Here is a 144,179-nt window from a genome sequence, read left to right on the forward strand (position 1 = left end):
AAGATAATTAACCCCTGTATTTAGTAAGTACATTGTCTGTAGACAAGAAGGCACTACCTGCCTAAGAGACAAAATACTAGCCCATTGTCTTTGTAATGCTAATTAAGAACATACCAATAAGAAATCTGTATTTAAGGGCTGAAGTTGGAGAGGAAAGGCAGAGTTTCATTTTTTATCTCTATAGTATGTTTTCCAGTAATGCTATTCTTCTCTTCCCTTTCTGTTTCCTACTGATTTTGTAATATGGATTTGCTTAAGCTGCAATTGAGCTATTAGATTTCATTTTCTAATTCAACATATCTATTTGAATCGAGAAATAGAGCCCACGGCATCATTACAGCTGTATCATGGTAGTCATTAATTTCTTTCATTTCTGCTTATCTTGGAATGTTTTTATTTCTCCATCAGTTTTGAATGATATATTTGCTGGATATAGCAGTCTTGGTTGAAAGTTGTTTTCTTCCAGGTCTGGAGTACATTATTCCAGGCCCTCCTGTCATTCATGACTTGGGTTGAGAAGTCTAGAGTGATTTTTATTGTTTTGCTCCTGATGTCAGCCATTTTTTCCCCTTGTTGTTTTTAAGATTTTTTTCCTTGGCCTCTCTGTTAGTCATTTTGATTAATATGTATCTTGGGGAAGTCCTTTTTTGATGTGTCTTGATGGCATTCTGAATGTCTCTTCTATACGGATGTCCAAGTCTTTTTTTATGCTTTTGAAATTTCTATGAAATTATTTTTCTAAAGAGCTTTATAATACCTCTTTGTTATTATAATAATACCTGTTTGGTTTGTGCTTCTAGACCTTCTTCAATGCCTATTACTCATAAGTTAGAATATTTCATATTGTCCCATATTTTTGAATGTTCAGGTTGTGTTATTGTATTTACTTTTCTCCACTGTTGACTGTGTTTTTAATTTTGAATGAACTATATTCCAAGAGTGATCCTCTACTTTCAATGTGGTCTAGCCTGCCAGAGGTAGTTTCTATTGCAGTCTTTAATTTTAATTTATTGAATTCTTCATTTTACTCAAAGCCTCTTTTTGTTTCCTTTTTAGGGACTCAATTTATCTACTGATATGCTCTTTAATTTCCTGTACACTTTCTTTGAGAACTTTCATCATATTGAAGAATAAAATTCAGAATTCTCCTTGCATCATTTTCTGAAGATCAGTATTGGTGATCTCTCTTTTTGTTGAATTGTGGGAGTTTATTGTTTTCTCACTGTTCTTCATTCCCATTATTTTCAAAGTTCTCAAGTTTGTGTTTCTATTGTCTTGGTATCTTCCTCTTTGTATGTCAGTCTAGTGTTTGTCATTTCTTTGTAAAAAGGTCTATGCTAGTGGTATATATTTTCCTTTACCAATCTGTGTCATATAATAAGTTTTTTGGGTTTGTCCCCCAAAGCCCCCTTAACTAAATACAGTTATTCACACATGCAAACAGGGGTCTCTGATTGTCCGAAGGTCATGGTTCTCCTGGTGCAAACGCCCATAGCCTGCTGGTTGGGACTTAATGCCCCACAGATACCACTGCTGCTTTGATGATTGTGAGCTCATCAAACTGCAAAAGGCTGACTTCTGGCCTCTGTGACCAATGGGCTTAAGCTCAAAAGGTCTAGCAATTGCTATGTTCCTGGCTTGTAGTCTGGCTCGTTGAGCTTTGATGGCCCCTGGAAAATACCTCCTCATCTGCTGGTTGTGATCACATGAAGCACTGTAATTCACTGGTATGCATGCATGCCAGGCACAAACTCTGCTGGGGAGAGAGTGTTGAGTTCTCAGCCTATGGCTGTAATCACTTGAACTGTGCTGGCCCCTGAACTCCCTGCTTTTAGGACCCTGCTCTGGCAGGGAGTGATTGTACAGTTCTAAGCCCAAGATGTGGGTGGCTCACTTATTTAGCCCCAGGAATACCACTACTGCTCTGGGTGGCTGCAATCACATGATATCTTGTTGGCATTTGGTGTTGGTATTTGTAGCACCCAAAGATGGCTAGGTATGAGTTTCTAAGCCTAAAACTCGTTATGCCAAGTTATTTCATTCTGCAGACACCACAGCTTGCTGTCCTGTGGTGATTGCTAGAGATGCTGCAAAGGCCTGGAAAACTGTGACTCTCTTCCTTTTTCCTATATGTCTCTAGGGGCTGTCTGCTAATTCATATTCTGCTGTGTTCAACTGTAGCCCCCTCTCCCACCTCTGCAGGGGTTATTTGCAAGCATACAGACACAGTGAGTCTGTTCGTTGCCACACAAGTCCTTGTCACCACAGAGGGTGATTTCCTGCTTAGAAACCTGTTAGCTCGAGGTCTTGATGAATGCTGTGTGAGTCCCTTCAGCTGCAGCTCCAGGATCTAGCTGAGCCAGCTGGGTAGTTGTACAGAGGAAAAGGTATGTACATTCACACAACTCTTGACATGTTTCACTCCAGATCCTACTCTACTGTATTCTGTTCCCTATATATCTCATTAGAACTGATATTGATAGTTTCATACACATGCATAGCATTGTTTAAACTACTGCCTTTATTACATCTCCTATTATTTTATATTTTTTCTTTCAAATTTAGTGATTAGTCTCTTAAAAAGAAAGTATGGCAATAAGTAAGCGCCAGCAGTTCTGAAGTTTTTTCACTTTCCATAAAATTGTCCTCTGTCCCAAGATGTAACTCAGTGTAATTATAATCTTTGCTTTTGCTTCTAAGTAAGAGGCAGCAGAAGAAATTACAGAAAGAGGCACACATATTTGTATCTCTCCACAGAATTTTTGTCATATCATCTCATTTTTGTCAATCCTGTAGATTTATCCTTGGTATTTTCATGTTTTGTGCATTTTGCGTTCAAATTTTTATTTGTTGAAGAATTACATTATTCTTATATTTCTTACATAGATCTAATGGGATTAGAGCCTAGAATTTCATTTTTTGAGTTTCTCATTATCTTTATATTTCCATTTAGGGAAGTAATTATGAGCAGGATATTTTTAAATTTATGTTGTTCATTCTTCAGAAAACTGTGCTTTTGTCAACATTGTGACTTATTTTATCATTCCGCTTGTGTTAATATCACACTAGAGAAGCAGCTGCCCACTATTTTGTATTTCAGTGTTTAGGTATTACTGTGATCATTGTTTTATATTAATTCTCTTTTATTTTAAAAATTTTTTGAGGGGTGGGATGGAACCTAGGGGCATTCGACCTCCAAGCTACACCCTCTGCCCTATTTTTTATTTTTTATTTTAAAACAGGGTCTCACTAAGTTATGGAGGGCCTCACTAAGTAGCTGAGGCTGTCCAGGAAACATGATCCTCTGGTCTCAGCCTCCTGAATGCTAGGATTACAAGTGTGCGCCACCATGCCCGGATATAATACATCTTTTTTACTTAAACAACTTCATCATTTTCACCAAGTTTATACATTTTATGACAGGTGCAATTCTTCAAATACTTTCTATTTTTAACTATTTGTGTTATTAGTATTGTAGAGAAAGACTATTCTGATAAAAATACATACTTGTCTCTAATATAAGAGCCTCTTTATGTAAACACTTGTAAGCATTTATTTTATACAAGTACTAAAATAGCAAAATTACTTACCCAGGTCCATAGTTACATATAAATAACGTAGTTGATTGTATCCCAAGATTAGGGCAAAGGTTGGCACTGCAACCCACTTTATCTGAATTGGCCCAAACCACCTATAAAAAATTATTAAATAACATTTAAAATAACTTTATGCAAGCAATGCATTATGCAAACAGGTATAATTCTTGTCCTACTATAAAAATACACATAAATATTTGTTGACTATATTTTTCTACCATTTAATATTTTAAGTGGCTACTTCATTATGACTGCTCTCATAAGGGCTACCTAACTAGTTTTTTTTTCCTCACAGATAATTTGCATAAGTCAAAAAGAGATAACTATCCCAAATTGTAATATAATATATAGCTAAAATCATAATTTTTTATAGATGATTTAGGAAATATACTCTGTCTTCATGGTAATATCCTACTAAGAGTATTAAAGTAAGACTATAAATGAAAATGATTATTTACATTTTTTTTATCAGAAAATCTACTTAAATTTCTCATTACATTTATAATTTTGTAATATATTGTTACTTTTTTCAAGTTACACCAAAGAGATATGTAGTAGTAAGAACATACTGTTTATTAAAAAAAGTTAATCATTAAGAATGGTGAATCTTTATTTTTATTTAATTGCAAGGAATAGCAGACTTATTAAAAAGAAACTCTGTGAGGACTTCCGGGAAGATGGCAACTGAGAAAAGCAGTGTTTATGAGTCTTGCTAACACTCGATCTCTATTGTCACAAAATCAGCATTTTTCATAGCCAGAAAACACTATAAGCAGAGATGTAAACACAAGGGACAGAGAAAAAAGAGACTAGAAGAACAACCAGAGACCAGAAAAGAAACCAGCCCGCATTGCAGTGGCAGAAGCCATGCTGGCGCCATCTTGCCTCACAGCACCAGGCTCCACAGAGGAAAGGTAAAAAAGGAGCTGAAGTGAGCAGCTGTGGATCATTCGGTGTAATTCAGCAGTTCTTTCAATGCAAAGAATGTTTAAAACTCCCAGTGGCCAAGATTATCACGCCCTCCAGGGACTCAGAACAGAGCTCAAAACCAGAAAAGAAATATGCCAGCCTCATGGCTGAAGCTGCGGCAGCAGCACCATATTGCCAGCAGCAGTGGTGAGTTCACCATGCCTGCAACAGCTCCAGATCAGTGCGCACAATAACCGTAAGTGAAATCATGGCCCCTGAAGAGAAATCTCAGCAATGCACCCCCAGGAACTTGCACAACTTTGATAATCTCCCTGGTTCTGAGATTTTGCAGTCCAACCCAGTGAAGGAGTAATGGTCGCAAAGATACCACACCCTAGTTGTAGCTTCCCATGGGAAAACGCCCAGCTCGGCACCTCCATGGTCTTACGCAGACTTGATTAACTCCCTGGGTCTGAGACTTTGTGATACAACCCAGTAAAGGAGTAGTGGCAGCTGAGATTACCACAAACTTAAGATCCAGAGCATCCCAAGTGAAGTCGTGGTGACCTGGGGAAGAACCCAGAGAAGGCACAAACTTCTGAAATCATGGGAAAGAGGAACAACAATAGAGCAATGAATGCTCACAACCCCACAATATCAGAACCTGATAACACAGAAATTCAGAGATCTCCAGAAGAGCAAATATGGAATATAACTGTAGAAATAATACAGGACTTTCTTTTTTTTTTTTTTTTGGTGGTACCGGGGTTCCTGGAAGCCCTTCTTCCTCTGGGCTACACTCCCAGACCTATTTTATATTTTTGAAACAGGGTCTCTTACGCCAGCACGGCTGGCTTCGAACCTGCGCGATCCTCCTGTCTCTGCCTCCCAAGCGCGGGGATTACAAGCATGCGCCACCACGCCCGGCTAGGACTTTCAAAAATAATTTAGAGAAAGTCTAAAAGAAATAAAGGATGCAATCATTGAAGTAAAGGCATCCACGTTGCAAAGGAGACCACTGAAAGGTGAACTGTCCCAAGGGACGAAGGCCCTGAGAGAAACACCCTGCTGATTGGTCCAGCAAAGAGACTGATGGGTCCTGGGGCATCCTTCTCAGGCTCCCACTGCAACAATCATCTCCGAACAGGAGCCCCATGTGACCCTGATCATTGAAGGGAGAGTTATTAATCTCCTACTAGACACGGGAGCCACCTTCTCTGTCCTCCTCTCTAATCCAGGCCTCTCCTCATCTCATAGTGTGACTGTTGAAGGTGTCTCAGGAAAATCTGTCACCAGGCATTTTTCCCAGCCTCTGAGCTGCAATTGGGACCATATTGTATTTTCTCATGCCTTTTTAATCGTGCTGGAGAATCCCACTTCATTACTGGGCAGAGACATCCTAGCCAGGATGGGTACCACCATTAACATGGTGCCAAAACAGGTACTTTGCCTTCCCTTAGTGGAAACTGAAATTAACCCTAAAGTTTGGGCATCACAGGGAAAAGTAGGTAGAGCTACCAGCACCTCTCCTATTCAGATATGCCTTAAAGACACTGCCTCCTTTCCCCACCAGAGAATATCCTCTAAAACCAGAGGCAAGGAAAGGATTGCAGAAAATAATACAAAATTGAAAGGCTCAAGGCCTCTTAAAGCCCTGTAATAGCCCATGCAATTCCCCAATCTTGGGGCTACAAAAGCCCAGTGGAGAATGGAGACTAGTTCAAGACCTACGTCTAATAAAAGAGGCAAATATTACTATTCCTCCAGTGGTTGCTAATCCTTATACTTTATTATCTCAAATTCCTGAGGATGCTAAATGATTTAGTGTGATAGATCTCAAAGATGTATTTTATTCTATTTCCTTACATGAAAACTCACAATTTTTATTTGCATTTGAAGACCCCTCTGATCAGTCCACCCAATTAACTTGGATTGTTTTGCCTCAAGGTTTCAGAGATAGTCCTCACCTATTTGGACAGGCATTGGCCAAAGACCTAGGCCAATTTGAATATCCACAATCCAAGGTTATACAATGTGTGGGTGATATCCTTCTCTGTGCCCCTACAGAGGATACTTCCCAAAAGGCAACCCAAGCTCTTCTTAATTTTCTAACAGAAAAAGGATATAAAGTTTCAAGAGCCAAGGCCCAACTTTGTCAAACCTTTGTGAAGTATCTTGGTTTAATATTATCAAAAGGGACTAAGGCATTGGGAGAGGAAAGAATAGGGCCTATCTCTTCCTTCCCTTTACATTGGACCCTTCGACAGCTGACAGGTTTCCCGGGTATAACAGGATTTTGCATACTTTGGATATCAGCATATGGGGGAATAGCTTGTTCCTTATATCAGCTAATAAAAACAGCTCTAATTGCTGCTGTTTTAGGAGTAGGAATCACCCTAAATGCAGCCTCAGTGGTTAATTTAACAACTTCAGTGACTCGAGTGGCCAATGACACTGGACTAATTTTAGGGAGATGCAAAGATCCTTAGACTCATTGGCACACATGGTTTTAGATCACAAACTAGCCCTCGATTATTTGCTAGCTGACCAAGGAGGAGTTTGTGGCATTGCAAATACTTCCTGTTGCATATATGTAAACTCCTCAGGAACAGTAGAAACTAGACCTGAGGACATTCTAAGGCAAGTTAAGTGACTAAAAGAACGAGCTGCGAAATCTCTGTCCCCACAAACATTGGAACAGATCCAAAATATGTTTCCATCTATTACCTCATGGCTGCTGCCCTTTTTGGGCCCTTCAATCATGTTGTCATTCTCATCTTTGGTCCATGTCTTCTTAATATGCTAACCAAGTTCATCTCTTCTCGTTTAGAAAAATTCAAGCTACAAATGGTCCTTCAAATGGAGCCTCACATGAATTTCCAGGCCCCAGTCTACTGTGGCCATCCAGATTGCCCACCTCCAATGGGGTCCCAACTGCCGCTGTCCCACAACACCCCCTTACAGTAGGAAGTAGCAAAGAACGGTCCTCGCCCTATTTCCCTAACGGCAGTTAGGGTTCCCTATTCGGAGGGGGGGATTGAGGAAGTAGAAAAGAAGTAGGCAGGTAGGGAAGAGGCCTCGATAGAAAAACTTAATGTCCTGAGGGGCAACTAATACTAATTAACTTCTAAGGCTGCTAAAAAGAGACCAGCCCTTGCTATGTTCAGAGATAAGAATGACCAAAGCTTCACAAAACCATCTGTTTACTAATCAACAAACCCAGGAGACATCCCTGGAGCAAGTCTGACACCTCTACTGAAAGGAGACCCTTTAAGGACATGCAAATACCCTATGCAAATTTTAAGAACTGTCTCCCAGACTCCAAGTAACAGAGGACTTACAGAGATATATAAACCCCTAGACCAGGTACCAGGACAGTTACCCACTCTGGGAACCCCTCCCCTCTGGGGAGCTTTTCTCTCTCACAGGTTGCATTGGCTTTGAGAGAAGGTGGGATGCAATTGAAGGTAGTACTTGGCCCGGGCTACACTCGGGTAGTGACCTGAAGGCCTCCATTGGACATCAAAGCCGACCAGGGCCCTTAGGGGTGACCTGCACTTCTTTTCTGGCAGATCGTGTGGATTTTGGGAGAAAGCAACTTGCAACTGAAGGCATTTGGCTTAGGATACCCTCAAGTATTGTCCTGAAGGCAGCTGCTGGACATCAGAGTCCTGACAACCCTTAGGAGTGTTCTGCCACTTTCCCTATTCTTTTCTGGCAGATCGCATGGACTTTGGGAGAAAGCAGCTTGTAACAGAAGGCATTTGGCTTGGACAACCCTCAAGTATTGTCCTGAAGGCAGCTGCTGGGCACCAGAGTTCCAACAGCCCTTAGGGGTGTTCTGCCACTTTTCCCTATTCCCTGCTGTTTCCAATAAACTTCTTGCTCCCCTTCAAAAAAAAAAAAGTTATCTCTCAATAATCACACAGAATGTAAATGGCCTAATGGCCTCAATTCCCTGGTAAAAGGATATAAAGTGGCAAAATGGATTTAAAACCAGAATCCATCCATCTGCTGCTTATATGAAACCCACTTTCCAAGTAAAGAGAGTAACAAACTCAAGGTAAAGGGCTGGAGCAAGGTAATTCATGTTAAGTAGCCATCCTAACAAATGTGAAGTAGTATTTCACTATAGTTTTTATTTGTATTTCCTTAATGATTCGTTATATTATGATAATGATGAGTGATATTCATGTGTTTATTGGTTATGTAAAAATCTTTGAAGATTCATTATCTATTTTAGTCTTTTACCTATTTCTAAATTGTTTTGTTTGTTTTTATTATTGCTAATTTTTAAGACTTCTATTTGGAATATTAATATACCTTCAGATATAGCATTTGGAAATATTTTATCCCATTTTATCAGTAACTTTTAATTCTGTTTCATTGTCTTTGGATGTACAATTTTTTTTATTTTTTATGAAGTTTGTTTATTCTTTTGTTGCCTGTGCCTTTGGAATCATATCCAAGAAATCACTGCCAATTTCAATATTGTGAAGTTTTATGACTCAGGTTTTCTTCTAAAAGTTTATAGTCTTAAGATTTACATTTAGGTCTTTTATCTATTTTGAGTTAATATTTGTATATGGTGTTATGAAAGGGTTTAGTTTTACTCTTTTTCATGTCATTATTATTTTTTAATGATATTTAATGAGAAGATTATTATTTCCTTCACCCAGTGTTCTTGGAAACCTTGTAAAAAATAACTTGACTATATATGAAAGAATTTATTTCTAGGCATTTTATTTTACCCTACTGGTTTATATATCTGCCTTTATACCAGTACTACACTGTTTCAATTATTGTAGTTTTATAAGGTTTGAAATCAGAAAAAAAAAGAAGAAAAAAAGAAATCGAACAGTTCAAATAATGATACATTTATATTCTAAGGTATCACTACCAATCTCACTGATGTGTATGGGGAGGAACATGGAGGGACATACACCAAGATCTGTGTGCATGCATATTTATACTATTTGAATATCACTATGAGCTATAATTATAATTAACCAATAAAATATTTTAAAAAAATATATAAATAAATAGAAAAAGAAACTTTGTATGGAAAAATAGCCATGGGAGGGAGAAAAAAGGTGAAGAATATTACTAACCTTATGAAACATGATAGAAAGGAATTTTTTTTCATTTTTCAAATAAAAAAGGAGATATTTGACTTGCTGCACATTTAAAAACATAATTCAAGGAAAAATTTTTGACAATCCAAATGAATTTTCTAACTTTAATTATTTGATAATGCCATTAACAAAATATATTAAGCAGTTTCACAAAAATGTATTATTCACTATTTTCATGGCTGTATAGACATAATTTATAGTTTTTTGAAATAAAGTTTAATATATTTTGGCCCTTTAGCTCATTGAGACATAGCATGTTGTAATAAAAAGCATAGTGAACTAAGAATTAAGAGAAGCATTTCGCTTCTCACCATATGTGCAGGCTCGGCATTACAAATTAGTTCAGGGCTAGTTTCTTATTTAATAAGATTAAATTATTAAAGACATTTTTTTTCTCTGAAATGTTATGAAAAGTTGATAAACCCAACAACTGCAAGTAGATATATTTTTAAGGAATCATGTATAAACTTTTACCTCATGATTATACTACAAAATTCTATTTTTTTAATACTTTAAAATTTTGATTTTTAATTTTTAAAGTTTTAGAATGGTAAAAATGAATTTTGACTATGTATAGATTTAAAATGTAATGCTTTTGTAAAAAGGAGTAGATGAACATTAACATGAACGTTGGATTTAATTTTAGTATGAATATCAGTAAATGATAAATGCAAAAAATAAACACTGAGCAAGATATAGTTGTTGAATAAGTAATAATAAAACTATTTCTGATTATTTAAGGTTACATGAAAATTAGCTGCTAAAGAGTAATCTCCTACTTCCGAAGTAATAATGCTAAGGGAGAAGGGGTATTTGGAACTGGTTTATTTATTTTTTAACACAAAAGAAGACAGAAATAAAGGCTGTGACTCCACCTTGATGCAATATTATAGAGGGCTTACAGCAATTTTCTTGGTATCAGGACACCTGATATTTGTTTCCATGTTGTTAATTTTCACAGCAGTAGTCAAATAATAGCCAAATCATATTTTTTCTTATTTTGTACTGGGGATTGAACTCAGAAGTACTCAACCATTGAACTACAACTTCAGCAATTTTACTTTTTATTTTTGAAATAGAGTCTTGCTCAGTTGCCATGTTTTGGCCTAAAAACTGTGATCTTCCTGCTTCAGCCTTCCAAGTGCCAAGGCTCCAGGCTACAAACCATCTTTACTGACAACCTTTGTTCTCATATGCTGGCAGATTTTCAGATAGATGGACATTCTTTTGTTGAACACAGAGTAAATAGAAGAGGAACATGGAAACTGCTAATTTCCTTGTTCACTGACCCCTGATGAGAATGATTTGCATTAAGATATTAAATGTTATTTCAACTTAGATGGCTCAGTTTAGATAAGAAAGTTTTTTCTCTTGCTTAAACAGGACTTTCTGCAGGCTAAATACCATATCTAGGATTACATCTTGGTTCAAAAGTGATTTCATCTTCTCATCAAAAATGAGTTCCAGGGATAGAAATGTACTCCTATCTAAAACCACCAAAATAATTGAAAAATTATAAATAATGGTTTTAAAGATATTAGAGATTAGGCAACAAAACTTCATGTCCTGAGAGTTTTGTGGAAAAGATGAAAGCTATACAACTGTTCCACCTTATTGCTTTATGCGAGTTTTCAGAACATCATCCAGGGAGAGGAAAACCAGAAAAAACTTAATGGACTCACATATTTGAGAGGATCTGAACTGAGAGTCTGGGGAGACCAAGGAAGCAGAATAGAGGGAATGGTATCAGAGAGGTGAGAAATATATAGTGTCACACTGGGTGATCTGGAGAGCCACCTTATCATATACTCAGCAAAGTAATAAAAAGGACATACATGCATGTATCTTAACTGTATCTGAGGAATTACCAGCAGAATATGTATAGGTATAAAAAAATCCAGTTCCCAGTACAATAGAGTTTACTATGTTGGGAATATAATGACATCTACCCACAGGATAAGCACCAGGTAAATTTGATTCATAATGAAAATGAAATAAAAAATTAATCCATAAAAACAAACACATATCTAACATATATGCTAGAAGCACCAAGGAATACAACAAAATAATTATAACTGTATCCCTCATTCTTAAAAAGCTAAATGAAAGATTGAACATGCTAGATATATTTTATTGATGATATAAAAAGACACAGCTGAGTGTGGTGGCGCACGCTTGTAATGCCCGCGCTTGGGAGGCAGAGACAGGAGGATCGCACAGGTTTGAAGCCAGCTTCACTGGCTTAAGAGACCCTGTTTCCAAATCAAAAAAAATTATAAAAGAGAGGTCTGGTAGTGTATCCCAGAAGTAGAAGGGTTTCCAGGAACCCCAGTACCACCAAAAAAAAGAAAAAAAAAAAAAGACACAAGGATCTTAGCTATATTGATTGATGATATAAAATAGTGCTTAAATATCTAGAGTTGCAAATGTTAATGTATAAGATTAAAAAATAAGCTAAATGAGCATAAAAAATAAGCTAAATGAGCATGGTGGTACATACCTGGAATCCCAGTACTTGGAAGGCTGAGACAGGAGGATTGCAGGTATAAGGCTAGCCTCAGCAACTTAATGTGACTGTTTCAAAATAAAAATAAAAAGGGCTGAGAGTATAGCTTGGCAGTAGAGCATTTTTGTGTTTAATAACCAGGAACAAAAAGAAAAAAAAAGGCCAAATGGATTTACCAGGATATTAAACATAACAGAAAAAAGTATTAGCAAATTTAAAAACACAGCAACAAAACTGTCTGAACTAATCATAAAGAAACAGGATATGAAATCAATATAAAGAAGTTGCTTTTTTATAAGCCAACATTGAATCCATAATGAAGGAAATAAAACAATTCCATTCACTATAACCTCAAAACCAATAAAATACCTAGGAATAAATCTAACCAAAGACATAAAAGACCTCTAAAATGAAAACTATAAAACATTAAAGAAGGAAATTGAAGAAGACTTTGGAGGATGGAAAGATCTCCTTTGCTCATGGATAGGCAGAATAAATATCAACAAATGGCCATTCTGCCAAAAGTGATCTATAGATTCAATGCAATTCCTATCAAAATACCAACAACATTCTTCACAGACCTAGAAAAATTAGTCATGAATTTTATATGGAGAAAGAAAAGACCCAGAATAGTCAAAGCAATCCTCAGCAATAAGAACCAGGTGGAGGCATCGCAATCCCTGACTTCAAGTTATACTATAGAGCAGTAGTAGTAAAAACAGCATGGTATTGGCACAACAACAGGCAGACTGACCAGTGGAACAGAATAGAAGATACAAAAACAAACCCACACACCTATAGTCAATTGATCTTGGACAAAGGGGCCAAACACATACGCTGGAGAAGACAACCTTTTCAACAAATGGTGCTGGGAAAACTAGCTATCCATTTGTAGAAAGATGAAACTAAATCCTTACCTCTCACCTAGCACAGGAATCAACCTGAGATGGATCAAAGACTTAGACATTAGACCAGATACGCTGGGCGTGGTGGCGCACGCTTGTAATCCCCGTGCTTGGGAGGCAGAGACAGGAGGATCGCGCAGGTTCAAAGCCAGCCGCGCGCGCAGGCTTAGGAGACCCTGTTTCCAAATAAAAATGTAAAAATAGGTCTGGGAGTGTAGCCCGGAGGTAGAAGGGCTACCAAAAAAAAAAAAAAAAAAAAATTAGACCAGAGACTGTGAAGTTATTAGAGGAGGGTATAGGCTCTACACTTCAATATATAGGCACAGGCAGTAATTTTCATGCAAGAATTCTAAAGCGCAGGGAATGAAAGCAAGAATTAACAAGTGGGATGTTATCAAACTAAAATGTTTCTGTTCATCAAAGGAAACCATCAAGAACCTAAAGAGAAAGCCTACAGAATGGGAGATCTTTACCAGCCACCACTCTGATAGAGGGCTAATATCCAGAATATACAAAGAGAGGCTAGGCATGGTGACACATACTTGTAATCCCAGCATTCGGGAAGCGGAGACCAGAGGATCAAGATTTGCAGACAGCCTCAGCTACTTAGGCCCTTTGTAACTCAGTGAGACCCTGTTTCAAAAAAATAAAGAATAAAAAATAGGGCTGGGGGTGTAGCTCGGAGGTAGAATGCCCCTGGGCTCTATCCCCCATACTGAAAACAAACAAACAAACAAAAAACAAACAAACAAAACCCCAGAATATATAGAGTTCAAAAGATTCTATACTAGCAAAACAAATAACCCAATCAAGAAATGGGCAACTAAATTGAATAGACACTTCACAAAAGAAGAGATACAAATGGCCAGTAGATAGATGAAAAGTTGTTCAGTATCATTACCCATTAGGGAGATGCAAATCAAAACTAAGCTGAGATTCCATCTAATCCCAATCAGAGTGGCAAGCATAAAGAAAGTAACAACAAATGCTGGCAAGGATGTGGGGAAAGAGGAACTCTTTTACACTGTTGGTGGGAGTGCAAACTAGTTCAGTTCCTATGGAGATCAGTGTGGAGATTCCTTAGAAAACTGGGAATGGATCCACCATATGATCTCGCTATACCACTCTTGGGTATCTTTCCAAAGGGGTTGAAATCAGAGAACTACAGTAACATATGCATACCCATGTTCATAACAGCACAATTTGTAATAGCCAAAATATGGAACCAACCTAGGTCTCCATCAACAGATGAATGGATTTCAAAATTATGGAAAATACAATGGAATGGTTCTCAGTTATAAAGAACAAAATCATGTCATTCACCAAAAGATGGAAAGACCTGGAGAACATTATATTAAGTGAGAACAACCAAACACAGAAAGAGAAGGGACATAGGTTTTCTTTAATATGCCCAAACTAGGGACTATTAGGAATACCAGAGGTATTCCAGATAATGGAAGGGAAACTTCAGCAAAGCTGAAATGGAAGAGTAGGAGAGGAAATAGGCTGAGGTTGATTAATGGAGGAGCTATATCCGAATATGTATAAAAGTATGAATGCAGCATGGTTAACTCGGACATTCATTGTTGTGAGGGGGGAAAGGTGGAGTGGGGGGAGAAGAGGGCACCAAGCACAGTCTGAACATATGCCATTTTCAATATAATCCACATAAAAAGAAAAAAAGAAAAAAGTGACAATAGAATCAAATGACTGTGGAACAACTTCAAGTGCTCATCTATATGGGTAACTGGACACTGAGAAGAAAGAAAGTGAGAGAAATATTTTACAAAATAGTAGCCAATATTTTCCAAATTTGGTTTCAACGATAGTTTTAAAACTCCAAGTTTAATGAACTACAACTCAAGAAACATTAAACATATCTATCATATATTATTGTTAAATTTCTCAAGACTTAAAAAAGGAAAAAGTCTAAGAGCAGTCAGAAAAAAACAGCATTATTATAAAAAAATACATTGCAGAAGAATAAATTAGAGGATTACATTAGAACTCTTGTCAGAAAAATCAATTCACTGTCTAGAAATATATACCAAGTAAGAATATCTCTCAAATGAAGGTGAGATTTCCAGAGTCTGATAATAGACTCAAAAGAAAATACTGAAAGTCATGTTTTACAGTAGAAATGTACACAATTAAGAAATAATCAACAAGCTAATAAACATTTACCTGTGTATAATGGCCACAAGTTTGGGAACATTCCATACTTTCAAAATTATAATATTCATGTTCATTATACCAAGAAGTAACTGCATTGTTTGGGGTAAATTTGTTTAGATCACCTAACCAGATATTTTCTCCAATATATTCAAACTTATTATTGCATCCATAGGGCTGTCCTAAACAGTCTCTATGTTCAAATTTGCAGTTCTTTGCTCCTTCTTTGGCCAGCTTTGCTAAATTCTTATCCCATTTCTGAAAGATAAAAATAATTTAAATTAAATTGTGCATGTTTATTCACATTAAATTATTCTAATAACCATAATCTAATAAATTAGTTTAAATGCATGACTTTGATAAATATATAGTTTTTCTTTGGTGTTTACCATGTTCACAGTTCATTATTTTAAATTCTACTTCAGAAACACTCATTTAATGCTCCGTTTATGTCAGTTCTTCTTTGTGTGTCCAGTACCTAGCCATTTGCCTGGTGCATTTGAGCCATTCAGCAAATATTCTGAATGTGACTCAAATAAGACACAATGAAAAGTCCAGTAATTCAGAAGATCATGCAATTTTATTATAAGCAAAAGATAACTCTCTCTCTCTTTTTTTTTTTTTTTTTTGGTGGTGCTGGGATTCCTGGAAACCCTTCTACCTGCAGGTTACATTCCCAGAACTATTTTTATGTTTTTATTTGGAAACAGGGTCTCTTAAGCCAGGAAGGCTGGCTTTGAATCTGCGTGATCCTCCTGTCTCCACCTCCCAAGCGCGGGGTGCGCCACCATGCTCGGCTCAAAGGATAACTCTTAATTACCTACTACTTTTTTTTATTAACACTAGTTGTGCATATTAATGGAGTCCTTCCATCAGTATCTTAAAGTCTTCCATCTCTACTAGTTCTTTTTATTCAGTGTATAAACCCTTTTCTGTCTACCATCTTTTCTTCTCTACAGTCCTGTGTTTCAGGTTTTCAGGGAAGGTGGAAGGGAAGGCCAAATGAGGGATAGGGAGTGATGGTCATGGTGAAATTACAGGGGAAAAGCTGGACCATGTCATCTACTTTAAGAGGGGAAGACAGAGAGACCAGAGAAAAATAGGTGTGGGAGAGTGTAGTGAGCTGGTTACTAAACTATGCACCCATAGCACCTGGCATACTTCTCATGGTCCTTTCCCATAGTTAGTAAATTGCTTGTCTTTTATTTCTACCCTCTCAAACTTGTTCTGTTTTTATTTTAAATTTTATTTTATTAACACATATGAATTATACATGATCTGAAGTTCAGTGTGATATTTCCATCCATCCATCCATCCATCCATCCATCCATCCATCCATCCATCCATATATACATACGTTGTGCATAGATAAAATTCACTTCTCATTTTTTATGTTCATCTGCAACTTCCCAGTCTCTACTAATCACTAGTGTGTGTGTGTGTGTGTGTGTGTGTGTGTGTGTTTGTGTGTGTGGTATTGGGGTTGGAACCCAGGGGCATTCTACCTCTAAGCTGTACCCACTGCCTTATTTTATTCTTTTATTTTGAAAAGGTCTCACTAAGTTGTGGAGGGCCTCATTAAGTTGCCGAGGCTGACCCTGAACCTGTGATCCTCCTGTCTAGCCTCCCAAGTATTGGGACTACAAGTGTGTGCCACCATGCCTGTATTACTAATCACTATTTGACCATCAGGTCAACTCTTTTTTGTTATCTGCATATGACAGAATATAGTGATGCTTGTTTCTCCATTTCTGAATGTGTCACTTAACATGGTATCATCCAGTACCATCATTTTCTCTTTAGAAAATGACAGGATGTCAATTTTTTGTGTGTATGGTACTGGGGTTCCTGGAAACCCTTCTACCTCTGGGCTACACTCCCAGACCTATTTTGTATTTTTATTTGGAAACAGGGTCTCTGAAGTCAGTGAGGCTGGCTCCAAACCTGCGCGATCCGCCTTTCTCTGCCTCCCAGGCGTGGGGATTACAAGTGTGCACCACCACACCTGGCACATGGATGTCAATCTTTAGGGCTGAATAATACTCCATTATAAACATACCATATTTTATTCATTTTCTGTATTCATTAATCTTCAGATTGGCACTTAGGCTGATTCTATATCTTAGTTATTGTGCACAGTACCACAATAAACATGGTTATGCAGGTATCTTTCTCATATTCTGATTTGACTTTCTTTAGACCTATGCACAGAGGTAGGATAGCAATTTATATGATAGATTTTTTAGGCTTTTGAGGAATATCCATGCTGTTGTTCTCTATAACAACTGTAATGATTTATATACCCAACAGGTTATAAGAGTTTTGTTTTCTCAACATCCTTTCCATAATTTGTTTCTGTCATTGATGTTAACAGTCATTCTAACTGGGATGAAATGGTATATCATTGTAGGTTTTTTTTTTTTTTTTTTTTTTTTAGGTCTGGGGATGGAACCCAGGGGCATTCTACCTCCAAGCTACACCCCCTGCCCTATTTTTTATTCTTTATTTTGAAACCGGGTCTCACTGAGTTGGCAGAGGGCCTCACTAAGTAGCTGAGGCTGTCTGCGAACCGTGATCCTCAGGTCTCAGCCTCCCGAATGCTGGGATTACAAGCGTGCGCCACCATGCCCGGCTATCATTGTAGTTTTTGATTCACATTTCCCAAATGGGTAATAATAATGAGCATTTTCACATTTAACCATTTTAAAACCCAATTGCTTGTTTGTTGTTGTTTTAAGTATTTTGAGTTTTTTAATATTGTGGGTATTAACTCTGCCATATGAGGAGTTTGGCAAATAGTTTCATCATTGTTTTGATTGTTGACTCCGTTGATAGTACCTTTTGCTGTACAGAATCTTTTTCGCTTGATATAATTCCACTTGTCCAGTTTTGCATTTGTTTCCTGTGTTTGGGGGGTTTTATCCAGAAAGATGCCTATAGCAATGCATTTATGTGTTCCTTTTATGTTTTCTTCAAGTAATGTCAGAAATAAATGTCTTATATTTTAGGTGTTTGAAAAATTTTTATTTGATTTTGCACATGGTAATGATAGGGGTCCAGTTTCAGTCATGTGAATATTCTCTTTATTAGCACCATTAATTGGAGAGGCTGTCCTTTCTCCACCGTATGATTTTCATTTCTTTTCTGAGAAACAGTTGACTGTAGATGTGTGGTTTTGTTTTGGAGTCAATCTATTCCATTGGTCTATGTGTCTATTTTTATGCTAATACCATTCCAAATTGGTTAGTATGGCTCTTTTATGTCTTGAAATCAGACATTGTAATGGCTTCAGCTTTGCTTTTTTTGCCTAAGATGAATTTATTTGAGGCTTTTTATTCTTCTATATACATTTTAGGATTTTTTTCTAGTTCTTTGAAGAATGTCATTAGTATTTTGTTGGTGATTGCATTGAATCTGTAGATCTCTTTGGGTCTTTGGGTTAATATGGACATTTTAACAATATTAATTTTTCCAATCCTTGAACATGAAAGATCTGTGTGTGTGTGTGTGTGTGTGTGTGTGTGTGTGTTCTTCAGTTTCTTTCATCAGCATTTCATAATTTTATTATAGGAGTATTTCACTCCCTGGGTTAAATTTCTTACTAGAAATTTTATTAATTTTTATGGCTATTGTGAATAGGATTGGTTTTATGGTTTCTAACTCATCAAATATGTTGTTGATGCATAGAAAAGCTACTAAGTTTTATATGCTCATTTTTGTAACCTGGTATTTCACTGAATGTCTAGTAATCTTTTGATGGAGTACTTATGTTTTTCTATGCACATAATCTCATCATTTGCAAGCAGGGATAATTTGTCTTCCTCCTTTACTTACTGCATGCCTTGTATTTCTTTCTCTTGCCTAATGCCTAATTGCTCTGGCTAACACTTCTAATACAAATACAGTATTGAATAAGAGTGGTGATAGTAGATACCTTTCTCTTATAATTTGTCCCAGAATAAATGCTTTCGTTTATCCCCAATTTGGCATGATGTTGGCTGTGGTTTTGTCAGCTTTTAATCTGTGGAAGTATGATACTTTTATACCTTTTTGTTTAGGATTATTTGTCATAAAGAAAGGTTGAATTTTACAAAATGCTTTTTCTCCATTATGATGGTTATGATTTTATTATTCATTCTGTTGAGGTTATTAACATTTATGGATTTGTGTGTATTGAACTATCCTAGCATCTCTGGAATAAAGTCATGGTATATAATCTTTTTATGTACCTTTGAACTCAATTTACTGCTATTTTGTTGAGGATGTTTTTGTGTCTGTTCATCAGAGATATTGATCTTTTCCCTCCTCCTTCTCCTTCTTCATTTGTTGGGTCTTTTTCAGGTTTTAGTAACAGAATAATGCTGGCCTCATCGAATGAGTTAGAAAGGTTCCTTTTTCAATTCTAGAGAATAATTTTAGCAGAATTACTATTACTATTCAAAAGTTTGGTAAAATTCAGCAATGAAGCTGGCTTTTATTTGTTGGAAGACTTTTTTTTATCACCAATTCAATTTCATCAATTTTATAGTTATGTGTTAAGAAAATTATAAATTCCTTCTAGTTTTTACAATTACTTTTTAGCATATAGTTTTTTTATAGTAATACCAACCAATTCTTCATAGCTCTGTGGTATCAGTTTTAATGTTTCATTTTTCTTCTTTAATCTTATTACTTGGGCCTCTTTTTTCCTTGTTTAGTCTAACTAAATTTTATCAATTTTGTTCAAAGAAGTAACGCTTTCATTTCTTATTTCTAATTTACTTCTGCTTTGATTTTTATGATTTATTCTACTAATTTTGGGTTGGTTGGCTTATGCATATCTAAATCCTAGAAATGCTTAATTAGGTATTTTATTTGAAATCATTTTCATTCTCTTTTTTAAGTTTAGGTACTTACTACTGTGAATTTCTCTATTAGTACTGCTTTTGTCACATCTCACAGGTTTTAACAGATTGTTTTTCAATTTTTATTTGTTTCACAACATGTTATTTTTCCTTCTTACTATTTTAATGACCCAGTATTTACTGAAAGTGTGTTTTTCAGTCTCCATATATTTGTATAAAATCTGAATTTTCCTATGTTGACTTCTGGTTTCATTCCATGGATGAAGCTAGGATATAACAAGGAAATCATGAATTCATGCTGATATTTCAGTTCTAATTTAAAGATTACAGTGTTTTAACTTTTTCAACTATAATGTTATATCTTCTTTCTCTTATGCTTAAATTCTTGATTCCTGAAACTCAACATAATGCTTTTTCCTCCAAGGTACAATAGAATTATTTTAAAAGACATCATGACAATCACTACAACTGATATTTATATTTTTGAAGTTTAAGATTTATCTCTAGTTAATTTTTTTCTTGGAGCACATTGTGATAAACATGTACAGCTTGTCCTCATCTGTACACTGATTGTACTGGAGAGTGGCTTATGTAATTCTTAAAGTGTACAGATGAAGCCATTTTATTATCCTCCTTTTATTTTTAAAAGTTTGCTTTTAATGAATATTTTTTCCTTTGGTTAAAAGTTGAAATTATAAGTAATTTTGCATGCTGGCCATGTCAAATTATTAAAAGAGATAAATTTAAAAAAGATATTTTCATTTGTGTTTCTTTCATCTTCTTACTTTCTTTTTACTTCTTTTTGCATGCTCACATGCACAGACAACACAGTTTTATAGTTATTTTAGTGCTTGAGTTGTAATTTTATAATTACTTTAATTTTTTTTCCCCTCATGGATGGAAAGTAAGAAAATTACAACAGATACAAGATTTAAAGTGTATTACATCTGCCTAGCACCTAAAACAGAATAATACTTTCTTCAGTTATGTCTTTGGTGATTTGTAAGTAAAAAGAAGTTATAATCCAAGATAAATGACAATCCATAGACAAGAATTTGTTTAACTGTGTAAAATGTTTGAGTTATTTTAATAATTCGATGGTCTCTTTGCTTATTGTTCCATACAGTACTCTCTTTTGCTTTATTATATGATTATATGATGGAGATCGAAGACAGAGGCAACTAGTCCAATGATGTTGGAAATAAATTTCTGAAATTTATTATTTTTCACAAAATGACTGTATGCTATTGTCTAAAGTCTGATTTCATTTTTGCCATCCTTGTAGAGCATATTATTTTTCAAATGAATCACACAGTGTTGTTTTTATCTTGGATTTGTTTGTTTTGTGGCACTAGGATTTGAACTCAAGAACATCCTATCTCTAAGCTACATCCCCAGCCCTATTTTATTTTTTTTTTCAAATTTTGAAACAGGGTCTCATTAAGTGTGAGGCTGGCTTCAAACTTGTGATCCTCCCATCTCAGCCTCCTATTACAAATATGCTCCACAATGCCCTCTTTTGACTTTGGGTTTGTAAGATAAAGAGAATCTCCATTCCTGGTGGTAATATCTTTTTATTTTTTATTTTTTTAAATCCAGGAACATTCTATCTCTGAGCTACACCTCCATCTCTATTTTTTATTCTTTATTTTGAAACAGGGTCTCACTAAGTTGCAAATGGCCTCACTAAGTAGCTGAGGCTGACTTGAGATCCTCCAGTCTCAGTCTCCCAAATACTGGGATTATAAAATTGCACCACCACGCCTGCCGTGTGTGTGTGTGTGTGTGTGTGTGTGTGTGTGTGTGTGTGTGGTCTTGAGGATGAAACCCAGAGGCATTCTACTTCCGAGCTACACTCCTAGCCCTATTTTTTATCCTTTATTTTGAAACAGGGTCTCACTGAGTTGCAAAGGGTCACACTAAGTAGCAGAGGCTGTCTGCGAACCCTGATACTCTTAGCCTCCCAAATGCTGAGATTACAAGCATCACCACCACTTCCAGGTCCCTGTGGTATATCTTTTAAAGAGAAACAAAAACAAACAGGCCAATGCAAAATTCCCGCAAACCTTAGTTATGACGGCCAAGCACCTTCCAGACTTCCCCCGGTGCCTGCGGAGACCCTTAGCCTAGGCAAAGCTCAGCTGCGGGGGTTTGCCTTTCTTCATCCAATTCCTCATTACCCTGGAGCAGATAGCCCAGCCAAGGTGTGATTTTTCTTTAAACTACCCACAGAATCCAGACTGTATTAAGACAAGAAAGGCCATAGAACCTCTCACCCAGACTCTTTCGGAGAACCCAGAGAATACCTGCAGGCGCCCAGCGCTCGGCTTACCATGTATTTCATGTTGGCCGCAAAGGGACTGACTTGCCCTCGCCAATTGTTGTGGGAGTCGACGCACTGGTCTATGAAGTGTTTGTCTTTGATAGACGGGATCTTGAGAGTTCCACTGGTTACCAGACATAGCCAGAAGCTACATAAGTAACTAAATGTCTTCAGAGCCATGAGAGGATGCGGGAATGCCTGAAAGCTCCAGCCGGTAACGGTTGCTGCAATGGATTCCTGCGGCCCAGGGACCGCGCTCAGCTCTCCTGAGCTCCAGCCCGCTCCAAGGCTCGAGCCCGCGGGATGGCGCTGGGATACTGACTGGGCTTCCTATGGGCTCACCACACAGCCTTCAGGTGTCCCCTGCTGGAGAGGTTTTTTTCTTTATTTGCTTTGTTCTTGCGGTATTGGGGATGGAACTCAGGAGCATTCTTCTACCTCTGAGCTACACCCCCGGTCCTATTTTTAATTCTTTTTATTATTTATTTATTTATTTTGTGGTACTGGGGGTGGAACCCAGGGGCTTTGCTACCTCCGGGCTATACTCCCAGACTTATTTTGCATACTTTATTTGGAAACGGGCTCACTAAATTGCTGAGAGCCTCACTAAGTAGCTGAGGCTGGTTTCAAACCTGTGCGATCCTCCAGTCTCAGCCTCCGGATTGCTGGGATTACAAGTGTGCACCACCACGCCTGGCCCCTGCTTGAGAGTTTTGATGATTCAAAGTGCTTCCTGCAGATCTAATCTGGAATCCTTTAGGATTTGTAATACAGTGGCTGAACAACGAAGTGTACTGGCTGCTGACAATGGCCCAGACCTGTGCAAAAGGCTTTGTTGGTTTCATAGACTCAGCTGCTGCGCATGGCATTTTTATTGCTTTAAATAAACAGCCGCATAATTTTCCCTCTTTCCTCAAAGATTAGGAGTGGAGTAAGAAAAGGCATTTGTAAACTCAGCGAAATACTGTGATCCTCAATTATTACCTTGTCAAACGTTTAATAATTTTTTTGCTTCTATGTTTTCTTTGAAAACATTGTCTAGACAGATGAAAATACTGTCTGGGTGGGGAAGAGTAGCCACGTAGTTTCTCCTGATAAAACTTTTCCTTTTGATAATGAAACTGACCTACCATTTGGTGACTAGTAGATCTCAGATAAAGGGCTCATTTTATTGCTATTTTAAAATCTATGAATAGAGTATATTCCCTTGCCTATTTTACCTAAAACATAAATGAAAGCAACTCCATCTGAAACCCAGAATATATTTGCTTGCCTATTTTACCTAGTAACATAAAACAATTTCACTTGGTTTACAGTTTTATATCCATTATATTTGTTAGAATATAGTAATAAAGCTAAGTTTTTATGACATTTTTAGTATTTCTGGGTTTCAAATGAATGCCTTTATTTAATAATTAAGATTGTTATAATGCCATTATTCAAGTGGACACATTTTTCCATTGAATATTCTGCAATACTCAATCTTTATATTAAAGCAATTAAAAACTCCCTTAAAAACTTCTTGAGATGGTTTTCATTTTCCCTTGAACGTGTATACCCCACTTTTCTAAATAAACTTACTCTGTCTTTGCCTCTGAAAAAAAAACACACTGATGAAATTAGTTATTTTTAATATAAAGTAAATATTAAGTTATAAAATAAAAAATTCAATGATCTCTGGCCTGGATCTGAAAATTCTACTGAGTAATAAATATTATGGGTCTACTATCAGCTTATGGAGAATTGCAAGAAATGCTACTTTAATATTACACATATAGTCCAACTAAGCTTCTGATATCCCATATCCTAACATGGATTCATATGAATACAGATATGTGTGGGGGGTGGATGTAGATATAGAAATAGATATATACATAAATGCATATAAATGTACATTTATACCTATATATGTATATATAGTACAAATACAGCGTCTCTCTGTACATGTACATATGTGTGCATGTGTGTTTGAAACTGGAAATTCGGGGTGAGAGTTATTATTACGGTCTTGAATCCAAAGGCTAGAAACTCTGGTAGAATTTCTGTGTGGCACTGTAGAAGCAAAATTCTTTTTAATTTGGAAAACGTTGGCCTTTGCCTTTTGAACTGTGGCCTATCCACAGTGAGGAAGGTCATGGCGATCTACTACAGTCAAAGTCTAATGAGTATTTAAATGTTAATCACTTCTAGAATTTATCTTACCTCACCATCTACACTGTTGTTTGATGAAACAATGGGGTGACACATAAAATTAAACATCATATCCTCTTATTTCCAAAACCTTTACTGAGTATATCTTACTATTTTATTCTTCATTTATTCTCACACACTGCATTCAATCCATTCAATACATCATATTAGTTCTACTTTTATCCTGAATCCAAACATTTATTTCCATTCTGTGGATAGTCACACTCTGGTTATGCAAATGTAATTTCTCCTCTGCACTAGGGCAGTAGTATCTACTTTGTTTCGCTGTATCCAGTCGTATTTCATTATGAGTTATTTTCTATCAAATAGCTAGATTATTCATTTTAAAACACAAGCTACCCCTCTCCTTAAACTCTGTAACAAATACTTGCACACTTAACATAAAATTTGAAGTGTTGGGTATGGCCCAAAAAGTACTGTTCAATTTGGTCTTAGCTAAAGCCCAGGTCCCCTTCCTGTGTTCTCTTCTAGGATGGCCACATCTCTCCTTCTTCAACCACATCCATGTCTTTGTTTTCTTCATTGCTAATCTTAGCACCTGGAACAGGTACTGAACCCTTAGGCTTTCAATAAAAATGGATTGAATGAACAAAAACATGAGCACTCTAATCTTCTAATAGTATTTTATGTAATCCAAGCTTCTTGAGAGCAGAAAGTGTATCTTATTGTACACACCAGTGAGACGCTCAATGAATATTTTTTATTTTATTGCTAATTTAAAAGGAAATATTAGGTAGGCTTATATACCTTATTTTTTCTATCCATGGATATCTTAGCAAGTAGTGTGTGTTTAATGAATATTTGTTGAATACATGAATGACTGAATGAATAAGTAAATAAAAATTTAAGGTAAAAATTCAGCTTCAAGCTGGGCGTGGTGGCGCACGCTTATAATCCCTGAACCTGAGAAGCTGAGACAGGAGGATTGCACAGGTTCGAAGCCAGCCTCAGCTACTAAGTGAGCCTCTCAGCAACTTAGTGAGACCGTTTCCAAATAAAATATAAAAAATAGGTCTGGGAGTATAGCCTGCAGGTAGAAAGCCTCTGGGTTCCACCCCCAGTACCACCACCAAAAAAAAAAAAAAAAAAAAAAAAAAAAAAAAAATTAAAAAAAATATATAAATTCAGCTTCAAATAAAATTATTAATTTATTTTATTATTACTTTTGCATACTAGGGATTAAACTCAGGGCCTCCTGCTTACTATGCAGATTATTTTCTACGTGTGAATAATAAGGATTAACATATGCTAATTTTGTTTTGTTTTGTGTATAGTTAACTGGCTCTAACAACAGGACTTGTTTTGAAAACTGGGAAAAATGTGCAGTTTATATAGTCAATATATAATACAAAATTATAGCTCATATAAAAGATGTTTTATGGGAAGGAAAGATTGTTAATGTATATAAAGTTATAGTTAGGTAGGGAAAATGGATTCTGGTGTTGTATTGTGCAATAGGGTAACATTAGACAGTGATAAAGTTCTGTGTATTTCAGAGGAACTGGAGGAGGTTACTGTGAACTTTTTTTTAACCATAGGAAATGATAAATGTTTGAAGAGTAGGTATATTTATCCTGATTTGAATATTACACAATGTATTCATGTATCAAAACATCACATGGTACCCTACAGATATGTACAGTTTTTATGGGTCAATAAAAAAAAAAAAAAAACAGTATTTGAAGAAAATTGTGAGAATTGTATTGATGTTGTTTTTATACCATATTTGTACTTTGGGGAACTATATTGAAAAATACTTAAACAAATTAGGTGTTGTAAGCCTAAGTGCCAAGACTAGACAGATATGTTTTAATGTTGTTATGTTGAATATTTGTGGAATGGTTCAGATTAGTGGGTCACCAAAATTTTTCAAGGTTAGTTTTTTTTTAAAGTAGTAGTTTAGTTTTTTATTTTATTTTTATTCCTTTTTATAAAGTTTATTTTTTGCTTTTCTTTACATGTAGTGTAATGGGTGGATGAATGTTATGGAGTGGTTGTGTTATACCATGGAGTTCACTACTTCAGCGCTTTCAAAATACATTGGTATTTTTACTCCAAAGATACCTTTAGTTTGAAAATTTAGGCATATATATTTTGAGGGAAGCTAATTTTGAAAAAAATACAGATTTGAAAAAAACCCCATGATTCTGTGGGAAGAGAGTTGGATTAGGCTTCCCAACATCTTAGTTCTGATTTGAGCATCTGACACTTGGCTGTACAATTTCAGAAAGTTACCACATATTAATAGTATTGGAGTGGAACTTTGGAACTATCTCAAATGAGCCTTTACCTTTATAAATGAAGAGTTGATGAAAGACAGAGTGTACAGAGTGAAGATAAAAGTTTTGGCAGGTCAAAGAATAAAATGGATGCTTCCTGATTTCTAAGCCTGTGTTCTTTCCACTATACCAGAATTTTAAATTGTACACATATGTTTTAAGATATATGCAATATGTATTTACTAACCTAAATGTATGCATATGCACGCATGTTTAAAGTAATATCTACTTGTATGCTTAAATATCTATGTATCTCTATAATGCTGTATTGCAAATTTTCATTTTAAGTAATTTCAAGCTCTTTATAGTGGATAATATATACTGTATTATATATTTTTAATCTCAAACAAATGCGAATGTTAGTCGTATGGCCATTGCTCAATGAAATATGTTAAGTAAAATTTAATTAAATGAAGAATCACACAACGGCCATGATCCATGCCAGGCCTTGGCGCCGTCCCCGCGCATGAGCAGCATGGTGAGGGAGTCCACTCCGACTCCGCACCACAGTTTAGGTGGTGCGCCGCAGGTGCCTTCAGCTGCCGCTGAGAGTTTTCATTCTTTGGGTGAGTTTGTCCCAGTTTGCCTGAGCCCAGGGGGGGTTTCGGGAACGCAGGTGGGGCGGGCAGAGGAAGGCAGCCACAGCCTAGGGGGCTCGGGCGGGACCGGAGCTCCGGCTGAGGAATGATTCTTCCCCTGAAAGTGAAAGAGAGTAATAAGTGACCAGAGTGGAGGTGCCTGTTGCCAGGCAACCTACAGACGCTGGTCTGGACTGCCTAGCCGGGCTTCCCAAACGGAATTGGCCTCCCTAATTAGGCAGAAGGGAAGAAATCACTGAACCTCCCAGAAGAAGACTTTACTTACGCAAGTAAACAGACACATTTGTGATGGCAAATTTCCGTTCTTTTACATATTTACGTTTCTTTTCCAGCACACTCTGCCCACTTTGGAACCTACCTAGAGCAGTCTTCCTGGGGACTGTCTCTTCCAGATTGCCCTGCCCGGCTCAGTCTGAAGAAGGTTCTGGGGAGAATGGCCCTAGTTCATGTCTTTTCCAGTCCTCCTACCCTGGATCTGGGGCTTCACTGAGCTTGTTAGGTCAACTCAGGTTGGCGGTTGCCAGTGTTCCTGTGGGGAATTTCTTATGGTAGCTGCAGGTGCTCTGAGGTATAATTTAAGGGGTGAGGGGTGGTGATGTGGGAGCAAGAAGGATTTCTATGCTGTCTTTGAAATTAGGAATGCCCTTAGATTCAATTTCAGATACTGGGTCTGCCATTACCTGGAATCCATCAGATACTGGGTCTGTCATTACCTGGAATCCAAGGTGGGCATGGTTCCTGCCCTCATGAAGCTTAAATACTAAATTGTATTGACAGATCACTTAATTTCTCCTGGAGTAGGTTAATTTATCATTGGCATTTCCTTGTGTTCATATTTTATATAAGCAATTTAATAGTCACTAATATTACTAGTAACCAAGAGAGAAATGATGATAATTGGAATTGCAAATAATCATTGCTAGAAATGAGAACAGTGGGTGATGAGTTCAAGTCTTTTTGGTTGCACCAAGTGTATTAGTAAAAAATATAATTACATGGCAGCACAACATATAATTAATTTGTAGTAGTTTGAGTGGAGACACAGCCTTTCAGAAGTGTTCTTTATTCTTTCTGCCAATCTTTACCCAATACATATTCACCACTAGACAAAAAGTGCTTTAGGACAGGAACAACCTTTAGTATACATTCTAAAGATTGATTCACAGCTATTTTGTTTTTAAATGCTGATTTTTCTTTGCCATCAAGTTTAGGTTTCTGGTGTTGCTTAGTCCTGGAAGCTAATTTCTTTCTGAAGTTCCTAGTATGTTATGGATCAGCAGGAGTATAGTACAGGAAAGAGTTGTGATTGCTATGCATGTACTCAGGCTCTGCAATAGCTGGCAAACAGCTAGGCCAAGTAAGAGTAACTTTTCTAGGTTTCTTCTTGCTCAGTTTGAAAAGCAGAAGGTTGGGCAAACCTCAGGCTTCTCTAAATAGTGTGTTGATGGGCGTGATCACTCTATCTTTGTGGGTCCCAGATATGATGTCATTGCCTTTTGAACAATCTTATTATAATAAATCATTTTTATGCTCTGTAATTCTGGATCAACTCATATCTGAACTGACTGAATTCACTTATTTGACATCTCATAATTCTTACTATTTTTCCTAGGCTTTCTGCTAAGTCCTATGTTGTGAAGCTCAACAGGCAAAGACAATAATAGGTATCATTCAGTGATATAAACACTGTGTCTTTTTTTGCAGATAGGATTTACATGTTAGCATTGTGATTGTCATAACTGGATGCAGAGAACTGTAACTAACCTAAGCATATGTTTAAAGTATGTATAGGTATTTAGTAATACACTAATTTTTTGTGGGCTAAGTAAATATTATTTGTACTACATTAAGGCTAAGAAATACCAGCCTCTATGGTCTTGACAGTTTATTAGGGAAATGAAAAAGGCTAATTTCAGTGCTTTTCTTTGCCCTGTGCTTCTATCCTTATATATTTTCTATTTTACTCTGATCTTCCTGCCTCCCTCCTATAAGGACATTAAGGTGGTTACTTTGAGCTCACCGGATAGTCAGAGATAATCTTTTCATCTCAAACTTAATTAATCATATCTGAAAAGTCTTTTTGGCCATATAATGTGTATATTTACAGAGTTCAGGGATTAAGATGTGGACCTCTTTGGGAGCCCTTTATTTGGACTATCACAAGATATAAGTGCCTTACAAAACATTGATTTTGGTGAAAAGAAACAGAAGTGATTTACTATATCATTTCTTTCCATGAAAGACTATTATATAGCATATATGACTTATTTAAAATTAGAGTAAGAATTATAATTTTACATTTATTTTGTCTTTTTTTTTTAAAGTACAGTACACTCCAGGTATATACATGAACTTGAATGGATTTAATGGTTAAAGGAGTGGCTACTTCTTCTGGGAGCCAAACTCAGCTACCTTCTGGAAGAAAGAAGCCACTACAAGTATGTAAGCTATATAATTTTCTTCTTGCAAGATGACTCATTAAATAATTTTCTGACCCTTTTATGTGTTTATAACTATTTATAATCACAAATACTTGGGATTAATATATCCTATATTTGAAGAATAGAACCACCAAAAGTGAAGATAACCATTACTGGAAAAATTGTCACTGCTTGAGTTAGTTTTATTTTTTAAAACCAAGCGTGTAGGAAAATGGATAGACCTGTAGAACATTATGTTAAGTGAGATTAGCCAGTCACAAGAAGTGATGGGTCATATGTTTTCTCTCGTATGCCAAAGCTAAGGAGTAATTGGGAATCTAAGAGAGACTTCAGATAATGGAGGAGAAACTCCTGTGGAGACAGGGAGGTGGTCTAGCGAAGGGGTGGAGAGAAGGAGGGTAAATGAAGGAATCATTTCTGTTGACATTATATGTGAGAATACAAATGTCAGTCTCAATACCCTATTTAGGGAGGAGGCTGAGTGGGGAGGGAGCCTAGGGAGAGCCCACCAAGTGCCGAGTGCATGTATATCACTAGCTCTGTGAAAGCATTATGATGTGAGACTATAATGCACCAATAAAAGAATAACATAAAAATAAATAAAACTTACTGTGTTGTTACTATCATTTAAAATGATCTCTATATCTATATAAATTATAAAAGCAAAAACAATAAAAAGAAGAAACTGTCTTCACTAGTATGTGCATATTACATTTTGATAGACTTATACATAGTTGGTACACCACTGCAAACTACACATATACTTTTGTACTCTTAATTTTTAATGTAACATAAGCCATAAGGATTTTCAGTATTACTAAAACCTCCAAAATAATGGCTATATTATAGAACATATATAGCTTATATTCAGAGAAGGCTTAATCATAACCCACACTTACTTTAAAATGTATATTATGTTTATATAATGTGGAATCTTAGTGACCAGATTCTTGTAGATTTGTTTATATTGTACTTATAATATGTTTAGTGAAATGATACATTCTAAAGACCCAACAATAAATGAGAACTAGTAAATGAGTTTCTACCCTAGTAGATAAGATTTATAATTCCAAAAGTATTAAATTCAACTAAAAAGTAGCTACAAAAAAAGAGGTTCAAAGAAGAGGGATTGGGTACGTGTGAGGTTTAGAGAAGGTTTCACTGTGGTATGCTATTCTGTTCATTCGAATTTTGATAGAAGTAAAGGTGGAGAAGGTAACCAGGGTAGTGATGATTGTATCTCTGAAATACAGAAGTATGAAATAAATATCACCTAACTTGCTATTTTTATAGTAAAATTAAAATTAAAATATTTGGAAAAGTAGTATTGTATTTGTGTTAGCTATATATGAAGATAATTTGGGCTTTTATTATTAGAATCTTTATTTTTCTCAGCCTTCACAATATCACTCTTCTGTATTTTGTTGACTATTTAGTGTAATCTTAAAGCTAACTTTGTCCCTGGATCTACCGCACAATTGTGTAACTATTAAATTTAATTTTGCAATATATAAAAATGTCACATATTTTATTACTATACTTACTATTAAAAAAATACTGAGCCAGGTGCATTGACATATGTCTGTAATACCAATACTTGGAAGGCTGAGATAGGAGTATCGAAAGTTCAAGGCAGAAAATGACAGGTTTGCTGAGCTGAGCTACTTTATGTACAGTGATAGCAATTCAGAGCCTAGAAGCTCAGTGCCAAGTGGAAATATGGAAAGGGCAGAGTCATAGAATGGAAAAGGGGGTTCTGATGGCAGTAATAGTTCTGGTACCAGTTCTAGTTCCAGTCCTAGTTCTTGTTCCAGTGGTGAAAGTTCAGAAACTAACCCCAAGGTGTGTGAAGGTAGTAATGAAGGAAGCTCATCATTAGACTCTTCAGGTGCCAGGTGAGAGGGTCGACATAGGGCCCCCTGGTCACATTTGATGAAAATGACTCTTTTCCTTAGTCGTGTTCAGTTTTTCCTCTTAAATGAGGATGATGATGACCAACCTAGAGGACTCACCAAAGAACAGATCGACAACTTGACAATGAGAAGTTTTGGTGAAACGATGCATTAAAGACCTGTAGTGTTTGCATTACAGAATACACAGAAGGCAACAAACTCCATAAACTACCTTGTTCCCATGAGTACCATGTCTACTGCATTGATCGCGGGCAATCTGAGAATTCTACCTATCCTATTTGTCACAGAGCAGTCTTAGCTTCTGGTAAAAGGGAATGTGTTGTGTAGTTAAGATCTGAACTCTCAGCTATGTAGCCGGTATAGTGATAGGCAAATACGAATCACTTGATTTATGCCCCCCCTTTTTTTGATTGGTGCTTAAAATAAAGGAACAACCTGAGTTGAGTCATTACTTTCTGAAGAAAATATGTCCTTTATCACAGTGTCTGTTCCAGAGTAAAAGGAAGCATGTAAAAAGCAACATTTTAAAACCTAAAAAATTTTACTTCAGTACCGGTTGACTTGATAGCATTTCCATTACTGATAATTTATCCTGTGTTTTCCTCAGTTTCTCTTCTGTTATTTTATTTTATTTTATTTTTTATTTATTTATTTTTTTTGGTGGTACTGGGGTTCCTGGAAGCCCTTCTACCTCCGGGCTACACTCCCAGACCTATTTTTGCATTTTTATTTGGAAACAGGGTCTCCTAAGCCAGCGCGCGGGGCTAGCTTCGAACCTGCGCGATCCTCCTGTCTCTGCCTCCCAAGCGCGGGAATTACAAGCGTGCGCCACCACGCCCGGCTCTTTTCTGTTATTTTAAAAGATCTGCCTTAGCACTGGTTCCTTTCTGTTTCATGTTGATCTTTAAAGTTTCCCATGCCATAGAAGAGAGGGGCAAAGGAAATTTCCAATTATAGTTATAGTGTTTCATAAGTGATTACTTAAAAGGCATACCATTTCCAGTTTAGTTGACACAAATTCAGCCACATTCTGAATATTTTTTGTTCACCTTTAAGACTAGGTGATACTGGACATGTCACTGTAAAAAGCACTTAGGCTAAGTATATAACGGTCTCCTAAGCCCATCACTGTGGCATACTGTAGAGTGAGCTTATAGCTTAATTCAGATATTTATCTTGTGAAAATATTAAAAAAACTATGTTTCCCGTGGTCCAGGTGCCTGGCCCTGACCCTGGGAGGATGGGCAGGCGCTGGCGGGGCGCCCCTAGGCGACACCCCTCTCCACCGGAAGGACCCTGTGGTTTGGGCCCCTGCCTCCGACCCTGGGCGGGTGGGCAGGTGCTGGCAGGATGCCCCTAGGCAAACCCCCTCTCCACCTGGAAGGACCCTGTAAAAAAAGGAAAAGAAAAGGAAAAAAGGAAAATATCGGAGAGGGGTCAAGGAGGTGGCGGATGCCAGGATACTGGAGATGCAGACAAAACTTATCCAAATGAACTGGAATTATTGGAAAAATTCCCCACTAAGGAGGACTGCTTCTTCTCTACATTGTTAAGAATCTTGGACATCACCTGTAAGGAGAGAGACTTTAGCGGAGACCAAGGAGAAAGGCGGTGCTGAAAGCGGTCTCCGCGTTAGCGGTGGAGACCTGTATTCAGGAGAAGCAGAAATTGGAGCCTACCAACCTTATTTATTTATTTATTTATTTATTTATTTATTTATTTTTGGAGAAATTACACCAGAGGTTGAATGAAAGGTCGTTCATGCTTAGGAAGACTGGACAACATTCAGAGTGGAAAAAGAGCTTGGGAAAGATTTGAAATGGTGGAAGCAGTGGCAATGGCAGTGGCCAGTACTCAGGGGAGGCAGAGATCTGATGCATTACACCTGGAACCTTTGAAGTAATGACCCCAGAGGCAGAATGCTACCACTACCACGTACCCTCGAGAACGTGGGACAAATAGTTGGGCGAAGAGGGTGCTCGGATTAGAGCCTGCCGAGGGGTGAGGCCGGCGACAGACACAGCAAAGCTGGGATTGGAGCCTGCCGTGAGGCAAGGCCGGTGCTGGGGCCTCCAAGGCCGGGATCGGAGCCTGCTGAGGGGTTAGGCCGGTGCCAGGGCCAACGGCTGGCATCGGAGCCTTCCGTGAGGCAAGGCCGTTATTGAGGCCTCCGAGGCCGGGATCAGAGCCTACTGAGGTGTTCGGCCAGTGCCGGGGCCACTAGCTGGCATCGGAGCCTTCCGTGAGGCAAGGCCACTATTGAGGCCTTCGAGGCCGGGATCGGAGCCTGCCGAGGGGTTAGGCCAATGCCAGGGCCATCGGCTTACATCGGAGCCTGCCGTGAGGAAGGCTGGTGCTGGGGCCTCTGAGGCCGGGATTGGAGCCTGCTGTGAGGCAAGGCCGGTACTGGGGCCTCCGAGGCCGGGATCGGAGCCTGCCGAGGGGTTAGGCCGGTGCTGGGGCCAGCGAGGCCGGCATCGGAGCCTTCTGTGAGGCAGGGCCGGTGCCGGGGTCTTGGAGGCCATGATCGGAGCCTGCCAAGGGGTTAGGCCAGTGCCGGAGCCAGCGGCCGGCATTGGAGCCTTCCATGAAGCAAGGCCGCTACTGAGGCCTCCGAGGCCTGGATCGGAGCCTGCCAAGGGGTTAGGCCATTGCCGGGGCCATCGGCTTACATCGGAGCCTGCCGTGAGGAAGGCTGGTGCTGGGGCCTCAGAGGCCGGGATTAGAGCCCACTGAGGGGTTAGGCCAGTGTCAGGGCCAGCGAGGCCAGAATCGGGGCCTCCCATGAGGCAAGGCTGCTGCTTGAGCCAGCGAGGTCTGGATCAGTCCACCAAGTAGCCAGGCCACAACCTGGGCCGTCAAGAGTGGGATCGGTATTTGCAACACAGCATGCACAGAGAAATATCACAGAAAATTAAAACCAGATACTTCCCCTAATCAGCAATAACTACGAGGAAAGGGGCAACAGGAAGTGGTCGAACTATAGAAAGGGCCCTATAGTGAAGCAATTAAGTTGACCAATCAGAGGGTATGGAATAGGGGAGGATGGAGCCTCTTTAAAAAGCAGGAGGTACATAAACATGTATCAAAGTTAATCACCAAACAAGCATGGGATCGAGGGAGGGGGAGGGAATGGAATGAGGACTGGATGAGGGCTAACTGGATGATGTGTGCTTGTATATCCTCTCAAGTCTTATATTCCAATATGATGTATGATTACAATGCACCAATAAAAATAAATTAAAAAAATAAAAAGCCTATGTTTGTGTAAGTGAAAAAATCATTCATTTGTTTAAAAATATAAAGCTATTTTGTAGAGACTCAGTACTTTTCCAGTGTTATATTAATGCATTAAAATTTGTAAAGTACCATGCTTAGAAATGAGAAAACTGCTTTTTGTGAGCCAACATAGTTAAAAATACACACCAGCCGGGTGTGGTGGCGCATGCTTGTAATCCCCGCGCTTGGGAGGCAGAGACAGGAGGATCGCGGAGGTTAGAAGCCAGCCGCGCGCCCTGGCTTAAGAGACCCTGTTTCCAAATAAAAAATGTAAAAATAGGTCTGGGAGTGTAGCCCAGATGGTAGAAGGGTTTCCAGGAACGCCAGTACCATCAAAAAAAAAAAAAAAAAAACAATAACAACAAAAAAATACACACCAAACAAAGAAGCTGCTTTGCTAAGTGTAGATGTCAAGAGAAGAACATATCTATAATATTTAATGTATGGGAACAGCTAACGTGACATGAAAAGGAAAGAACTGTGCAGAATCCAAATACATTATAGAGCGATGGAAATTGTGTATTTTAACTTGGATTTAGGAGGAAGTGAAAGACAGGAGTAAAGAATTTAAAGCTTTCACAAAGACTTTAATAATGCAGACGAAAACTTGTACGTGGTGAGAGAAGTAGCAGCTTGAGCCAGTGTCTTTAATAGATGAAGCAGAAGATCAGCAAATTTGGCAGAGCTTTTCTTTAAGAAAAACAAACCACTACCACCTAACACAACTGATGTTTTTACAAGTCTACTCAAAAAAAAAAAAAAAGTTGAGGAAAAAGACTATAAACTACTTTTAGCATAAGCATTGCAGTTGGTACTGATGTGTGTGCTGCTAGTAAAGTCTTGAATTTGCAAATTGTTTCTGAGATATTTTCCTGTAAGACACCAGTGCACTTTGTTAATGTTTGGTAACGGTCTCTATAGCACAGATCTAATATTTTACATTTAGAGACTTGTTGAATTAAGGGCTTATATCCTTTTGTAAAACTGAGTCATGTTCAGTTATTTGAAACTCAAATTTTTAATTGTTCTGCCCATATTTGAAGACGAGATTGCTGACTCACTATCTATGGACATGCATTTTATGTTTTCTTAGTAGTAAGAATAGTCATGATAACCCCAGTACGTTTGCCTAATTTCTCCCTTAAGGTTGATTGGAGTTAGGATTAGTCTAGTTGTGGAGCAGGTATTTGTTTTTTTGGAAAAAGCTAATAGGCCAGAAAAGAGATTGAACATGGCCTTGGCCTTTAAACAAAATGAACTAACTACCCAGAAATAGACGCTCTACAAAATCAGCAAGTCCATTTTCATAATTACCTGGCTACCCTCACTGTTACAACCTTAGCTGTAAGGATTATTCCAAAACTCGTTATTTCATATTTTCTTCTGCCTTTCAATCCTACCTAAGTGTGAAAGAAGTTAACTTGTAAATATGGTAGTTGTTTACTAAGGATATGTACTGCTCTTGCAAGGAAATAATATCCAAACAAAGCTTCACTTTTTTAAAATATGAGCAGATGTCATTGTTTATGGCACTTATGTAATGCATCTTATCTTAAAAAATTTCCATGTAAAAGTCAGGATTCCTTTATATTTGTGAGCCTCCTTATCTCTTTTCCTTAAGGTTATGAACCATGGCTTTCAATCTTCAGGGTAGTCCTGATTGACTAAAAACAAATCAGTTTTCCTCTGTTATAAAATGTTCCATTATCATAGGGGTGATCATTTAAAATTGTTTTACAACTGCAGCATGTTTTAAGGATAAAATAAAGTTATTGACAATAAGTACCTCCCTAACCTCCCAATATGTATTACTCATTTGTGAAGTAGTAAAAGGAAGAGGTAACTCAAGCAGAATGCTGGTTATGAATGTAGATATTGAAGCTATTCAGAAACACTGGAAATAGAACTTTAAGTTTCTAGCTTCAGTAGAATGCACATATTGAATACGTACACGAGGACAACTTTTCAATAGCACGCATATCCACTGGATTGTGTAGAATGAATACAAGTATTTTTAGTGGAATGTGATACTTAATTTTTTATTTTGCAAAGTCCATGACTAATGTATACTAACTGATTTGTGGACACTTGAGACAAGGTTGTTTGTAGATGTCAGATGTACAATGGAGAACAAAAATCATTATTTTCCCCACTAGCATCCAAACACCTATACTCACAAGAGCATTTTTTTTTTTGCAAAAGACTTTACATTTCATTTTGTATCTTTGTACTTTTTCTTTATTTCAGAAAGGTTCTATTTTGAAGACTCACTTTGAACTTCATGCAGTAATAGGAACAAAAAAACCACACAATGTTGGGAGATTACAATGTTCAAAGCACAGGGAAAAGTACTAAAACCTGTACTTCCTTGAATATTTCAGATTTCACTTACTAGTATGAAACATTTGCAGTGTTTTGTTATTTAGCTCCAAGCAACTGACAAGGTTGAGATTTTTTACTACTAGAAAACAAAATTGGACAAGTTAGATTAAAAAGTTCTACACTGGAGTTGTAGCAACACTAGAAGAGGGCACTGCTAATTTGGACTATTTGCTGTAAAGAAAACCATAGTTATACCTCATTGGTGTTAATGGAGGTGGGAGCTGAAAACTTTAGCACCAGGAGGTACACACACAGTCTTTAAGAATATGATCTTGGGCGGGCGTGGTGGCGCAGGCTTTAATCCCCACGCTTGGGAGGCAGAGACAGGAGGATCGCGCAGGTTCGAAGCCAGCCTGGCTGGCTTAAGAGACCCTGTTTCCAAATAAAAAGTATGAAATAGGTCTGGGAGTGTAACCCGGGAACCCCAGTCAGTACCACCAAAAAAAAAAAAAAAAAAAAAAAAAGAACACGATCGTTGGAATTCATCTGAATTAAGATTAGGAAACTGTTTAGTTAGAAACGTTACCTCAAGTAATGTCACCCATCCCCCCAATATCATTTCTCTGTCAAGTATCTTATCCTAGTGTTAGTGTCTCAGATTTATGAAGGGTTATCACTTAATAGGCTTTGCATTTAACTATCTGCTTACAGAGTTCAACCTGAAATGGGTCAAGCATCAGTCATGAATTTGGTCAGTTCCAAAAATACCTATGTGATTGGAGGTAAATGTTGCAAAATGCCTCTGAAAAGGCCAATTTTTACAGTTTGCTTAGAATACAGTGGCACCTTGTGGTTGTTGACATTTTTACAGATGGATATTTTTATTCCCCCTTTATTTTCCTTTGTTCTTTTGTGAATGCAAATAATTTGCAGTCTGCCTTATTTCATGTTTTGAATAATTTATTGACTTTCCTGTCAAATGTTTTAACAATACTAGGTACATAGAAGCCATGATTGCAAGGCACTTTTATTCTTTTTTTTTTTTTTTTTTTTTTTAGTGGTACTGGGGTTCCTGGAAGCCCTTCTACCTCCGGGCTACACTCCCAGACCTATTTTTACAGTTTTATTTGGAAACAGGGTCTCCTAAGCCAGCACACGCGGCTGGCTTTGAACCTGCGCTATCCTCCTGTCTCTGCCTCCCAAGCGCAGGGATTATAAGCATGCGCCACCACGCCCGGCCACTTTTATTCTTTACCAGTCTTAAAAGACTGCTGATTGCTACTTTTTAAAGTATTCTGTACCTTGGTAATACAAGATGTTGATAAGGCACATCTTAAAATGTGCTGTTTTCTTTTAGTACAGTTCTTCAATATGTCTAATATTCAATAACTGTAATTAATTTGAATTAAGTTGTAAATTTCCATTCTTTTGAAAAATTTGGAATGTAAATTGATGTAATATACTTCATTTGGAAAGCTAAAGTACAAAGTCTGAGGAACTCGTATTTCACTTTTTAAGTCAAGTTTTAATAAGAAACTAAAAAACACCTGTGAATTCAGTACCTGCCCTTTAAAATTTTTAGCAGTCTAAAATTAAGAATTCTTAACTGGAACATTTCTAAAATATTATCTAATGTTTCAAAAGAATGCTCTCATCTAAAGGACTCCACGGTGCATCTCAAAGTCAATAGCACAGAATAGGCCTGTTATCAAGGTGTTAAAACTCTCAAGGGATAGAAGAACAGTTTGTTTGTATTAGTTTTATGATCCTTTTAATATCTAGAGAGGTGATTGGATCCAAATGTAAGAGAAATAGGCATGCCATTCAGCGCTCAAAATTACAGCAAGATCGGGATCTGTTTCCTAAAATTCCCCAGGCTGCTTATTAGTCACTTGGGTCAAGTGGTAGTTATCTTAAAGACTTGAAGTGAAAGCGAACCCCATCATACCACTGTGCCTTGTTACATCAAGGTTCCTCTATCAGTTCCTTATCTTGCAGATTTATTCCATTACCTAGGTATGGTTGAACCAGCTGCCCAGTCTTAACTCTATATTTAGTGCCCTGTTACTAACATTCTTTTAGCTGATTGATTTGCATGTGTTTTAACTTTCCAGTGTTTGGAATTTACCTCCTAATAGCTCCATTTTATCTCTGGTGCTGCTTTGAAAGATGTAGGGCCATGTGGTCAGGCATCAAATTGAGTAGGTACGCAGTGGGCCTGATGATGTATCTATGCCTATTTTGTCTTATCACAGGAATAGCTGCTTTGGTACAGATTCATTAAAAGAACAAGGCAGCAATTTTGGAAAGCCTTCTGAAGCCTCTAAGAACCTGAAGGGATGTGGAGGGGGAACAGTAACAAAGGCTGCCTCCATGTCTTTGAACATGAAGCACATAAATGTTTGTTCTATAATGACTAAAGTGATTGTTATACCAGGGCTTCCTGACCTCTGGGAGAGAAAATTTAAAAAAAGAAGAGAGCAGCACAAAATAAATTTGGTTGGCTTATTTTAAAAAAATAATTTTTTTTGATTGGGATAAAGCCTTTGATGTTAATTAAAATTAATAGAAAATTAGTACAAACTTTTCCATTCATTATCTGATTATCATATTATGGAAGCTTCAGGGCTTTTTTTCTGGTTAATTGTTAGGAAAATTTCAGTTTATATTCTTAAAAATAGTTTCTTTAATGACCATTTTCTAATGAAATAATTCCTTAAGTCTTAATGCTTTTATCTTTTTTATTATTATTTTTTCTGTCCTGGGGATGAAACAGAAGCTTTCTACCTCCTAACTACATCCCCAGCCTCTATGTTTTTTATTCTTTATTTTGAAACAGGGTCTCACTTGAGCTGCAAAGGGCCTCACTAAATAGTAGCTGAGGCTGAACCACCATCCTCCTGTGTTAGCCTCCCAATTGCTGGGATTACAAGTGTGTGCCACCATGCCCAGCTGCTTTTATCTTTTTATTAGGTAAATTCAGTCAGTGGTGGAGTTAGGGGTAAAATCAGTGTTTATTTTAGAACAGTTGTTTGTTAAAGAAAAAATAATCCCAGATGTTTTGTTTATTGCCTCTTATAGTTTACCAGCAACGTGTCAATACAGTTGATGCCCAAATTAGTAGGTGCTATTTCTGGATTCTTCTAAGAAGAGTTAGAATTAAAAATGAGAATAAATACCTATACTCATTTTTTAAAATATGGTACTTAATGCTACAAATATAGCATCATTACAAATACCAACAGTGGATAAATAGGTAGAGATAAAAGTGCACAAAATTGTTCAGAACCCATGTTAATCTAGGGGAGTCAGTTAACACAGTGATAAATTTATGCCTCTACTAAATTAGAGAAAAAAGGTAATGTTAAGAATGCTCAAAACTAAGCCAGGCATGGTGGCACATGCTTGTAATCAGAGCATTTGGAAGGCTGAGACCAGAGGATTGCTATTCGCTGACAGCCTCAGCTACTTAGTGAGGCTTTTTGCAACTCAGTGAGACCCTGTTTCAAAAATAAATAATAAAAAATAGGGCACAGGTAGGGCTGGGGGTGCAGCTTGGAGTTAGAATGCCCCTGCGTTATATTCCCAATACTGCAAAAAAAAAAAAAAAGTTATGCTCAAAACTGACGATTGTTCCTTGTAAATCAGTATAACACATTTGGAAACATAACTGGTGGTATAATTGTTTGATCCAAGTAGTACCATCCTTGATACTCTGTTCTAAGAAAATAATCTAAATATGTAGAGAAATCCAGATGTAAAACAATATTTTTGAAGTGCTTTTTTAAAAAAATGGAAAAATTAAAAACAATTTAGACATGTTAGATAAGTTATAGCACAGGTTCTAGTTAAAGTATTAGACACATAAATGATTATGAAAAAAGTAATATAGAAATAGCTTATAATAAAATAAGAGAGGATAAAAAATGTACTACTTTTTCTATAAAGGTCCAGGTGGTAAATCTTTTTGGCTTCATGGGTTATATAGTCTCTATTACAGCTTCTCAATTTTGCTGTTACAGTGTGAACATAGACATACACAAATTTTTAATAAATGACTATGGCTGGGTCAATAAATGTCATTTATTAACTTTTTAATAAATAAAAAGCAGGGTCATGGGCTATAGTTTGCTGACTCCTGGCCTAAAGATTTATAACCTCTAAATTATCTTCATTCTGAATTGTCTAGCATAATTCTGTGGGAACCAGATTAGAAAAGTAACTAAAATAATTATGTTCTGACTTCAAAAGACTATGTGTATGAAAACACTCTGGGGAATAATAATGATGATGAATAGGATATTCTATTAGCTTCCTAAAGTTTCTTTTATTTTTACTTCTAAAGTTAGGTATGATGATATTTCACAATACCATAAAAATCTTTGATGTGTGATACACGTTTTCTGCTATTCTAGGTTATATGAATATATTTTTGTTTAAATTATCTCTGCAGTTTTACTATTTCTACATGTTAACTATTTTTAGAATTGTATTTAAACCAGTGTCATATTAAAGATAAAGCTAATTCTTAAGTGTAATTTTCATAGTTGATATCAATATCATAAAAATCTTGGCTAGCTAACATTCCAGCAGTAAGATTGTTTTTCATGGAAGTAATTTTTTCCCGATTTTGTTTTCATGTGACTGATCCTCATTCTTCAGAACTCCCTTTAAAGATTGCTTCTTGTTGTGGAAAAGCTTTCTGAATTCCCTAGAGTAGGATGGGCACACATGCTACCTAGTAGCTCTACCTTAAACTTGTTTTTTCTATTACTGTTGAAGTGAATGCCTTCCCCAGCACTCAGAGAATGCTACACAGGTATTGATTATTGTTCTTCCTTATCATTTTATCTGTGTCTCATGCACAAGGGCTTGGTAAGTATTTTTAATGCGGAGTTCACTGAGAAACATCATAATTAGTTTTATTGCATCGATTCATTACTCATCTTTCAAAGCACAAAGGATATATGCATACTGATTCTAATTTTTTATTTTTCAAATTAAAGCAAAGATGGAATTCCAGATCATGCACAATCCAGGATCCTTGCCCACCTGTGTAAGTCATATTTTTCATATTTACACTGTTTAATGGGCGAATATTTATGACACGATGACAAGTTAACAAAACAAAATTATATACTGTAGCTATATACATTTGTGGACCACACAAGAATCTATTTGTACATAGAAGTTTTGAAAACTACTGTGCCAAAATTAAAACGGCTCTTGTGATTAGGTGGTGGGATTATAAATAAAAATTATTTTGTTTTGTTGCATTTAATATTATTCTCACATTTTCCTGAAAAACCTAAAATATATCTTTATTTAGAAAATTTATTTCTATTACTATATTCGTTTATATCTTTTTAAAAATCGAAATTTATTTAAACTAGTGCATTAAAAACATATTCTACATATTTATGGAGTACTATGTAATATGTGATTTTTGATACATGTCTACATTGTGTAATGTGTAAACCAGGGTTCACATCTATCTCCTTACTAAATGAATTTATTAAAGAAATATGTAACAGTTTTCTTTTTATAATTAGCATGGTCAAATATAATTTAATGGTGTATATATACCTGTGTTTTAGTCTACAATCTTGAGGAATACGACAATTTACTCAATAATATTAACATTTTACTTTTGGCTGAAACATATTATTTTGTGTTTTATATTTTACACTCGCAAGAATTTGAAAAGTTTTTAATAACTGAAAGTGTGTTTTTCATATATTTTAGATTACATGGTTTTTTTGAAAATAGAAATTAAAAACCCAGTAATTTATTAGGTTAAGCCACATGGCATTGACTTTTTGTAGATTAAAAAAGAGCAAATATAAATAATTTTATGTTTTTCTACCTAATCAATATCTATATGTTTATCTAGACATAAAAAAGAGTTATGCATGAGCACTAGATACAAGATATTGAATATCTAAGAAGTGTGCCAGATGTGTGCTGGAAATTATTTAGCAACTGGTGTTCTGAAAGTGTGTTTTAAGTTTACTGTAATTTTCTATTTTATTTTTCATCATAAATAAAATTAAGTGTATTTTAATCTGATTATAATTTATATAAAGTGTGCATAGCATGAAATTTATGAATGCTAATAAATATATAAACTCTTTATTGTAGAGTCAAGTTAGTTAACTGTTGTTCGTAGGTTGTATTCTTTGCTTTTTCTAATCTATAGCTATAGCCTTTGGTTATAGTGATGAACCAGTGCAGTTTCAATGTGAACTACAGTGATTTTTCAAGCTGATATTTCTGTTTACTGTAAAATGATGAGTTATTTCTTTGTGAAATCATTAATGTTCATCTTTTTTGTTATTAACTGTTTGAAACTATAGATATGATGCACTTTTAAGTTTAATCTGCATTATTAACATTTTTTCAACCAATTTTTTTAAGTCTCAGAAAGTCAGCAAAATAATAATTCTGATTCAGAGCATTTGCTAATTTCAGTGTAAATAATCCCACCATAGATGATTTCAGGCTGTCCATATGAAGTCAATGAACACAAAATTAGAAGGAAACATGCACAGTTATATTATGGTATGGATACTACAGATACAGACAACCTCTAGAACATATATAATAGTGAAGTCCAGTGAAATCATTAGAGTGATGGATTTTGAATATTTATTATCTTAGTTCTTAATATAACTTATTTAGCTATAATTTTATATAATTTTAATTTTAATAATGACTGTGTTTAATGACCAGCTTGAAAAATCAGTGTACATTTAACAACTTCTATATCTCAAGCCAGTGGGAGCCAGTATACCAATGGCTTCAGTGTGACTTTTTATATGTGATATAATATATATGATTTGCAGCTCTCAAGATCTCATTTAAAAAAGTTATGAGATACATAGGTTATTTCTTTCAGGGTCCCACGACTTGATTTGGGAAGTCTTCTTGGCTCTGATGATGAGGTAATTTTTACTCAATATTTAGCATAATAAACATTTGATCTCAATATTATATATAACATATTAAGTATGATTACATTTTATTTTTAGGATGATGTTTCATATGTTCCACTTAATACAGTGCATATTGATTTTAGCCCACCTAATTCATCTTCTGCTCTTGGTTGGGTTGCATCACGTCAAATACCATATTCTAAGCATCATCTAAATGAACTGGTTAGTATATACTTGTTTATTACTAACCTTAAGATTTATAATATGCATTACTAGCACTGTATTTAACTCAGAAATTTCACTATATTTAGTCCTTGCTTTTTTCAGTTTAAATATCTTGGTAAAATATATTTACTTTGCCTCCTATTTTTTTCACTCATAGGAATGGTATTTTAAAGATTTCTTTCTGGGGATGTGGCTCAGTGGTAAACCACTTGCCTAGCATGTGTGAAGCCCTGTATTTGACCCCCAGTACTACATACCTTCGCCAAAAATATTTAAAAAGATAAAAATTTCCTAGAGAATTGGTAAAATACATGGTATGTTCTAATTTAGAATCCAGAAATTTAAAAAAATATGGCAAATATTAGATCAGATCTTAAGTTTAATAATATGGAGTTGATCTCTTAGAAGTTAATTCATACTTTAGGCTATTAGAATACTATGATGTAGGTAAATTACTTAATCCAAGGTGTCTCTGTGGGACATGTTTATATTCAAATAACACCTAGTGAATTTTTCTTTTAATTTCAGAAAAAGTTTTTGAAATGGTTTTATTTGTGATATCAATGTTTAAAAGTTTACTAAATTCTACAGCAAAGTAGGCAGAATTTGCTTTACATAAAGAGGGAAAACCCAAAATTGTCACTTTCTACAGAAAACCCACAGTTCAGTTTTATTCAGAGTATAGAAGAAGAAAACGTTTGCTTATACTAGAAGAAATTCAGTCATAGGTTTGGACTCTTCTCAAACTACACATGTTATGAGGACAATATTATATAAATACAGGTTTTAACTAGTATTATTCCATCAGAAGGGCATACTATTCTGTCTTCGTAAGTCTTTCTAAAGGTTTTAAATATCACCTCTGTTCAGAACATAGATTATAATGGCCTCTTTTTTAGGCATAAATGTTAAAGTAAGGAAAATGGTTAAACTATTAATGTCAATAAAAATGCAATAATTATTTTGATTTTCTTCTGGTGTGTAACAAGCACTTTTTAATTCTTACCTCTAGGAACAGGACACAATACCTGAAAATTTGCCAGCACCAACAAGCAAATACAAGCTGAAATACCAGCAATATGAAACTGAAATGAAAGAGGGCTATAAACTGTATAGTCAGAAAAATGCAGAAATGGCAAAGTCAAATTTCCCACATCAACAACCTCCAACAAACAAGATAGTTGAAAAGGTAATACATGATGATGCTTTGTGGAATTTTAGTGTGTGTTATAGAAATATCTTTTTGTCTGACATGTTTTCTTGTTGGTCATAATAAGTCTAATAGCCAACATTTATTTCAGCAGACCATGACAATTAAAGGTGAGAGCCTGTTTCAAAATAAAGAATAAAAAATAGGGCTGGGGGTGTAGATCAGAGGTAGAATGCTCTTGGCCTCCATCCCCAGTACCCCCCCCACACACACATACCAAAAGAAAAAAAAATTTTGTGCAATTATTATGCTTTCATTTATTGTAAATCTACCAACTATAGATAGGAACAAACTAAACAATACATTTTAATGGCATTTTGTAATAGGAAAAGTCAAATTTGACTTTTGTAAACACAGTTTATAGTATTATTGGTCATAAAGAATAAAATATTTGTATGTAATTCACTTAACTTTCTATAAGAATAGTGTATTTTGGGGGATGTCTTATGGATGTATTCACTTATTTTCGTGTAGGTAAAAACGTGATAGATTTATAAGTAACTATGGCATGCATAGCAATTTAAAAATCCATGCAGAAATTATCTAGGAATAAATAAAGCACAATGCTTAGGTGAAAGAATAAAAAAGTTCATAATATCATTTGGTTCTTTTCATCTTAAAGTAAACTTATCATACCCAAACAGACACCCAAAAATAAAATCTGGTGTCTGTAATATTATACAGGATAATTCCACAAGCTTTGGTATCCAGACATGTGTTATTTGTAGTATTTATCATTTGCTATTTAGATCACCATTAATATGTTGGGAAAATGGAATACAGATTTCTGTAGGCACGTGCTTTATTGAGTGACAGAAAAATGGCTCAAAATATTTTAAAAGTAAAACTTTAATTTATTTGAACACAAGTTAAATGAGGACATTTGTTTACTTTTGGTTTAAGAGAAACAAACACACTTGCAAATCTCTCCATATGATTGATATTTTTTCATGTATGAATATTTTATAGAAACAAATATGTACATACTTTCTGTCCCGAAAAGACATTGTTTTTTTATTTTTTACATACAATTTAAAGTTTGAAATGAATAAATTTAATATGTTTCAGTAATTTTGCAAAAAAGCTTGAGTTTTTAAAAGGAAAGGTCTTTGGAGATTCTGTATATTACAATCATGTACTTAAGAGGTTCAAGCAAATTATTCGCTATTTTTTAAAAAATGTAGCGTTGTGAGAATCAAAACTTCTCTATAAGTGGGCTATTGATAAATTCTATTATAATTATATGAGGTAACACAAGCTAAGGCTGTAATTATAATCTCTGCTGGAAATAAAGGTCCTTGATATCAGGACTGTGAGCCTTTTTTATTTTTTCTTGTGGTACTGGGGATTGAACTGGAGATTGAACCCAAGGCCAGTTTACCTTTGAGCTGTACTTTCTGCCCTTTGTATTTTTATTTTGAAGGAGGGTCTCACTAAGCTATTATGCACTGGCTTTGAGCCTGTGATCCTCCAGTCTCACCCTCTAAGTACTATGTACCACTGTTGTGTTCCTTTAAAACAGGAAGCAACATGTAAATTGATCCTCTTTTCTGAAGGAGAAAAGCTAAGGTAAGTTATATTTACTATTGAAGACAGTAATAAAAGGCCATAGCTGCTGATTTATCAGGCTGAGACATGAGTTGATACTTAATAAGTTGAAACAGTAAAATAAGTGACTGGCTCTAATATCAAATTTCCTTTGTTGAGTTTTCTTTCTACTTAGCATAAAATGGCAGTGAATCTCTTGTTGTTCAATTGTTTTGCTATCTCAAAATAGTTATGTGTGTGTATATACTTAAACAATAAAACCTCTTTATTTTTTATTTTATGTTTTTAAATTTTTGTGGTATTGGGGATGGATCCCAGGGTCCTTCTACTTCTGGGCTACACCCTCGACCTATATTTTATATTTTTATTTGGAAATAGGGTCTCACTAAGTAGCTGAGGCTGGCTTCAAACGTGCACTATCCCTATCTCAGCCTCCCAAGTACTGGGATTACAAGCATGTGTCACCACACCTGGTTCTATTAAACCTCTTTAAGTAAACATCAGCATCATTAAACTTCAATTTTACAATAATAATATTAACTCCCTAATAATACTTGTTACTAATCATTTTAGAGGTATCATTTTTCACCAATGCTATAAGAAAGACAGCATTGATTTATTGTTTGTTATTTCAATAAATGGTTACTGAATACTTAAGTGTTTAAGGAGGACAGTGTGGTTAGAGGAGGAGGGAAATCTGGAATATTGGGAGGAGACTGACTAGAGTTAAGGGGAGGCATCTCAGAGAAGCCCCATATGCCACGTGAGGACTTTGACCTTTTACTCTTAGGCAGAAAGCTGCTTTATTCTGGTGAGATGTGGGTAAAATTGAGAATGGGGTGAAGCTAGAAACTGGAGGTCTTGAGGAGGCCATCACAGTAACTCAGGCAAGGTAGGCCGATGGTGTCTTAGGCCCAGGTAGACTTGACCCCCAAGACTTTGATCCCAAGACTTGGATCAGAAGTGGTCTTGTGATGTCACATTCTGACTAGACTCTGAAGGTTGGGATAAGAAGATTTGCTAGTAGATGGATTGTTTTTAATTGTAATTAATTTTAATAATAAAATTAATAAAATCATAAATAAATACATAATAATTAATAAACACATAAACAAATAAATAATAAAAACATAAACAAATATGTAATAAAATTTCTTGTAGCAAGCAACCAAACATCAAGAAGACAGGACAGAGTACAAAGATTCAGTGTTTGTCCCTTTCTTTCTTCCTTCCTTCCTTCCTTCCTTCCTTCCTTCCTTCCTTCCTTCCTTCTATTTATTTATTTATTTATTGTTTATTTATTTATTATTTATTTACTTATTTATTTATTTATTTATTTACGGTACCAGGGATGAAACCTAGAGGCATTCTACTTCCGCGCAACACCCCCAGCCCTATTTTTTTATTCTTTATTTTGAAACAGGGTCTCACTGATTTGCAAAGGGACTCACTAAGTAGGTGAGGCTGTTTGCTCACTGAGATTCCCCTGTCTCAGCATCCCAAATGCTGGGATTTCAAGCATTCATCACCACGCCCGGTCTACTTTTTTTATTTGTTAAAAATGTTGTAAATATGCATACGATAATTTCTTTACCACTTTACCATTTAGTGTGTACAGGATGAAGAAGCCAGCACTGATGACCTGACAACTTTGGATAGGAAAGCCCTCTTGCAGCAAGGTTATATAGACAATCCTTTCCATGCACAACAGAATACAAGGAAATCAGATGCAGTTAAGTCATCAGCATTTTTATTTATTTGATAAGCCATTAAGATAACTTGTCTTCCAAGATTTTACAGACTTACACTTGAATAGTCACAAAATTGATTTTGGATTATATATGTATCCAGTTATGTGCCAATTGAATATTCTTATTAATAATGACATGTTTCATATATTTTCTGTTTAAAAATTGTCTCAACTCTTTGAATGTTTCTATTGTCTATAAATTTAGTTTACACTGTTTAAAATGTTAGTTGGTTAATATTTATGTTAAGGTGCTTATTTGGCTTTCCTTCTTTTGCTCAGAAATAAACCTAATTTTTTTTAATGTTCATAAGCTGCTAATACTACAAAAATTCAGACCAGGAAAAGGATACGAATTAAGTGAGGTTTTTCTTTAGGAAACATGAAGTAAAACCATAGACTTTCAAAATAAATTTAATTATGTATTTTAAAGAAGAAATTAGATGAATAAATATGGCTTAGACTCATTGTGGTATAAGTAGATCATTATATCTCTAGTGTACTAGGATAGGGGACCAAGCTACTTGAAGGTGGAATTCATGCCCCATCTCCCAGGACCTCAGATGATTAATATCTTTGACATCTAGTAAAGGTTGATGAAACACCAATATGGTGTTTTACAAGTTGGGAAAACTGTGGCTTAGATAGCCTAAGTAATAATAAAACAATGTGGATTTAACTAGTTATATTATCGTTATTGATGAAGGCTAAATCAGTACATATTTTATTTCAATCATCCAGAATCAATATGTTCTACATTGACAACAGTGGGGAATTAATCTCTGGGACTTTCTGTGGATGTCCCAAGTTGCAAATTTGTTGTAGTTCTTTTACTAAAACCATATACATGCAGTTTTCTCTGCCTATTATTACTAATATATTTATGATTAATAGGTAGAGTATTACCAGAGTTGTATGAGACTAATAAAGCTACTTTATAGGGAAAATAAAGTTTATTTTTGTTATTTTCTGAAGTTATATTTGAAATGAATGTCACCAATACTTAAGTCTCATTGAGTATTTTTCTTGGTATAACCCAAACCATCTAGGTGTTAATGGATTTCTTTTCCTTGTAATTACATTGTTAGTGACAATATGTGTAAATTCATTATCAAGTAAGTTTTAGTTATTGCTGTTTCATCTGTTTTGTTACCCCCATGGACATGTTTCTATAAGTAAACTTTCAAGGCATTCAAAATTAGTGCCAATTTATTTTAAAAATATTGATAGAACCTTTCTATTTTAATTTTTGGCTTCTTAAATGAACAACAGAAACAGTGGAACTATGGTTTTGATGCCCTTCTCCTAGTTATTTTGTAATTTTCCAGTGTTGTCAGATCTTTGGCAGTGAGACTTCTGCTTCCAATCTGCCTTATGCTTAATAGACTTCTAAATCAGTGTGCCTGAGGGTGGTTCCAATCTTTCCCACAAAATGTAAGCTACCGTGAACTTCAACACTCAAGGTGGACTTTCTGCAGAGGCTCTATGATGCTTATCAGTCTTCCATCTTTTGCTTGCTTTTTAAAAATCCACTTTGGACCTTTCCTGTACATGATTTCAATATGTTTTAGTTACTGTTTATATTTTGAATCACTCTTACATATTATAAATATGCTTCTGTTTGCCTGCAGGTTACATATTTAGTTATTTTTAATTGCTATCTTGAATTTACTACTAAATAAAAATTACAGTGTGTCACTGTTATTAGCAGACAAGCCAAGGAACCTGCCTGAATTATCACTGCCTCGATTTGGCTGTCCGCATAAAAGATAAACTATGCAAAAATGTTTTTTTTTTCCTGCCAAAGCTACCCTATATTCAATTACACACTAACTTTCAAATAACTGTGCTTAACTTTTCCAGGTTTCTCAGAAATTTTTACTTTTTGTTTCTATGATATCTCTTTAGACATTCTTATTTGATATTTTATGTCAGTTTTAAATAAAGCATTCTCCCTAAGGTTGCAAAGCCTCTACCTTAAACAATATTATCTTACTTAATTTTGTTTATTGAAGAGAGCAATAGAGATATGGCAATTTTTAGTCTAAGAATAGAACATACTTTGTTTTGATTTCTTAATTTTTAACCTATTTGATCCTTGAAAGAAATATTTTAGTGTTTATAGTTGCATGGTAATCTAATTGGAATTGAATGATTGCAAATATTTCAAGATAATATGAACTAAAATGTAATAAAATAATTTCAGATGAGTTAGAAAAGGGAAATAATATGAAGAGAGTTTAATCAAAACAGTAATTGATAAAAATTGATCTGGTGGTATTATTATTATTATTATTATTATTATTATTATTATTATCATTGGTGGTGGTACTGGGGTTCCTGGATGCCCTTCTACCTCCGGGCTATACTCCCAGACCTCTTTTATGCTTTTTTTATTTTTGGAAACAGGGTCTCTTAAGACAGGTGTCTGGCTTAGAACCTGTGCAATCCTCCTGTCTCTGCCTCCCAAGCGCGGGGATTACAAGCGTGCGCCACCACGCACGGCTTGATCTGGTATTATTAATATATATTTACATAGGAAAATTATTGTCCTGTTAATGCTGGGAGCTTTCTTTTGTTGTGCTTTATAGATTTTTGATGCAAAGTTGAATGGTTGTAGTTCATATTCGGCCTTTTCTATTGTGAATAGTTTTAGACTATACTCTTTTTCTATCAGGTTTGGTATTTTTCTTGCAGCAGGTTAAGATGCATTTTGTAGGGAATGTCTTGAAGGGACCAATGGAGGAGAGGGATGCAGCATTCTCTTCCTCTTTTGTTCTGACTCCAAAAAATACAAGTCAGTTGATTGGAAATGTCTGATGATTTCTACTAAAATTTAAGTGCATTTTTTTTTAGGAAATGGTAAGTTAATATTAAATAATTGCAATTTAAATTTATTAATAATGAATAGCAATCTGTACTCAAGAAGAAATTAGAAGTGTTTATATTTTAGGACTTTAATATTAACTATTTTATTGTTCTGCTTTATGGACAGTAAAATTGTTTTCAATTTTATTTTCAAGGAAATCGTGGCTGCAGAGAAGAAGAAACAGACTGTTGTAGAGCAAATGATGATAGACCACTTATCGAGGTAATAGAATTCCATTCTTAAAGTTTTATTATGATCAATAATTATTATATCACAATATAAGATAGTATATAAATATAAGGATTCCAAAAGGGTTTGGAATAATCTAAGAAGTCTTCAAGAAAAATTAAGACTTATTTGTATCTTGGGAAAATTATTTAGTTAGGGAGCAAAGAGGAAGAATAATACTCCACATGCATCTTTGTCAGTAAACTCTTTGAAGTAGGGTTTTGTTTTTTTTTTTTTTTTTTTTTTTTTGTGTGTGTGTGTGTGTGTGTGTGTGGTACTGGGGTTCCTGGAAGCCCTTCTACCTCCGGGCTACACTCCCAGACCTATTTTATTTTTGGAAACAGGGTCTCTTAAGCCAGCGCGGCTGGCTTCGAACCTGAGTGATCCTCCTGTCTCCGCCTCCCAAGTGCAGGGATTACAAGTGTGCACCACCACGCCCTGCTGAAGTAGTTATTTTAATCGTCCCCCATGCATCTCCTTCTGCTACCTCATGAGCTTTACTTACGTTTTCACTTCCACCATGCCCCCACAACATCTCTTAGTAAGTAGTGACATCCATGTCGCTAGAAAAATGGTGATTGCTCAGGTCTCATTTATTAACCTGTCAGCAACATCTGTCTCAGTAGATAACCTTCTTTTTGAAATATTTTCCTTTTTCTATTTGTCTTCCTGTTTAACATACTTCGTCAGTTTCTTCCTACCTTCTCTTTCTCCTCATTGGCTTCTGGTTCTTTTCCATCTTCCTTGTCTTTAAATGTGGTAGTGGCCAAGAGCTCACTTCTAGAACCTCTTCGATATTTGCTTCCAAATATATATAACCTTTAAAAACTATCTATATTCTGACACATCTCTAAGATTTCAATTTAAGATTTTTCAATCTGGGTTTTTCCACATGACCAAATCCTCTTTGATTTTTCTCCGTGGCAATTCCATTCTTGAAATTTTTAGCCTCAAATCCTGGTGATGCCCTTGGTCCCTCCTTTTATTTCAAATCCTAAATCTCGAGCCAGGTGTGATGACAAATCCTAGTCTTTGAAGGAGGAGTCAGGAGGATTGAGGTTCAAGGTGAGCTTCAGCAACTTAGTGAGGCCCTCAATAACTTAGTGAAAACCTGTTTCAAAATAAAAATGAGAGGTCCGGGCCTCTAGCCCCGACCCTGGGCGGGCGGGCAGGCACTGGCAGGGCACCCTTCAGTGACCCCCTTTCCACCGGGAAGGACCCTGTGGTCCGGGCCTCTGGCCCTGACCCTGGGCGGGTGGGCAGGCGCTGGTGGGGCACCCTTTGGCGACCCCCTCGCCACCTGGAAGGACCCTGTGGTCCAGGCCACTGGCCCCGACCCTGGGCGGGTGGGCAGGTGCTGGTGGGGCACCCCTAGGTGACTCCCTTTCCACCCGGAAGGACCCTGTAAAAAAGGAAAAGAAAAAGGAAAATATCAGAGAGGGGTCAAGGAGGCCATGGTGGATGCCAGGATACTGGAGATGCAGAAAAAACTTATCCAAATGAACTGGAATTATTGGAAAAATTTCCCGCTAAGGAGGACTGCTTGTTCTCTACATTATTAAGAATCTTGGACATCACCTGTAAGGAGAGAGACTTTAGCGGAGATCAAGGAGAAAGGCGGTGCTGAAAGCGGTCTCCGCGTTGGCAGTGGAGACTCGTATCCAAGAGAAGCAGAAATTGGAGCCTACCAACCTTATTTATTTATTTTTGAGAAATTACACCAAAGGTCGAATGCTACCATCGCGCATGCTTCGGAAGACTGGACAAGATTCAGAGTGGAAAAAGACCTTGGGAAAGATTTGAAATGGTGGAGACAGTGGCAATGGCAGTGGCCAGTACTCAGGGGAGGCAGAGATCTGATGCATTAAAACTGGAACCTTTGAAGTAATGACACCAGAGGCAGAGTGCTACCACCACGCACCCTCGAGAATGTGGGACAAATGCTTGGGTGAAGAGGATGATCGGATTAGAGCCTGCCGAGGGGTGAGGCCGGCGACGGGCAGAGCAAAGCTGGGATTGGAGCCTGTCGTGAGGCAAGGCTGGTGCTGGAGCCTCCGAGGCCAGGATCAGAGCCTGCTGAGGGGTTAGGCTGGTGCCAGGGCCAACAAGGCCAATATTGGAGCCTGCCGTGAGGCAAGGCCGGTACTGGGGCCTCCGAGGCTGGGATCGGAGCCTGCCGAGGGGTTAGACTGGTGCTGGGGCCAGTGAGGCCGGAATCGAAGCCTCCTGTGAGGCAAGGCCAGTGTTGGGGTCTTAGAGGCTGGGATCGGAGCCTGCTGAGGGGTTAGGCCGGTGCTGGGGCCAGCGAGGCTGGGATTGGAGCCTGTCGTGAGGCAAGGCTGGTGCTGGAGCCTCCGAGGCCAGGATCAGAGCCTGCTGAGGGGTTAGGCTGGTGCCAGGGCCAACAAGGCCAATATTGGAGCCTGCCGTGAGGCAAGGCCGGTACTGGGGCCTCCGAGGCTGGGATCGGAGCCTGCCGAGGGGTTAGACTGGTGCTGGGGCCAGTGAGGCCGGAATCGAAGCCTCCTGTGAGGCAAGGCCAGTGTTGGGGTCTTAGAGGCTGGGATCGGAGCCTGCTGAGGGGTTAGGCCGGTGCTGGGGCCAGCGAGGCCGGGATCAGAGCCTGCCATGAGGCAAGGCCGGTGCTAGGGCCTCTGAGGCTGGGATCGGAGCCTGCCGAGGGGTTAGACTGGTGCTGGGGCCAGTGAGGCCGGAATCGGAGCCTCCTGTGAGGCAAGGCCAGTGCTGGGGTCTTAGAGGCTGGGATCAGAGTCTGCTGAGGGGTTAGGCCGGTGCTGGGGCCAGCGAGGCCGGGATCAGAGCCTGCCATGAGGCAAGGTCGGTGCTAGGGCCTCCGAGGCTGGGATCGGAGCCTGCCGAGGGGTTAGACTGGTGCTGGGGCCAGTGAGGCCGGAATCGGAGCCTCCTGTGAGGCAAGGCCAGTGCTGGGGTCTTAGAGGCTGGGATCGGAGCCTGCTGAGGGGTTAGGCCGGTGCTGGGGCCAGCGAGGCCGGATCGGAGCCTGCCATGAGGCAAGGCCGGTGCTAGGGCCTCTGAGGCTGGGATCGGAGCCTGCCGAGGGGTTAGGCTGGTGCTGGGGTAGTGAGGCCGGAATTGGAGCCTCCCATGAGGCAAGGCCAGTGCTGGGGCCTTAGAGACTGGGATCGGAGCCTGCCGAGTGGTTAGGCTGGTGCCGGGGCCAGCAAGGCCGGGATCGGAGCTTACTGTGAGGCAAGGCTGGTGCCGGGGCCTCTGAGGCTGGGATCGGAGTCTACCGAGGGGTTAGGCCGGAACTGGGGCCTCCGAGGCCAGGATCGGAGCCTGACAAGGGGTTAGGTCAGTGCTGGGGCTAGCGAGGCTGGGATCAGAGCCTGCCGTGAGGCAAGGCCGGTGCTGGGGCCTCCGAGGCTGGGATCGGAGCCTGCCAAGGGGTCAGGCCGGTGCTTGGGCCTCCAAGGCCAGGATTGGAGCCTGCCGTGAGGCAAGGCCGGTGCTGGGCCCTCCGAGGTCGGGATCAGAGCCTGCTGAGGTGTTAGGTCGGTGCAGGGGCCAGTGGCCAGCATCGGAGCCTTCCGTGAGGCAAAGCCACTATTGAGGCCTCTGAGGCCGGGATTGGAGCCTGCCGAGGGGTTAGGCCGGTGCTGGGGCCAGCGAAGCCTGGATCGGAGCCTGCCATGAGGCAAGGCTGGTGCTGGGGCCTCTGAGGCTGGGTTTGGAGCCTGCCGAGGGGTTAGGCCGGTGCTGGGGCCAGCGGCCTGCATTGGAGCCTGCCGCAAGGCAAGGCCAGTGCCGGGGTCTCCGAGGCCGGGATTGGAGTCTGCCGAGTGGTTAGTCCTGTGTTGGGACCAGCGGCCGGCATCGGAGCCTTCTGTGAGGCAAGGCCATTATTGAGGCCTCCGAGGCCAGGATTGGAGTCTGCCGAGGGGTTAGGACAGTGCCGGGGCCCGCCGCCAGCATCGGAGTCTTCCGAGAGGCAAGGCCACTATTGAGGCCTCCGAGGCCTGGATCGGAGCTTGCTGAGTGGTTAGGCTGATGCCAGGGCCATCGGCTAGCATCGGAGCCTGCCATGAGGAAGGCCGGTGCTGGGGCCTCCGAGGTCAGGATCGGAGCCCGCTGAGGGGTTAGGCCAGTGTCGGGGCCAGCAAGACCAGAATCGGGGCCTCCCATGAGGCAAGGCCGCTGCTTGAGCTAGCAAGGTCTGGATCAGTCCACCGGGTAGCCAGGCTACAACTGGGGCCTTCAAGAGTGGGATCAGTATTTTCAACGTGGCATGCACAGAGAAATATCGCAGAAAATTAAAACCAGATGCTTCCCCTAATCAGCAATAAGTAGGAGGAAAGGGGCAACAGGAAGTAGTCAAGCTATAGAAAGGGCCCTATAGTGAATCAATTAAGTTGACCAATCAGAGGGTATGGAATAGGGGAGGATGGAGCCTCTTTAAAAAGCAGGAGGTACATAAACATATGTATCAAAGTTAATCACCAAACAAGCATGGGATCGAGGGAGGGGGAGGGAATGGGATGGGGACTGGATAAGGGCTAATTGGATGATGTATGCTTGTATATCCTCTCAAGTCTTGTATTCCAATGTGATGTATGATTACAATGCACCAATAAAAATAAATTAAAAAATAAAAAATAAAAATAAAAAAATAAAATGAATTGCCTATTCAAAAAATAAAAATAAAAAAATAAAAATGAGAAAAAAGGAAAAAAAAATAGGGCTGGAGGTAGAATATGTTTGGATTTAGTCCCCAGTTCTAAACCATACCAAACCAAACCAAACGAACCAAAAAACAAAAATAATACAAATCCTATATCCAATGTGTCAGCAGAAACTCTCATTTCTACCATCAAAAGTTATTTCTTCTGCTGCTACTGTTCTTGTTTGAACCATCACCTTCTATCTCCTGGATTATTTCATTTAATTCTTAGCTAGTCTTATTGTGCCTTCATTTACCTCTTGATGATTTATTTTCAACCAAGCAGCTAGAGCGAATTTATTTAAAAATAAGTCAGATAAAACCACTCAGAAATTTCTCAATAACAGTGAAATCTATATAATAATTACATATCAGTTATATGTGAGCACAGAATTTAATAGCCCCCCCAAAACCCCATTATGTTTAGTTATGTCTTTAGATGAGCTGTCCAGGCTAGGTTTGGCTGCATAGCTCATCTTTCTTAATTTGGCCAGTTATATATGAACAAAATCAATAACCTTAGGTCATAAAAGAACTCATGTGTTTTCTATTTGCTCTTTTGCATATCTTCCATCTCGGAAAGCAGAAAAATGCTTAGCTTATCAACTAGTCTCAAGGAAAAAAAAAAACAATGGCTGTACAATTTCAGCTGTGCTACTTAGTTGAGGCCACCTTAAATAACCAGATTTCTAACCAGCCCACACTGTGTTAGATCAATTAAGATCAGCAGAGTCATTCAACTTTATATAATTGACCAAAGAAAGTCAAATGGCTGAGCTCAAAGTCAAGGGGAGAGAAAGTACTTTCCATCTATCATGAGTCCATGGTAAGACTGTGGATCAGGAGCGCTGCTTACTGTTAGACCTCGGACCTTGCCTCCTACTTCTCTCCTTGACTACTCTGCTCCAGCTCTTCAGCTTGCTGCTTGTTCTGGAACGCAGTAGGTTCCACTCCTGTCTTAGATGCTTTGTTTCCCCCCCCAGAAATCCATAGTGTTGTTTACTTTATCATACATATTTTTCCTTAGAAGTTACCTTGATGAGGTTGATCCTAGCTACCAAATAACATTTGTAACGCTTTCCTCAAAACTTCATATCCTTTTGCTACTTCAGTTTTTCTTCTGTATGAATTATCAGTAGATAATTTAACCTTATCTTTTCCCTATTTATCAATATTAAATATCCTTTTTTCACTTCAGAATGTGTATTCCATGAGGGCAGGTCTCTGGAAGTTATGTTCAGTATTGCAGTCCTATAGCTCCCATGTAGTGAGTGGCTGGATAGTAAATATGTTTTGAATGAGCAAATGAATGAATGAACTGAAAAATAGACTTAATTAGAGCCAGCAGAAATAAGCTTTATGTTTAGGTTTGTGGCCAAATTACCTTTCGAGTGTTCACGTTTGCCTTCTCTGTGTCTTGATTTCTGCCTCTTTCAAAAGAATACTGAGATTTCTTACTTTTTATTCCCCCTGGGGCTTGAACCCATGGCAATTCTACATCCACTCTATAACCCCAGACCTTTTAATTTTGAAACAAAGTCTCACTAGGTATCTGATGCTGTCCTCAAACCTCAGATCCTTCTCTTCACTCCAGAAACTTATAAATTATCTTAATACTTGGTTTAACGATGTTTGGTTTATAACTTGCACATGAATAAGTAGGATCCACCATACAGAGTAGAGATACCTAAAGCTCTTCCTAAATGTTCCAACAATTGAAGAAATAAATTCATAACTCCTCTACCTCTGAATTGCTGTTCTATCTTCATACTTTTGAAAACTCATGATACCTTTTTAAAAGATAGTGAGTCAGGCTTGGTGGCACAAACCTGTAATCCTAGTACTTGTGAAACTGACACAGAAGGATAGAAAGTTTGAGGCCATCCTCAGCAACTTAGTGAAAAATCTCAGCAATCTAGTAAGATTCTGTTTCAAAACAAAGGAATAGCTCAGAGGTAGAAAGCTCCTGGGGTTCAAGGCTTAGATACACACACACACACACACACACACACACACACACACACACACACACACAGACTTGCCCATGCTTACTCATTTATTCTTTTAAAGTCAATCACCAAATGTATTTAGAGTTGTTAGAGAAATGGAAAAAATAATCAGAGAAATTAAATTGTTACTGTTTTTTAGAAGTTTATTTTGACAAATCATGCTATCCAACCTGGGTAAGAAGAGAAATAAGACTATAAGGATAGAATACCTTTCTTACCATTATAATTCTACTACCAATAATGACAAACTAATACTAATATGACACCCATGTTTCTTACTTTATTAATTTCCTTTTATATTGTAGGTTTACTGTAGATTATTCTACTTAAGGACCTTAAACTCAATTAGATTCCTAGTTCTGTCAGTATTTCTCACATTTATTCTCTGTACTACAATTGTTTCTCTTGCCACCATAGTATATATAGCCCTGTCTCTTTTCTTTTTTTGGGCCTTATCATAGTGTCTTGTGAAAGGCTGTCATGCTTTTATATTATTTGTATTTGGTAGAATATGTAGTAACAGGAGAACTGCGAGGATTAGACTCTACTATTGAACCCTTCCATAAAATTTATTAGGTGACAGATACTCTCCTAAACAATATGTATATAGATTAATTTATTTAATCTTCACAACAATCACTTGAGAACAGAACCATTATCATCTCTTTTATAAATGAGGAAGCAAAGCCTAGAGCTGAATGAGTAGATTAGGCCCCCTAGCTAATTGCTGGTAGAGGCAAGGACTAAACCTAGGCAGCCTAACTCCAGAATGTGCACTCTGACCCACCTCTCTACCTGCAGTTCCTCAAGTGTGTCATGCTGCCTGCTTCTGTGGCCCTGTGTGTTTTGTTCCTGTGCTTATGATACCTGTACTCCCTTCCCTTTGAGAGCTAGCTTCTCCTAACCTTTTAATAACCAATGCAAACATCTCCTCTTCTTAGATGCCTGTGATGAATTATTCCTGTTTTTCTTTTCTAGGACTTACCATATCCTCTTCTGTATTTCCCATTGAATTTCTACTATAGAATTTATCACTTTATATTCTTATTTTTCTTTAACCTGTGTTTCTCTTTATATTATAAGAAAACATCACAGTGTGTATTTGTTTAAAGCGTAAGATAAAGACATGAATTTCTTGGCTTCTCCAAAAATTTTAACTTACTTTTAGTAAATTAGTACTTACAGAGATAGGAATGTTCATTTTTTATGGTTTAGACTTTTATAATTAAATTTATTCACATCTGGCAAACATGTTATTCTGATATCAGTGTAAATTTTTATTTGGTTTGTGAACTTTTCCAACTTCTTAAAAAATATGTGAATTCTAGAGCAATTATGGATCACATCAATGATCTGGCCTTGTATTTTCCTGATAGGGCTGTAATCAGCGATCCAGAACAGAATCTAAACACTGATAAACAAGAAAGTGTTCGTATCCTTCCAGATACCAAGGGAACACCTCTTCGATTTAGGAAAAGAACACTACATGAAACAAAGTAAGATTTTAAAAAATGAGGCTACTTATGTTATCAATGTATTTTTAATATGTTCCTCTGAAGTCAACTGAAATGTTTTGTGTTTGCTTTTTCACTATTAAAAGGTCAGCAGTAGCCAGGCATGGTGGTGCATGCTTGTAATCCCTGCACTTGGGAGGCAGAGACAGGAGGATCACGCAGGTTCAAAGCCAGTCTCACTGGCTTAAGAGACCCTGTTTCCAAACTAAAACAAAACAAAAACAAAAAAGGTCTGGGAGTGTAGCCCGAAGGTAGAAGGGTTTCCAGGAACCCCAGTACCACTAAAAAAAAAAAAAAAAAAAAAAAAAAAAGTAAGCGGGATTTTTGGAGTCTAGATCTCACTTCTTTTATCTTATAGTATTGGAAGCAATGACACATTTTACGCTCTTTGCCCTCCAGATTTTTATTTATAATTCAGGAAGGAAAACATACAATATTAAAAAATAATAAATGTGAAAATGAAAAATGGCAATATAGTAACTTAGACATTAGTATTTATGCAGTGTTTTATTATTAGATCTTATTGACATATTAAAATTAGTACTGCTTCTTAATTTTTTTGTATTTTACTTTGTAGTTTATAAAGCCTTTGGGTGTTAGCTTTCTGTTACTGTGACAAAATACCAAAGATAATTAAGATAATTAACTTAAGGAACAAAGGTTTATTTTGGCTCATGGTTTTAGTTCATGGTTGCTTGGTCCTATTTCTTTGGGCCTGTTAGCACATTTCACTAGGGTGGGAGCACATGGCAAAGAAGGCTTGCTTACTCATAATAGCTGGAAAACAGGAAAAGAAGGGGCAAGATTTCCAATTTAAATGTTCATTTAAATGACCCTATTGGACTCAACTTTCTCCAACTAAGGCCCCTTCCTAAATATTTTACTACTTCCTAATAGTGCCCTGGACAACTACTAATTCTTTAACATATAGGCCTTTTGAATCCAATCTCTAGCAGTTAGAATGGATGTTTACAGTCTTCTGGTACAACCTGCTATCCAATTGAGAAAAATGACTCTATTGATAGTTGACATCTAGATTCAGCTTTAGACATGGAAAACCTACTAGTACATGAAGAAGCTCTTTTTTTATTTTCAGACAACTATAATTTTTTTGTAGTTTCCCATCACTTTTATCTTTTAGTCTCATTTTATTTTATGAAAGCCTTTATTTTCATGCATTTAAATAGTTGAGATATTATATATTAATTTATTACTGAAGTAACAAACTGCCCCAAATTAATTTAGTAAAAGAACAAAAATTTGTTCTCTTACAGTTCTGGAGGTGAGTGGTCTAAAACCAAAGTGTTGACATGGCTGCATTCCAAGTAGAAGTTTCTTGCTTTTGCAGCTTTTAGAGGTTGCCTACATTACTTGACTCATGGCCCCACCCTTCAGCTTCAAAGCTAAAGATGATTAATCAAAATATCTCATGCTAGGTAGTTTTGACACTTCTTTTATAGAGACATCTCTCTGCTTTCCTCTTATAAAGGCAGGTAGGGTTGCATTGAACTTGCTTTGATAATCCTGGAAATCTCCTTATCATTAGCTCCTCAAATGAATTACATATGCCATGTGTCTTTTATTATGTAAGGTTAACATATTCAAATGTGCCAAAAATTAAGATGTCAATATCTTTGGAGATCATTGTTTATCTACTACACATAAAATTCTCCTTTTAAAATAAATTTCAAGAGACTTGAAATTTAGCACTATGATAGAGTGTTTGATTATTATGCACAAGGCACTTGGTTCAATTATCAGTACTGAAAAAACAACAAAAATAAAAACAAAAAAAGAAAATAAACTTTTCCTGAAATAAAACATACATTTACAAAGTGTGCAGATTTTAAGAATACTGCAGAGAAACTATGACAAGCTAAACTATACTCATGTGTCAGACTCCCACCTTAAGGCACAGGACTCCAGAATCTCCTTTGTACTGCCTCCTGGATATAGTTAACTTCTTTGGTCATACCAGGTTAGCTTCCCTGTCCAAACATCATAAATTACAACCATTGGTGGTAAACTGTTTGAAGTCACAAAACTTGACCTCCGAGTCTGGCTTTTTTTGTTTCCTTTACTGTAATTTAATTATATTTTGGTGCACAACATGATGTTTTGATATATGTATGCTGCCTTTGTTCCACATTATGTTTGTTTAATTCATGTGGCTTTTTTTCTCATTGCTATATGGTATTTCATTATATAAATATACCAAAGCTTGCTTATGGACAGATTATGATTCACTTTTGGCTGTTTGTGAGCAGCGCTACCTTGAACTTGCTTGTGTATGCCTTCTGGTGAACATATGTACTCATTCAAGCTGATTAAATATGTAAAAGTAGAATCACTGGGTACAGCTTTAGAAGATACTAGCAATAGTTTTCCAAATTGGAATTGGCTGGTGAGACTTACATCAGGATCAGGGAGAGGGTTCTTGTTGTAGCACATTTTTATATCGTTTATCTTTTGCATTTTAGTTTATTTGGATGTACATTGGGATATTAATTTGCATTTCACTAGTGACCAATGGAGATGAGCACTTTCCCACACACATACTGGCCATCCATATGTCTTCATGTGAGGTTTGACCAACTCATCTATTTTTCCTATTTTGTAAATGAGCTGTGTTTTCTTTAGGAAATTTGAGCTGACCACAAAGTCACATGCACATTGACTTTACTGCCACTGTGTTACATGTTGAGTTGTCATAATGTATAGTTGGCTTCTAGGCTTTTTCTTCAGTTTTATTTGTTTCCCCAAGCCTATCTTAGTTGATATTCCTTGTACCAAAGCAAATGACGACAATGGTTTAAAGCTAATCCAGTTCCATGAAAAATCCTACAGGGGTTTTGATTAGAAGTATTGTATATATAGATTTTTGCCCTCTCTTTCATTTTCCCAAGAAGAGATGGAATGAACTCTGCTTCCTACATTTGGAGTCAGGGATTGGCACATGATTTGCTTCTCCCTTTTTATTGGAGCAGCTACCTGCAGAAGAGCACATTTTACACTATGTGTTAAATTTTTACAGGGTCCCTCATCAATAAAAACAAGAGGTTAATCTTTTTAATTATACTATTAAAGATTTATACTATTGTTGCTGTGCAAATTAAACACGGTTTTCAGCAGCTTTATTGATAACAAGATTTATCTTTGGTCTTCAGTACATTTGATTCTTCTTTCCATATTGATTTGGAACATGGATGGAGAGAATTGTTTGAGTTGCTTATTGGGAATTTAATACTCAGTATGGCCCTTTGCATTTCATATTATCAATGTACATTCACTTCTTTTATCTTTCCATGAAGACTCCTGGCTCTTTGATCCTATTACTTCAACCTATCACCATTAGAGAGAGTTCTGTTCACTACTGAGAAGCAATATAATGTAATGGTTAAGAACATGGGATTTTCTTTATAGCTCTGCCATTCCCTAATTATATGACCTGGGGCAATTTAGTTAACCTATCTCCAACTCTGCAAAATTTATTTGTAAAATGAGGATAATAGTACTTACCACATAGAGTTATTGCAAGTATTAAATAAACCAATGTTCATTAGAGTCACTTAACAATGACTAGTGTCTAGGAATTCCTCAATAAATGGTAGTGGTTATTGTTGCTATTATTTTCTCAGCATCACAATTACTCTAGGCACATAGTGTGCATTCAATAAATACATTAATACCAATGGAGTAAATTGAATTGAGCTGGCTACACTTTTTGTGCATGAGCTGCATGAGTGCCTTCACTAAATGTTCACAAATCCTCATTTGATTTGCAGGACCTTGTTTTCTATTTCCTGCTTTGTTTCCTAGAGATTTAGATTTTACAGAGGGATAGCTTTTCAAGATTCCAATGACCCATACACACTTACTTACTATTTACATTATTGCTATTTCATTATACCTGCAGTTTTATTGGAGGAATGTCATAAAATTATTTAGGAAGAAAAATAATGATACATAATTGAACCTTCAAATCTCCTGACAAATCATATTATTAGTTGTTATGTACCAAAGTGAGTACATTTGAATTTTGCTTTACCTTTTTAAACAATTTTAGGGCTGGCCAACTTTTGAGATCATTTGGTGCCATCTAAAGACTACAGAGATTAAATAATTGATAGACCTATTCCAAGGTGTGAACTTCAGCGTTCTTTCCCCCTTCTCTGTTATTTTGTAAGGAATACTTTCAGCTACCAAAACTGAAAACCTTACTGGTAATGGATAAATGAGTCAGAATTTTTTTTTTTTATAAGTCTAGCTGTTGGAAGGTAGACACTTGTTTTGATTAGTGACTCATTGATACTGCTGCTTTGGGCCAGCTTCCCTAGATAACACTGACCTTTTTTTCCCTGCGCCCTCCCTCATCCCTCCCTCCTTCCCTCTCTCCTTCCCTCCACACCTCTCTCCAGTCTTCTCTCCCTTTCTTTTGTCTTTCTTTTCTTTTTTGTGGTATTTAGGATAGAAGCCAGTATCATTCTATCACTCAGCTACACCCTCAGCCCTATTTTATTTTTTTAAAGTTTGAAACAGGGTCTCATTAAATTGCTGAGGATCTTACTAAGTTGTAGAGGCTAGCCTCAAACCTGTCTGATCCTTCTGTTTCATCCTCCTAAGTACTGAATTACAGGTGTGCACCATCAAGCCCAACCATGTTGACCTTTCTAATATTGTTTCTTGACTTCTCTGCTGGCTTCTGGCATCATATCCCTCTCATGGACACAGGAAGAAGTTCTTCCATGTCTCTGTCTCATCAGGTCAGAGAAAGAAGATAATCTTTCCCGGAAGCTTATTGGCAGAACTGGGTTCATTAGTCACCCCTAAATTTCAGAGCCAAAGAAATGAATTTCTGATCTTTATTTACATCTCAGGGTGGTTTCTGTTATGTCTGCTTTATTAACAATCTCAAAGAGTTTTGTATTTTTGTGTTTAAAATGCACTGTTACACAATATTAACATAATATCTTTTTGTACATTTATCATTTATATCAAATGAAATGCCTTAAAAATGTATCTTTAACAGGATAAGAACCCAGTCTACACTAACTGAAAATGTGCTTTCTCATAAAGTACAATTTGATGGTAGGATCATATCAAGGTAATTGTTATTTCATTATATTTTAATTGTGTGATTTTAAAGATATATTCTCTTTGCACATAGAAAAATGAGATTTTCTTTATGGCTGAGTAAAATTCCATTGTGTACATATCCCATGATCTATTCATCTCTTTTTTTTTACTTGGCTTACTTCTGTTTATTAGATACTTTGTACATTGGTTACTGTGCTAATTGCTTGAAATGTGGTTTTTTAATTAGTGTATTGTATTTATACATCATAATGAGGTAAAAAACTTGTGTAGACATAAATGCACACATCACCCAGCCAGCCCCCACCCAGTTCCCACCTCACTCCCTCCCCATCCCTCCGTCCCATGCTTGGTTTAGTGATTGACTTCGATATGAATAGTACATCATGAGCTTTAAAGCATTTTCCTCTCCCCACCTGCCATCCCCACAGTTAGGTTGTCTTATTTGCTCCTCTGTAGGATCTCTTTTTTCACCTGGAGTTCCTCCTATGACCCCCATTCACCCTAGCTTTCACATATTAGGGAAAGCATTCGATTCCTTACTTTTTGCGACTGACTAATCTCCTTTAGCATAATGTCCTCAAGATCCATCCATTTCCCTGAAAATACTGCAATTGTATCTTTTTATGGCTGAGTAAAATTCCATTGTGTACATATCCTACAGTTTTGTAATCCATTCATCTCTTGATGGACATCTTGGCTGGTTCTATAGTTTGGCAATTGTGAACTGTGCAGCTATGAACATAGATACATATGCATTAGTTTGGTAGTTTGACTTCCACTCTTTTGGATAGATACCCAGAAGTGGTATTGCTGGATCATATGATAAGTTCATTCCCATTCTTCTGAGGATCCTCCATACTGCTTTCCAAATTAGATGCACCAATTTGCAATCCCACCAACAATGTATTAGAGTTCCCATTTCTCCACATCTGTGCCAGCATTTGTTTCTGTTTGTGCTGTGAATGATTAGTATTCTAGTTGGAGTTAGGTGAAATCTCAGAGTATTTGTATCTCTCTGATTTCTAATGATATTGAGCATTTTTTCATGCATTTATTGGCCATTTGAATTTCTTCTTTTGTGAAGTGTCTAGTTCCTTGGCTTTTTTTTTTTTTTTTTTTGGTGGTACTGGGGTTCCTGGAAACCCTTCTACCTTCAGGCTACACTCCCAGACCTATTTTTATACTTTTTACACTTATTAAACATCTTTGTCCAATTAGTAATCTGCATTGTGGCATGTCCATGTTTATATCAGTATAAGAGAAAGCTTCTCTCTTCATCCAAATTTAACTTGGCACTTGAATAAGCTCTGGTGTGTTTTCCTCCAAATTCCAAATCCCTTCCTCATTGAAAGATACTCAAAATAGTTTTATTATCTCTCTTTGATGAGTTTCCGAGTGTTTAGGGTTGTATGGCAATAGACTATATTATCCCTCTTTCTTAAACACAACTTTAGTTTATTATTCAATTGAAATTACTCAATTTGAAAATCTTTGTTATGATTCTATTTTTCTAGAAATGGTCGTGATGCCTGCAGAGAGCTGATTGGCTTTTTTTTTACTCATGACCAGTCTCTTACAATGTATGAGTATCGACAATTTGGGAAAAACAGGTGTGTCATAAAATATTGTTAGAGCTCTTGAAACAGTTACTTCTAAGAGATTCTGAATAATTTCTTTTTTAAATTTAACTTCTAGAACAAATGTGCTTCCTTTTATTCAAAAAAACATCTATAGTCATCAGTGTGGACGAAGAAAAGGAAAACAATATCGACTTGGTGATTTTTACATTGTAAGTTAAGAGTATATGTGTGCAAAGATTTAATACCAGATATCAGATTATGTGGAGTCCCTGGGGGTGGAGAAGGAGGCTCTGGTCTTCAGTTTCTCTGTTTTCCTGATTTGTGTGAATGGGCTAATGACTCATATTTCCTCAGGAGATTCTGCTTCCTAGGGAGGAACACAGGAGTCTTAACTCTAGCATAGCATTTATTTCCCTTAAACCCAGCCCATGCCCCATTCCACAATGTAGTTTGTAACTAAAGAACTTGTCTCTTGGTACTTTAAAGGCACTACAAGGTAGTATCATTGGGTAAGTAACTACGTCAGTAACTTTAGGAGTAATGCCCTACCTGTAGCTCTACCTCTAGCTATTAGGAGTCATGCTCTACCTCGAGCTAACTTATTTTCCAAGGATGCATGGTTTCATCCAGGGAGGGGCATTGGCCTCTGGAGCTGTCACATATCTGAAAGCCTGTCCATCTTGTGATTTTCACACCTTGGAAAACTTCTGAAATGTGGAATATGGAGTAACAAGAGTTCCCAGTATGGGTAGATTATAGAAGTTATCATCTATATAGCGCTTTGAAATTTTATTTTTAATTTTTGAGGTGCTGGGATTGAACCCAGAACCTTGCTCATGCTAAGCAAGTGCTTTACACTTTACCTCCAGCCTTTTTGTTCTGAAATGTAAAGTCATTAAATTGACATATTAATATCATGACTAAAATGAAGCACTATAATAAATGTATTTATATGCCAAATGCTGGAACTAGAACAATGAATCAGTTAGACTTAGCCCCTATTCTTGTGGCACTTATATTCTAATGGGGAACAAAGAAGAAAGGGAAGTATGGGGCCAGGTAGGAGGAATTACAATCCAGTTTAATGGAACAAAGCATATGACCTGGAGAAAGTGCCTTCTAACCTTGAGTAGGAGTTAACTAGGCTGGGTTAGGGATGTAAATAAGGGAAGGGAAAAGCTCCTAGTGGAGGAGATAGCTTCTGCAAAGAACAATGACAAGAAAACATATGGATTATTTTGAGAACTAAAAACAATTCAGTCAGGTTGAATTTACAGAGTATAAGTTGGAAAAGTTGGAAGTTTATTAAAAGTAGCCTTATGTTAAAGAGTTGTATGAAATATATTAGCAAGTCACTTTAAGAGAAGATATTGATGAATAGAACGGTCATGATAAGGTTAATTTTTTTTTAACTTAGAAATATCTCCATGATTACAACATATGGACTAGGTACCCAAGGACTGGACTGGATTGAATTATTTTAATCAAGGAGAGAGGTTATGACAACCTGAATTTAAAAAGTGATTGTAAAGCCAGGCGTGGTGGCTCACGCTTGTAATCCCTGCACTTTGGAGGCTGAGACAGGAGGATTGCACAGGTTCGAAGCCAGCCTCAGCTACTTAGTGAGGCTTTCAGCAACTTAGTGAGACCCTGTTTCCAAATAAAATATTAAAAAGGTCTGGGAGTATAGCCCAGAGGTAGAAAGCTTCTGGGTTCCACCCCTAGTACCACCAAAAAAAAAAAAGGAAAAAAAAATTTGCGGGCGTGGTGGCGCACGCTTGTAATCCACGCGCTTGGGAGGCAGAGACAGGAGGATCGCGCAGGTTCGAAGCCAGCCGTGGGCGCTGGCTTAGGAGACCCTGTTCCCAAATAAAAAAATGTAAAAAATAGGCCTGGGATTGTAGCCCGGAGGTTGAAGGGCTTCCAGGAACCCCAGTACCACACATACACACAAAAAAGTGATTGTAGCTACAAAGCTAATTGTAAACATAAAATATTTAGGAGGTAAAATGAATAAGATATAATGACAAAGTAGAAAAGAATGAGAAGTAAGGGAAATCTTGACATCTTAGTCTTGGATTAAGTATACTATAAATTTTCCACTCAACCTTGCCTCTTGTGAACTATAGACAATCAGTTCTGACTTTTATAACTTAGGGAGAACATGTTTAACATCTATCACGGGATTAAAGGTACTCCTAGCCGTTGCTGTCTCCAGCAATTTTGTGTAGTTGATGATTTATTCTCACCATTTCCATTTCATATTACTTTGAGCCAAATGTAGAAATTTGCTTCTTTTTATGATTTGCATAAAAGAAGTAAGAAAAGGGAAGGAATGAAGGAAGAAAAGGAAGGAGAGGGAAAGGAAGGAAGACACAGACTACACATATGATGGTTTTTATATGTGGTAGACATTTTGAAGGAGGTATCTAGGGAGGTTTATAGTGTGGCAATGTAAACAGTCTGCAATATATTTTGGATATTCCTATTCTTAAAAATATGTCTTTGAATGCGCCCATTAGTAAAGGACCTCTCCATTTTCTGACTTTTCTACCTGTTGCCTTTTCCCCAATATCCTATTTCTTCATGCAGAAACATTCATCCCTGCCAGTCATGGTGGTATGTGCCTGTAATCCCAGTACTTGGGGGGCTGAGACAAGAGGATTGTAGGTTTGAGACTGGCCTCAGCAACTAGTGAGAGTATCAGCACCTAGCTAGACCCTGTTTCAAAATAAAACAAAACAAGGTGATAGGGGTGTATCTCTGAGATAGAATGTCCCTAGGTTCAATTTCTAATCACACACACACACACACACACACACACACACACACACCACAGAAACATTCAGTCCTCTTCTTCCTGCTCTTTTTTTGTGGTAGTAGTGGAGATTCCCTTTTGCCTTCGAGATATTTCTGTGGAATCTATCTTTTCATTTCTACATATTCCGTCAACTCTTTTCATTTTTTAAAATTTGTTTTTATTTTTATGTGGAACATATTGAAAATGGCATACATTCAGACTGTGCTTGGGACCCTCTCTTCTCTCCCCACTTTCCCTCCCCACCCCCCCACAACAGTGAGTGTCCACGTCAACCATGCTATATTTATATTTTTACACAAATCCATCAACTCTTTTCTTAAACACTTCCTAAAAGAAATCCTGGTGCCAGCTGTTAGGATAATACTCATACAAGAAAACTCACATGTATCCATAGATAAATCTCCATAGTAGTACATCCACAGATACAGTCCTTATCACATATGGATTCACTCATACTCCTGCAAACACAGCATCAGACACAGTGATACAGACTTCTGGGTAGACCATTATGCGTGCATTTAAGTTCATCCATGTATGCTCATTTATATAATTGTACTGTACACCTCACAATGTCTTTTCCATTGCTTAACATAATTCTTATTTACAGGAAGCTCCGTGGAACTTCTCATCCTCAGCCTTACCATCTCGCAACTTAAAAAAAAAAAAAAACCGCTTAAATTGCCCTGTACTACTAGATATTCTGCCTGGAATATTGTGACCCAAATCAAGATAGTATTTTACTTTATCACTCATAGTCCTCTATGTCCCACATCTGGATTGCATGTGTTTTGTATTTTCCTTTATACATCCTACTTTTTAATCCCTGGAATTCTTTCCTTCAATTTTTATTTGATTCCTGATACCCAGAAAATCACTCATTTCTCTAAAGCATCTCTCACTTTTAGGTATTGCTCTCCCATGAAGACCCAGGAAAAGGAAAAAAAGCTGTTCAAGTCCAACTTCACTATGTAAAATGACTCCCTCCCTTTTCATTTTGATATGAATTGGGCCAAATTTTTCTTCTTACTTTCTATAACCTGATGTTATAGTATATAGGTGTATGTTTATCTATTAACTTTCTCTGTGATGAGACTATAACTCTTTAAAGAAAATTACTTACCTATCTGGGAGACCACAATATTTCTGGTGTCCTAAAGAGTGACATATTTAAGAGGCACTGAATAAAAATATTTTTAAATAAATGGATTGAAATAAATAAATAAATTAATAAATTAATTAATTTATTTATTTATTGTGGTAGTGGGGTTCCTGGAAGCCTTTCTACCTCTGGGCTATACTCCCAGACCTATTTTTTTATATTCTTATTTGGAAACAGGATCCCTTAAGCCAGCACCTCTGGCTTCGAACCTGCAGAATCCTCCTGTCTCCACCTCCCAAGCATGGGGATTACAAGCGTGCACCACCACGCCTGGCATGGATTGAAATTTAAATTAAAAGTTTTAACTTGATAAATTCTCAGATTTTTATTCCTATGGAATATGTATATATATATTATATTTCTTATTACAGAGAAGTGTGTATATATACACACATTTATAGCAGTATTGGGGACCATATCTGCTAGGCAACTGCTCTACCACGGAGCTATACCCCCAAGCCCTGAAGAAAGACCTTTAATATCTTTTTTATGTTTAAAATTTTTTACTGGTACACTGTAGTCATATTTTTTTAATTAAAAGCACTAAGGCAAGGAAAACATCATCTATATCCAGATTCTTAGCTAGTGAAGGTGACATGAAAGAATCTATTAATACAAAAGGGACATACTAGATATAAATTTATATCCAGCATGATAGCAGTTTTAGAAGTATAGCATATTAAGTAGTTTCCTAAAAGACTTTACCAAATGTCAGTGATGTGAAATATTTGCCCACTGAGGAAGACTGAAAGTTTTACATTTACATTTACAGTATAGGTAAATTTTGTAGTTTTGTAGTCAAACACATTTAAATATTTACCGGAAAGTAATGATGATGATGATGATGATGATGATGATAATGAATAACTATTATTTAAGTAGAGTTTGTTTTTTAATGGCAATATGGAAATTAAATAATAGTAACCATTAATCATTAATAATCATTATTATTTTACTTTCCATCTTGCTGTTGGAAAACAAATTCTACTTATTTTTCTGAAAATTGAGAAATGGCACACTTTGCTGTCCATGATTATCTTTCTTAAAATAATATCCACATCTAGCTAGGTATGGTGGCGCATGCTTGTAATCCCCACGCTTGGGAGGCGGAGACAGGAGGATCGCGCAGGTTCAAAGCTAGCCGCGCTGGCTTAAGAGACCCTGTTTCCAAATAAAAATATAAAAAATAGGTGTCTGGGAGTATAGCCCGGAGGTAGAAGGGCTTCCGGGAACCCCAGTACCACCAAAAAAAAAATTCACATCAATAGAACTTTAGTTTTATGACCCTAAATAGACTAATAAAGAATTGTGTTTTGAGAAGTAGAAATCTAATTTTACTCTCTGGAATAAGTAACCAATATAACTGTGAAATTTTTACTCCGATTATGTTTTCACAATCCAAGTTTCTCATTTTGATAAGTTATTGTGCTCATTTCTATGGACATGTGAAAATGGCCTAAAAAATAATCTATCATAAAGAATCTTGGCAGAAAGAAAAGCTATCCTTTCACTTCCTTTGTAATTTATGTGATATTTGTTACAGATAGAAAGCTACCTATTATTGACGTGGGGAAAAGTAGCTTCATATATTTTTAATTATATTTGATTATTATTTTCACCTGTTAAGTAGTATTGCTATTATTCTTATATATATGAAGTAGACATACTTTTTATAGTATATCTTTTTTTTTATATTGGGATTGAACCCAGTGATGTTTTACCTCTGAGGCTAGTCTAGAACTGTGATCCTCCTATCTCAGCCTTCTAAATGCTAGTATTACAGGTGTGTGACACTATGCCCAGAACATACATACATATATACATACATACATACATATATAGATACATACATATATACACACATACATATATACATCATTCTAATATATATATATATATATATATATATATATATATATATATATATATAAAATTAACGTTTGTATTTCTGCTTGGCAGATTGTAAGGCAGGAGGCCTAAACCTTTGGGGCAAATAAAAAAATACCATTTGTTGTACTTTAATGGTTCTGCTTTGATTTACTTATAATCTCAACTTCAGATGTTAATCTGACTTCTCCTAGGCTTGATTTATGGAGTCTTTAAAGCAAACCAGTAGAAAGCTCCTAATATAAAAAATAGCAGATAGTAGATTTTCAGTATTTCTCAACTTTTTTTAATCTATCATCTATCTTCTTTCTCTCTTTCCATTTCCCCTTTTCTTTCTCTCTCTCTATGTATAATATATATAATGTAATATATAATATATAACATATATTTTTGCATAGAAAATGAAACCATTTGGGCAGTATACTGAGGCAGAGAGAAAGCTCCTTTGGAAAGACAGAAGCTAGAAGCAAAGGACCTCTATTTGCCTCTAGTCACCCATGTCATTAGCCTGGCAGATTTGGAACCCATCTGCAACCTTAGCTTGGAGGCTCCATTTTACTGCTTCCTACTTTCTTAGTTGAAAAATATTTTAAAGATTTTTTTCTCTTATTGGTGTTGGGTAAATAGAATTGAAAGAAAATCTGGCAACACAGAAAAATTTCCCTAAGTATAGTAAAGAAAATAGTTTTACTATTGGAAAAGTATTAAACCAGAATATAATGCACATCACAGGGAATTTGCTAAGAGATTGCAAAGATATAAATCTCACCCTTTTATGTATCCAAAAAGCTATCACTCACTGCATACAAGTACCTTTACCTCAAGAAAACTCAACAGCCACACCTGTCACCCCTCTTTCATCCTCAATTACCTTGGTAATTGGTGTTAGCTAATTGACTTCCTCTAGAGTAAAAGAGATTTTTCATCTTTGTGACAGGAGGTGATTTTGCTTTTGGAGCAAGGTGCCTGAGAAAGTTAGGCTACAATTGACTCTCACAGAAACTGTGAGATAGATGTGCTATGCATTTCAAAGAAAGACTTCCAGATCCTAGAGAAATATTTTCCTAGGCCAGAAAGCTGACGATAGACCTATATAATTTTCAAAAGAACACATATACATTTCAAAAAGAGGAGAAATATTTATAATTAAATTTTTTGAAGGAACTGTTCTAAGAAAAAGAAAGGGAGGGAAATCTTTTCCATTACTTTCAGCAGGAAGAATTAAGTCTTCTATTTTTGATCTGTATTTGTCTATGCACTGGCTATAAGTACATATGAGCAGAAATTAAGATAATAACTTTCTAGGTTTTCTTTTTGTCTGTGTGTGTGGTACCGGGGCTGGAACCCAGGAGCTTTTCTACTTCCGGGCTATACTCCCAGATCTATTTTATATTTTATTTGGAAACGGGGTCTAAGTTGCTGAGGCTGGCTTTGAACCTCCTGTCTCAGCCTCCCAAGCCCTGGGATTACAAGCATGTGCCACCATGCCTGGTGTAGGTTAGGTTTTAGAATGTTGTCCCTGAATTTTGTTGTTCTAGTTGGGTAAAGATTAGTTTTTATATTTATGTGATCTTTTCATCAAAAGTTCAGGTGAGCCGGGCGTGGTGGCGCATGCTTGTAATCCCCGCACTTGGGAGGTAGACACAGGAGGATTGCGCATGTTCAAAGCCAGCCGCGCTGACTTAAGAGATCCTGTTTCAAAAAAAAAAAAATATATATATATATATATATATATATATATATATATATATATATATATATATGTATAGGTCTGGGAGTGTAGCCCAGAAGCAGAAGGGTTTCCAGGAACCCCAGTACCACCAAAAAGAAAAAAAAATCAGGTGAAATAGAGTGATATACCAATTCACAGTACATCCAGCTGTGGATCATAGCTCTACTTCTGTATTTAGGAGTATCATAATTTTTTGGAAGTAATTTTCTCTCCCCCCATAGTTCATATTAAAATTTCTGAATTTCTTATATTGCTGGATTTTTAAAAATATGTATAGTTAAATGGAAGATTGCTCTGTGAGATTAGTATCTTTATTCTTTTATGGTATTAGTTGAAGCCTTTCTAGTTTCTAAGTATTTTTCAAATATACTTTTCAAACCATTATTAAAATATAACATGTCACATACAATCAAAATCAAATATTTTAAATTAGCATTATCGGTATTTTACTTCTAATACACTTTCCAGCTTTAGTTCTATTATTATATTATTCTATTATTATATTATTAAATATTCTTCTATTATTATATTATTAAAAAGTACTATGAAAACACTTTTTCAGGGTGCAACTTTGACATTTTTGAGCTCTAATCATCCAAGCCTTCCAGAAAGCATAAAAGAAAATCTATTACTCAGACTTCGAATCACAGATATTGATCAAATTGCTTTGGATTCTCTAAAGTAAGTCAAAAAGGCACTTGACATTTTAAAAGTAAGTGAAAACACCATTTTTATTATCTGAAAATGAGATTCTATTTATATGCAAAATATTTAGACTTTAATTTTTTTAAAAAGCAAAGCAATATAGATCTAGTTTATGTGCTATCTTGCACTCATGTACAGTCCATATGTGGGAACAGTTAAAATCAATTGAAAAATTTAAAATGTCCCATTTTGTTAAAGATAGCTTATCAATTTGCCTTTACTATACCCTTTTAATTTTACCAAATGCTTCCAAAGTAGTAAGTACGTTTTAAAATATGGGGTATCTGTACAATATCATAATAATTTTTCCTACATTTTTGGTCAAGACCTTTGTTTTAGCATAAATCAATTTTGAGTCCTATATGCTTATAGTATTCATTGATCAATAATATACATAAAATGAAAAAATGCTATGAATAAGAATTTTAAATGATTTTGAGGTTTTTGAACACACACAAATACATATCTGTGCATATATACACATATACATAACTGTGTATATATTTGTATAAATGAATTCATTGGTGTAGGGTCCCTTTTCAGCCCTCTTTAAAATATCATCTTTATATTTTATACATTGCAAGGTACAACTTCTTTTCAACGTAATGGTTTTAATTGAGTACTTAAGGAACATTGAACCAGCTATAAATAATGTGAACATATTCATAGGTAGTTTTTAAATGTTTTAAAGCTTTGAACTCTTCACTTAATTCTCCTGATAATCAGAGCAGGAGGCAAAATTGGGACCTGATTGAACTCTAGAGAACTCTCCCAACCCTGTCTGAGGGTTTCTTTGAGTCTGGAGCAGGGAAGAGCTTACTTTCTGTACTGAGATCACAAAATAGAGTATATTTCTCTCACTGTGAATGTGTCAATTGCAGAACTTCTGTGGACCATGAGGAAGATAAAATCAGTCAAGAAGCCAGTGATAGGCTGGTCTTCAAGGCCATTCAAGGTATGCACTTTCACTCTCAAGGACTAGTTTCAACATTCACACATTTTTGTTGTTATCAGTTAAAGCAGTATTTGGGGCTATTTCTCAGTTTTATGCCACTTGATTTAAATTTCCCATTTATTTAAAAAAGTTATTGTGTATACTTATTTATCAGAATATCTTTTTAGGATTTCTTTTGTGTTAATGGTCCTGAATACATAATATTAGGTGAATTTTGAACTTAAGAATTTTAGAAAGTACTAGATAATATGGGTAAAGTAAATAAAATGGAGAATTGGTTATTATAAACTTGACTTTGCATTAGATGCTGTCTTAAAGGTTTCTAGTACAAAAGACAAAGTGCTAGACTGGAATGGATCAGTTCAGGTTTGAATTCTGCTGTTCAGTCAACATATTATTTTGTCTGATACCTCTTTCTTCATCTCAAAAATGATGATAATGATACCTGTCCATTTATCATTCCAGAGCTCTTATAGGCAATAAATGGGATATGTAGAGGTTTTGCGAACTTTTTCAAACTTTGCAAACATTTTACAGATTTTGTTTTTAAGAAGCCACTGTTATAACCACTGCAATATACAAGGCTATAATATATAATTTTTTGGTTGGATCGCATAGTCTAGCAAGTGGAAAGGTATTAAATAAGTAATCACAGAAATCAACAAATACTTTATGAATTTTGATGATTCCAGAGATATAATTTAAAGATAAGAAATTCAAAGTAAGGACAGAAACAGTTTGATGGATGTCTGAGATTGCTATTGGAACTCAAATAGTATTGATGCTATTTTTAGTAGTTTTTTTCTGTTCTATCATAGTACAGTTTTTCTATTCTATCAGTACAGTTTTTTCACTATTCAAACTAGTGACCTTTGTTCTTTTCTCTAATGTATTAAATCTAATAACTAATAATTACAAATAATTTACAAATAAATTACAATAATAATTACAAATAATTACAAATAATTACAAATCTAATAATTACAAATAATTTCTTGAGTTAATATTGCATTAAATGTATTAAGCAAAATGAAAATTTAGAAACCTTAGAATATATCCTCATGAATTTTTGGAAGGGTTACTTTAAATACATAAATATAACGCCGGGCGTGGTGGCGCACGCTTGTAATCCCTGCGCTTGGGAGGCGGAGACAGGAGGATCGCGCAGGATCGAAGCCAGCCGTGCTGGCGTAAGAGACCCTGTTTCAAAAATATAAAATAGGTCTGGGAGTGTAGCCCGGAGGTAAAAGGGCTTCCAGAAACCCCAGTACCACCAAAAATAAATAAATACATAAATAAATACATAAATAAATACATAAATAAATACATAAATAAATACATAAATAAATATATAAATATAAAACAGCACTTCAAAACCTTGATGCTATTTAACAGCATCATTGCAATTTGACTATTTCAAGCTGTTTACAAAATTTTAAACTAAGTTTTGAGTGATTTGCTTGGCATAATTTTTGTAATTCAGTAACAGTAAAGAAAGAGGAAGATGGACATAGAAGTATATACCTATAATCCAAGTACTTGAGAAGTTGAAACAGGAGGATAGCAGGCTCAAGGCCAGTCTCAGCAATATAGCAAGATTCTCAGCAACCTAATGAAACCCTGTTTCAAAATAAAAATAAAAAGAGCTGGGGGTGTAGGTCAGAGCGAACACCCCTGGGTTCAATTCCCAATATCAAAGAAAAAATAGAAAAAATATTAAGATGTGGGGGTGGTTAGGCGGTTAGATAAATAATTCTACAGAATACAAACTAAGATTTTATTTGTAGCAGGTTGTTTTCTTGTTAATAAAAAGAAACATTATTTTTCTATATTTAAAATATAACTTTCACCACACAGTGGTGCTATAGTTCTGGTATATTTGCATGTGGATGTATATATAAAATCGTCTTTTAAAAACATCTTATTTTCCAAATTGTCTTTATTAAAAACATTTTATTTTCCACAGTCTTTTGTCAATTCTATACATGATTTGATTCAATAGTCACATCCCTTATTTTTTTCTTTTTTCTTTATTTAAGGGGTCTCATTAAGTTGCTGAAGGTCTTCGCTGGCCTCAATCCTCCTGTCTCAGCCTCCCAAGCTCTAGGATTACAGGCGTGCACCACCACGCCAAGCCACATCCCTTATTTTTACTGCATCAACTTTTACTCTTTTTTTTTTTTTTTTTACAAAAGAAACAACTGCAGTTTGATGCCTTTGTTCATAGGAACAATTAGTTTCCATCTCTCTTTTTGTTAAACAGATGCACTGAAAGGAAAACTGCATAAAAGAGGTGTGCGTATTTTGACAGGATTAGGAAAATACTTTCAACATTTGGACAAGAAAGGAAACGGACTTTTAGATAAGGCAGATTTTCAGCAGGCTCTAAAATTATTTCACCTAGAAGTGTCTGAAAAGGTATGTACCACAGAAAATTTTCTGTAGTGAATAATACATTATTCTTAGGTGGGTCTATTCAACATTCTACTGAAATTTTAGTAACTCATTTGGGTCCTTTTTATGTATTATTAAGCCAGCAGGAAAAAAGTTCTTTAGACTTTTGAAACTGCAACATTCATTCATTCATGATGTATTTATTCAAAGCTTCATAGCCAGGCATTGTGCTAAGTTCTGAGAAGACATACCATCTCAACTAGGATCATGAGAAAAATGAGAAATTGCATAAACATTAAACAGAGAATGTTTTTGGAATCCATGGGATGGTGTCTGATTCCAAGCCAGATTATGGAGAAGGAGAATAAAGATGGTGGAAGGATTTCTAGAGGAGGAGGATACATCCAGGCCGAATTTTAAAGGATGGGGAGGGACTAACCAGACAAGAGTGGAGGAGGAAGGCAGATTAGACAATGGCTATTTCCTTCAAACAAGAAGCACATGTGAAGTCATGGAGGGAAACGAGAGTGTGGCCTGTTCCCCAGATGGCAAATGGTTCGTTTTCACACCTGCCGTTCCCTCCACTGTGAGTCATCTCCCACTGGATCTTTGCACACGAGGTCATCTTACCACTTAGGATACAACAACTTCCTCTTCTAAAGCATTGCTCTGATACCTCTGTCTAAAGGAGCGACGCCATCTGACCTCTGGACCTTACTGTGTCAATTTCCCATCTTATATTATTTATGCCATGGTGTAAATACCCTCTGGCTCTGCCTGTAAGTAAAACACAGGCCCCATCAGAAACCAGAGTGCTTCTGTTTCCTTTTCTTCTTCCATCACCTCAAATAGTGTTTGGCACACAGCAAGTGCTGGATACACAGGCAATTGTTTAAGTGGATAGATGTGTAGAGAGAAGGAAAAAGAGAAGAGCAGTGAGAAGTTGTGTAGTACAGTAAAGTCTTGCCGGCTGTATTTTTTTTTTTTTTTTTTTTTGGTGGTACTGGGGTTCCTGGAAGCCCTTCTACCTCCGGGCTACACTCCCAGACCTATTTTATATTTTTGAAACAGGGTCTCTTAAGCCAGCGCAGAAGGCTTCGAACCAGCGCGATCCTCCTGTCTCCGCCTCCCAAGCGCGGGGATTACAAGCGTGCGCCACCACGCCCGGCTAAGCGGGCTGTATTCTAAAAGGACATGGCTTTGATTCGTGTTGTGGATTTCAGAGAAAGAATTCTTTTGCGTCATTCTATTTTGCTTCAAGTGATCTTGTTGCGGGAAATAGTGATTTTGGGGGAAGGAACACTGGAAATTGTGTTTGTGTAATACAGGATCAAGTTCTAGCCTAACTGCCTTAACTGTGTCATCTAGGACAAGTCTTTTGTCTTTTCTGTGTGGCAGACTTTGCCTCAGCAAGTCTGAGGTAATTGCTATAGTTGAAGTTTCTTAGAAGCTCAGATGAGAAAATTACATGAGAGTATGTCTTATTAATTCTAAAATTCTCTGTCAATATAATGTTGTTTATCCCCGGGTTTTATGATGCTTAAGGTTGTGGCCCATCTAGTGACACCCATCAGGCCCTCACCTCTTTCTGTCACAGATTAACAAAAAGTTTTGTTTGACAGTCATACAAGTAATAACTTATGGAGAACTATAACCCAGATTCTTTGTCCTCATCTAGTAATTTTCCTGTGTTGCTGCAGTACTTCTCACCTTGATTGTCTGCTAAATGTTTATGATTTGACTTATGAGTAAAACTACAACAATTATATGACTTTTATTTTGTACTGGGCATTGAACCTCGGGGATTTCTGCCTCTTGAGGTAGATCATCATCCCAAATTTGTTTTTTATTTTGAAATAGGATCTCTCTAAGGTGCTGAGGGTCTCACTAAATATTGAGACTGGCCTCGAACCTATGATACTCCTGTCTCAGCCTCCCACATGCTACATTTTAGGTGTGTGCTCCCACTCACGGTTTAATTATATAAGATTTCTACCATAGGAGTAACATATGAAAATAATAACATATAAAAACAAATATTTAAAAAATATTTCTGTTTTGTTTCCTGTCATATCAGTGCACCTTGCTTCTGCATTAATAAGCTTATGCAAGGGGCCAGAAAAGAAGACATAAGAATCACCAGCTCAGGTCTAATTGTGGAACTAGAAAATAGTTGTGCAAAGACAACGCCATTATTCCTGTATTGAAATTGTTTTTTAAAAATTTCAACCCTAAATATTACATTTACATAGAAATATTGTCAATAAATTTACCTCAATATTTTTCAGCTGAGTTATTTTCCACTTTGTACCATATCCACAGTTACATAAATTTGTGCCATTTAAGTTAAATTACCTAATTTCTAAAAATATCTTCTTTTAAACTTTAAGAAGTGTCTTTCAACTCTATCGTTCCATAAGTTGGATGAGAAAAATCTATCTTCTGTCCATATTACTCATAATTTTAAAGGCCAAGTTAATTTTCAATTCAACTGCACGCTTAAAATCTCTAAAATGTGCAGAACTTTATGATAGATTTAAAAAATGTGCTGGGCATGGCATACCTATAAATCTCAGGACTTGGGATGCTGAGATAGGAGGATCACAGGTTTGAGGGCAGCCTCTGTAAATACTCCCATCAACCTTGTAAGAACCTGTTTCCAAATTAAAAAAAAAAATAGGTGTGGGAGTATAGCTCAAAGGTAGAATGCTCCTACATTCAGTCTTCAGTACCACAACACAAAAGCAAAACATATATGGGTTACTGTGAAAGGGCATCTTGATATTTAGCTTTTTAAATGAATGTTTCATTTGAAAAAATCAGGTCAAAGTGGAAGACAGTGGTTTTTGAGTCTTTCTCTCTCTCTCTTCCTCCCTCCCTCTCTTTCTTCCTTTCTTCCTTCCTTCCTTCCTTTCTTAGCACTGGGGATTGAACCCAGTAGAATTCTACTTCCGAGCTATACCCCAGACCGATTTTTTTACTCTTTATTTTGAAACAGCGACTCACTATGATGTGGAGGGACTCACTAAGTAGCTGAGGATTGCTGCGAACCTGTGATCCTCCTGTCTGCTCCTCCCAAGTACTACAAGCATGCACCGCTGTGCCTGGCTTTACAGTACTTATTTGCCAGCCACCTTGCTATGTTTTATTTATATTCTCATTTAAAGCTAACAACTTGATTGAAGCATTGAAAATATATTTTTCTGAACTTAGGAGAACACATGCTATAATTTCTGAGTTGTCAAGAATGCTGTGAATAGAACATTCTATTAAATAGCACATTTGCCAGAAAAGCAAATGTAATGGCAAAGTGAACACACTGACATAAGGGGTTTTCTCAAAATAATGCCTTTCATTGTCAATTATGGAAAAATGTTAGAGTCATTCAAATCTCTCATCCTTTCAAGCACGAAGACTAGCAGATATACAGTTCATGGTCACATGCTGTTGGAGCCATTTCAGAACTTGAAGTGAGTGTTGAATTGTCACAGATGTAGTACACTAAAATAATGAAGCATTGAACACCAAATACATGATCACTACATTTTTTAAAAGAAAAAAATACAAATTGTAAAAAGATAGTTTATTACCAGAACATGACTGAGTCATGGGGGCTAAGCGATAATATATAGAGAAGATGTTGATCAAAGCGCACAGAGTCACAGTTAGACAGGAAGGACAATTTCCTCTCATCTATTGTGCACAGCATGATTATAGGTAATGCTAATGTATATTTCAATGGCTAAAAGAGAAGATTTTTAACATTCTCACCATGAATGATGATAAATATTTTAGGTGATGAATATGTTAACTAATTTTATTTGATCATTCCACAGTGTATACAAGTACTCAAAGATCATATTATACTATACAAATATATACAATTGTTTGTCAATCAAAAATAGAATAACTGCTGAGCATGGTGGTGCACACTTGTAATTCCAGCATTCGGGAGGCTGAGATGGGAGGACCTGGGTTTGTGAACAGCTTCAGCTACTTAGTGAATCCCTTTGAAACTTAGTGAGACCCTGTTTCAAAATAAAGAAAAAAAGTAAGCCTGGAGGTATAGCTTGGAGGTAGAATGCCCCTGGGTTCCATCCCCAGTACCACACCAAAAAAAAAAAAAAAGAAAGAAAAAAAATAGAGTAACTTAAAACAAGATAAACTTGTGAGTTATTGATACTACTAAATGGTTTATAACCTTACAAAAGTGTTGGCCTCAAAGTCCCTTTAAATATTTTCAGTAATAATTTAACTGAATTTTTATGGAACTTACTGAATTTGCTACAAAATGTATAACAAAATATGACTATAATGATTTTGTTGTGACCTTATGTAACTTAAAGATGCAACAGAGATCCATGTGACTATTTCTAGGATTTTGAATCTTCGTGGCTAATTCTGAACATCAATGGCAATGGCAATGGCCAGGTCGATTATGGAGAATTCATACGTGCCATCATTGGTGAAATGAATGAATATAGGAAATCATTTGTTCGAAAGGTAACTATTAAGCATTTATTCATTTATTTATTTAGTACTGGGGATTGAACCCAGAGGCATTCTACCTCCAAGCTGTACCCCCCAGCTGTTTTTTGTTAATTTTATTTTCAAATAGAGTCTTGCCGAATTGCTGAAGATCTTGTTAAATTCCTCAGTGTGGCCTGGAACTTGCTATCCTCCTGTCTCAGCTCCCAAGTACTGGAATTACAGACATGCACCATCACATCTGGCTTAAGCATTCTTTTAAATTAGTACTTTTAATAGATCGTTAGGTTCATTATTTTAAAACTTTAATAAATTACCACTTAAAATGTGTTATATCATTTTACTTGTAATGTATGTTGGATTTAGTAAAACAAAAACAAACATATGCCTACAAATCTACCTAGCATAAAATAAAATAGCTTACATATAAGTTTTGGGAAAATATAAGAGAAAAAATAAAATCTGAAATCAAGTGTTCGTATAGAGCCAGGTGTGGTGGCACACACTTGTAATCCCAGTACTTGGGAGGCGGAGACAGGAGGGTCACAGGTTCAAAGCCAGCCTCAGCTACTTAGTGAGGCCCTTTGAAGATTTGTGAGACCTTGTTTCAAAATAAAGAATAAAAAATAGGACTGGAGGTATAGCTTGGAGGTAAAATACCCATAGGTTTAATCTTCAATACAGCAAAAAAAAAGAAATGTTCTTCCTAAGTTACTAGTTATTTAAATTGTCACTTTTATAATTTACAAGCTATATAATTGTATTATGAACTATCCTTGATCCTAATTTTCCTATTCTATGAAGTTAAATACAAGGGTTAAATGAGATATAAAAGTCTTCACTTTCCGTCTATCCCAGTGTCAGTGCTCAACACATATTATCTTAGGATAATTAAAAATGTCTCTGGTCTTTATTATATGCATAATAAATACTTAAATGAAGATTAGAATGATAATAATAAATTGGTATTAAAAGTGAAGCCCTAATTTTTATAGGAAACTACATATTACTTGGCTTCTGGAAACCATTTTTTTTGTTTGTTTGTTTGGTGGTACTGGGGTTCCTGGAAGCCCTTCTAACCCCAGGCTATACTCCCAGACCTATTTTATATTTTTATTTGGAAACAGGGTCTCTTAAGCCAGCACAGCTGGCTTCGAACCTGCGCGACCCTCCTGTCACCACCTCCCAAGTGTGGGGATTACAAGCATGCGCCACCACGCCTGGCACTGGAAGCCATTTTATAGTATAACTTTGAGGATATAATTTTTCTTTTGGGTATATCACTTTTCTTTTGTGAATATATATATATATATATATTTTTTTTTTTTTTTTTTTGCTTTAGGTACATATATCTAATACTGAAACAAAGCTATTCTGTATGGAGAAATCTAAACAGTTATATTGGGTATAAATCTCAGGGAGACAATATACTCTCTTATCAAAAGACATAGTGAATACCTTAAATAAAACAAACCTACCATATAATATTGATAAGTCTATACTTAATTGGTATTTGGCATGTCCTGGTGATAGGTTTCAGCATCAGGAGTAAAACTGGATATTTATCTTGTTCACATGTCTTGGTATGTGGAATAGAGGATAAATACAGAGCTTGCTAGTATTGTTAAAACTAAATATCACAAACTGTATTAATGAAACAGCAGAATATTATTTTCTCACACTTTGGAGGCTAGAAGTCCGGGAAGAATATGTGAACAGGTTCAGTTTCTCCTGAGGCCTCTATCTTGAAAGTGGCTGTGTTTTTACTGTGTCCTCACGTGGTTGTCTGTCTGTCTGTGGTTTTTGTGGCTTACTCTTCCTCTATAAGCACATTAATCATCTGGATTAGGGCCCACCCTAATGATTCCATTTTAATTCAATTAGGCTATTAAAGATTCTGTGTCAGAGTATAGTCACATTCCAAGTTACTAGGTTTTAGGCTTCAAAATGTGAGATTTTTGGGGAAACACAGTTTAGTTTGCAATAAGTACCATATTTCTATAAACTCAATAGTGTGAATAAACAAACTTGATTCTAGAATTTTGGATGGGTAGCTTATGCATTTCTGTGCTACCAATCATCTTTCCAATAAAATATTTTTGATAGTTTATAATAATTCAGAGTCACATTGAATTAGAGGAACAATAAACAATTTCATAAAGGTAACAGTAAATTTCAAGAAATAGAATCACAATAGTCATTTAAAAATATTTTACTTTTTTATTGGTTTTAGTGATGGGATATTTATAGGTTCATTTTTTGAAGGAAAATAGTCCTGACAATTTGAATTGGTTGTTTATCAGTTTCATATGAATCCTGGAGCTGAAAGTTACCTCAGTGGCCTTTCACCCAACTATTCAGTTGCAGAGAAAGAAAACCAGTGAAACAGTAATGATTAGGTTACTTTGTCAAGGTCAGGATACTAGAAAGTGGTAGAGATAATACTTGAGTATGGGTTTCTTAATATTTTACATTAGTATGTTTTCCCCTTAATTATTTTTTTTTGTCCCACGCCTGGAACCCAGGGACATTCTACCTTCGAGTTATGCTCCCAACCCTATTTTATTTTTTTATTTTGAAACAGGGTCTCATTAAGTTGCAGAAGTCCTCACTAAGTAGCTGAGGATGGCTGCTAACTTGTGATCCTCCTGTCTCCGCCTCCCAAGTACTGGATTACGAGCGTGTGCTACCACACACAAGTGTGATTTTTCTTTCATATGCCAGTTTAAAACTTTTAAGCTATCTTGTCTAGAGCTCAGAAGTAACTTACTTCAATGTAGATAATTAGGTTCTCATGTGTAATGACTTCATAGAAAAAATAACATTTCTCTATTTAGGCCTTTATGAAACTGGATTTCAACAAAACTGGCATCGTGCCTATTACAGACATAAGAAAATGCTATTGTGCAAAGAAGCATTCTCAAGTAATCTCAGGTAATTATTATGAACCAAAATGCATCTGATTTCTAAAATGTTAATAAAACTAGCATCTTTATTATTATGTTTATTGGTACATTGTAGTCTCACATCATAATATAACTCATAGTGATGGTGACGTATATGCACATAGTGCTTGGCGGGCTTTCCCCCAGCTCTCTCCCCACTTCCCCCTTCCCCTCACATGATACTGAGATTGGTGCTGGTACTCTCACATGTAGAAAATGTCAGTTGAAGTGATTCCTTAGTTGGTCCTCTCTCTTCCCTCCTCTCCCCTAGACCTTGGCTCCACTGGAGTTTCTCTTTCATTATCTGAAGTTCCTATGGTTTCCCAATTATTCCCTAGCTTCCACATATTAGAGAAAAAAAAAAAACCCTTCATTTTCTGTGACTGGCTAATTACACTTAACATGGTGTTCTTCAGGTCCATTCATTGTTCTGAGAATGACATAATTTTGTTCTTTATCGCTGAGTAGAATTCCATTGTGTGTATATCCCATAATTTTATAATCCTTTTATCTGTTGATTGGACACCTAGGTTGGTTTCATAATTTGGCTATGTGAATTGTGTTACTAGAAACATGGATATGCATATATTAGTATAACTTTATTTCAGTCCTGTTGGAAAGATACTTAGGAGTGGTATTGGTGGGTGATATGGTAGATCCATTCTCAATTTTCTGAGGAATTCCACGTTGATCTCCACTAATTTTCAGTTCCATCAACAGTGTAGAAGAGTTCTATTTCCCCACATCCTTGCCAGTATTTAGTGTGGTTTGACTTTTTGATGATTGCCATTCTGATTGGTGGAATCTCAGTGCAGTTTTGATTTTCATCTCTCTGATTGCTGATGATATACTTTTTCATGTATCTATTGGCCATTTGTATTTCTTCCTTTTAAGTGTCTAGTTTAATAGCCTATTTCTTGATTGACTTTTTTAGTGTTAAATATTTTAAGTTCTTTGTATATTCTAGATATTAGTCCTTTATCAAAGGAATAGCTAGCAAAGACCTCTCATTCTATAGGCTTTCTCTTTAGACTCTTGATGGCTTCCTTTGATGAACAGAAACGTTTTAGTTTGATGGCATCTCATTTATTAATTATTTTTTTTTAATTTACTGAGCTTTGGGGTTATTGTGAGGTGTTCTGTAGAGACACACTACACTTCAAAATGTCAAAGAGAAGCCAGGCGTGGTGGCGCACGCTTGTAATCCCCGCGCTTGGGAGGCGGAGACAGGAGGATCGCACAGGTTTGAAGCCAGCCACACTGGCTTAAGAGACCCTGTTTCCAAATTTTAAAAAGTATAAAAAGTAGGTCTGGGAGTGTAGCCCGGAGGTAGAAGGGCTTCCAGGAACCCCAGTACCACCAAAAAAAAAAAAAAAATGTCAAAGATATCACTTTATTGACCGGCTGACTGCGGCAAAGAGTATCCTTGAATACTACTGCTTTGAGTGTCAGTTTCAGCTTAATTTTATATCTGTTGGTTACAGAGTTGGTGGGTATGAAAAATTCAGGTCTTCATGGTTATAAAAATTATTACATCATTTGACAAATGCCAGGTATCATTGAGAATAGACAATGTATTTTACTCAGATGCTATCTTGTGGACAAGACAGCTTCCTCATACCATGTGCAGAAAAGCCAATTACAAAAGCAAATAATAGCAGTTAAATTTTTTTCCATATCCTGGTTTAGTTATGTGATACCCCACTGACCTTTAATTAAAGGTATCTAGAGCATTTGGCTAAGACTTCTCCCTAAAAGGGACACACCATTTTATTCCCTACTGGTTCCTATCACTGAGTCAAATGTAGATTCATCATATTCAGGCAAGAGGTTATTTTGTCTCCTAATAGCTAGTAACTTGACCGAATTTACTCTTTCCCAGATATAAGCTGCTACATGATTTGTGATGCAGGGCCCCACAGTTATAGCCAGTAATAAAGGCACTAAGTGGCCTATGGTGCAATAATCATTGTAGTCAGCCAGGGAGACCAGGAAAATAACAACTGATACTCACTGTCAGATTTTGATGGCTTTTTTCTCTTTTTCTAAGGTTGTTTCTAACCAAAGCTAATAACTCCTAACTTACTAGTATAAAAGTAGCATGTTTCCCCTAAGCCCGTAAATAGTCCCCCTTGCTTCATAAACAGCAGATCTAGCCCTCTCCTATTTTGTAGGACTACTTTAGCAAGGAAATCTACCTGTTCTTCTAAACAGGAGATTGAGTTTTCTAAGTGCCCAAGGTCAGCATCAATCTGGGTACCTAGTTCTTTAAAGTTTTATCCCCTGTCACTAAAGCAGAAGTTCCAATGGCTGCTGACCCCAAAATCCCTGCCCCCACGAACAAGGAGACCAACACCAGAACTACTTTCCAGATTCTGAGTCCAGTCTCCACTTCAAGGTATTCTCACCCTTCATCTCCCTGATAGAAATAGACTTCGGTTGATGTTTGTTGTAACTCATCTGAGGGGAGACACTTTATCTGTATTACTGTTTCATTGCCCATTTTTAAGATTCCATATCCACTTTTGTGGAGGTTCATAGCCTTCTACAATGCATGTAATAACAATAATATCAAAATTAGGCTTCCCATTTGAGTCATATTTAGTGGTTCCAAAGTTTGAATTACTCTGTCATCCTCTGCTGGAGCCTTTTTCAGCTAGGGGTGATGTATCTAAGATGGTATTTCTGTTTCTTTCACTGCCATAGGGGTGGTGAGGATGATACAATAGGGTTCTTTGACTTTTAAGTCCAGAAGGATATCCATTTTATCCACACCAGATCTTCAGAATGGAAGTAGTGCACCAGCATTCCAACAGTGAAAGGGTAGGAGTCTTTTATGGTCTTGTGTACAGTCTTCCTGGTTTGTTGGAATGCCTGTAAGGACTCAAGAAGCAAGTGGTTAGTCATTTCAAACTTGAGCACATCATGCAATTTGGGGAAGAGAGATGGGGGTCTGCGAAACATTATCTTAAAGGGTGTGAAACCTTTCTGATATGGTGTACACCTTACCCATACATGAACAAAAGGGAAAAGAATGGTCTAACTCCATTTTCAGAGATCAGCTTAGTCAAAGTTTCTTTTATGGCCCTATTCATCCTTTATATCTGTCCTGAACTCTGAGGTCTGTATTTACAATGTGATTCTCAATCAACATTTAATGCTTTTGCCAAAATTTGAGAGACTTTTGCCATGAAGGCCAGGCCACTGTGAGACCTCAATGAAAAGGGCAACCCAAATCTAGGAACTATTTCTTGTAGCAACTTATTGGTGACAAAGGAGGCAGTCTCAGTCCTTGTAGGGTAAGCTTCTGCCCATTCAGAAAACATGTCCACAAATGATAGGAGGTGCCTGTATCCAAGAGTGGTAGGTTTCACTTTTGTAAAAATCTAGCTCCCAGTGTTCCCGGGTATGTTATCTTAAAGTTATATTTCTTAAGGGGTTTTTTTCCCTTCCTTTTGGATTTACCTGTGTGCAGGCTGGCATCTGGACACCAGATCTTTTACAAAAATTTGGTCTGCTTTGGTATGTAGTACCTGGGTCTAAGGAGCCCACTGAGGTTTGTTGACCTTTGGTGAGTGGTCTGGTGGAATTGGGATACTAGTTTTCTTCTCAAGGCCGCTGGGAGCGGGGGTCTTCCATCCAGTAATATCTCCCGTCTGGTTTCTTCCAGTGTTGCACTCTTCCTGTTTTGCCCTCTCCCTTTATTTAGTTGAATACATTGGCTTTTGTGGCAGTTCTGGTTCAGGGAACATAACCAAAATGGAAAAAGGCTCCACTGATTCTAGGTCCACTTCTTGATCTTTCTGGTCATTTGCTCTGTTGCCTCTGGCTTCAAGAGAATCTCCTCTCTGGTGACCTTTACAGTGTACAATGGCTACTTTCTTTGGTAGCCAGATGGCTTCTAGCAGTTAGGATTGCTTCATTATTCCTTATCTCTTTGCTTGCCAAGGTGAGGAGTTCCCTCTCCTGGTACAAAGCTCCATGAATATGAGCAGTGGCAAAAGCATACGAGCTGTCGGTTTATATATTGTGACATTTTCCTTTCCCCAGCGCAGCACCTGAGTCAGAGCAATGAGCTTGGCCTTCTGAGATGATGTTTTCTTGTTGAGTGACTGAGCCCACATAGTTCTACGCTCAGTGACCACTGAAACCCCTGTGTACCTGATGCCGTTCTGGACAAAAGTACTTACATCAGAATTATGTACCTTATCTGCCTCTTGTACAGGGATATCAGTCAGGTCTGAACGGTTAGACTGAACCACATCAGTCACTTCAACAGTCATGCAAGGGTTCTTCTGGGCAAAGATCTGGCAACAGGCTTTCTGGGTTAAGGCCTGCTGTTTGGCAGAAGCATATTTGGGGCTGGTCTAGAAGAAGTGCTTGGTCAGGAGTCACTCATGCATTAGATATCCACCATTCAGCAGTTTTCCTCAGGAGAGTATGAACTGAATGGAGGGGTGATCAGTAGAAATTCTTGGCCGAGCATCACCTTATATGCTTCCTTTACCAACATAACTGTGGCAGCCACAGCTTTCAGGCAGGCTGACCAATCTACTGCCACAGGATCAATTTTTTGGACAGATAAGCTACTTGTCACTTCCAGGGGCTCAGGGTTTAAACAAGGACTCCTTTGGTAATACCCTGGACCTTGTCCATGAACAAGTGGAATGGTGTAGTAATGTCAGGGAGCTTCAGAACTGAGGCAGGGACTAAGGCCATTTTTAGGGCTTTAAAAACATTTTGTTCAACTTCTGATCATTTGAAAGGGCCATCTGCTCCCAGGCGTGTATGCAGTGGTCTTGCAATCTCAGTAAAACCCAGGATCCACAGCTGGCAATAAGCCAGTGCCCCAGGAATTCCTGCACTTGCCTCTTATTTTTTGAGACTAGGATTTGATGATTGTGGCAATGGGGCTCATAAATAGTGTCCTCTTTCCTTCTCCCAGGCTGTAGCCCACGTAGGTCGCTCAGGTCCAGCAGAGTTGTGTTTGTGAACTTGAATGGGAACATGATAGCCCAGGTCTTGGAGATTTTCCAGGAGTCCCTCTGTGACCTTCTTGCATTCCTCCTCTGTTTCTGAGGCAATGAGGAAAACATCTACATACTGGAGCAGGATGCTTTTAGAGTACACTTGCCAGAAATTCAGAAGGTCCACACTCCGGGCTTCACAAAACAGGGTTGGAGAGTTCTTCAACTCTTGAGGAAGTTGATTCCTTGTTAATTTTTTTTTTGTAAATCCTCCCTCAGGATCTGTCCACTCAAATGCAACAATAGGTTGACTATAGGGGGCTAGTGGCAAGGGAAAGAAAACATTCTTTAACTCAAACACAGTATAAATCTATCTTTTGGGGGGCAGCAAGCTCAGGAAGATGTATGGGTTGGGGACTGTCAGATGAATAGACTCAGAGCATTTGTTGACCTCCCAGAGGCCTTGTACAGGTCAGTACTCATGGATTCATGGTTGTAAAACTGGGAGTAGTGGCAGGTTCAGAGGAGAATGTAAAAGGATCTTCCAATTATACAAATGACTGGTAGAAAATTGGACATAAACTATAAAGGGATGATGACGTACTTCAACTCCCTCTATGAGGGTGCTTTATAAAGGAGAACAGGAGCTGCCTTAGCTGTGGCAAGTACCTGTCTTTCCTCCCCACAAGGGGAGGCCAACCTAGTGTGGGAAGGAGATAAGGGATATGTAGAGAACAAGACTGTTTTCCCCACAGTCATGTAGCATGCAGTTTGATTCTGGATTTCCAGGAACATAAGGAGGAGGGATCCCTAGTTCTTTCAGAGGAGATAGCAGGACAGGAGGTGTTTGGGGTTTACCCAAAAGACAGGCTTTAAAAATAGAATCCTATTTCCCACAGAAAAGGAATACACCTATAACCATGAGGGAGGGTATATAAGGAGTTTGAGCCCTGGTCAATACACAGAAACTGGTTGGGGTGTCCAGGACATTCCGTAACTACACACCAGACAGCCTAAGCCACTTGAACATCCAAAGAGCCCTCATTCTAAAGGTGGGCCATTCAAGTTCACAAAAAGTCCAGTTTTCTCAGGGGAAAACAAATCCCACAATAACTTTCTTTCAAAAAGCCATCTTTGAATTTCCCAACAGTATCCGTGTGTACTGCTGCCCCAGCATCACTTCAGCCACCTTTTATATTTAGTTACAGAGCTGGTGGAATGGAAAAGTTAGGTTTTAATAATTATAAAAAATTATTACGTTGTTTGACAAACACCAAGCACTCATTTAGAACAGACATTTTTTATTCAGATGCTATCATGCAGCCAAGACACCTTCCTTGTACCATTCTCAGCAAAGCAGATTACAGAAGCAGATAATAGCAGTTAAAATTTCTTTTCACATACTGGTTTAGTTATGGGATGTCCCATTGACCTTAGACACTTGCCTTAGACTTCTGCATAAAAGGGACACAATGCCTCAGTGTCTATATCTTAAAGTGTTTGGCTTACACACTCCTCTAGTAATTTCAAAGTCTCTGGTTTAGTTTTCAGGGTTTTGTTCCATCTCAAGTTGACACTTATGTAGGGTGATAGAGATTTAATTTTATTTTTGACAAATGGATAACCAGTTTTTCCCATACTGTTTGTTGAAAAGGCTGCCTTTTCGCTAGTTTGTGTTTGGCACCTTTGTAAAAAATCAATTGGCTTTAAGTGTGTGTATTTGTTTCTGTGTCTTATCTTCTGTTCCATTAGTATCTGTTTTTGTGCCAGTACCATGTTGTTTTTTATTACTTTATCTCTGTAGCATAATTTGAAGTCAGGAATCATGATGTTTCCTGCATGGTTCTTATTGCTGAGAATTAATTTGCCTATTCTGGGTCTTTTGTTACTTCACATGAAATTTAAAACTGATTTTTCTAGGTCTCTGAAGAATGACTGGTAGTTTGATAGGGACTGCATTGATTCTGTTGAATGTAGAACTTTTGGTAGGGTGGCCATTTTGGTAATATTTATTCTGCCTATCCAAGACCTTGGGGGATCTTCTCATCTTCCAAGATCTTCAATTTCTTTCTTTAGTGCTTTATAGTTTTTATTGTAGAGGTCTTTTACCTCTTTAGTTAGATTTATTCCTATTTAATTGTTTTTGAGGTTATTGTGAATGAAATTGTCTTTTGGATTTCTTTTTGAGTGGATTCATGGTTGGCACAAAAGAAGATACTGATGTTTTTTATGGATTTTATGTCCTGCTCTTCTGCTGAATTTGTTAATCAGCTCAAAAGCCTTCATGTCATCTGCAAATTGAAATTTTAGTTCTTCTTTTACTATTTAAATTTCTTTGATATTTTTCTCTTGCCTTATCATTCTTTTTTATTTTTTTCTTTGGTGCATTGTAGTTGTACATCTTAATGGGGTACAAGATGGTGGAGGCATACATGCACAGATCACCAAATTAGCCCTTACCCAGTTCCCACTCCATTCCCTCCCTCTCACTCCTTCTCATGTTTGGCTTAGTGATTGACTTTGATATGTTTGTTTAAGTACATCATGTGCATTAGAGAATTTCTCTCTTCCCCCTTTCCATCCCCTCAGTTAGGTTGAATAATTTGCTCATCTTTAGTATCTCCTTCTTCGCCTAGAGTTTCTCCCATGACCCATTTTCTCACTAGCTTTCACATATTAGGGAGAGCATCTGATTTCTTATGTTTTTGTAACTGACTAATCTCAATTAACATAATGTCCTCTAGTTCCATCCATTTCCCTATAAATGATGTAATTGTGTTTTGCTTCATGGCTGAATAAACTTCCATTGTGTACATATCTCATCATTTTGTAATCCATTAATCTGTTGATAAACATCTTGGCTGGTTCCATAGTTTGGCAATGGTGAATTGTGCAGCTACAAAGTTAGATACACATGCCATAGTTTGGTAATTTGGTTTCCATACTTTTGTGTAGATACTCAGAAGTGATATTGCTGGACCATATGGTAAGTTCATTCCCATTCTTCTGAGAATCCTCCAAACTGTTTTCCAAAATGGTTGCACTAATCTGCAATCCCACCAACATCATATTAGAGTTCCCAGTTCTCCACATCCATCTAAGGATATGTTGTTGTTTGTAGTTTGAATAATTGCCATTCTAGATAGAACTAGGCGAAATCTCAGAGTAGTTTTGTTTTTTTGTTTTTTGTTTTTTTTTGGTGGTACTGGGGTTCCTGGAAACCCTTTTACATCTGGGATACACTCCCAGACCTACTTTATACTTTTTATTTGGGAACAGGGTCTCTTAAGCCAGTGCGGCTGGCTTCGAACCTGTTTGATCCTCCTGCCTCCGCCTTCCAAGCGCAGGGATTACAAGCGTGTACCACCATGCCCGGCTCAGAGTAGTTTTTAATTTGCATTTCTCTGATTGCTGATGATGTTGAGCATTTTTTCATGCATTTAGTGGCAATTTGAATTTCTTCTTTTGTGAAGTGTCTATTTAGTTCACTTGCCCATTTTTTATTGGGTTATTTGTTTTCTTAATACTGAGTTTCTTGAGTTCTTTGTATAGTCTAGATATTAGTCCTCTATTGGAGGAGTAGATGACAAAAATCTTCTTCCAATCTGTTGGCTCTCAGTTGAGGTTCTTGATAGTTACCTTCACTGTACAGAAGCTCTTCAGTTTAATGCAATCCCACATATTGATTCACCTTTTAGTTTCTTGTGCTTTTTGGGTCTTATTGAGAAAGTTTTTATCTGTGCCTGTGTTGGACATATGCCCTGTTCAAGGAACCACAAAGTCTCTCGTCTAATTTCCAAGTCTCTGCATTGTTTTGAATTGACTCTGAAGCAGGGTGAGAAAGTAGGATTTATTTCCATTTTTCTGTATATGGTTAACCAGTTTTGCCAACACCATTTGTTGAACAGGCGATCTCTTTTTCATTGTATGTTTTTGACCCCTTTGAAAACACTTAATTGGCTGTAAGTGTGCAAATTTGTTTCTGAGTCTTCTATTCTGCTCCACAGATCTATGTATCTTTTTTTTTGTGCCAGCACCATGCTGTTTTTATTACTATGGCTTTGTAGTATACTTTAAAGTCAAGTATTGTGATGCCTCTTGCATGGTTTCTGTTTCTGAGAACTACTTTGGCTATTCTGGATTTTTTGTTGTTCCAAATGAATTTAAGGGCTGATTTTCCTATGTCTGTGAGGAATGACCTTGGTAATTTAATGGGTATTTCATTGACTCTGTAGATCACTTTTGGAAATATGGCCATTTTGATTATATTTATTCTGTCTATTCATGAACATGGAAGACCTTTCCATCTTCTAAGGTCTTCTTTGATTTTTTTTAGTGTTTTATAATTTTCTTTGTAGAGGATTTATAGTTCCCTGATTAAGTTTATTCCTAAGTATTGTATTTTTTTGTGGGATGTCCTGAGTGGAAATCTTTTCTGTATTTCTTTTTCAGTGGATTTATGGTTGGTATACAAAGAGCTTCTGATTTTTTTTTTTTTTTTTTGGTGGTACTGGGGTTCCTGGAAACCCTTCTACCTCCTGGCTACAATCCCAGACCTATTTTATATTTTTATTTGAAAACAGGGTCTCTTAAAGGAGCGAGGCTGGCTTCAAACCTGCGTGATCCTCCTGTCTTCACCTCTCAAGCATGGGGATTACAAGCATGCACCTCCATGCCCAGCAGAGCTTCTGATTTTTAAAGATTGATTTTGTATCCAGACACTTTGTTGAATTTTTTGATCAGTTCTATAAGCCTTTTGGTTGAGTTTGTTGGATACTCTAAGTTTAGTATCATATCATCTACAAATAGTGAAAGTTTTGGTTTTTCTTTTTCTATTTGACTCCTTTGATTTCCTTTTCTTGCCTTATTGCTCTGGCTAGAGTCTCTAGTAATATATTGAAAAGAATTGGTAATAATGGACATTCATGCCTTGTTCCTATTTTTAGGGGAATTTCTCTATGTTTTTTCCCATTTAATATGATGTTGGCTGTGGGCCTATAAGTAGTTTGCCTTTTTGATGTTGAGATATGTCCCTTCTATTCTGATTCTCTGCAGTGCTTTTAGCATAAATGATGTTGGATTTTGTGAAATGCCTTTTCAGTGTCTATTGAAATGATCATATGATTTTTGTCTTTGATTCTCTTTATGTGATGAAATACATAGATTGATTTTTGTATGTTGAACCAGCCTTGCATACCTGAAATGAACCCTACCTGGTCAATGTGATTTTCTTGATGTGGATTTGAATGTGTGTTGCTAGTATTTTGTTTAGCAGTTCTGTATCCAAGTTTATCTAAGATATAGGCCTGTAGTTTTTCTTCCTTGAGCAGTCTTTATATTGTTTTGGTAGTAATGTGATGTTGGCTTCATAGAATGTATTTGGGAGAGTCCCATTTTTTTTTCTTCTTCTATTTCATGAAATACATTGAGGAGTATCAGGATCAGCTCTTCTATAAAATTCACTTGTGAAACCATCTGGCCCTGGGCTTTTCTTTGATGACAGGCTCTTTATTGTGTTTTAATCTCTTTGATTGCTATTACTTGGTTTAAATTTTCTACATCTTCTATACTCAATTTAGGAAGGTTGTGTTTGTCTAGGAAATTGTCAATTTCCTCCAGATTTTTCATTTTTTTGGAGTATAGTTTTTCAAAGTTTTTTCTGATAATCCTCTGGATTTCTACACTGTCACTGGTAACATATCCTTTTCATCTTTTATCTTTGTAATTTGCATTGATTTTCTCTCTTTTTGGTTAAGTTGGCTAGTGGTTTATCTATATTATTAATTTTTTTTGAGAAACCACCTTTTGGTTTTGTTGATTATATGTATTTTTTTATTCTCTACTTCGTTGATTTCTGGTTTGATTTTAATAATTTCCTGTCTTTTACTGGCTTTGGGGTTAGATTATTCTTGTTTTGAAGGGCTTTGAGGTATGTCATTAGGTTATATATTTGATGATTTTCTGTTCTTCTTATGTGGGCACTCAGTGCTATGAACTTTCCCCTAAATACTGCCTTCAAAGTGTCCCAGAGGTTTTTGATATGTTGTATCTCTATTTTGATTTGTTTCTAGAAATTTTTTGATTTCATGCCTTACTTCTTTTTTTTTTTTTTCTTTTTTCTTTTGGTGGTACTGGGGTTCCTGTAAGCCCTTCTTCCTCCTGGCTACACTCCCAGACCTATTTTATATTTTTGAAACAGGGTCTCTTACGCCAGCGCGGCTGGCTTCGAACCTGCGCGATCCTCCTGTCTCCGCCTCCCAAGCGCGGGGATTACAAGCGTGCGCCACCACGCCCGGCATGCCTTACTTCTTCTATAACTCATTCTTCATTCAGCAATGTGGTGTTCATTTTCCACATGTTTATGTGGTTTCTCTAGGTCTTCTTATAGTTGATTTCTAGTTTCATTCCATTATGATCTGAAATGACACAGGGAAATATATATCATATTTTTTGAATTTGCTAGTGCTCACTTTGTGGCCAGGATGTGATCTATTTTGGAGAATGTTCCATGAGAAGCTGAGAAAAATGTGAATTCTGCTGTAGATAGGTGGAATATTTTATATGTGTTTAATAGGTCCATTTGGTTAATGGTTTTCTTTAAATTTGTGGCATCTTTACTGACCTTTTGTCTAAAATATCAGTCTAATGGTGTGATAGGGGTGTTGAATTCTCCAAGTATTTTTGAGGATTTATGTGTGACTTACTGTCACAAAGAGTTTAATGAAAGTAGCTACACCTATGTTTGGGGCATAAATGTTGACTATCGTTATTTCCTCTTGCTGGATTGATCCTTTTACTAGTATAAATGACCTGCTTTGTCTCTTTTAATAAGCTTAGGCTTGAAGTATAACTGGTTTGATATCATAGTTGCTACTCCTGATTGTCTTCAGATTTTGTTGGTATGTATTATCTTGCTCCAGCCCTTGACCTTAAGTTTGTTACTATCTTTACTTGTAAGTTGTGTTTCTTGCAGGCAACAGATAGATGGATTCTGGATTTAATCCATTTTGTCATCTTATGTCTTTTTATAGAGAAGTTGAGGTCATTATGGTCAGTGTTATTATTGAGAGATGATTTTTAATTCTTAACATATTGAGATTTAACTTCTGTTTGAGGTAGTGTTTATTCTTCTTTGCTTAGTTTTTTGCTGGATAGAAATTCATGTTTCTCTGCTTCTGGCATGTATTTTTTTAATTTCTCCTTTGCAGTTAATCTCGTTGAGTATTTTCTCTAGTACTAGTTTGGAAGACATAAATTTCTTCAGCCTCTGCAGTCTCTCTCTGTGCAAACACTGAGTGACACCAACACCTTTCCTGATGCAAACCTGGTTCTTTGAGTCTTTCTTAGTCGATGCAAATGGCCAGTACCAATGGGGCTGGATCTAATGTTAACCACAGGCCACCTTCCATGCTTTCTACACATGTGGAGTCTTGGTCTCTCCCTGCTTCTCTAGGTGTGGATGGCTCAGAGAGCAAACAATATAAGAGTCTCTGTTCTCTATAGCCACTGCTGGACTGGTCTGACTTCTCCCTATTCACCACAATTGGGTGGTCTCTGGTGATCCCAGAGATCCTAATAATTGGATCTAGTGTTAAGTGTAGGTCTTTTCCCACATTTTCCACGGATGTAGATCCTGAGTCATTCTGAGTCTCTGCTATGTCCAACAGCGACTCTATCCCTACCTTCTCTGGGTTAAACCACAAAGTCTCAAACCTCAGGGGTTTATCAAGGTTGTGTGAGTCCCTGGAAGTGCTGTGCTGGGTGTTCTTCCTCAGGTATGTTGGCTTCACTTACAGTGTTGAGTATCTCTCTGGATCTCTGGAGGTGTGGTGAGCTCAGCTGACACTGCTACAAGTTTTAGCCAGTGTTTGCACAGGAGGAACTGATGCCTTACTGTTCTGATGATCTGCATCTGCTTACTTCAGGTCCTTGGTTGTTTTCCTGTCTCTGACATCAGGTGCAGTGAGGCAAGATGGTGTTATTGTGGTACCTGTGGCCCCAAGGCGGGTGTGTTTCTTTTCTGCTCTCTGATCGGTCTTCAAACCTTTATTTCCTGTCATCTTGTATTTATTGTGCTATTTTTTCTAGTTATAGTATTTTCTGGCTTTCATAGAATGCTGTTATTAAGGCAAAGGAGATCAGTGGTCAGCAGGACTGGTATGTACTGCTTTCCTAGGTAGTCATCTTCTTAGAAGTCTCTCTTTATCATTTTTGTAAGAGTCTCAAGTATTATATTGAAAAGGAATCGTGATAGTTGGCATCCTTGTGTTTTTTCTTGATTTTAAAGGGAATTTTTGCAGTTATTTTTTCCCATTCAGTATTACATTGGCTTTGAGTTCATTGTATATTGTCTTAATGATGTTGAGGCAAGTTCTTTTGATTCTGATTTTCTGTACTTTTTCTTTTAAACATGAAGAGATGTTGGATTCCGTCAAATGCTTTTTCAGAATCTATCGAGATGATAATAAGATTTTTGTCTTTAGTTCTATTTATGTTTTGATTTGAGTATGTTGAACCAATATTGCATCTCTGGAATGAAACCAACTTGGTCATGTTGTACAGTTTTCTTGATATGGTTTGAATATGTATCACTAGTATTTTGTTTAAAAATTTTGCATCTATATTTATCAAGGATATTTGTCAATAATTTTTTTTCTTGAGTGATCTTTATTTGGTTTTAGTATTAAAGTTATACTGGCCTCATAGAAGAAGTTTGAAGGGATTTTATCTCTTTTGATTTTACAGAATAACTTGTTGCCAGGCATGGTGTTGTATGCATGTAATCCCAGCATTCGGGAGGTGGAGGATTGTGGTTCACTGACAGCCTCAGCTACTTAGCAAGGCACTTCACAACTGTGAGACCCTGTTTCAAATATTAAAATACAAAAAAATAGGACTTGCAGTGTACCTCAGAGGTGCAATTCCCCTGTGTTCCATCCCCAGTACTAAAAAAAAAAGTAAAGAAAAGAAAAAAAAAAAAGAAAAAGAAAGGAAGGAAGGAAGGAAGGAAGAAAAGAATAATTTGTAACTTATTTAGTTTAGTTCTTCTGTAAATGTCTTGTAAATTTGGCTGGAGATTTCTCTAGACCTGGGCTTTGTTTTTCATTGCTATTTCTTTTTTCTTGCTGTTGTTTGGGTTTAGGTTTTCTATATCCTCTTGACTCAATTTAGGTAGGCTCTGTGTCTATAAATCTATCCATTTCTTCTGTTTTCCAGTTTATTGGAGTATAGATTTTTGAAGTAAATTCTGTTGATCCCCTGGTTTTCTCTACTATCTGTGGTGATTTCTCCTTTTTCATTTCTGATTTTGATAACTTTGATTGATTCATTTGGGTAGATTGACTCGAGATTTATCAATTTTGTTAATCTTTTAAAAGAACCAGCTGTTTGTTTTGTTGATTTTATATTATTCTCAATTTCATTGAATTTTGCTCTTTTTAATAATCTTTAGAATTATTAATTCTAGGATTTTTATTTCTTCCCTTATTTCTTCTATCATCCAGCCCTCATTCAAAAGTATATTTTTCAGTCTCCATGTATTTATATAATTTATTTTGGTCTTACTGTTGCTAACTTACACTTTTATTCTGATATGATTTAAAAAGATACAAGGAATTATGTTATATTTTTTTGAATTTGCTTGTATTTGCTTTGTGGTCCAGAATGTGGTCTGTTTTAGAGAAAGTTCCATGAGCAGTCAAGAAGCTGGGAAGAATGTGTAATCAGCTGTTGTTGGTTGGAATATTCTGTATATATCTATTAGGTAGATTTGGCTTATATCATGCTTTAGCTCCAAAGAGTTTGTACTCAACTTTTCCCTGGAATATTGATGTAATGGTGTGACCAGTGTGTTGAAATCTCTGATATTATTATTGTATTTAGGTCTATTTGTGACCTAATATTCTGTAGACTTTGTTTTATGAATGTGGTTGCACTCATATTTGGAGCATAAATGTTTATTATCATTATATCTTCTTATTGGATTGTTTCTTTTAATAGTTAGAAGTGACCCACTTTGTCTCATCTGATAAGTTGTACTGAAATTCTATTTTTGTCAAATATGAACATTATTACTCCTGCTTGTTTTCAGTCTCCATTTTCATATATATATATTTTACCTTCCTTTCACCTTTTGTCTATGGATATATTTGCCTGTAAGGTGAGGTTTTGGAAGCAGCATATATTTGGTTTATGTTCTTTAATATGCATTGACAGTCTATTTCTTTTAACCGGGCAGTTTAGATCTTTGACATTAAATGTTATTAATGAGAGGTTATTTTTATTTCTTCTCATTTTGAGTTCTCTAGTATTTGAGTATGTTCTCTAGTATTGACTTAGCACTCATGAATTCTTTTAGTTTCTGCTTGTCTTGGAATATCTTTATTTCTCAGTCACTTTTGAATGATATCTGGAGATAGCAGTCTTGGTTGAAAGGGTTTTATTATGTTTTTTTTTTTTTTCAGGGTTTGGAGTACATCATAACATCTCTTCTGGCATTCATGACTGGGTTGAGAAGTCAGGAGTAATTCTATTTTGCCCCTGATGTCACTTGTTTTTTGTTAATTTTGATGCATTTAAAATTCTTTCTTTGGTCTTTGTGTTAGTCATTTTGATTATTATGTGGTATGAAGAAGTTCTTTAATTTTGTTGGTGTTCTAATGGGTGCACAACTCTTTTTCTTTGTTTGGGCAATATTCTGATATTATTTCTCTGAAATAATATGCTCTTGGTTTGTGCTTCTAGAAATAAAAATGCTCTTGGTTTGTGCTTCTAGACCTTCTTACCTACTATTTGTAAATCAGATCATTTCATATTATTGACGTGAGGCAGAGGCTTTGGGAACAGGAGGGATTAAAGAGGTCATCTGTATCATCTTCTTTAAGGTGAGGGGATGTGAGCAGAGAGATGAGAGACTGGTGAATGCCAGGATATCAAGAGATTGGGACCTACCAGCCCATAAGATAACATTCAAAGTAAGGACTGAAGTTGGGCAAAAATATTGTTTCCCCAAAACCCAATTCTGACCAATCATAAAAGAGCAAATGGAAAACCTCAGCATGGTTTAAGAATCTAACCTCTCAAGATCTTAGGTGGTTAGAACTTAAATGGTTACCCTCTTTTCAAAACCTCCAATCACTATGTGACAAGGGCAGCTGTTTTAGTCTTCCATTTTTTCTCTGACTTAAAATATACTTTCATATTTCTATACCCTTCATAGATCTTAGACTTCATTTATTGAACTCCACTGGACAAGAACCCCATGAAAGGAGACATTCCCCTTTTTTATCTCATATTTCTGGATCTTCTCTATATTGTTGACTGTGTGGTCAATTTTGAATAAGCTTTCTTTTAAGAGTGAGACTTTATTTTTTATGTGGACTAGTGTGGCATAGTTGGTTTCTGTTGAGACCTTTTATTCATTTATTGTTTTCTTCACTTTGTTCAAAACCTCTTTTTGGTTCTTATTTAAAGCCTCAGTTTCTTTATTCATATGCTCTTTCATTTTCTGCATACTTTCTCTGATTTCACTTATGAAGTCTTTGTATTGAAAATCAAAATACTGAATTCTTATTCTGGCATTCTCCTTTCTGCAGTTCAGTATTGGTGATCTCTCTTGTTGTTGAGTTATAGAAGTTTATTGTTTTCTCACTGGTCTTTATTTTCATGTTTTTAGAATTCTCAGGTTTGTATTTCTGTTTTCTTGGCATTCTCTTAAATTTGGTATGAGAATACTATGTCTGTTTGGTGTCCCTTTATAACAAAGCCTATATTGGAGGCGTACATTTGCCTAAATGAATCTTTCTCTTACAATCAAACTTTTGAGTTTCTCTCCCAGAACCTTTTAAACAAGGTATAGTTCTTAGTCATTGCTGGCAAACAGAAGTCTTTAATTGGCTGCAGGACCAGCCAAATTAGCAGGTCCAGAAACTATGATGTTCCATTCAGAGCTTCTGGACTGCTGGTTGGGATTTAATGCCCTATAGACAGCACCACTTCTCCTCTGCTTGTAAATTCATGAGACCCTGTAGAACATTGACCTCTGGTATCTGTGGACATTGACTCTAAACTCAGCAGGGTAAGAAATTACTATGTTGTGAGATTGCCTAGGGATACCACTGCTAATCTTCTGGTTGTGATCATATGGATCCCTGCTAGTCACTAGCATCTGTGACCTCCAGGCACAAACTACTAGCAGATACAGTTATGTTCCCACCCTGTAGCTGCAACCACATGAATCTCTCCTGGCCCCTAGCCTTCCTGCTCTGGCAGGGAGAAATTGTACTGTTCTGAGCCTGGGGCTTAGGTGGCTTATTTATTTAGCCCCAGTGACACTTCTAGGCAGCTGCGTTCATGTGAAACTTTGTTGGCCTGCAGCCTTGGTCTTTGTGGTGTCCAAATACTAGTGAGCATGAGTTTTTAGCTTTCTAAGCCTGTAGCATGGTTGACTGAATTATTTTACCCTATAGATAACACTGCTTGCCATTCTATGGTGATTGCTGGGGACCCTGTAGGGGTGTGGTAAGCTGCTGATCCTAGTTCCTTTCCAAATGAGTGACTGTTTATTCACATTTCTGCCAAGCCTGACTGTAACTTACACCCTCACCTTGATAGGGCTAATTGCAAACTTACAGACGTTGAGGGTCTGTTTATTGCCTTAAAGGTCCCCGTATCTACACACACTCCCACTGGGGCTGTTTGTTAACTCACAGTCTTGATGAACACTGCTTAAGTCCTTGCAGGAAGGGATGAATTCAGTTGCAACCATAGTTCATTGGGAAATTTAACTGGTTGGTCTATAGATTCATGGTGGTCTCGAGGAGGTGGGTTTTAGCTACTGTGTTTCCTGAAGGAAGGTCCCATCATTTCTCAGTCTGAGTTCAACTAGCTACAAGGGTTTGCTAGGCTGTTTGGCTGAGCAGTCTGGCATGTCACAGTCTTGAGATATTCAAGCATGGATAGAAGAATGTAATTGTGTTTGGTAATAGTTTGCTGCAATCACTAGCTTCACAAGATTCTGCTGCTTCTTTGCTAGAATGAGTCACTGAGAGCTGCCAGTCTTAGCAGCCACTAGCCCTGGTGTGTACTTTCCAAGATGGTGCCACCTTCCTTTCCACTCACAAGATGAGATGCAGGGAACTTTTTTTCAGTCTTCTGCTTTTGATCAGTGTCCAATTGCACCACATTTCTACTATTTTTCTTCTGTTGAGTTATGATTGCTTTTCTTCTCTGGCCGAAAAGCAGTCTTCCTGCTGGTTGAATTCTGAGTCTTGAGCAACCAAAATGTGCCATCTCCTCCGAGGCTGGGATCGGAGCTTGCCGAGGGGTTAGGCTGGTGCCGGGGCCAGTGGTCATAATTGGAGCCTTCCATGAGGCAAGGCCGCTACTGAGGCCTCCGAGGCCAGGATCAGAGACTGTCGAGGGGTTAGACCAGTGCTGGGGCCAGCAAGGCTGGCACCGGAGCCTGCGTGAGGCAAGGCAGATGCTGGGGCCTCCGAGGCTGAGATTGGAGCCTGCCGAGGGGTTAGGCCAGTGCCAGGGCCAGCGTGGCTGGGATCGGAGCCTGCTGTGAGGCAAGGCCGGTGCTGGGGCCTCCGAGGCCAGGATCGGAGTCTGTTGAGGGGTTAGGCCAGTGCTGGGGCCAGCGACTGGCATTGGAGTCTTCCGTGAGGCAAGGCCACTACTGAGGCCTCCGAGTCCAGGATCGGAGCCTGCCAAGGGATTAGGCCGGTGCTGGGGCCAGGGAGGCTGGCATCAAAGCCTGCCGTGAGGCAAGGCCGGTGCTGGGGCCTCCGAGGCCAGGATAAGAGCCTGCTGAGGGGTTAGGCCGGTACCGGGGCCAATGGCCGGCATCGGAGCATGCTGTGAGGCAAGGCCGCTACTGGGGCCTCCGAGGCTGGGATCGGAGCCTGCCAAGGGGTTAGACCGATGCTGGGGCCAGCGGCCAGCATTGGAGTCTGCCATGAGGCAAGGCTGGTACATGGGCCTCCGAGGCCAGGATAAGAGCCTGCCAAGGGGTTAGGCCGGTGCCGGGGCCAATGGGTGGCATTGGAGTCTGCCATGAGGCAAGGCTAGTGCTGGGGCCTCCGAGGCCGGGATTGGAGCCTGCCGAGGGGTTAGGCCACTGCCGGGGCCAGCGGCCAGCATCGGAGCCTTCCGTGAAGCAAGGCCACTACTGAGGCCTCCGAGGCCGGGATTGGAGCCTGCCGAGAGGTTAGGCCGGTACTGGGGCCAGCAAGGCTGGCATCAGAGCCTGCAGTGAGGCAAGGCCAGTGCTGGGGCCTCCGAGGCTGGGATTGGAGCCTGCCAAGGGGTTAGACTGATGCTTGGGCCAGCGGCCAGCATTGGAGTCTGCCATGAGGCAAGGCTGGTGCATGGGCCTCCGAGGCCAGGATAAGAGCCTGCCAAGGGGTTAGGCCGGTGCCGGGGCCAATGGGTGGCATTGGAGTCTGCCATGAGGCAAGGCTAGTGCTGGGGCCTCCGAGGCCGGGATTGGAGCCTGCCGAGGGGTTAGGCCACTGCCGGGGCCAGCGGCCAGCATCGGAGCCTTCCGTGAAGCAAGGCCGCTACTGAGGCCTCCGAGGCCAGGATTGGAGCCTGCCGAGAGGTTAGGCCGGTACTGGGGCCAGCAAGGCTGGCATCAGAGCCTGCAGTGAGGCAAGGCCAGTGCTGGGGCCTCTGAGGCCGGGATCGGAGCCTGCCGAGGGGTTAGGCTGGTGCTGGGGCCAGCGAGGCCGGGATCGGAGCCTGCCATGAGGCTAGGCCGGTGTTGGGGCCTCTGAGGCTGGGATCGGAACCTGCCGAGGAGTTAGGCCGGTGCCGGGGCCAATGACCAGCATCGGAGCCTGCTGTGAGGCAAGGCCGCTATTGGGGCCTCCAAGGCTGGGATCAGAGCCAGCTGAGAGGTTAGGCTGGTGTCAGGGCCAGTGAGACCAGAATCAGGGGCTCCCATGAGGCAAGGCCGCTGCTTGAGCCAGCAAGGTCTGAATCATTCCATCGGGTAGCCAGGCCACTACTGGGGTCGTCAAGAGTGGGATTGGTACTTGCAACGTGGCATGCACAGAGCAATATCGCAGAAAATAAAAATCAGATGTTTCCCCTAATCAGCAAAAACTAGGAGGAAAGGGGCAGCAGGAAGAGGTCGAGCTATAGAAAGGGCCCTATAGTGAAGCAACTAAGGTGACCAATCAGAGGGTATGGAATAGTGGAGGACGGAGCCTCTTTAAAACACAGGAGGTACATAAACAAATGTGTCAAAGTTAATCACCAAACAAGCATGGGATGGAGGGAAGGGGAGGGAATTGGATGGGGATTGGATGAGGGCTAATTGGATGATGTGTGCTTGTATATCCTCTCAAGTCTTGTATTCCAATGTGATATATGACCACAATGCACCAATAAAAAAAAAAAGAATTAAAATGCAGGTTTTATTTTAAAAATTTAACCAGTTACTTATATTGTTTTGCAAGAGCTGTGAGGAATTAAATCACATAATGAACAGCAAGAAGGGTAGAATGAACATCCAAATGGTTGTGGTCAGTGATGTCTATCTAGATTCATTTGATGATATTAGGGACACGTCGTTTAAGACCAAATGTATGACAAATCCCTCTCTTCCCACCATGGAATGGGAAAGAGTCCAGTTTCTAGGTTGCTGTGTAAAAGTTGGGAACAGCTCATTTGTAAAATTGGATATATTAATAAAAATTACAAAATTGGAAATTACTATGTATTTTGTTAAATAATAAAAAATAGGCAATAAAATTTGGAATAAAAAATGTGCCATCTCCTTCTATTCCACCATACTTAATATAAAAAGTACTTTCTTTAAAGTACATTTAAGCATGTAGAAAGAGATAAATTTTTTTTTATTGAACAAGAAACTTGAGAGCCATTTACACTTTTTAAATTTAAGATTCCTTTTTGTACAGTTTACTTAAAATTTTTGTGTAGTGAATAAACATAGAATTGATTTTGAGGACTGAAGGTTATAATAACTCTCCTCCAAATTTCTAATAATCTGTTGTAGAACAAAATAGTCCCATTTTGCTTAACAGTGATTTCAAGTGAACTGCAGTTCTTATAAGAGAATTTTATAGTGTTAGTATTATTTAATAGTTGTTAGTATATGTATTGTCCTTTAAACATGTCATTGTTTACTTCTTTCTCTTTAATTTTATGTTGAATATAAAAATAAAATTGCTTAATAATTTCAAAATTAGTTAAGTTCAACATTGTTTATTTTTCCTTTTGTCTTTTCCTGTGTAATAATGATAACTGAGTTGCTTAAGTAGTTTTAATTTTATGTGTCATTGAATTGATGATGAGGACTTTGCTTTTGTTGCTGGGTAAGCCTTTTAGTTTCAGAAATCCCATACTTTTATTTTGCATTCAAAGTACAGAGGACAGCTTAGCAAGCTAAACACTTTAAAAAAAAAAAAAAAAAGAAGCCGGGCGTGGTGGCGCACGCTTGTAATCCCCGCGCTTGGGAGGCAGAGACAGGAGGATCGCGCAGGTTCAAAGCCAGCCACACGCGCTGGTTTAGGAGACCCTGTTTCCAAATATAAAAATGTAAAAATAGGTCTGGGAGTGTAGCCCGGAGGTAGAAGGGCTTCCAGGAAGCCCAGTACCACCAAAAAAAAAAAAAAAAAGAGAGAGAGAGAGAAAAGAGAAAATCTTGTTCCTAATTTCTTAGAAAATAGACAAAAAAAACCCTTATTTTTGTTTATCACTACAAATTAAAACCTATTCATATGTCCATCTGTAGGATAAAAGTTGTTTACAACTTATGGTTTATTTAATATTAAGGTTTAATGGCACATATAATTTATTTTTAACCTAGAAAATATTTTTTACTTTGATTAAGTAATTTATTAGAAAAAATACTGTAAAGTTTAATAAAAATAGGATATCCCAAATCTATTTCAGTACAATGATATTAAGTATATGATATTTGTTGTGGGAAATATTTTCTGATGTCTAAGAGGAGAAAAAAATAAGTTATGGAATATAAAGGCTTAGACATTTACTAGTTTGGCTATTTGAAATATAAATTTAAGTAAGAATTGTTTTTCATTGAAAAAAATTATGCTAAAACCTATCTACTTGAAAATATAAATAATAAGCAGAGAAAGAGAATTCTCTTGCCCAAATTTTAGTTTTATATGGATTAGATTTGGATTAATTTTACCTTTGACTAATACTAATTCAGTTTGTGTTATGTTTTTGTCTTTATGTAGCACAATATACAGTCCTTTTATTTAAGCTTTTTTTTATAAAGCAATCACTTTGTTCTCAATTACTCATGTATGTTTTTGAAAGAGCAATTTTCTTGATATCCAAAAAAGATTTACTTCCTTTTATTTGCAGAACACTTTACAAGGATTATTATCTATTAGAGAACTTCTGGTTTGTGTAACTGATCCAGCTCTTACACTAACTTTGTCCACCTTGTTAGACAAATAGGGCGATATCCTCACTTTAGTCTGTTAATTAAAATGCAACCTTGACTCAGGCTTGGTGGTACATACTTGTAATTCCAGTACTTGGGAGGCTGAGCCAGGAGACTTGCAGGTTTCTGCCCAGCCTCAGCAACTTGTGAGGCCCTCAGCAGCTCAGTGAGACACTTTATTTTTTATTTTTTTGGTACTGGAGGTGTCACCCAGGGGCTTTTCTATCCCCGGGCTATACTCCCAGACCTATTTTTTGTATATACTTTATTTGGAAAAAGGGTCTCACTAGATTTCTGAGAGCCTCACTAAGTAGCTGAAACTGGCTTTGAACCTGTGTGATCCTCTCAAGCACTGGAATTATAAGCATGCATCACCACACCTGTATTAAGACCCTGTTTTGAAGTAAATAATAAAGTAGGGTTCAGAGTGTAGATTAGAGGTAAAATGTCACTGGGTGCAATCTCCAGACCACACATACACACACACACATAATAACCTGACTATTAAATGTTTTTAGAGGACTATATATATTTTTTTACCTTTTTTGCTTTTATATATGTACCTCTATTTTCTTTTTTATTTTCTAACCACACTCTTAGCTTTCTCTCATCTTTAATTTCTTTTTCCTTGTTAATTTTTTAATGTTTAATGTTAAATCCTGGATACAGACCAATGCAAAAAAAGGGGGGAGGGTAAGGGATGGAAAGTTAGTAATATGAAGTAATTTCATTTTATGTTTAAATAATTTGGAGGATAGTTCAACATGATTTTACATTGTAAAAAAGATTTTACAAGCATTTCTTCACAATTATTCATAATTTTACTAATTTTTGCAGAAACTATTTCAAAGTAAGTGTCTTACAGGTCAGTCCACAGAGGAAGAAATCAAATCATCTTTTCTAGAAACATTGAAAGTGGCCTGCAGCAAGTCTGATGAAGTATCATATGGTGAATTTGAAGATTACTATGAAGGTCTAAGTTTAGAGATAGAAGATGATGAAGATTTTGTTAACATCTTATGTACTCCATGGGGAATTTAGTTTTAGCAATGTTTATGTCATCAGCATTAAATATTTCATAGGAGAGCTAAATTGAATGTAAATTCTGAGCACAACCTGGAATATATTTTTCTAGGACTATATCTATTTTGTTTGTTCATTTGGAGTATTTTTTTTCATCAAAAAGGTTGCGTCTGAAAAGAGAAGAATTCAGAAAAATAAATGGCGGGATCTGTGTGTGTGTCCATGTGCATGTACACATGCTTTCCTATTTAAGATATGTACTTTTGGCTTATTACTTACCTTAAATATATTTTAGAGGTCATTTTTTGTTAGTGTCAATAGGAAAATTATGTCTGAGTGCATCTGTATAGAAACCAAGTTTCCTGTTCTTTCACCTTTTTTATTTGCAATCTTTCTGCAGAATATAATTGCCACTATTTTGAAGGATGAGTTGGAATTGAGATAATAGACTCTATGGCTGACATATACAGCTTGTTTTGCAAATGAAAAAGTTGAAGGAATAAGAGGATATGCAAGAGCAATTTTGTAAGGTGTTATTGTAGATATTTTGTGTAAGAATAGTAACTTAGAAACTTACCCCTACAATGTTCATTTAAACAAATTTGTCTTGTAAATTATTGTCTTCTAAATTGTATACTGGTAGTTTTGTATGCATTCATGGCATTTTTTAACTATTATATTCAGTATGACTTTGTCTCCCTCCTCCCTTCCCTAATCTCTTAGTTACTCCCCTCGAAGCCTTGTTCATCTTTATGATGCTAATATCTATCTCCCGTTAATGAGAAAACATACATATACCCATATGATGTAAAATTACAGTGTACCAAAAAGAGAAAATAAATAAATAAATAGATTAACTATGTATTGTTGTTTGTTCAAAAGAGCACAACATATTCTGCTGAGTAGTTATATTTGTTTTTATTCTCTTTTATAGTTCTTATTAATTGCACAAAATTATTATTTAGCTAGAATAATATGATATTTGAGGAAATGTTCTCTTAGATTATTAAATATCTCAAAAAGTACACTATTGCACATGGATAACAATGGGAAGCATATTTTATCTCAAATGAATATATGGTATTTTAAACATAACATTTTGTATACTAAATAACAAAACAGTTTTCTAAATATATGTTTAATGTTAAATGTAGTCATTCTTCCTAAATTCCATTCTTCACTACTCCTTGAGGAGAGAACTTTATAGAGTTGTTTGCAGGTTCATCATTTTAGTTTTTATGATAAGATAACACAAATTAGAAAAAAAATGTGTCAAGCAAAATAACAGTGGTTCAAACTGAAAACATGCACTTGGCAAAATCTGACTTGAGGCATATTATTGCATTCATCTGCACTTGGCAACATTATCAGGAGAGTGACATGTGTGAACTCAGTAAACCCAGTTACACATTCCAAGGTTTAGGGAAATACTAAAACGTACTACTGAAATATCAGAGAGAAAACATGCACAAAACTTTTAGTATTATTTTCACTGAATTAATTTCTTATCTTGGCACTTTTTTCAGTTAGGTTATAGAAATAAAAATAATATGCTGAGCATGGTGGCGCACGCTTGTAATCCCCGCGCTTGGGAGGCGGAGATAGGAGGATCATGCAGGTTCAAAGCCAGCCGTGCTGGTTTAAGAGACCGTGTTCCCAAAAATTTTAAAAAAGCATAAAATAGGTCTGGGAGTGTAGCCCAGATGTAGAAGGGCTTCCAGGAACCCCAGTACCACAAAAAAAAAGAAAGAAAGAAAGAAAGAAAGAAAGAAAGAAAGAAAGAAAGAAAGAAAGAAAAGTAAAATGTTAGAAGACATTTTGGCAGAATTAAGTCTAAAATTTCTCTAAGCCACAATTTTTAAAAAAGAATCATTGCTTAAAAAAGAATTACCTAACTATAGACATTTTAAACTATATATGTTATTAAATTGACCAACACAAACTGGATTCAATATGTGCTATTTTTTGCCGATAAAATTTTATTCAATTCTCCTTAATCTATTCTTAATAATGGCATGCCATATTTTCCTGTTGATATAATCAGAAAATTATACTGTCACATTGTAGTTAATTGGAAAGACTTCTGGAATTTAACATGTTCATATGACAATGTACTCAATATAAACCTTCACTCTTAATAAAAATATACATGTGGGGCTATATGTAGAAGTTCTACTTATGAGATGTCACTTTTTATAGTTAATCTATTTCCATGTAGATTTAGAAATTACATAATCAACATGAATTTTGGTTTATTTTGTTAAACCAAATTGAATTATTGGTATAACAATTATTGATTTCCATTTCGATTTAGAATGTACATAATGAACATGATTTTTGGTTTATTTTGTTAAACCAAATTGCCAGTAGAATTGGCAACAGAATAATTGCCACTCTGAATTGATCATTCCACATTGAGAACACATCAAAATATCACATCGCAGCCCATTAATATATAATTATTACTTGTCCCTGAAACGTAGAATAAAAATCATGCGCAGACTGTGGGTTTTTTTTTTTTTTTTTTTTTTTTTTTTTTTGTAGTGCTGGGGATGGAACCCAGAGGTTTTTTACCTTCGGGTTACACTCCCAGACCTATTTTTTATTTTATTTGGAAACAGGGTCTCACTAAGTTGCTGAGAGCCTCACTAAGTACCTGAGGCTGGCTTCAAACCTGTGCGATCCTCCTATCTCAGCCTCCCAAGCGCGGGGATTACAAGCGTGCACCACCGCGCCCGGCTTGACTGTGGGTTTTAACTAGAATTTTTGCAACAAATCATTACTGCTCAGGTATTTCCTCTCTTCCCTTGGGCCAGTACTAGATATAAACTCAGAGGGATTCTACCTCTGAGCTACACCCCAGCCCTATTTTATTTATTTTTAAATTTGGAAACAAATTTTACTAATTTTCTCAAAGACTGGTTAAGTTGTTCATACTGGCCACAAACCTGCAATCAGGACACCGGTCTCAGCTTCCTAAGCAGTGGGATTACAGGTTTGCACCACCTTGCCTGGTTGCTTAGGTACTTTTATACTGAATTACTTAAAACTCAGGAAACAGCTGATGCTTGGCTTACTAGACTTCTAAGAATAATGAATTTTATCCACAGAAATGGTGTCTTGTTAGAATCAAAATGGTCTAGTATCCACATATAGATTAGAACTTCTGGTTGCTTTACTATAAGGCAGTCAGATGCTGCCCTCGAGTGCTGCTGTCTACTCCTGTGAGTCTTTTATACATAGTGGGGGTTGGAGCTCTCAAAAAGACAAGCTACTGTCTAGAAGTATTTATTTAATAAATATAGGTATGCAAAATTTGATCCAAAGTTTATGTAATTATTATCTGGCAGTGAGTGGAGTGTAGCTAATGTTCACATACATCAAGATTTTGAAGGGGAATCATGGCCATCTGCTAAAAGGAACCTATTACTTGTGCATGACTAAATTGACAAGTCAGTTCATAGCTGGAATTCTTTGTTGGGCCCTGCAGTTGACATCAGACTCTAGAATGGCGGGGTGCAGTATCCAAGTGATGAATTAAGGATTCACATGTGGGCATAAACTGAGCCTGAGGAATGTGAGAGATCTTCCTGTGTCCTCCCAAGGAGTAATATCATTTCACTACTTTGAAACACTTAAGGTTTTATCAAGATGGAAATTGGAGTGTTTTTTTTTAATAAAAACTGAAACAGTAGAGGATTTTAGTGATTTGATTAAGTTGTGTAAATGTATTGATGGATAATAATTTTTACATTTCTCTCTTTTAGTCTTCATAAAGTGATATGTATAACTTTTGGACATCCAAGAAAGATAAAGCTATTTAGCAGGATTGGAATATACAATTTGACGATTTGATGATGAATTTTATGTAGGAGAAACAATAAAATTTCCTATTGTATTTACTTTTTAAAATTAAAATAGGATGTCTAAGACATGGTTAAATGACTTTAGATAGAAAATAAAAAGATCTTTACCTTTGCAACTATGTGTTGAGTTTCCTGGAATATTTAGATGACAAAGCCAATAAGAAACAAATGACTGTATTTCAACAAAATCATCATGTGTCACTTATGAAAGTTGCACACTTATCCAGTAGTTGAAGAGTCTTAAGAGGAACATTTTAGAAAATATGTGTTGTCAAGGAAAAGTAATTTTGAGGAAGTATTTAGATGACTACTCTATCCAGAAAATGTATGGACATGTGTTTCAACTGAACTGTTGCATAACTGAACTCTGATTTCAAACTTGAGCTCTCCTACAAATTAGCTAATTGAATTTGGGAGGCTGTTTATCATTGAGTCTCTACTGTGTTTTTCAACTGCATGTAATGTGAGAATTTAATGGATAGAAATATCCAAATAGACTTAGATGTAGATATAGTATTCTATAGACTACAGTCTTGCATTAAATGTTTACTCATTATGTATTTATTTTCTCTATTTTATTGCTAAAATAAAAAGGGTTTATTTTTTCCCCACTTATCCCAAATGACAACCCTAATAACTATTTTCTTAAAGAGATAACTTTAATGGTTACAAATAATCTTTATGTGATTACTCTCTCCTGTGTCTAATAAATTTCTTATCATAAAATTTCTTCTGCATCACAATTCATGCAGGAAAATCAAAGTCTTTCATTAAGGCTATTAACTTTGTTCTTTGAAAGGGTGTAGCAAGATAGTAGCTTAAAAATGGAATTAGTACAAAATGTGTTTCTATTTGAATTAATTGAAAGAGGATACATGAATAAGGCTATTTTTATATCTATAGAGTCTGTCTGCAACATTCCTAATATCTCTGGTACCTACACTAAGACCACTGATGACCCTGAGCCCTTTAAGATTGTTTTCCAAAAATGGCTTCAACAGAATTTCTCATCTCATATACTCTGCTTACATGGTAAACTTGACTTCATGTTAAGAGGTGGGGTGTATATCTTGTTTTCTTAGGTGTCCTGTGTCACATACTTGTAGCTAATATATTATGGTTAAACTGATGCTGCATTACTTCTAAGACTAGGCAAGGAAAAGCAGTATGGTTTCTGTCTTATTTGCTAGGACACTTGAGTCACCATGTAAGAAGTCATACTATCCCAGATTGCCAGACTGGAGGACCACATGTAGGTGCTCTGGTTAATAGCCAGAGCTGAGCTCCCAGCTGATAACTATCAACAATGATCTGACATGTGAATGAACCATCATAGGTTAAATTTAGCTCTAGTCACCATCTTACAACATGAAAGGTCCCAGTGGGAATCACCCAGTCAGAATATTCATATTTGATTTATTACTTTGTGAGCAAACTAAAATACTTGCTTTAAGTTGCTAAATTATAGAGATTTTTAAGAGCAATAGTAAATAGAACAAATCCTTTATTAGAATTTGAATAAAAACAATAATATTAAAACATTTTAAAAATATTCAGGGTATTTAATTAATTTGACCCACAGTTTACAAAATTCTCCTGAGACATTAGAGGAGAAAATATATACAATAACTCCTCATTCTCTCAGTAGTGTGGAAGAAAATAATCTGATAGAATTTGTGGCACACAGATTACCAAAGATAATATTTCTTAAAAATATTAAACCAGCCAGGCATGGTGGCACATGCTTATAATTCTAATACTTGAGTGGCTTAGACAGGAAGATCACAGTTTTGAGGACATAGCCTCCTCAAGGTAGCAAGACTCCCAGCAACTGAGGGAGACTCTGTTTAAAAACAATAAAAAAAAATAGGGCTGGAGGTATAGCTCAGAGAGAAAATGTCCCTAGGATACAATTCCCAGTACCACATAAAATAAATAAATACATAAATAATACATAAACACATAAAAAATAAATAAATGGAACTACAATGAAAAGTGAAAGTCTTGCCAACCACCTATTTAGCACATACAGCAGTTTCTTATTATAGTGTATAAGTTCTGGCAATTAGTGAGTTTATTTGTTACTATCCTAGATTAAGTATCATATAATTATCTTGCTGAAAAATTTTGCCAATTTTCTTTAATAGTTGAACTGATGGGTCTTAAAAGTAGGGCAAAATTATTTGTAGAGGTACTAACTTACATTTAGTTCTTATTGCTATAAGAGATAGGGAAGAATAAAAGAAATCCCTCTAGTCTTATTCCAAGAAGGCAGGCAAGGTTTTGGGTTTGTTGCCTGGATTGCAAGCAGAAATTGTCAAGAATGTAACCCAGATTCTGATTTGTACCTACCTTTTTAAAATGTGTGTGTGTGTGTGTGTGTGTGTGTGTGTGTGTGTGTGTGTGTGTGTGGGGGAGTTTTCTTGAGTAGAAATAGTATAGGTAGAAGAAACATTTGAGAGTTTTTTATGTGATAGAGACAGCTTTTTTTCCTGATCTGAAATAGGAGAAGCCATGTACCCTTCACTGGTAGCAGCTTCCTGGGGATATCAAGGATAGAGACTGTGCATCTAGGATGTCAGATACAATTCCTGAGTATCAGAGGTTTTGCCTTCAAGAAAACATGAGGGCCTTGTGGATTAATTTACTAACTCATACAATTATCCATTAAATCATTAGTTCACTCATCAGATACGTATTGACTAAGATTATAGGATGGTCAATAGTCTAGGTTTAAGAAACTCTACCATGAACAATATACATAAATTGCTTGCCCCTATATGGGTTAATTTATATTGGTAGAAAAGAATAAACTAGGAGATAGTAAACTAGGAAGTCAATGAATCAGAAAATATTAGTTCTTAGAAACAAAATAAGCAGTATGGGCAGAGAGTAACTGATAAAGTTTTCCTGGAGAAGTTAACATTTTACTTTTAAGAATACATGAGGCAAAGGAGAAGAGAAAGAGCATTCCAACTAGAAATAAAAAAAAGAAATGAGTTCCAAAAGTGCTCATGAGTTTGGTGTGTTCAAGGTTGAAAAAAGGATATTGTGACTGAAAGATAGTTAAGATATAAGGTTGATTAGGCAGGCGAGGGTTGGGTCATAAAAGTCCTTAATGACTATGAGAAGGAGCTTGACTTATAGTCAAGTCCAAGAAAAAGCCTTAATTTGATTTGCACTTTTGAAAGATCACTCAGAAATTTAGCAGGAATGTGGCCTGAGATTAGAGTTAAGGAAATGTGGTAAGAGACCGCTGTCATAGTTCAGGCCTGAGATGAAGGTGATTTGGTTATATCTTCAGAAACAGTGATAAATGGCTAGATTTGTGATCTTTGTTGGAGGCAGTACTGATAGTACATACAGTTGAAGTGTATAGAATGAGAAACAGAGGACGCAATCATGTGGTGCTGGACTGAGCAACGGGGGAGGTGCCATTTACTCAGAATGAGGAACCCTAGGGGGAAGCAGGTTTGAGAAGAATGACTACATACTTATTTGGCCATAATTTAAGAGTTTTGTTGAACATATACATAGAAATATCAAATAGGCAATTGGACTTATAAGTACAAGATTCAAAAAAGAAGTCAAGAGTTGGTGATATAGAACCACCAGTATGTCATTAATATTTGGAGTCTTGGAACTTTGTGAAATACCAGAAGAAGGAAAAGAGAAAAGAAGGGAGGAAAAAAGAAGGAAGAAAGAATAAGAGGACAAAGAGAAAGAGAAAAAAGGAGAAGAGATGGCGAAGGCAGTGTTCTAGAAAACAAATGAAGACCAGAGGCCCCTCCGCAAATGTTCACACCTATATGAAATCTGCAACCTGCTATGGGACAGATCATTGGCAGAGGAAAGACTAGTCCCCAGACAACTAAGACTGAATGTCCTGCCTGTAGGGCTGAGGCTAGACTGAGACAAGTGAGATACTTAACCTGGAAATAAAATTTAAAGCAGAATCCCAAAACTTAGTAATGAAACAACTAATATTTAATACTATAATTAAAACTTAATTTAAAAAGATTAAAAAATGAATTAAGTGTCAAAATTACAAATAAAGATTGACTCAGTAAGAGTGCTAGCTTGAGCTATATTGGAAGCAAAATGAAAATAATACAGATGTTGTCTGTCTACATTTTTAACATTTTATTTTTTATTAACCTTTTGCGTTAATTTTAATTTTTTCTAAATGTTGCATTAGAGCCAGGCATGGTGGCACACGCTTGTAATCCCCGCACTTGGGAGGCGGAGACAGGAGGATTGTGCAGGTTTGTAGCCAGCCGCGCTGGTTTAAGAGACCCTGTTTCAAAAATATAAAATAGGTCTGGGAGTGTAGCCCGGAGGTAGAAGGGCTTCCAGGAACCCCAGTATCACCAAATAAATAAATAAATAAATAAATAAATAAATAAATAAATAAATAAATAAGTTGCATTTAGAGCTGGGCGTGGTGGCGCACACTTGTAATCCCAGCATTTGGGAGGCTGAGACCTGGAGGATTGCGGTTCGTGGACAGCCTCAGCTACTTAGTGAGGCCCTCTGCAACTCAGTGAGACCTGGTTTCAAAATAAAGAATAAAAAATAAAGCAGGGGCTATAGCTTAGAGGTCGAATGCCCCTGGGTTCCATCCCCAGACCTACACACAAAATAAATAAAATAAAATAAAATAAAATAAAATAAAATAAAATAAAATAAAATAAAATAAAATGTTGTGTTAGAATATAATTTATTGTGACCCTTGAGTTTTTTTGGTGTTCCTTTGTTTTGAATCTGAGGCAGATCCCTCTTTTACCTGTTCCAGCTCCAGCCCTTCATTTCCGCCCAGTGAAGGGGACTCAACACAAATTCCTTTGGGTTCAGAAAAATTTTAAAAAGGTGACTATTTTGCTAACATAAGAATATACCATGTACTTTGGAATTTTTAAAACTCTTGAATTTATTTCCTGAAATCACAGGGCTACTTTTTATTTCCACTGAAAGTTGTATGGTTAGGAAGTTTTTGTTGTTGTTGTTGTTGTTGTTGTTGTTGTTGTTGTTGTTTTAAAGGCAGACTGCCGTGTGTAGCGCCTCATTTGGATGTGTGTGGTCTTGGAAGCTTGACTAGCCTATATTCTCCTACAAATGGATTTTGAGAGCTTGTCTGGAGGTTCTAGCAGGGGAGTGCAGCTACTCCTATACCCTTGACTGAAGACCAGTACTCCTCTATGGGGAAGGTCGTCCTCTTCAACACAGTGCGCAGCTTCGGGAGGGATGCACATGGAGTGGTGAGGGGGTGAGGGAGGAAGGCGACACCCACCTAGCCAGACAGATCAGCTGAATCAACCCTGGCAATCAATGGGTGACAGATGTCGCAGCCAGATCTCCCTCACATCCAGGAAGTTTTAAAGGTATGTGTTCCAGTACTTCATTAGTTCCTATGTGCCTATCTACTACAGAAGCTACAGGGAGGTCAAGTATATTATTGTGCAGAATAAAATGCTTGGATAGTAAAAATTAAAAGCCTCAGATTTCTGTTATGAGAGATCTACCTTAAAAATTAACATAAGCCCGGGGTGGGGGCACACACTCGTAATCCAAGCATTTGGGAGACTGAGACCAGAGGAGCACGGTTTGCAGACAGCCTCAGCTACTACTTAGTGAGGCCTTTTGCAACTCAGACCCTGTTTCAAAATAAAGAATAAAACATAGGGCTGGGGGTGTAGTTCAGAAGTAGAATGCCCCTGGGTTCCATCCCCAGTACTGCAAAAATAGTAGTAGTAGTAGTAGTAGTAGTAGTAGTAGTAGTAGTAGTAGTAATATAAAATGAGACAAAATACAAAGTTCTTGGAAAATAGTAGTTACTCAGAAATATTTAATTCTTGTTATAGATCAGATTGTGATTCCCCCTATCCCATTTCTGTGGTGTTATGCTAGCCTGTAAGATAAAATGAAGTCATTCTGTGTGGTGGCACCTGCCTGTAATCTCAGTACGTGGGAGCCTGCAACAGGAGAATTACAGTTTTGAGAACAGCCTCAGTGATTTATTGAGATTCCTCTTTAAAAGCTCCTAGGTAGAACGTTCCTGGGTTCATTCCTTAGGATCCTCTGTTGTTCTCCCATCAAAAGAAAAAAAAATGAAGGGTTTACAAAGAAGGGAATATTTGGCTACAACTATGTACAGAAAGTACACTCTGTGAAGATGTGGGGGAAAAAAACACCATACAAGCATGAAGACAGATGAGGAGAAAGACTTGGAACAGATTCCTCCCTCACAGTTCACAAGAAGTAACCTTGCCAACATTTTTATTCTTGATTTCTAGTCTCTAGACCTGACATGATACACTTCTGTCGCTGAAACCACTCAGTTTGTAGCCGTTTGTTAAGGCAGTCCTAGGAAGTAAACACAATTACTTTTGTCTTCCTGCTGTTTCTTTTCTGTCCCTTCATTGGAAAAAATGCAATAGTACTTCTTCCTGAAATATTTAACTACAGGGAATTAATCACCAGAGAAAATTACATGATCACCCAAGCTTGAAGAGCCTTCATCTGTAAGCCTGCTTGCTTCTTCCTTGAATCCACCTCCAATTCCCTGTCATTCCTCTCCTACATAAAATTTAGCCAACACAGGAATAAATTGCTGTAAAATTAAGAGGCATAATTTGCTAGTACACATGTCTTTCCCTGTAGCTATTTCCTAAGAAACTCGAGCAGAATATACAACTGCATTTTTTTTCTTGTCTCTGTTTTTGAAGAGGAGAAATGGGGTGCCCAATTGTAAAATTGTGAGTGGGAAGAGAAACTTATGCTAGAAATGTCTACTTTGTACCTTTACAACTTTATAATTTTTAAGTACACTTTCACTGGTGCGTTGTAGCCTTACGTCATAATGTAGTTCCGTGTGATAGGGTGATACACACACGCACTTGGTGAACTTCCCTGGCCCACTCCCAACTCCCTCCCCTCCCCATACATGATATAAAATTGGCACTGGTACTTTCACATATGTACATAATGTCAATGTGCTTCCTCTTTAATTACATATGAGGTTCATATTTTAATAGGCAAGATCAAATTGCTTACATTCAACATTATAATTAAATTTTACTCTCAAATATAATCATATATATTTACCATGTACCACATGTTTCAAAGCTTATACATATTGTGTAATGATTAAATCTAACGAATTAACATGTATCACCTCACATATTTTTCAGTTCTGTGGTAAGAATACTTTATATATATTCAGCATTTTCATGAATATGTTATTAACTATAGTCATGTTGTACATTAGGTCTCTTCAAATTATTCTTCTTGTCTTCCTTAAAATTTTGTATATTTTGACCAATGTCTACCCCAAGAACTATAACCACCACAGAAGACAAAAAAGTTAACATTGTTACTTTAGAACTTTCAATTGTCTCTAAATTTCTCTCCTTAGTATAACACTGAAAAAACACTGAAGATTTTGGGCTATGTTCTGGAATGTTAAAGATGAATTTCTAAGTCAAGAGATTCTCCCATCATACCCCACTTTCTCCTACCAAACTTCTATTCTATACAATCACTTCAACTATATTCCTTTGTGATTTATACGAGATGGTGGAGGCTTACATGCACACATCACTCATTTAGCCCTTCCCCAATTCCCACCCCATTCCCTCCCCTGCCTCCTTCTTATGTTCAGCTGAGTGACTGTCTTTGATATATTTGAAAATGTATACCATGTGCAGTAGGGTACTTCTCTCTTCCCCTCCTCTCATCTCCCTCAGTTAGGTCACCTTCTTTGCTCACCTAAGGTTTTATTTTGTCTAGAGCCCTTTCTATGACACATTTTCTCCTAGTTCCTGCATATTAGGGAAGAGTAACTTTTCATTTTTTTTGTGATTGACTAATCTCACTTAGAATGTTCTCTAGGTCCATTCATTTCCCTGCAAATTATGTAATTTTGTTCTTCTTTATGGCTGAGTAAAATTCCTTTGTGTACATATTCCATAGTTTTGTAATCCATTCATCTGTTGATGGACATCTTGGCCGGTTTCCATAGTTTGGCAATTGTGGATTGTGCAGCTATGAACATAGATACACATATATTAATTTGGTGGTTTGATTTCCATTCTTTTGGGTAGATACTCAGAAGTATTATTTCTGGATCATATGGTAGGTTCATTCCCATTCTTCTGAGGATCCTCCATACTGTTTTCTAAAGTGGCTGCAATAATTTACAGTCTCACCAACAATATATTAGAGTTTCTACTTCTCTACAGCCTTGCCAGTATTTGTTGTTGTTTGTGTTTTTAATGATTGCCTTTCTAATTGGTGTTAGGTGAAATCTTAGGGTAGTTTTAATTTACATCTCTTTGATTGCTAATGATGTATGTTTTTTCATACAGTTATTGGCCATTTGTATTTATATTTTTTGCAAAGTGTCTATTTAGGTTACTTGCCCCCCCCTTTGCAATAGTGGGGATGGAATCCAAGGTAATTCTACCTCCGAGGTACACCCCCAGCCCTAATTTTTATTCTTTACTTTGAAACAGGGGGTCTGGCTGAGTTGCAAAGGGCCTCACTAAGTAGTAGCTGAGGCTGTTTGTGAACAGCAATCCTGTCTCAGCCTTTCAAATGCTTGGGATTTCAAGCATGTGCCACTCTGCCTGGCTCACTTGCCCATTTTTTAATTGAATTATTTGTTGTTTTGATCGTGAGTGTTTGAGTTCTCTGTATGTTATAGATATTAGTCCTCTATCAGAGGGGTAGTTGGCAAAAATATTCTCCCATTCTGTCAGCTCTCTGTTGAGGTTCTTGATAGTTTCCTTTGCTACACAGAATCTCATGTATTGATCCTCCTTTTAATTTCTTCTGTCTTTGGGTTTTTGTTGAGAATTTTTTTTTACCTGTGCCTATGTGTTAAAATGTTGGATCCATGCCCTCTTCAAGTAGCTTCCAGGTCTCTGGTTTAATTTCCAGGTCTTTGATGAATCCATAATAATTTATATTCCTACCAACAGAATGCAAGAGTTTCCTTTCTTCACATCTTTGACAATACTTATTATTTTTTGTCATTTTGATAATAGTCTAACAGGTGTTAACTGATAGCTCATTGTGGATTTAATTTGCATTTCCCTGATAATTAGAGACCAACTATGAATATTCTCTTTCCTTGTATATTTCATCATTTGCATGCCTTCTTTTGAGAAATGTCTAGTTAGACTCTTCCCAATTTTCAATTTTTAGTTATTTGTTTTTTTGCTATTAAATTTTTTGAATTTTATATGTATTCTTGACATTAATCCTTATCATGTCTATGTTCTGTACATATTATTTTCTTGTAGTCTGTTGAGTTTTTCTTCCCTCGATTTATTTTTTCTTATGCAGTGGAGTTTCTTACTTTGATGTAATCTCATTTGTCTATTTTTGTTTTAGTTGCTTATATTTTGCAGATCACCTCCAAAAATTCATTGCCCAGAGGATTGTTTTGTTGATTTCACAGCTTTAGATATTGCATTTAAATCTTTAATCCATTTTGAGTTAATTTTTGTATGTAGTGTGAGAGAAGAGTTTAACCAGTTATTCTGCATGTGGATAACTAGTTTTTACAATTCCACTTAGTGAAGATTATCCTTTCTTCAGTGTGTGTTCAAGGTGCACTTGTTGAAAAACAGTTGGCTAGCTGGGCATAGTGGTACAGTCCTGTATTTTAGTACTATCTGTATATTTCATATATATGAATACACACATAGATACATCTATGTATGTATATGCATATAATTATATATATACATATAATTTTTTTGCAGTATTGTGATTGAATTCAGGACCTCGTATATGCTAGGCAGAGTGCTCTACCACTGAGCTATACACCAGCCTCTCAAGGTTATAATTTTAATGTTATACCAATGGCTTGTAATTATATTTTGTTTTGATATTCTCATACTTCCCTCTTGAATTTGATTATTAAGTACTCCTTGAAAATCGATGATCTGCCAGTTGTTATAAGACCACCTGTGGAAAAATTTAAGGCCATTGGAGCTTACATTCTAGCGAAGAGTGAGTGAAGATACCTGTGATTAATAAACATGAAACATAATTAAGTAACATTAAATATCATACTATGTTGGGAGACTAGGTGCAAGAGAAAATAGAGTGGAATAAGATCAATCTAAAGTGAGCATGGGCATGATTTCAAATATGAATGTTCAAGTTTGGTATCGAGAAAGTAACTTGAAGGCTGTGAGAAAGGAGCTCTGTGGCCACTGGGTGGGAAGTGGAGTGTGCAGGGGCCGATGGCCTAGGTGGCGGGCATTCCCAGAGCCCAGCGAGCTGGCAGAGTAGTAGGCAAGCATGGTCAGAGGCTGAGGAGAGCCAAATATCCTTGTATTGGTATTACTCTGAATCTCTTCTTTACTAATTCTTAGTCTTTCATTTATGCAAACATTCATGTATTCAATAAGCATTTCTGACTGTCTGCAACATGCTATAGACTGTTAGACCCTTGTGCTGCTGAGTGGACTAAGATAGGCTTTGTGTCTTAAGAAGTCTCGAGTCCTGGAGAGGACAGGTGAAGATTAGTGATTATAATTAGTGTGATAAATGTCTGGCAGTCCTGGCATATAGAGAAGCAACTGTAGTGTGTGTGTGCATTTTGTGTGTGTGTGTGTGTGTGTGTGTGCACGCACGCACGCGTGCATGCACAAGTGCTATGAAAATGAGTGAAGAAACGATGTTTGAGGCAAGCTTTAAAGGAGTTACCCAAGGGGATGAAGGCCAGCAGGCAGAGGGAAGGGAGGGTTTTGATGCATTTTTTATTTGTGCTTTACTTTCATTTCATACTTAAGTATCATTCAGAATGTAACTTCTCATTCTGAAATATCTGTTAAACAATTTAAAACATGCTTTCAAGTCTCCTTTGTAGTATCTGAAATTTTAAGTCTCTTTTGTCAGGCTCTTCATTGTGTTCTCTGTATCCTTTGCATCTCTTTGCAACTTGTATTTCTTTGTATCAGTCACCTCCTTTACAGGGAGATTGATTTTTTTTTTTTGGTTGATATCTATATTCCCATTTTCTAGTGTAGTTCTTGGTTCTGTGTCTGGAATATAAACATGGAATAAACATGTGTTGACATCAATGTAAAATACTTGTGTTGTCAAAGAACTCCTAATATTTTAGATTATTTTATATTTTCTATCTTGTCTCATTCTTTAAGACTTTTATATAAAGAGCTACAATTTTTTAAAACATGCTTTTAATTTAAAAAATAATATTTTTTTCTTTTGGTACTGGGGATTGAACCCATAGTCTTTCTACCTCGGAGCTACACCAACAGTCCTATTATTATTATTATTATTATTATTATTATTATTATTATTATTATTAATAGGGCCTCACTAAAATGCTGACAGTCTTGCTAAGTTGCCAAGGCTCACCCTGAATTTACAATTTGCCTGTCTCAGCCTCCCATGTACTGGGATTAGAGGTGTGCATCACTACACCTAGCTTATGGTAATTGTTTAAAATTCACTAAATTACTCTTTCTTGTTGCTTATATTTTATGTTTTAAGACTATTCTCTTTGCATCATCATCATCATCATCATTAATTGTGTAATTTAAAGGACAAAGATTTTAAGTTTTTTTCTAATCTTTCAATCACTGATGTTCTAGATACCATAGCCTACTGTTCTCTGAAGAAAGATACATAAATGGAAAAGATTTTTTGTTCTTTTTAAAATTGATATGTTTTTATTGATGCATTATAATCATACATCTTAATGGGGTACATGATAGTAGAGGCATCATGCACACATCACTCATGGCTTTGAAGTTAGCACGGCTACTGGGACCACCACATAATGGAAACAACCTAAGAATATATTCTAGCTGTATTGAATCACACACCTTTTCTTTTTTTTTAAGAGTTATGAATATGTCACGCCACTGTCTTGGGCAGTCTGAATCTATGAAATTTAGTTTGTTACTACTTTCCTTATTTAATCTCCATTTTTGAAGTTTAAAGATAATTATATTCTTGAAATGTAAGGCTTTTATTAAAAGGTAACACCGTGTTGACCTCAACTTGTTCCTATGATACCAGATGTAATTTTCCCATTTTCATCTTTATTTTTAACTTCAGAACTTTTTGTTACAATATTGTTACCAATTTTCCACTAGTACTTAGGTGTTTTCTTTAGCTATTTTAAGATTAGATTTCAATGGGTTATTATCTGTATTTATGTTCTTTATGTTTTTATTAAATTATTATTTATTTTTAACCTATCTTACTTTTGTAAATGGAATCTGTTTATGTATTATTAGATTTTCTTTTGTACTGAAGATTGTCCTTAGTGAACTCAGATTAATTTCTGATTAATTTCTTTGTTTCCTTACATTATTTGGCAAGCTTTCCTTCCCAGTCCTCAAGTTAGGTTCTATCAGTTGTATCTCTTGAGCCAGGATTTTCTTCACAATACAAAGAGTATTTTTTTCTTTAAGAAAAACTGAACAAAAGAATATTTATATGGGCATTGTATTTTGTCCCTGTTTCAGTGTTATTTTCTAATTAAAATATTGAATTCTAGTTTCTTTATTAAAGGTCTCACTGGTGGTCGTTATGGCTGGCTAATTCCAAAGCTATAGATAAGCACTAATCTTAATTGAATGTATTTAGCACTAATTGCTTTTTACCCCTAAGCAAGCCCATAGTCATTCTCAGTCTTTTACAAACATTGAATACTCACTATATGTCAGGCTCTGTGCTAGACACTGAGCATATATACACAAATCACACCATTATTTTTCTCATGTGACTACTTGTCTAAGTGCCTTAATTATGCTGTGATCTGCTGCTCAGTGACTAGTTTCCATATTTATTTTTAGATCTGCTTCTTGCAGCCAGTGCCATGTGATTCAGTTTTTTTTTTCTGTACGCATTTGCTAAGAATGAAAACAAGAACTACAACTCTACAGTATGCAAAAGTAGACTGATTACTATACAAAATGATTCTTGCAAGTGGAGCCTCACTCTTTCTCCTGTATTCTATACCCTCTCCTTGCTGTATTACACAACATTGTCAGTGGCCCACACATCAACCACAGAAGGAAGACATAGAAGGGAGATAAGTGGCTTGTGAATATGTATTAAGGAGGAAAATTAATTGCTAGTTTGGATATACATTTTTTACTTAAAATGACTCTTTGGTATTTACTTGCTGAGCAGTGGAGCATGAGGTTGGATCACTCCTCCAAATGCTGGTGAACAAGGTAGGAGGTGAAGTCAGAGACCGGCCAGACTTCAGGCATCCTGGTAGGTACAGATGGGCCTCTGTCATCTGCCTCATTGTTTCAATTTTCATGGTAGATGGTGGTATAGTGTCTTGAAGGGTGTCAGTACAGTAAGTGAAGACTGCTAGGAGTTCAAATTCTAATTATACATTGAAGGTAGATGAAAATATATTTTCTTTCTTTTTAGTTTTCAATGGACCCCAAACAATTTTATTTGGTTTCTGGAAATATTACCCACGCTCCTATGCCATATTTCTTAAGAGTTTCTCTTTTAATGCTACATGTATTGTATGGACTTATGTATATCCCCAATGCATATGCATAGCTCTAATGATGTTCAATATTTTAGAAATATCAAGAGATAACTATTGATTCCTGTCTCTTAAACTTGGCAGATTCACCATCCTGGGTCCATCAGTACTCTCTCCACAAATTTATTAAGGTATTAGTGAAGACTAGAACAAAACAAAACAAGACAAAAACATGAAGACAAACAGTGGCTGAAAGATACAGTAAATGGATGAAGAAAACATAATACTCTTTGCAAAATAGAAATAGAAACCCAATACCTGCAGGAGGTAGAGTACCTACAAGTGTCATTTGCTATTGCAGAAAGCTTGGAATATGGAATGAAGTATGTGATTGACAACATGATGGTATTAAAATCTATATAAAAAGTGATTGATCCAGGTGTGATGGTGCACACCTTTTATCCCAGTACTTGGGAGGCTGAAACAAGAGGATTGCAAGTTCAAAGGTAGTCTCAGTAACTTACCAAGACCCTGTTTCCAAATAAAATATAAAAATAAGGCTGGGGGTATACCTTGGAGGTAGAATGCTCCTGGGTTCAATTCTCAGCACAACAATGATAATAAATAAATAAATAAATAAATAAATAAATAAATAAAGTAGTTGAACCTCCCTGATCCCTTATATCTCTTTTGAGAGGCTACCAGAAAATTACCCCAGCCATAGCAATATCCTTCATAGTTAACAGCAGGTTTAGTCTGGAAAAACTGAGTCAAAGAGTCTCTGGATTCATAGACAACAGTAATAGCTAGAACTAGAAATACTGAGATTTTGCAAAAATATAAAATGTTCGATTATCAGGGTACTTTCTTGACTTCATTTTTCTTCAACCATGCTGGATGAGGCAATGGACAGTTGTTTGCCTGTTGGTGGTACCACTGAGCTGGCTTCTTTATGACTAGAGTTCTCTTTAGGACAGGCACTGCATCTCCCATTTGGTGAAGGCCTCGGGATTATCTGTCTTGGCAGACAGAAATGGTTCTAGCCTCCTGATCTGTTGAAATTACCTAGAATAGGTTGGGTATAGTGGTACACACCTGTAATCCTAGTACTTGGGAGGCTGAGACAGGAGGATCACAGGTTTGATGCTACCTCAGTAGCTTAGCAAGACCCTGTTTCAAAACAAAAAGTAAAAAAGTGATAGGGGTGTAACTAGAAGGTAAAATGCCCCTAGGCTTAATCCCCAGTATGAAAAGAAAGATCTAAAATAGAAAGAAAAATTTCAACCACAAGATAAAAGGGTGGTGCTAGATTGGGGTTAGCTTTGAGAACAGTAATAATTTGTATTGAAGATAGAAAGAGGTTAAGATTGAACCAACTATTTTTTTGTTTTTTACTTTTGCACAAAATCTTTTATCTTGGCTGCCAATATTTTGGACAGATCCTTGGCTCTTATGAGGTGAACCTAAAATTTGTCTTACACTGGAGACTCATTTTTGCTGTTTGCCAGGATAGTTGAAGAAAAATGCAATATTTCATCCACTCATGAAATAATCTGGATTAGTGGGTGTAGATGCACCACTTTTGACAGAAAATAAATGGAAAAAACAATTTCAGAAGAAATTCAGAGCTATGGATTGGGTTCTACTGCCATATAAACTTTTTTCTTTTTTGCTTACATAAGACTATTATAGTTCATATTTCAGGAAAAAAAGTAATACAGAGCCTAATAAGCTGGGAGCTCAGCTGAAAGCTAGCCTTTTCAGAAGTAAAGCCACTTGATTCACTTTGTGCCTTCCTAACCTGGAGGTAAAAATGTTGTAGTTCATTGAATTATTGAAAATTTTCCTGTCAAAGATTAATAATTTTAAGTTCTTTTACTGGAAGAAGATAATTTCTAAATGCCCAGGTGAATATTTCCTTTTAAATATTGCAAGAGGTTGGCTTGGATTGTTTTTAGGTATGGAGTCCAGACCTTCGAAGACAGCTGCTATGGTGTTTCTGAAGGGGGCTGTCCAATGAAAGAGGAGGGGAGGACCTTGAAGATACAGCTGTGGGCGACTAGACTCCTCTCAGCTGGGCTCTATCCGAGTGAGCAAAGATGCCTCTCTTTTTTCAGCTCGAAAGTGGCACAGTCTCTGGCTTTCCATACTAGTGATGGAGTTGTACTATGTTGGAATGTAAGGCACATGCAGGTTTTATAAGTAATGAGTGGGGGAGTGCAGAAGTTTTTCTCAGAGGCCCTAGCACCAGCCTCCCTGTGCTGTGGGCTCTGGTCTCTGTCACTGTGAGCAGGTTGTCTACATATGTTCCCTTTTTTCTTCCATTTTTTTTTTTAAATATGAGAAAGCAGTACATGTCTTTTGCAAAAGCTGGGAGCCTGAATACCTGGTGGCAATGAATTTTGTCTCCCCTTCGAAGGCGGAGGTCCACAGCTTCACTACAGAGAGCAGGCTCTGCTGCTCCTTGTGCACCCTGGCCTCCCACACTGCACAGAGGAGCACGGTGGCCATGGGGGCTGATGTCTCTCAAAACACACAATGTGGTGGCCCAACCTGGCTATGCAGGGCTCCCTCTGATATGCCTCAGACACTTTTACCACTTAGCATGTTGTCTAGAATTCCCAAGCATGTGGGGCAGGAACAGTCTACTTTTGGGGAAATTTCCTCAAAAGTTCAAGGTGGATTGAACTGGATCTGTCTGTCTCTCCAAACACTGGTCACAGCCGCCACCACCGCTGTCACCACCACCATCTCGGTTCTCTCCTGAACACCTTTTCCACACAGCATGTTTTCCAGAATTCCCGAGCATGTCTGGGAATGGCAGTCTACCTTTGAAGAGATTTCTTCAAAAGTTACAGGTGGATTGGATCCGATCTCTGCCTCTCCCAATTACTGGCCGCCGCCGCCCTCTTGGTTCTTCTCCCAAACAATTTTCCCACACAGCATATTGTCCAGAATTCCCAAGCATGTGCAGCGGTAGCAGTCTACCTTTGGGGTGATTTCTTCAAAAGTTCAAGGTGGTTTGGATCAGATCTCTGCCTCTCCCAAATACTGGCTGCCGCTGTGGCCCCTACCACCATCGCTGTCCTCCTGGTTCTCCCCTGAGCACCTTCTTTACATGGTATGATGTTCAGAATTTCTAAGCATGTGTGGCAGGAGCAGCCCCCCTTTGCAGAGATATTTTCCAAAAGTTCAAGGAGGATTGGATAGGATTTGTCTGCATTTCTTAAGTACTCACTGCCGCCATTGCCATCTTGGCCCCTCTCCAATATTTTTAATAAAAGAAGACAGTATGTATGTTTTGAAGAGGTTGTGAGATTGAGTACTCAGCAGCAATGAATTTTATCTCCCCTCCAAGAGTGGAGGCCCACAGCCTCACCACATAGAGCAGGACCTGCTGTTCTGAACACATCCGGCTCCCAGCGTGGCATAGAGGAGCGTGGTGGCCAGGCCCATGAAGTTCCCTGGGACGTGCAACTGGGCTTCCAGCCAGACACTGCTGGGCTCCCTCCACCATGCCTGGATCATTTTTCTTAGAAGGTATGTTGCTAAGAGTTCCCCAGCATGTGCGCCTAAAGCGGTCTTTTCTGTAATCTCTTCTGGAATGTTCTTCCAAAAATCACTGTTTTTGCATGGCAGGTGTCTCGTTGTCATCTTGCTTCTAATTCTGCCATTATCCACTCTCTCCCTCTTTAGGTTCTTGATGGTTTCCTTTGGTTAATTCTTGCTTTGATTTCCTGCACTTTAGAGGTCTTGTTGGGAAAGTTACTGCTTGTGCCTATATGTTGCAGTTTTGATCTTTTGCCCTCCTCTAATAACTCCACAGTCTCTCCTCTAATTTCTAAGTCTTTTGATCCATCTCAAGTTGATTCCTGTGCAAGGTGAGAGGTGATGATTTAGTTTCATCTTTCTACAAATGGATAGCCAGTTCTCCCAGCACCATTTGTTGAAAAGGCTGTCTTTTCTTCAGCATATGAGTTTGGTCCCTTTGTCAAAGATCAATTGACTATAGGTGTGTGAGTTTATTTCTTTATCTTCTATTCTCTTCCACTGGTCAGTATGCCTGTTGTGCCAATACCATGCTGTTTTTACTACTAGTATTCTATAGTATAATTTGATGTCAGGGATTGTGATACCTCCTGCCTGGTTCTTATTGCTGAGGATGGCTTTGGCTATTCTGAGTCTTTTCTTTGTCCATATACAAGTCATGATTGATTTTTCTAGGTCTATGAAGAATGTTGTTGGTATTTTGATAGAAATTGCATTGAATCTGTAGATCACTTTTGGCAGAATGGCCATTTTGATGATATTTATTTTATCCATGAGCAAGGGAGATCTGTCCATCTTCCAAGGTCTTCTTCAATTTCTTTCTTTAATGTTTTATAATTTTTGTTGTAGAGGTCTTTTACATAATTGGTTAGGTGTATTCCTAGGTATTTTATTGGTTTTGAGGTTATAGTGAATGAAATTGTTTTCTTTATTTCTTTCACTGTGGATTCATTGTTGGCATATAGAGAAGCAACTGATTTCTTTAGGTTGATTTTGTATCCTGCAACTTTGTTGAACTGCTTAATCAGCTTCAGTAGTCTTTTGGTTGAGTTCTTTGGGTATTTTAAAGGATTATGTCATCTAAAAATAAGGATAGTTTTAATCCCTCTCTTTCAATTTGAATTTCTTTGATTAACTTTTATTGTTTTATTGCTGTGGCAAGAGTCTCAAGGACTATATTGAAAAGAAGTGGTGATAGTGGGCATCCTTGTCTTGTTCCTGATTTTAGAGGAAATTATTGTAGTTTTTCCCCATTCAATATGACATTGGCTTTGGGTTTATTGTATATTTCTTAATGATGTTGAAATATGTTCCTTCTATTCCAATTTTCTGCAGTGTTTTTTTTAACATGAATGGGTGTTGGATTTTGTCAAATGCTTTTTTAGCATCTATTGATATGATCATGTGGTTCTTGTTCTCAGTTTTATTAATGTGGTGAGTAACATGTATTGACTTTCATATGTTGAATCAGCCTTGCTTTTCTGGGATGAAACCAACTTGGTCGTGGTGTACAATTCTCTTGATGTGGTTTTGAATGCTTATAGCTAGTAAAAATGTTTTAACAGGCTTAGTAACTCTTTTTTATGATGTCAAAATAAAGACCCCCCCAAACTGGATTCTACTCCCTTTTTTCCCTTTGGTTTCTATAATGTCTATCTCCTCAACCTCATCAGAACAGCTAAATGTATGTAAAATATGAAACAATATTGCGTTACTTAACAAGCAGGAGGTTAAAAAATGTTGGATATTATGGTCTTCTCATGGTGTCTTAAATCCTGGTTCTTTTATTGGAACTATTACTGCTATCAACAAGTACAGCAACACCGTGCCTTCCCCATACATCCATATGTTTTATTTTTACCTCAATAAAGATCTAGATAAAAATGCTGTATCAGAGTAAAGGTACCTCATACCCTGGAATTTCTTTTGCTCTGTTGCCAAAATGTTTCTGTTACTTTGAGATTATTTTTGTCTGGACAGTTTTGTGAAGAAATACTTCCTTCTTCAAATGTTATTGGATAGTGAATTATACTCTCTGTTTTGTGAAAAAGTATCCACATTATCGCCAGAAAAACTAGTTTCAGTATGTATTAATGATAATAATGGTATTTTGCCTGGGAAGGCAATAAATGGTGAAATAAGGGGAAAAATTTCTGGGAAATTCAAATAATTTGTTTTTGATGTGGTGTAAGACCAGACAGTTATATCTGGAAGAAATTGAAGGCAAGCCATTTAAAAGATTAGAAGTTTAGAGTAATCAACAAAGGGCGGGTTTTCCAGGAAGGCAGTTAATGGTCCCAGGTAAGGAGATACTGGTTAAGGGCAGGGAATAATAGAATTACCAAATTAGTTTTTTTTTTTTTTTTTAATATGGTGAAGCTTACTCTGGAATTATTTGGTTTAAGTCTAGTAAGAAAGAATGGAAGAATAGCTAAGGATGTTATCTGTCGGGAATCCAGCCCGACAGCTGGCGGGGCTTGGAGAGATGATGAGTACCAACGACTCGAACACAAACCCACGAGCCGGGAGTCAAGTCAAGCGAGATCTCATTTATTTCTCTCCAAGCCATCCTTTATATAGTACCAAGCCACGAGGGGAATTTCCATGAGAAATAGCCTATCCTATCTGGGATAAAGATCACTAGCACGTAGTTTACAGCCAATCCCAGGCCAGTACATGAGCCATTCATGTGTGCGGAAAGCTTCTTTAAAGGTAGAAAGGGAAAAACCACTCAGTCTCCCCACCCATAATGAATGGGGAAACCACGCCTTCCTAGCTTCCTCCAGGCGCCATCTTGACCCTTTTTTGCTGAATCACTTTACTTAAAGTTTTGCCTTAGGCCGTAGGCCGCTCAGGCTGAATCTCCTTAGGTGCTGTATAGACACACCCCATCATATCCCCCTTTTTCTTTTATTTTATCGGGACTGTGCCTGTCTTAGGTTGTCCCCATCAAGTACCAGGGATTACCCGTCATTGGATAGTACAGATCGATGCTGTACTTCCTGTCTTAGGTTTCCATGGCCCCTGGGAATCTTACCCATCATTGGCTACCAGCCCTTCAACATGCTTTGGTTTTTCCCATCTGGGGAAATTGTAAGGCGGGAGAGGGGTGGTCATATTCAGAGCACCAATCCTAAGATTTATTTTCTGTGCTGGCAAGCCTTTGGTAATGCACTTCTATTTGGTTGATTTTAACAGAAACTGGAGTAATCTATTAAAATCACAGGGGTCTACGATGTACAAAACTATGATAGACAGCAAGGGGCCCAACAAAGGAAGAAAATAGGGCAAAAGTCCATGAAAGCCGGTCCAGAACAGATTCTCCTGAAGATCTCCTCGCCACCTGTCCAGATCATGTTGGAGCTGCTTAATCTTATCTTGTTCCTGCAAAAATAAGCAGATGCCTCCCTTTTCGGCTGTTAATAAATCCAATATCCATCTTTTTTTGTGATACCACATAAGGTAGGGAATCTAATTGGGCTTGTAAGTCTCAGACAATTTCTGAGACAGACTTAACACCATCAATTATTCGGAGGGAGTCTCCTATATAACTCAAAGGCCATCCCAAGGCCAGCCACACCCATGGCAGTTCTGGCAGTAATCTCCAGGCCGATTAAGAGCAGAATAGCTTGTACTGCTCTCCTTTTTCGCCCTCCCCAATCAAAAAGGGGGGATGGGCATTTATATTATATTGATATTATCCTCAAGGATAATATTTATATCGGAGAGCAGGGAGGCAAGGGTGCAAAGGCCTGCATTTAATATTTCCCTTGCCTTACCTGCATCTCCAAAGCCTGGCATACTATATCATATTTGCAGGGACAGGATGACGAACATTAGGGTTTTCATGACTATCTTCTTTTAAAATAAAAAACAAAGGACTAATTTCAGGGATTTCCTCTTCCCTGGAATCATAATTACCAGTTATTGTAGGCAGGTGTTTGATATCTCTTGCTGGGACCCAAAGTGGTCTTTTATCATCATAGGGGAAGACACACCCAAAGCCCCTTCCTGCAGTTATGAGGGGATCTGGGCCCCTCCACATTCCCGTCAGGGGATCTCTCCATTTTACTTTGATGGAGGAAAAGGGAATCTCTGTGGTCCAATGCCTATGAAATGGGGACAGGTTGGAGTCTTTTGAAAAATTTAAAATATTTAGGGTTAATAATGCTTTTCTTAACTGATTATGTGGGGTAGTAACTCCCCCTTTTGTTTTTGTAATTGAACCTTTAGGATATGATTATATTTTTTTTATTAAAGCTTGTCCTTTTGGGTTATATGGAATGCCCGTAGTGTGAATAATTTTCCATAATTGTAGGAAGGAGGCGAAATGTTGACTAATAACGTAAGGGCCATTATCAGTTTTAATTTGTTTGGGAATACTAAGAATAGCAAAACATTGAAGAAGGTGACTTATAGCATGTTTTGTCTTTTCACCCGAATGAGCTGAGGCCCAAGCCGCCCTGGAATAGGTATCTATGGAAACAAAAATATACTTAAGTTTTTCAAATGGTTGAAAATGAATTACATCCACTTGCCATAATCCATTGGGGCATAGGCCTCTTGGAATAACTCCAGATGATTGAAGGGGAGGTATTTGAAAGAAGGGTTGACATGATTTACAAGTACGAACAATACCTTTTAAATACTTAGTAGGGATTTGAGGATATTTGTGTTTTAATTCTCTTCCCATGGCCTCTTTTACAGATAGGGCTTGAACTTTTGTGCAGGCCATCGCCCATCCCTTTTGAACGCCCGTCCCTTTTGAATGGCACTCGCCCATCTCTTTAGGACTTATTGTCCCATGTGCGACTGCTGTTGTTCCAGCATGCCAGAAGCTGTTTACCTTGGAGACGTGCTGCGGCCCAGTGCGAAATTTACACCCTTTTCCCCTGATTTTTAAGTGCCAGTGAAAGCTCACTGGACGCGGCCGGAACCGCGAAGCTTTCCATGGCACAGGCCCCTCTCTTGGGAGGGGCCCATTCCCTGGCGCCCTGCCCTTCACTAAGAAAAGAAAACTCTCCCCCAGGCTCCCGCCGGCTTTTCTGGGATTGGTCGAGTTACTGCACTGGACGCCTTGCAGCGACCATCTCCTCCACTTCGGACTTGGGGATCTGAACCCGACTCCCTTTCGATCGGCTCTAGTATAAATTAAATATTTAGAATTTTTATCTCCAATTGTGATGACCATTTTGGGTCTTAACCCGGTTACCAGAGGTACCGTCCAATGGATCTTGGTGGAACCGTTTCCCTTTTTTAAGGGGGCCGGGGGAAGCCCCCTTGAGCGGTTAAAGGCTCCCCCATTTAAGTTAAATTTGGACCGCAGTCTTGGGCCCAATGAAAGCCATTAAGGCATTTGGGGCAGGGCATCCGGGGAGTTTCCACTTTCTTTCCTCCTCCCATAGGAGGCGTGGCCTGGGACACATTTTCTGCGGAAATGGCCCTCCCTTCTGCATCTGAAACACGTGGCGGGGGCAACCCTTGACTGCTGTATTGCCTGTATCAGAGTCTGTAAGCCCTCCCGTTGTCCTTCCTTTACCGCAGCTGTCATGGCTTGAAGTTGGTGGCTCATAGAGCCAATATCCCGAAAGGCCACAATCCATCTCTCTAAAGCATGCCCCTTCAACCCCGCGCAGGCCAGCTTATGATTGGCTGTCATTTCGTCCCACACTGGCATTTTGACAAACTTGTCTCCCAGTGGACCGGCTGGAAACCTCCTCCCAAGGCTGTTATAAACTCTCTCTATAAATGTAGGTAGATCCTCACCGGGCTTTTGAGTGATTGCCGCAATAGGGGCCTCAGTGGGCCCATCGTCTAATTTTCTCCGTGCTGACAGTGCACCTGCCCTAACCTGATCCTGGTATGGAGGGGACAAGGCCGCCTGTTGTAGGCCAGTGGTATGCGGCTCGGCCATCACCGTAAGCATGCCGTAGGTTAAGAGGATGGCGGGGTTGGCATCTAATTTAATATAAGCATCTATTAAAGTAGGTAACAAATTTTTTACATATAAACTATCTGACAATAAATTTATAGACTCAAAATATCCCTGTAGGGCTAGGGCTATGGAAAAAGGTTCTTTGAATTGGGAGGATCCTTTTACAGGCTGGAAGATGGTATTTTGGGGCTGAGGATCCATTCCTTTTACAAAAGTGGGATAAATAATCACGGAGGCCCCTTCGCGCCCTCGGAGCAGGGCTGAGCCCAGAAGAAACAGCCAACAGGCGGAGCCCAGGATCAGCAGCCACCAAGTGAGGCTGGCGGCAGGGCACGCAGCCCTGTTCTGAGCTGGGGCTGGGGCTGGGGCTGGGGCTGGGGCTTGCAGGGATGTGCAGCCACAAGGCAGCCTGGGAGGCGCAGCCTGCTGGGCCAGCCCTTCCACTAGGGTTCCTCCGGCTCCCGCTTCGCCCGCATATGGCCGCGGAGGGGATGGTACGGAGAATGAATTGGCCAGGGAAAGGGGCTGTGGGGAGTCCTTGGCGTCCCCAAAAGGATCGGGAGGTTTTTTAGGGGCTTCAGGACCAGAGGGGGGTGTATGCTTGGCGGCCCCATTTTTTGCTGGCTTGGGGATACAGTCAGCAAGTTTATCTGGGGGTCACGGGGGAAAACAACTTTTAAGTGCAGAGACGGTGGGGAGAACCGCAAGGGGGGGGATTTCTCCTTTCTCTTTCTGGGCTCGCCTAACCAGCCCCTCAACTTGATCCCAGGTTTCCCAATCATAAAGATTACTTTTAGGGAGCCATGGGGCAGTTTTTAGAAGGTATCCCCAGGCCTGGGTGGCTTGGTTATCAGCGAGATTAAGTCCTCAGCTCTTGAGAGCGAGTGGAAGGGATTCTAGGGCAGGGTCAGGTTTAGAACTGGACTTCCCCATATTAATATCCACATTAATACATGGGGGGATACTCACCCGAAGACCGATTGCTCGCCAGCGATTTCTTTCATTAGGGGGTGAAGAGGGGGGCCTCACACGGGGCACCAGACTGTCGGGAATCCAGCCCGACAGCTGACGGGGCTTGGAGAGATGATGAATAACGACGACTTGAACACAAACCCATGAGCCGGGAGTCAAGTCAAGCGAGATCTCATTTATTTCTCTCCGAGCCGTCCTTTATATAGTACCAAGCCACGAGGGGAATTTCCATGAGAAATAGCCTATCCTATCCGGGATAAAGATCACTAGCACGTAGTTTATAGCCAATCCCAGGCCAGTACATGAGCCATTCATGTGTGCGGAAAGCTTCTTTAAAGCTAGAAAGGGAATAACCCACTCAGTCTCCCCACCCATAATGAATGGGGAAACCACGCCTTCCTAGCTTCCTCCAGGCGCCATCTTGACCCTTTTTTGCTGAATCACTTTACTTAAAAGTTTTGCCTTAGGCCGTAGGCCGCTCAGGCTGAATCTCCTTAGGTGCTGTATAGACACACCCCAGCAGTTATCAGTGTTTTGCTAGCCTGAAGGGCTAAAAAAAATGTTATGCTAACTTAGGCATTATGTAATTTTTACCTTTTAGAGATGTTTTCATCTAAACACAATAAACCATAAACATATTTATTAGACAAAATCTAAACTTATTGTTTACGCATAAAGTAATTTACTGAATTTTTAGTACCTTTTCCGGTAACTTAAAATTGCCTTAGACAATTTCAAAATTTTTGAGAACAGGTGCAGATTTGTAGTGGATGGTTGAAAACAACATGATTCAGTTTGATAAAGAATACTTGTGGAATAAGGACTAAGCTGAAGAAAGACAAGAACTAAAATCAGAAAAATGGAAATTATAAGTCTTAAGAAGATATTTGGATGTTATATTGGTAGTGCTTTATTGGAAAGCTCACAGAAAGTACTAAACATTTTCAAATAGAAAAGTAACACTGACTTAGAAATCTTAATTACATCATGCTGAGTCATCCAGGGCTGGATGATGGGATAGCAGTGGTAGCTATTACAGTTACCCAAATATTGAGTAAAACCTCTCTCCTAGGAGAGTTTTGTGGTTGTCGAAAATAAAGTAGAAATAGGCACAAAAAGCTGTGGTTACAATTGATTGCATTTAGGTAAAATAATAACACCACTACATTCAGATAGGTCTGATACTAGTGATAATTGTTAGTCTACCAGAAATCTATGTGAATAAGAAACTAAAGAGCTTTATAGATAAAAATTCATCCAGAGAAAAGGATATCAACTGAATATGGAAATGGACAATATAAAAATGGAGGAGAAATTTAACGAGTATTTAAGGCCAAAAAATACTGATTGGGTTTTGGAGATTTTCAAATTTAGGAAGTAAACAATATTTGAAAAAGAAAATAATGGAGCAATAAGAGAAATGGAATGAGAATAAACGATTGGGATAGAATCTCAGTGAGTCTGTGATATGTAATTGGATTCCAATAAACACCTGTTGAATAAGAGAGCGATGTCTTAGGAATGAGGGAGGTAAAGACTAAGACCAGTTGTTAAAAATGACCTTACTAGTCTAGAGCACTAGGTAGCGCTCACTGTCATAGCCTTGGGAACTGATTAATGTATTATGTGTATGTTTCAAAAACCAGAAATAAACGTTTACATAGATTAGAATTTTAGCGCTGAGAGTCTTGAGAAGAATTGCAGGTTCTAGTTTAAACTCAGAGATTTAATGAGACTTTATTTATTTATTTATTTATTTATTTATTTATGTGGTACTGAAGATGGAACCCATGGGGATTGTACCTCCGAGCTACACCCCCAGCCCTATTATTTAGTTTATTTGTTTATTTATTTATTTATTTATTTATTTATTTTTGTGGTACGGAGGATGAAACCCAGGGGCATTCTACCTCTGAGTCACACCCCCAGCCCAATTTTTTATTCTTTATTTTTAAACAGTCTTACTGAATTGCGAAGGGCCTCACTAAGTAGCTGAGGCTATATGCAAACCACAAACCTCTGGTCTCAGCCTCTGGAATGCTGGGATTGCAAGCCTGTGCCACCAAGCCCGGCTTTTAGTGAGACCCTATTTAAAAAAATAGGGCTGGAAGTGAAATGCCCTGGATTCAATCTCAAGTACCTAATAATAATAATAATAATAATAATAATAATAATGATACAAATTGAGTGTATGCTGAAAAGTATCACCTAAATATGTCAGTGTTTTATTCATGCTCTTGTTCACACTGAATGTTATAATGCAAAAAGGAAGTTTTCAGTCACACTCAACTAATTCAAGGTATATTCATTACTGCATTATCAAACAATACATGACAAATTGTTCTTTTTCTGTCATTCACCTCATACTTCAATTTTGTTCCCCTTTACCTCTCCTCTCTTTTGTGCTTAATTTATGTGCAGCTAATTTACCTTCCACAAATTTCTTTATGTGTGTTCATGTAAAACACAATGTTGTTCCTTATAATGCATATATTTATACTTATAAACACAGTTATTGATTATATAGCACTATATAAATATCTATCATTTTTAGCCACATAAGTTGCCTTATACTTTTTCTTTCACTATGCCCACATAAAACTAATATTTTTTAATTACTATATTGGACTTATCCTTGTTATTAATAGTGAACCTGAGTGTGGGTGTATGGAAATGCCTCCATTTTTGTATATCTAAAACTAGAATAGACTACAAAGTTTATTTTGTAAAAATCTGTGGCAGAAGTAATATTTCTTTTTTACAGATTTTCTTTGATCTGAAATTTCTATTTTGCAATATATATTTATAGACACACACACATATGTAAAATAGAAAGGCCACTAAGATATATTACTATTAATATAGTCAGTGAGGATACCTGAAAGAAAAAGATGAATGGGAGAAAGTCCTTGCAATATTTCAGTCACAAACCCTGCAGAAATCAAGATCCTTGGGAAGTTTCCCTAAGGAAAAAGAACAGAGAACCTCAGAACCAAATTGTTGGGAGTGGGTCCTAAAGTTTACCATCTCTAGGCAGGTATAAAGATGATTCTTATTCATACCAAAGATAATAAGTCACTGCTTTATCATATGATGTGGCGATGAACACCCAATGTATACTGTTTCCAGACTCTCTTTAATCTCTATCCCTCTGGTGTAGTCATTTAATCCAAGTTTGCTATTGAATTTAACTGAACCATGACCAGCTCATATATCTTCATCTTTTCTAGAGGATTCTATAAAGGACCTTGTCTATACCCCCAAACTGCCCTACAAAAAAATTTATGACCCAAATTCTATTATCTGGAAGTTGTAGTATGAGATGAACAAGATAGATATATCTTCTGCCTTGACAGAAGTCACTTTTTAATGAGAAAACCAGGCAGCAAACAAATAATTATGTAGATAATTAATTTTAAGTGAGAAAATTAGCTATCCATACAATAAAGTTTTATTTTGTTTCTTATATGCCAGCTTTTTGGAAAATGGAAGGCCTTTGTGGTTGGAGCATAGAGAGCAAAGATGGAAGAAAAAAGTAAGTTGTTGTTATATCACTTGTCATTAGTAAACTATTTCCTAATAATAACAGTTTTATTTCAGAAAGCTCATAAAATATACCATTTTAATTTATTCTGAAGGTATTCTTTAGGGAAGACAGTTTTGATGAGTTTTCACTTTGTTCTCTGCCATTTTGAATATTAGAGAATCATTAAAATTTTCTCTAGGCTTTGACTAATTTACCTATTTACCAGGGCTTTTAAAAGAATAATGCCCATTATATACTCTTCACTAAATTAATTTTGAAGTTGTTATACCTGGCCTAAGAGAAATAGTCTCATTTTGCAATGCTACCCTGTCTCTAAATATCTTGTGTTGGCCTTTCAATTTCCTCTGGCTTATTTTACTATTTATTTATTTATTTATTTATTTATTTATTTATTTATTTTTGGTGGTACTGGGATTCTTGAAAGCCCTTCTACCTCCAGGCTACACTCCCAGACCTATCATATATATATATATATATATAGTATTTTTTTAATTTATTTTATTTATTTATTTATTTTAATTTGGAAACAGTGTCTCTTAAGCCAGCAAGGCTGGCTCTGAATCAGCGTGATCCTCCTGTCTCCGCCTCCCAAGCGCGGGGATTACAAGCGTGCGCCACCATGCCTGGCTTATTTTACTTTTTAAACATAGTTATTCACCTGTCAGGAAAAGACAGGTGCAAAATCATTGTCTCATTTTCTCCTCAGAATTCATTACTATTTTTCAATCTGCTTCTTTCTATTGTGCTTTGACCACAAATAATCAGATATTTGTTTTGGCTTATAATATTTTTGTAAGTTCTCATGGTATAGCTATGAAATGTCCCACCCAGAGCTCATGTGTTGAGAGCCTGGTCTCCAGTACAGCAAGGTTTAGAGGTGGTGTGAGGCTGGACGAGGTGGATCACTAATTAATGGTGTGGTTTTGAGGGTTATTATATGTTCCTGGTCCCTTTATCTCTTTCTGCTTTCCAGCTGCCATAAGCTGAGCAACTTTCCCACTTCCACCATGAGTTTTCTGCCTTGGGGCCCTCTGACAATAGACTGAATCTTTGAAACTGTGAGCCAAATAAATCTTTACTCTTCTGAACTGTCCTTGTCAGATGTTTTAGGTCCCAGTGATGAAAAATCTGACCAACACCTGGGTTTAAATATTTTATGAAAAAGACTTCTTGAGAAAATTTTTACGTGTGTCACTATTATATAATTATTGGTTGTTTGTCTTTTCAAGCTAAGTGTAATAGAAAGCTTCCTCCGTGGAAATAGCAGCCTTTTCATTTATGCCCCCATATTCCCCTTCATCAGAATCCCCTCTGGAATGATGTAAACAGAATTGCATTTTGGCATTCCAAATATGCCTGACATCTTCTCTCTTTGGTCCTGATGCCTTGAGTCTATTTTCATTCACTCTTAAACTCACTAATAAAAAACACTTCTCTACAAGCCCTAAGGAATGATGTCTGAGTGTGCCCAGGATTTTCTTCTGTTGTGATTTTATTCTCTAAGGCAGCCTTGATTCCTGTCCCAAGGTTCTTGTCACTTCTACTTCTCCTACCCATTTTTCCTTCTTGGTCATTATTAAGTTCAGAGTAGCAATTTGCCAAGTTGTTTCCACTACCCTCTAGGAGGTAAAATTGTCAGTAGAAATAATCTAGTGACTGTTTTGACAGTCCGGGGCACTCCCACGAGTTTAGTGGGCTGGGAGCACCTCTTTATAGTCATTTAGGTAAAATATTATGACAGTTGACATAGCTATAATATAGCACTGTGACTTATGCTGTGATCTATTTTAAAAAGTTATAGGATAAAGAAAGCTGGGAATTATTGTTTTTACTGTAACTCATTAGGTTCTACACAATTTGGACCCTGTGTTTCCCTCCAAAATTAATACATACTAATGCCCTGTTTACATACTAGACTTAGTTGTGATATACTAACGCAAGTTTCCCAACCCCCGCAGGGCATTTATTTATTTAGTTACCTGTACCTGGACAATGTTTTCCCACTGAGGGCTCCTTCTTTATGTTTAAGTTTCAGCTTGTCATTAACTTTCCTGTAACAACTCACTGTTTATTTTATTCATACCACTTTTTATAATTTAATGTATATGATTATTTATTCATCTATATTTTTTTATGGTGCCGAGAGTCGATTCCAGGGCCTCATGCATGTCAGTGTTTGATTTTTTGCTATTTGCTTATTATATTACAGCAGTGAAAACGTAAGTGCTAAGAGGCAGAAAACTTGTGCATTTTTTATTAGCGCATGTTTATGTTTTAAGACAATACCTTATGCTTTGTAGGACCTCAATAAAAAATTGTTAAATGGGTGAAATGAGTTCTTTGTCAAAATAAACAAAATTGTTGAGCAGCTGTTTGACATACATACTTACTAAATAGGAACAGCCAATCAATACTTTTTTGAAAACCTTTAGCAAAAGGTCATCAGAAATGCTTTTATTAACATCAGGCAAATAAATGCATGCCAGTTAGAACATTTAGAAAAATAGATGAAATATATGCACAAAATTGCTTGAAGGCAGAGTTAATAAGGTAGTGAAGAATTATGAAGCCAAGATTCAAGAATAGAGACTCAAGAGAATTGAGCCTGAAGGCTGGGCATGGTGGCGCACGTTTGTAATCCCTGTGCTTGGGAGGCAGAGACAGGAGGATCGTGCAGGTTTGAAGCCAGCCGCGCGTGCTGCCTTAGGAGACCCTGTTTCCAAATAAAAATGTAAAAATAGGTCTGGGAGTGTAGCTCAGAGGTAGAAGGGCTTCCAGGAACCCCAGTACCACAAAAAAAAAAAAAAAAATTGAGCCTGATGTTGGGGGCAGTATTTATTTTTAAATATATTTTTATTGATACATTGTGATTATACACCATAATAAAGTTCAGAGTGATAGAAACATACGTGCACATATCACTTGTGTTTCCTTTCCTTTCTGATCCCACCCCACTCCCTTTCCCTTTCCATACAGATCATTGAGATTGGTATTGATAACTTTATATATATACATACACACATAGCATTATTTCAACTGTTTTCTTCACCTTTGAGGCAGTATTTCAACAAGACATATTTGTCAATTCAGTTAATGGGATCTCACAGGGTGAAAGCTGAGCAGGGCTTTGGATAGGTTTGTAGGATTATAGAGGAAAATAGGGTTTTCAGAATTTATCAAGAAGAG

At 37.3% G+C, this 144,179-nt stretch overlaps 1 protein-coding gene across 2 annotated transcripts; it reads left to right on the forward strand.

Moving 5' to 3' along the window:
- Positions 1-29,836: 29,836 nt before the first annotated feature.
- CAPS2 (calcyphosine 2) lies at positions 29,837-109,641 on the forward strand (the record flags this gene model as incomplete). 2 transcript variants are annotated; one of them, XM_080706331.1, is made up of 17 exons in its annotated part: positions 29,837-29,917; positions 42,441-42,490; positions 44,333-44,378; positions 44,466-44,591; positions 45,607-45,783; positions 48,962-49,084; positions 52,123-52,190; positions 60,284-60,403; positions 65,451-65,525; positions 67,033-67,128; positions 67,214-67,307; positions 75,260-75,378; positions 76,284-76,357; positions 78,621-78,775; positions 83,129-83,254; positions 86,077-86,173; positions 109,466-109,641. In XM_080706331.1, 17 exons carry the CDS (start codon positions 29,837-29,839, stop codon positions 109,639-109,641), a joined length of 1,803 nt encoding a protein of 600 aa, XP_080562457.1. The 2 variants fall into 2 exon arrangements, with proteins under 2 accessions (XP_080562457.1, XP_080562458.1); XM_080706332.1 differs by lacking the exon at positions 44,466-44,591.
- Between the last annotated feature and the right edge of the window lie 34,538 nt (positions 109,642-144,179).

This window comes from Muscardinus avellanarius (genome assembly GCF_963383645.1).
Source record: "Muscardinus avellanarius genome assembly, chromosome: 11".
In the NCBI taxonomy this organism is placed as follows: domain Eukaryota; kingdom Metazoa; phylum Chordata; class Mammalia; order Rodentia; family Gliridae; genus Muscardinus; species Muscardinus avellanarius.